This window comes from Thunnus albacares, chromosome 19 (assembly GCF_914725855.1).
Source record: "Thunnus albacares chromosome 19, fThuAlb1.1, whole genome shotgun sequence".
NCBI classification, from domain to species: Eukaryota; Metazoa; Chordata; class Actinopteri; order Scombriformes; family Scombridae; genus Thunnus; species Thunnus albacares.
Genome location: NC_058124.1, coordinates 1,422,501 through 1,548,589, shown reverse-complemented (window position 1 = coordinate 1,548,589; position 126,089 = coordinate 1,422,501). Strand labels below are relative to the sequence as shown.

At 40.5% G+C, this 126,089-nt stretch overlaps 7 protein-coding genes, 2 long non-coding RNA genes and 3 other non-coding genes across 16 annotated transcripts in view; 8 read left to right on the top strand and 4 right to left on the bottom strand.

Moving 5' to 3' along the window:
* The first annotated feature begins 8,376 nt into the window (after positions 1–8,376).
* Positions 8,377–15,608, top strand: ilf2 (interleukin enhancer binding factor 2). The gene is made up of 15 exons (XM_044334959.1): positions 8,377–8,507; positions 9,045–9,104; positions 10,018–10,060; positions 10,600–10,704; positions 10,799–10,876; positions 11,144–11,246; positions 12,897–12,962; positions 13,273–13,389; positions 13,557–13,635; positions 13,755–13,842; positions 13,976–14,037; positions 14,143–14,257; positions 14,539–14,629; positions 14,854–15,017; positions 15,390–15,608. Exons 1-14 carry the CDS (start codon positions 8,503–8,505, stop codon positions 15,003–15,005), a joined length of 1,164 nt encoding a protein of 387 aa, XP_044190894.1. The 5' UTR covers positions 8,377–8,502; the 3' UTR covers positions 15,006–15,017; positions 15,390–15,608.
* Positions 15,609–17,414: 1,806 nt separating this feature from the next.
* pex11b (peroxisomal biogenesis factor 11 beta) lies at positions 17,415–20,250 on the bottom strand. Its single transcript, XM_044334960.1, has 4 exons — positions 19,879–20,250; positions 18,858–18,973; positions 18,568–18,769; positions 17,415–18,352 (listed from the first exon to the last, which is right to left on the bottom strand). The coding sequence occupies exons 1-4, from the start codon at positions 19,932–19,934 to the stop codon at positions 17,938–17,940; spliced, it is 789 nt and encodes a 262-aa protein (XP_044190895.1). The 5' UTR covers positions 19,935–20,250; the 3' UTR covers positions 17,415–17,937.
* A 5,841-nt stretch (positions 20,251–26,091) lies between these two features.
* smad10a (SMAD family member 10a) lies at positions 26,092–53,306 on the bottom strand. 4 transcript variants are annotated; one of them, XM_044334955.1, is made up of 13 exons: positions 52,853–53,306; positions 47,944–48,019; positions 45,039–45,282; positions 40,289–40,463; positions 40,041–40,064; positions 38,349–38,561; positions 37,298–37,555; positions 35,344–35,445; positions 35,015–35,068; positions 34,116–34,299; positions 32,554–32,722; positions 32,167–32,305; positions 26,092–31,326 (listed from the first exon to the last, which is right to left on the bottom strand). In XM_044334955.1, exons 1-13 carry the CDS (start codon positions 52,854–52,856, stop codon positions 31,115–31,117), a joined length of 1,854 nt encoding a protein of 617 aa, XP_044190890.1. In that variant the 5' UTR covers positions 52,857–53,306; the 3' UTR covers positions 26,092–31,114. The 4 variants fall into 4 exon arrangements, with proteins under 4 accessions (XP_044190890.1, XP_044190892.1, XP_044190891.1 ...); XM_044334957.1 differs by having other exon boundaries at positions 35,344–35,442; XM_044334956.1 differs by having other exon boundaries at positions 45,039–45,279.
* A 103-nt stretch (positions 53,307–53,409) lies between these two features.
* On the top strand, positions 53,410–55,549 carry LOC122969359. Its single transcript, XR_006399001.1, has 2 exons — positions 53,410–53,655; positions 53,975–55,549. It is a non-coding gene; the product is annotated as an uncharacterized LOC122969359 (long non-coding RNA).
* Positions 54,983–57,617, bottom strand: snapin (SNAP associated protein). The gene is made up of 4 exons (XM_044334962.1): positions 57,502–57,617; positions 57,088–57,134; positions 56,413–56,531; positions 54,983–55,805 (listed from the first exon to the last, which is right to left on the bottom strand). Exons 1-4 carry the CDS (start codon positions 57,615–57,617, stop codon positions 55,698–55,700), a joined length of 390 nt encoding a protein of 129 aa, XP_044190897.1. The 3' UTR covers positions 54,983–55,697.
* A 98-nt stretch (positions 57,618–57,715) lies between these two features.
* chtopa (chromatin target of PRMT1a) lies at positions 57,716–65,916 on the top strand. Its single transcript, XM_044334961.1, has 6 exons — positions 57,716–57,964; positions 59,847–59,936; positions 61,039–61,189; positions 64,212–64,386; positions 64,585–64,731; positions 64,876–65,916. Exons 2-6 carry the CDS (start codon positions 59,872–59,874, stop codon positions 65,076–65,078), a joined length of 741 nt encoding a protein of 246 aa, XP_044190896.1. The 5' UTR covers positions 57,716–57,964; positions 59,847–59,871; the 3' UTR covers positions 65,079–65,916.
* A 1,138-nt stretch (positions 65,917–67,054) lies between these two features.
* On the top strand, positions 67,055–72,523 carry LOC122969352. 2 transcript variants are annotated; one of them, XR_006398999.1, is made up of 11 exons: positions 67,055–67,073; positions 67,188–67,257; positions 67,777–67,907; positions 68,421–68,492; positions 69,597–69,624; positions 69,802–69,865; positions 70,568–70,628; positions 71,099–71,144; positions 71,672–71,731; positions 71,986–72,037; positions 72,350–72,523. It is a non-coding gene; the product is annotated as an uncharacterized LOC122969352 (long non-coding RNA). The 2 variants fall into 2 exon arrangements; XR_006398998.1 differs by having other exon boundaries at positions 69,591–69,624.
* LOC122970578 lies at positions 70,037–70,174 on the top strand. The gene has a single exon (XR_006399258.1). It is a non-coding gene; the product is annotated as a small nucleolar RNA SNORA8 (small nucleolar RNA).
* LOC122970584 lies at positions 70,671–70,804 on the top strand. Its single transcript, XR_006399264.1, has one exon. It is a non-coding gene; the product is annotated as a small nucleolar RNA SNORA18 (small nucleolar RNA).
* Positions 71,206–71,343, top strand: LOC122970579. The gene has a single exon (XR_006399259.1). It is a non-coding gene; the product is annotated as a small nucleolar RNA SNORA8 (small nucleolar RNA).
* Positions 72,524–77,161: 4,638 nt separating the features above from the next.
* Positions 77,162–80,500, top strand: txnipa (thioredoxin interacting protein a). Its single transcript, XM_044334954.1, has 6 exons — positions 77,162–77,574; positions 78,081–78,156; positions 78,257–78,404; positions 78,559–78,918; positions 79,028–79,330; positions 79,443–80,500. The coding sequence occupies exons 1-6, from the start codon at positions 77,319–77,321 to the stop codon at positions 79,488–79,490; spliced, it is 1,191 nt and encodes a 396-aa protein (XP_044190889.1). The 5' UTR covers positions 77,162–77,318; the 3' UTR covers positions 79,491–80,500.
* A 28,556-nt stretch (positions 80,501–109,056) lies between these two features.
* The window catches only part of gatad2b (GATA zinc finger domain containing 2B), a 46,194-nt gene continuing 29,161 nt past the window's right edge, over positions 109,057–126,089 (bottom strand). The window contains exons 3-11 of the mRNA XM_044336678.1: positions 122,000–122,129; positions 121,420–121,551; positions 119,003–119,131; positions 115,482–115,646; positions 113,932–114,301; positions 111,641–111,843; positions 111,078–111,188; positions 110,381–110,591; positions 109,057–109,209 (exon numbers count right to left, since the gene is read on the bottom strand). Coding sequence (XP_044192613.1) covers positions 109,073–109,209; positions 110,381–110,591; positions 111,078–111,188; positions 111,641–111,843; positions 113,932–114,301; positions 115,482–115,646; positions 119,003–119,131; positions 121,420–121,551; positions 122,000–122,129 — 1,588 coding nt within the window. The 3' untranslated portion in view covers positions 109,057–109,072. The remainder of the gene's footprint in view (positions 109,210–110,380; positions 110,592–111,077; positions 111,189–111,640; positions 111,844–113,931; positions 114,302–115,481; positions 115,647–119,002; positions 119,132–121,419; positions 121,552–121,999; positions 122,130–126,089) is intronic.

Below are 126,089 nucleotides of genomic sequence, written 5' to 3'. Positions count from 1 at the left end.
AATACACTTTTATTTAGTCTATGAGGTTTCTGAGATGGAAAAGTAAATGAAATTGGAAAATAAACCTTGAAAAAACAACCATGTAATTAAAGTGTGAAAGTTCATTTTTGACAGTGAGATGCAGTTGAAAGCTACAGAAAAAGCTGGTAAGTAGACCTTGAGTTAAGATAATACTTTTTTTTGTCAAACCACTGATGTATTTGATCTATAGAGCTTTCAAAATTAACTTTTCCCTCCAATGTGACTCCAACACTTACACCTAGGAACAGAACATCCTATGGAAAAGTGAAATCTAAGACATAAATTAGATAAATTATTTTCTATAGCTGTAGGTTCTACAGTATATCAAGATATGTTTACAGTACAAATACAGACATAAAATATTATTTTGCACAGGTGTTAGTATAGCTTTATGGTCCTTACAATGATGACAGGGGTTGACACTGGTTGCTGTGTCTCTGGGGTTTGGGGTGAGTATACTGGCAGAGAGTCCTGGGGGGGTTGTTTCATTTCATTGTAATATGGATCCTTAGCAGTGTCCATGTGGCCGCTTTCTGTTTTCTTACAACACTGTTGAACCAACTGAAACATAAGAGCATCAAAACAGACAGAGTTCAGAGAGTAGGCAGTAGAGTTCGTCTCTGTAACACCCTGTTCAAGTTATAACCATATCAGTAAGCTCTGTCCCATTTCAGTTCCTCTCATAAAAGACTTGGCCTTTACAGAGTACAGCTGACAATTCTGGTTTATTCAGACTGCTGACCCATGGATGTATTAAACAGTGAATGAGGAATGCAAATATGGCTACCTATTCAGATAAAAAAAGTTTCTATCATTCCCTACTTCTGTGCCTGACACAAGTGTTCTATGTCGCTCCAGCTCAACCTGCCTAACAATTCACACACATGCTGATACATAAATAACATCTTGATTCAGCTCTTAGTGGCTCTGTATATGTTGGACCTAATATTTCAGTTTGTTAAAACAGACCTTTCTCATGGTAGACATTTGATTTGTCAATTGCAGGGAGAAGCACATATGTAATTAATAACATTAAAGCTACATTAATGAGGGTTTTTTTCCCTGTTGGGGACAGAACTCCCCAAGAAGCTGAAAATCACACACTTTTGTCTGCTGTTTGGTGCTGGGCAGGGCCTGGTATTGTCTTTGTTTGATTTTCATGAAAAAGGTCTACTCAAATACTTGTTTTTGAATGTGTGTGATGCACAAGATGTTTCTTTTCGTTTGGCTTTGATGGCTCTTGAAATGGGACACAGGTTCAGCTTTAATTCAATTCAATTTTGAGATGGAATTTGTAAGCTGAGATGTAATCAAAATAAGCAGTTATAGTAACATTCCATATAGAAATTATCAGTAAAAACTGTAGAATGAAAAAATACAATGTATTAAACCTGCTTGATAACTCACCATCATGATAAAGATGATTATGAGTAGTAACAAGATAGCGGAGGCCAGTACTAAGAGGGCAATAGCCCATCCAGGTACCCAGTCACTGCTGCTGCTGCTGCTGCTGCCACCTGGTGTCAGGTGATCATTAGGCTTTCCAGTTGAAACATGGTGAGAATCTGTGTGAATGTTACTATGGTTTCCATCATTTGCCTTGGTGGTCGAAACCAATATGGTATCAGAAGATGTGTTTGTTTTACGTGTAGATGTGAGTGCTGGAGTTATGGGTGTAGTGGTAGTTTCAGATTTTGTAGATGTTGGTGTTGTTGTTGTTGTAGTCATGCTACTTGTAGGTGTTTTAGTTGTAGTAAGTTTAGTTGTGGTTGTAGTTGTAGGTGTAGTAGTAGGTGTGGTTGTAGTAGTTGTAGGTGTTGTTGTAGTTGCGGTGGTAGTAGTGGGTGTTGTGGTTATGGTAGTTGTAGGTGTTGTAGTTGCGGTGGTAGTAGTAGTGGGTGTTGTGGTTATTGTAGTTGTAGGTGTTGTTGTAGTTGCGGTGGTAGTAGTAGTGGTGGGTGTTGTGGTTATGGTAGTTGTAGGTGTTGTTGTAGTTGCGGTGGTAGTAGTAGTGGGTGTTGTGGTTATGGTAGTTGTAGGTGTTGTTGTAGTTGCGGTGGTAGTAGTAGTTGTGGTTGTTGTGCGCTCTGTGGTGGTGGTGGTGGTGGTTGTAGTCTTAGGTACTTCAGCTCGTTTTATTTTGTCGACTACAAGAAAAAAAAAGAAATACTAATTACACATGTAGAACATCACTTCAAGAAACAAAATGTACATCACTAAGGAGGAACAACTGGAATTATATGTACAAAGTTAGATCTTACTGGTTGTGTAGTCCAGATTAATTTCGAGATCGTCTGGCTGGAATTTATGGACATTCAGTAGAAAGTATATATGGCAGACAGCTGCATTGATAGACATGGTATTGAAGACTAAAGTTGCATTTGCGATTACCGATCCAGACCTGTGAAAGAAAGTATCATTATGAGCACAGCAAAGTAGAAGTAATACACAACTTTGTCATGTACACTATGCCAGCAGAACATCTACTCCCCACCTATCAAGAAAAAAAAACAAGGAAAAGATGCCTTAATAGTCACCATTCAACTGTTCTCTCTCTACCATAAACTGACTTTTATCTAGTTTTAAGCCACTTTTTTATGATACACTTTTTAGATCTTGGTTGTTTTTAACAAATTCTTTTAACTGGATAAAGAATTTAGTCATCGGACATTTGGATTTTAATTATCAGAGTGACAGGCTGAGCACACGCTCAAGAAGCCATGACTCCACTTCATTATCTGGCTGTGAGAGCTACATCAGTGAGAATATTTTCTATGGAAAATTTCTGCAAAATCCAGGAGGCTGAGAGGCACCTGGACACTATCATCCACGGCCCTGCACGAGTCACCGCCACCAGTGCTGAGGAGCTGGCTGTCACTGCTCCCTTTCCCAGCTTCTACTCTGCCAGCTGCTGCTCCAGCCATTGCTTCTGTTCCTGCTCCAGTCACTGTCCCTGAGGACCCCTGGGTCTGGCTCAGGGCTAAACCCAAAGCCCCCGTCAGCTCCACTCCATCACATCTAGAGCCACAAATACCATGGCTGTGATCATTCTCAAACCTTAACCAAGTGGTTTTATTGTAACCATGACGAGGAAGGTTCCCTAACCTTAATGAGGAAGTAATTTTAACCCAAACCATGATTGTTCCCTAAACCTAACCAAGATGGTTTTGTGCCTAAATCTAACCAAATGTTGTTTAATTTAGAGAACTAGTGCAAAATATATTATTGGTAAAAAAAACCAAAACAAAACAACCCATTGTTGTCTTCAGACAACATGGATACCAATGACACTTCAGCAAGGTTCCACTTAAGGTTTGGCTAAGAAGTGGAGTCTGCACCTCCAGTATCATTAGAAGTTGTGTTTCATCTGGCATAGTGTATATACTTAAATACAGTGCCTCAATCACTGAGAGATCAATGATGTTGATGATACCTGAAAGTCATTGCCGCAACACCTGCATAGAAGCGGTTTGTTGGACAAATATTTCTGTCACAGCAGCCATAGATGCTATCAAGCTGCAAAAGAACAAAAAAACAAAAACAATTACAGATCAAATTATACCTTAACTTTGAAATACAGAGGTTATAGTGTAGTGACAGTTGACAGCATATATGTATTTATTGCTGGGCCTAACTTCTGTATTAACAGCAGCTGGATTGCATCCAGATTGTGTAAAACTCAAATCACAATGCAATCCTGGCCAAAGACAAATCTCCCTCGGGGGTATTAAAGGTTGTCTTATCTCATCACTGAGTAGCTGGCTTGCCCTTTACTGTGAATACCTACAGTTTCTTCATTGGTTGCACTCTAGAGACTGTGACAAGACTGTCATTGTAAATGAGAGTAAAGGTAGAAAAGTTAGAAAGCCCACTGATGTGGTAGTCCCATCTTTGTAAGTGAAAAGTTTCTCACTGCATAAGTTGTTTTATATGCTGATGTTTCCACAAATGCTGGTGCTGAAGAAAATTTATCTTTTGAGTTTCTTTCTTGTCTACTTTTTTCTCTCTCCTCAACATGGCTTTGAAAATGCAAAAATCAATCTATCCCAAAATTATTGACAATTTTCAAAGACATCTATATTTGCTAGCAGTTTCCCAACCCTATCAGCAGAAAAGATCATAGATATTTGAAAATACTGCAAAACCCCAGATTACATCAAATGCCAACAGTCAACATTTTTTGTCTATTACAATATATGCGCATGGCAACCTTGGTGTGGTTGTGGTTATGATCAATAAAAAGGTGAACATTTATTGCAAGTCTGTGGGGGGATACATACTCGTGTCCAGCATGAGAGTCATGCTACACACCCATCCACCACCTCAAGCTCCACACCCTTACTTGTCTTCTTGCTACATAAAGGACACACTCCTTTTCACTACGTAAAAGACAAACTATTTCCTGAATTGTCACTGTTGGCATTGGAAGTAAATTGTGAGGTGCAGAATTGTCCAATATGGACTTAAATTCCTGGGGATATTGGACTGGGTTTCTTGGCAACAGTGTTCTCATGAGTATACACTCACGGGCCACTTTATCAGGAACACCTGTGCAATCTAATGAAGTCCGATACAACAGCTCTGCCATAAATTCTACTTTTACAAAGCTTCTACATTTTCAGTTTTTGTTGACATCGTCAGAAAGGTGATAATTCTACTTTATGTTTATTCTTGAGGTGGTGGTGGTGTACTGGTTTGCATTAAATTGAATGGTGTTCCTATTATTTTTTACACAACATTAACATACATGAGGAGGGCAAAAGAACATGACTTTAAAGTCATGATGAAATTGAAAATTTCAGGTGAAAATGTCAGCTAAATCTCCATATAATGTATACCAAAAGATACTACATTTTTATCTCAACCACCACTCAATTGTAGCACTGTGCCAAGATTTCGGAAAAATAAAGGTCCAAGTCCCCCCAATGCACCCCTCTCTAAAATATACATTTTACTTGTACATTATTCACTAACAGTTGTTCTTTAAAGTAGTTTCTGTAAAACATATTTGCTACATGAATGGTTTTCAAAGTCATCATCCCACTACCGGGAATGAAATAGTGGAGAAATGCTAAATCTATCATACTCATGTTTTTGTTGGAGTTAAAGAATTCAAGTCTAAGTATGTTAAGTCTAGAAATACTTGAATCAGCCTACAAGATACCACGATGTGTAACTTTTTAATTGTTGAGTGAAAACTCCTTCCAGGTTGCAAAAAAAAAGCTACTAAAATGGTACTACTGTGGTCATGATCATCTGTTGTTATTACTCTTACCAAGTTTCTGACTTCTTCATACATGCTTTTATATTCTTCAGATTCTGGGTTTTGCAGTGCGGCTGTGAAGACTCTGTTGGTGATCTCAATTGGGAAAAAATAGGCCTTCTCTCGAATATAGAGGAGTTCCTGTGCACCGGGACAGTCTTCCAGGTGAAAGGACTGGGCAGACATCACCCCTGCAGGTTTCAATGTGACACATTATGTCATAACTTGAGAGAGAAGCAGGTGCCAGAATATCACTCACACACTGATGTTTCTAGTCTGATTCATCACATGAGGTAAGGACCACTGCAGTGTCTCTCAACCTTTTCTTCCCTTGAATTTCTGGGAGTGCTGAGTTGGTGATGGGTGTTTCCCTGTGTATTTTGAGGATTCACCAAGATGGAACAATATGACCATAGTGATTGCTATTGCAACTTAAACCTTCCAAGGTCAAGAATAAACTATCAATAACAACTTTTAAGCCAACCATCCTTAAAGTACTCAGACAAATGTAAAGTTGAAAATCTACAACTCTATTACAACTGGACAAGTCCATCAGCTGGGAAAGATTGTGTGATATGATTGAAGGTTACATGGACCTTGTGGTTTGTTTTGTCAAAAACAATACAATTTAATATTGTGGCTCTGGTAGGCCATTCAGACACATATTTATTTTGCCACTTTTGGCATATAAAATCTCTTGTCTTACTAAGTAGAATATGTTCAACAAATCAGTAGCAGTCCAAGACATAGTAAAAGTACTAAATATGTACACCATGTATGGACTTTCTTACCTGAAATACCAATGGTCAATAAACACAGTGTGTTGATCCATCTCAGTTGTGCCATGGTGAATACGAGCCAGTAAACCTTAGTCCAATATTACTCTGGTGATATCTGGTGATCTGTGGTGATCTCCCTTTCATGTCAGGGGTTTTTATTCATTCAGTGTGAGAATGGGCAGGGATTAGAGGCTGGTCTGGAAATGAATGATATCTCCTCTGTGTCACTGATTGTATCATTAATATATAAAGGCAAATCTGCCTAATATACACCCTCAGTGTTTACTTTGGCTAGAAAAGTGAGCTCAATTTAGTTTGTGTAGTTTGTGGTTTGAGTGTTTGTATTACAATTCCTAATCTAATCTTAAATTTGCTTGCAAAAAATGAGTGGTAGAGCCTGCTGTATACCGCATTGCCAGGCTTAACTATCGAGGTGAAAGCCTTAGTAGATTGCTTATTGTTTGTTTGCAATTAAATCTACTAAAACAAAAGTCCTCCCACTCTCTCAGGATTATCTGAGTTTTTGTACCTGTATCCAGCTGTGTTTGTATATGTGTGTCTGCTACTGCTATTACTGCTATTACTTAAAGGAAAACTTCAGTATCTTTTTGTGTTTAAGTGACTAAAAGGGACAACAGTTTTTGAAATTGGTCCAGTATTGAGCAAGAGCGCTTTAGCTGGCAGCTGTGAAACAGGCTGCAATGTAATCCTTTGGGGCAATACCACCCGATCAATGAATGCCCACTTGTTTTTGCCACTGACAGGCTCAGATTGTTAATATGAGTGTCTGACAACATTATAGAAAGGAACATACAGAGAAATAAAACATTTTTCGAGAGTTGAGTTGTTGTCAAAATCAGCAAAATATTCAGCCATGACAGAGTTGGAGAGAAGAGTACTGGGAAGAATTTGTTGTGTTGGAGTACAGAAAATGTAGATTAGTGTTATCTAAAAGATTTCAGAAGTAATGGCTGAATATTTTGCTGATTTCAACAACATCTGTTCATACTGTTCAAACATCTGTTCACTATTCACACAAGAAATGTCAGGTATTTCTTCATTTTTTGTGATTGAACTCACATTGTGAATTGTGATTGATTTTCAACTCTTCACTGCTTTAATTTTAGCTGACACTTCAACCCAGTGTGTCATTTCCAACTACTCATCCTTTAAATAGTTTTATTTATACAATCACTTCCACTGTTTTAATCTATTTACCTTTCAACTTTCACTCGTACTCTTACAGTACTTCCACTTGAACTGTTGCTTCTACTCATTCATTTAATTCATCTTAAAATCTTGCTTTGACCATTTTTGGTGCTTAAACTTGTTAATTATTAACTTCAGCTTCTTTCAATGCTTCATCTTCTACTCTTGTTTTAGCTGCAACTTCAACTCTTTTGAGTGACTCATTCAGTTTTCAGAAATCCTGCCACCCTTCCTTTAAATCAGTCTTTCCACTTCATCTGCTGCTTCAACCCCTTTCATTCCTTTTGCTGCTACTTTAATTTATGTTAATGCTAAACATCTATCTTTTTTAGTTGTTTAAAATTCTGTGATCACTAAAACAGATTTAAATACTACTCCAACTCACTTATATTATGCAACTTCCAATCTTGCATCTTGCTTTATCTTCTTAACATGCTTTAACCTCAACTCCCAGTTCATCTCCTTTTAGTGGTTAAACTCAATCTGCCACTTCAACTTTTCTGAGTGCTTCATCTTCAACTGTTTCCTTAATTCCTGCTCCATTCTCTTCACCTACTGCTACAACCCCGAAAATTACAGATTAATTATTAGTAACAGTAATTAACTCGGTACAGCCTTCAGAGAGGTTCAGGAAACAAACGTTATATATTTTATTTCAGGATCTTGGAAGAACCAACACCATTTCATTTGATTCAGAAGATCCGTCAATCCCGTGCACTCAGCACTTAGTCCTCTTCCCCCCTTTTTATTCAAAGTATTTGTGTGGTGTCTTTCTCTCCTTTTCCTTTATTATTTTGGTATATTTCGTCATGAAATAAAGGGACAGGTTGACACATGCACTGTACCTCACCGAAAGGCTCACTGAGATAGTCTGTGTGCATACTAACTTCCACAAGCTGTAAAGACTGATAATGACACCTTGAGGTGGACGGGCAGTCCACGCCTTTACTTAAAGGGTTTGCCAGCTTTTATGCAAACAGTGTCACGGCTCTTGTCAATCAGATGTATTTATCTTTTTAATTTCGAATCCGGACTCGTGCTCCACACCTGTTGGAAGCGGTAATGCGCAATTTCGTTGTTTTACAATCTCAGTGTACAAGAAGAAGAGGAAGAACCGGAAGCAGCAGTTGCAGCCGGCTCTTAGAATACATCCATGGTCTATGGTCTGCTGAGGGACGGTGAACGGTTCTCTTATAATTTTCGCATTTAATCACCAAAACGTCGTACGCAATGAGGTAATTATATTTCAATTAATTCAACATTATATTCTATTCCTTTGAACAGTTTTATACAAGCAAAGTGTTGATTGTAGTCGTCATAGCTCAGGTGTCTGGTAGAGCGAGTAATGTTAGCGTAACATGAAGCTAGCTGCATGCATTGTTGGCTACTAACGTTACCTAAGATATTAGCGAGTTAGCAAATTTGGTGATTATTCCAATTGTGTTATCCCAGAACTATCATGTCTTACACGTGGAGGAAATTTTACCCTGACAGAGGTACTTTTAGAACAAACCACTTAGCTATCGTCATTTAGCTAACATTACCTAGCCAAACAGCTATAGCTGAATGAATGGATGTATTGTGTGTGTGTGTGTGTGTGTGTGTGTGTGTGTGTGTGTGTGTGTGTGTGTGTGTGTGTGTGTGTTTATGGGGGCGTAGCAGCTGAGGATGGAAGCAGGGGAAGGAAATAATACTAATCATTATTTCAAACATTACCTTTGTGGAGTAAATGTACTTGAGCATTTCCGACATGTTGCTGTGTTTATGTCCAGAGGGGACCGCGGCAGGGGTCGGGGAGGCCGCTTTGGGTCCCGTGGAGGACTGGTCCAGGGGTGAGTTCAGACACTGAGCTGCTATCCGCTTGTATTCAGTAACATCCTGAGGGAATAAAAAGCTCTGCTGGATCAGTGTATGGGTAGATTCAGCATAATCATTTTTGTATCGAATTGAATAAACTTTATTTCGAACATTTTAACGGTATATAAAATAAAAATAACCAATAAAGTTAACAATGAACACATACAACAGACTCTCAATAAGCAACATAAATAAACATTTCATGGCCGAAACGAAGTAGGAAGCAGCAACATGCTTGTCTAGTGTTACCTATATACTATACTAAAGATTCACATAGTCCAACTATCCACCCAGTGTCCATCATACACAACGAAGTCATACATAATAAAACACTACCACATCAAGAATGTGAAAAAAGAAAGCCAATAACAACGTCATCATTAGAGAGCTTCCTCATATCTCTACCTGGAAAACATTTTTTTATATATATATCTTTTTAAACTATGTGATATGTTTACTCTGATTTCTTCATCCAGATCATTCCACAAAGTCATCCCACAAATTGAAATACATGTACTTAAAAGATTAGTGCGAACACAGTCTTATTTCAAATTTAAATGTCCTCTTAAGTTACACCATTCACCTGCAGAGTCCAAGCCAATATTCACTTTTTGAAGACAAGGCAGCACACACCTTTAAAATTAGTTTGACAGCTGAAGGCCTAAGAAAATATAGCCCTCTTCACTTTCTTTTGACACTTTTCCATATTATTATATATACAATATTAACTTCTGTCCATACCCCCCCACTACTACTTCAATGGGCAATAATGCCATCCAGTCATAACTGAAGCACCACATTATTTACATCAGATATTCTTTTACGATCACTGTTGCTGTCATTATTACTAAATACAAGCTGTTTGGTTTTTTCTTTTTGCTTGTTTAGGTACCGGCCGTTTGTCCCACACATCCCATTCGATTTTTATGTGGTGAGTAACATTTAGACAGGAACTTCAACACAGGGGGGTGTCTTTGCAGCCAAGGGGTGTAGGGTAGGAGGGTACAGGCTGCTTTGTTGAGTTGTTTTTGGTATTGTAAAGACACTGGACAGAGATTCTGATACACCTTGTCTGAGTTTTTGATTCACATGGAGTTTATATTCTTTGTATGACAGTTCCTTTCATGTTGTGTGCCCTGTACCCACACCAAACTATATGGGCGAAAAAAAGCAAGTCTTTAGTCTGTTTCACCTCTGACCACAGCCACCCTCACTGATGTGTGGTTGTGTGTGTGCGGTCAGTGATGTGCTCTGTTGCAACTGTAACCACACTCAACAGTGATGTCACTGGGTTCACCTGTACATCAGTGCAGCAAGGTGAGAAGTTAAACCACTGGAAAAATAATAAATCCAGGGCGTGCTCAGCTGTGTGACTGATGTTCAGGAGACCATGTTATCCTAATTAAACTACCATCTTAGCCTACTTGTGTGACTAGGCTAGTAGTAAAGCAGACTGTTGTTTTTCACCAGTGTGAGATGGCCTTCCCCAGAGTGAAGCCTGCACCCGATGAGACGGCTTTCAGCGAGTGTCTGCTGAAGAGAAACCAGGACCTGAGCCCCACACCTGCAGAGCAGGTCAGTCCACCGCATAACATTTAGTCTCACTCTGTTTTGTTTTGTTCAGATTCATTGACAGAAACCTTGTTTGTTGGTCTCTTCCTGCATTTAGTCCTCCATCTTGTCCCTGGTTACAAAAATCAACAATGTCATTGACAACCTGATTGTTGCTCCTGGCAACTTTGAAGTGGTGAGTCATGTTTCTGACACTATCTAACATCCTGAAGCTTATTATTGTAGTTCAGATCAATGTGGCTTTTCATTGCTCATTTTTATATAGATGTATGTGACAAATATTGATTAGATTAGTTTCCTAGATAATCAGTCATGTCTAACTTCTGCTAAACCTGTAGATTCAGCAGAATCAGTGAATGGATGTGGAGCCTGTGAATAATGAGCTAGTTAATAACATCAGTGTGTTACATGTTAATAATAGTGTCCCTGTGTCTCTTCGTAGCAAATTGAAGAGGTACGTCAGGTGGGCTCTTACAAGAAGGGCACCATGACAACCGGACACAACGTTGCTGATCTGGTTGTAATCCTCAAGATCCTCCCAACATGTAAGTGATCAGTAGGAAGTGATGTCATCTGCTTAAATATTGAAGAGGTTATTACTATAACAATCCAAACTCCAAACAATCCAATCTTATTTCTGAACCTTTAGATGTGGTTGTCCTTGTCACTCAGATGATGACACATCAAAATGTTTGCAGCCAGTTAACCGTGCGGAGTGATGTCAGTGACGGTACAATTCATAGCCTGGCAATACAAATTATCGTTATTATAACAAATTTTGACATGTTCAGAGTCTCCAGATTCAGAAGGCTCCACTAGTGCACATGCTTCAATATGATGATACTAGTGCTGTCAGTCTTTTTCTACAATCCAATTCTAATTTCATGCCTAATTTTAAATATTCAAATTTTTAATGCTCAAATTCAGCCTAGGTAGCAACACATTACCAGCCTCGGAAGCTAATGACCAGCCAAGGCAGTAGCTAGTCCAGTGGGTTGCTAGGTTACACACATGAGTTACCACATTGGTTGAAGGACTAGTCGGCTTCTCATTCCCCACTGCCGGCCTCTCAACAACCAGCGCCACCTTTGGCCAGATCAGTAGCTGGCTTTAGCAAGGATATAGCCTCCACCAACTTCTCAGTAGTCTTAATTTTGTCCCTTACCCTGCACCATACTCATCAACCAAACAACCATAGAGCTCTCCACTATGTCACTGAATCCTGACGTCTAGTTTTATACCAAAGACGTCTTAGCATGTCTTTGGTATAAAACTTTAGCACCATTTCATTATTGACACAGTATCATGGCAGGGCTGTGAACATTTTCCATACTAGTGCTGATATGATACCAACATGATACCTTTGTCCAGTGTCCTCCTTTGAGAAATTTAAAATGTTTTTTGAGAGATGCTTTTCTTCTCATTTAACAAAAAAAGCCAAAGATCTCAATTGTTGTTTAAATACTTCATAAAAAGTCAAAAACTGGCAAAAGTATGATTTTGATTAAGAAGTGTCCAACAGATCTTTGTAACCCATGAGAACCCATGAGGACTAGATTGTAGCTTCTACCTTGTGTTCCACTTAGTTAAACCAGAATGTCTCAGATATCCATCATAGAAAAGACAACACTGTATTTTCACACTGGGACAAACGTCGTCACCTTTATGTGCTGTTTGGTGGGCAGTGCAGTTCAGTTGTGGGGCAGATAACAATGGGCAAAAAAGTGTTTGACAGAACGGAACAGAGAGAGAACATGAGACCGTCTCCAGACCAGCTGGCCACAGCCAGGTGCGTCCCTCTGGACAGACTGCTACCCTGAAGTGTCTGCGTCTCTCTCTGCTCCATAATGTTGTTGCTTGATTCTCTCCTTTAATCCCATGACAGAGAGATCATCATTTCTGAGTGATGCAGCATTTGTTTACTGTCCCACTACTAGAGGCTTACTGCTGGAAATGTAATATGATTTTCAAATGTCATGTCAGTGGGAAGTGTCATTAAGAAAGTAACGTTGTCCCCCAACACTGCACACAATCTATAGTTTACACCATAGACAGTCAGATATTTAGAATCAGAGTCACCTGTGTATTGATCTAAACACATGTCCTGTATTGTTAATTTCAGTGTTACAAACCAGCAGTCATATAATGTATCTTACATCATACAGATGATGAGGTTTCTTTTTTGTCGTTTACAGTGGAGGCAGTCGCTGCTCTCGGCAACAAGGTAGTGGAGACCCTTCGCACACAGGACCCTACTGAAGGTATACCACGCTGAGGGCTTGATGACTTTCTCAACATTGCTTTAAGTGAACAGGATCATGTAACAGATGAGCTCCTGTGATCACAGTTTGTCTAGCTGATATGTAATCAGGTTCAGCTGAACTGTCCACAGTAAAGAAAGGAATTTCATGAGTGACATTGTTTCATTTAAATCACGAGTGTCTGTTATAATAACTCCTGCTAATTGTCTGAAAACATGCACTTTGTATTTGACAAGAGTTAAGCGGTGAATTGATCATGAATGTAACGTGAGGCTGGTGGATACTGACTGTGTTTATCTGCTGGCGTCAGTGCTTTCTATGCTGACCAATGAGACGGGCTTCGAGATCAGTTCAGCTGACGCTACTGTCAAGATCCTCATCACCACCGTCCCGCCCAACCTGCGCAAGCTGGACCCTGAGCTGCACTGTACGAGCTCACACACACACACACACACACACACACACACACACACACACACACACACACACACACACACACACACACACACAGCCGATTTATTACTTTTGAAGCTGCCGGTGCTGCAGGTTCATTCCATGCGTCAGTGTCTTATTCTCTTTTTCTTGTTTCCTCAGTGGACATCAAGGTGCTGCAGAGCGCTCTCGCTGCCATCCGACACGCCCGCTGGTTTGAAGAAAACGCCTCTCAGTCCACGTGAGGAAGTCTCTCTTTTAACTCTCATTGGCTGCTGTTTTCATTAGCAGAGCTGATCCATGCACAGCTGTGAGTGTCTCTCTGAATTTATTGGATTATTTGATGTTGATAATCTTCAGGGTCAAAGTGCTGATCCGCCTGCTGAAGGACCTGAGGCTGCGCTTCCCTGGGTTTGAACCTCTCACTCCCTGGATCCTGGACCTGCTGGTAAGACCACAAGTCTGCTGCTTCACACTTCACGAGCCTTGAACGGTATACTGGACAGGTATTATATATTGATGTATGTACGGCATCAGTGATGAGGTCATAGTGGTGAGGCTGGTGTTCTATTGTGTTCCAGGGCCACTCTGCAGTGATGAACAACCCATCCAGACAGCCTCTCTCTCTGAACGTGGCCTACAGGTTGGTCCCCGCTCACCTCTGTCTCACATCTGTACAGGTGCTGGGGGCGTGGCCTTGTCTCTAAAGCTTTGTGTCGGACTCATATGTGATGTGTTTTTTTTGAAGGCGCTGCCTGCAGATGCTGGCTGCTGGTCTCTTCCTGCCCGGCTCTGTGGGCATCACCGACCCCTGTGAGAGTGGAAACTTCAGAGTCCACACAGTCATGACTCTAGAACAGCAGGTAGGTCTGGTCCTGGGATTTAGATTACAATACTCTTTAAAGTTTTACTAAACTGAGGACGCCCTGGTATGACTGGTGGTCTCATCAGCTGATGTGTGTTTATAAACTAGGTCCCAGAGTTGTGGTTGCATTGATGTAGGGGACAACTGTGTCCTCAAAAACCCACCATGGATCATAATATGTTTGATTTATAGAATACATCAGAAGTGTTTCATGAACCCAACGACAGTGTGATGATGATGATGATGATGATGATGTTGAGTTACTGTGTGTTTGTGCAGGACATGGTGTGTTTCACAGCTCAGACACTGGTGAGGGTTCTGTCTCATGGAGGTTACAGGAAGATCCTCGGCCTGGAGGGAGACGCCAGCTGTAAGAGAATCTCATTCTTCAGCGTGAGACGTATAGCATCTCTATGAGACCATGTTTTCATTTTGGAGATTAAAGCAATCAGCCAAATATCTGCACAGTCGGTCGTCTTTGTATGTCGTGGCTGTGATCTCTTTCAAACGCAACTTCAGTATAAATGCTGCTGTGTCATACTGGAGGAGTGTTTCTAATATTTTTTTATATTAACTATGCAATCGCTGTCACAGACCTGGCTACAGAGATGTCTACATGGGACGGTGTGATCGTCACCCCGTCAGAGAAAGCTTATGAGAAACCTCCGGAGAGGAAGGAGGAGGAAGATGAAGCTCTGGAGGAGGGAGGAGATGGAGAGGATGAGAGCATGGAGACCCAGGAGTGATGAAGAGTTCAGGTTGGTGACATCTGCACACACTAATAGTTGTGATAATGGATAGATTTCTATAAAGGAACACAAAATCAAACATTAATTTTCACTTCAGTACTTTCACACCTTAAGTTTGGTTAAAACAAACTTTTGGTGTGTTTGTTAGTTTAGTGTGTTTTGTTCATTCTGAAAGCTGTCAGTCAAACTCTGATACGGACTAAACACCTTTTCAGGTGGTCTGTCAGCTTTCAGGTGGTCAGCAAACAGACCAGTCACAGTATTTTGTGATGGTAGATGTGTGATTGTAGCATAAATTCAAAAGCCATGATTCAAAATGATGAGGGTGGTTACGGTTATGATGGGTTCATATATGACACAGTTGCTCTGATCTCTCCACAGTAAACTTTGGAAAGCTTATTGGAGTCCCTTCAGCTCAACCGTCATGTGTCACCTGGACAGAAAGGCCTGTTGTTCCACCTGACAGCTGCTGGTCCCGTGATGTGTTGAGAAGGACAGACACCATTCACTGTCAGTTTTTATGTTGTTTTTACTTTGAGTTTTTACCTCTCCTTTGTTACAGTCAAGAGGGACTGAATAAATGTGTTTTTTTTTTATTTATCTTGAGTGTTGTTCTGTGTGTCACAATGAAAGTAGATGAAACAGACTGTGCAGTCAGTTCAGCCACATACAAGCTCTTTATTGCAGGCAGAAATATCAACAACAAAATCAAACTTGTCAACAAGTTGGACCACAACAAAGGTCCACAAATGAGAACATTCAGTAGGTGTTGACTGACAGATATGGATGATGAGAATGACGAGTAGAAGCATTCCATCATGTAGTCCAGTCAGAATGGTAAAGATACAGGCAGTGATAGTGATATTTCAGCTTCTAATTTAGAAAATAATGTTTTGATATTAGAAAATATGTATTTGCGTTAAATAGAACTCATCTATGCTTTCTCAATCTTCAATTCATAAACTAACAAACTATGTCTGTAGGTCCGTTCCTGAAACTTCTTTCTCAGAAAGTGGTTTTTACATGCTGAACCGTTGATCCGCCTCACACTGACACTACTAACTAACCCAGTGTAACATAGGACTCACAGAAGAGAAACAAGTTCATCCAGATCAGTGACAGAAGGCTGAGAAATGACCATTTTTGACTTCAGTAGTGATTTTTGCACAAGGACGGCTGATATTTTATGGGAGAATCTTGAGGGATACATGACTGACAGGTGATTCTGACCACCAGTGGATGATATATTAGCTGATGGTAGACAATGATTATTGAAAGTGATATTTTTGCTACCACTAGTGGTACTGTGTTTGGCCTTCATACTCTTAATACTGTATCAGCAGCAGCTCTGAACAGAGTTGTAGAACCACTTCACTCCATGCAAGTCAGATACAAGGTACTGCTTCCTTAAAACATCAGCTCCACAACTCACTGAACTCATCTGTAACAATCAGGGACAGCTGCTGTGAACTGCCTCTTCAGAGTACAAGCATGAAGTAACCTATTGAACAACATGATGTGTCTCTCCTACATGCTGTTGTCCCTCGAGACTCTCCCCATCTTATATAAAATTATTTGGACATTTCTTCTTTTTGCCAACATCTGAGAACACACATTCAGTGACAAAAAAAATTCAACCAGTTAAAAGATTCATGTCACATCCTTAATCTCCTCCCAGCTCACTGCAGATGTTTTTACACCTGTTTCAGTGAGGTGCTGGCCTCTAAGTAGAAAGATGAAGAGCTGCAGATATAATTGCTGAGATGTTGATTAATAAGACTTCTAAAACCAGACTGCATCAGAGTTATGCATGTACAGTAGAGTCAGGGGTATGCACCTTCCTGATGATAGCAGAGACGTTACAGTGTCATTTCAGTAGTAGTTCTGTTATTACTGACTGCTACTGCAGGAAATTCAGGTCAAAATAATCAGATTTCCTTCCAAAAGCTCAACAGATTATCTTATCTTCTATATCTTAATATAGAACTTCTACTGTAAATGTATTAGTTTTGTCAAGATTATAAGGCCTTCAATGGATGTTCTGTTGTCTGTGGACAATGTGTGTTTTTATTATTACATGTTTTATTCAGAAAACTAAATCTATAGTGAGATTGTGTTGACTCTATGGTGGGGGTGAGAGGAATGGTACCACACGTCACTCCTTACAAGTTTCTCTTTAAATGAAATATAGGCTTTACCTTCAATTTACATATCATGTTCCTGCATCTCTATCTCACAGGACTGAAGCAGATCAATAACTAAAAAAAACTAAATTTCATGGTCACAGGTTGTCATTTGTCATTTTGATTGGTTACTGAACACCGAGAGGGTGGGTCTTATTTAATATGAGCCAGTTGGAGAGCAGATGCCAATGAGGAGGCAAAGAACACGAGAGAGCAGAGCTGCTTCTGATGAGACTGTAATGACTGATGAGCCTCATAACTCAGGGGGTTTTTGGTTCTGTCTGTTAACATAATGAAGTTAAAAACACGAGAAGAGGATCAGAGCGGGCTGGGCCAATCACACGGTGACAGTGATGCAGGACTGTCAGGGTCAAGGCCTTGCTTTGTGTGAGAGTGAGAGACAATAAGGACAGCAGTGGGCTCTGTGCAGCATCACCACACTTCTTCTCTTCAGTCTGAAGCGTAGCTGGAACTGTGGTCCAGCAGACATGCAGGTCAGTAACCAGCTGAGTTGTTAATCAGTGAATGCGGTATGTGATGCTGAGTAAAAGAAGCTCCTCATGGATCCACCCTGTCGGTTATTTTGAGGACATTTCAAAGGATTTTGATGTCCTGCCACCTATTTCAAAACAAAATCCCACCAGCAGCTGCTGTCTTCACAGAATGATGAGTCTGTTAACTGTTAAGATTCTGATTCAGTCCTCCCTTTAGCTCCTCAGATGTGACCCTCATCTGTGTTTCAGTGTTCATGGCTTGAGTTTGAGCCAGGGGTGTACCATGGTGAGGATGGAGAGGACAGAGGAGGCCAGGCCACACGCCCCGACAAAGCCTGTCCCCGTGGGGTAAATCCCCAGCCGATCCAGCGGGATGAAGATATCACAACTGTTCTTCAGCAGGTCCAACAGCAGCGGCGGGTTACTGTACAGCACCGTCACCAGCAGGTGCAGCTGTCTGCGCAGCCACGCTGACATGACGGGCAGGGCGACGGTGGCCGGAGCGGCGGGTGAGGAGGAGGAAGAGGACAGATCGTCAGAGGGCTGGGTGGTGGTGCTGGGGTAGGGTGGTGATTTGGTGGCTCTGTAACGTGCTTCACACTCCATGAGGAGATGGAGCTCGTACACGTCTCGGGTCAGGTTGAGGATCAGAGCAAAGAGGTAGTACCTGCAAGTTTTAAGCAAATGTTCAAGCACACAGTTGAACAAATTCAAATCTTTCACAGCATGTATGATCTTATGAAAACAACACTATGAAACTTATGTTACTGTGTCATTACATTGAAAAGTGTCACATCAGCTTCAGCTCAAAGGGTTACTGGTTATCTGACAAAGAGCCATAGATGCATTTGTTGTGAAAACGTACACATAAAACTAACTGACCTGAAAGATCTCTGACTCCACTTGTGCTGGTCCAGTTTAGAGATGAGGCCTGTTTTTCCAGCCCACAGGACATTATCACAGGCAAAGTACATGGCTCTGTTGAGGTGGCTGATGGTGAGGCAGAGCTTCAGCACACTGTCAGAGAGGTGTATGGCCCTCTTCGCTGCCTCCAGCGCCTCCACAGAGTTCCCCAAACGCAGCACTGCCAGACACAAACACACATCAGTCGTAACTCCTCAGCATTGTTACGTAGGAAAAAAAAAAACAGTCAAACGAGCTGGTTCACTCACACTTTCTTGTCAGGCTCATATGTGCTTCCAGCTGACTGACAGTTTTGCGAAGTTCACCTGCTGCCCCTCCTTTCTGCAGCGTGTAGCCCAGCAGAGTGCAGGCATACTGGGCAGCCCTGTGACAGGACAACACACATGATCAATGAGCAAACCACAGCTTCCAGAATAATTCATGTAAGACGACGGAGACCTGGCCACACAGTTGAATTTTTATACATCATTCAGGGAGGCAGACTCACTGTGATGAGTGTCAAGAACTCATTCATCTCTTATAAAAAACAAACTCAAGTCTGGTTTAATAACTAAATGTTAGTGATTTTACAGTACAATACAGAATCTACACATCAAACACAGACCATAGCGATTCATAATGAAGAAAATGGGGATCCAATGACAAAAGTTATGGTCACGACCAGAGTGGCACATATATAATATGATATGGGATATAAAATAATGACATTCAATTGAACACTTAACACTTAAACAAAGACAAAGAGCGCAGGAAACAAATGTGCATGTGTAAGATGCAACATTATATTCATGTATTTCTGGGTCTATAAACTTATTAGCTTTTATTTTATTTAAGTGCTCAAACTTCCAGTGCATTTAGAAAACACGTATGTGTTAAGCTGGAATTTTGTGTTGACATTCAGAAATGTGCAATAACTGCAGCTCACACTGTTACACTGTGGTCAATGATATGTGCCTGCTCAACTCTTCACTATCACTCGTAAGGCCTGAGGTGAAGCCAAGCCTGAAAACTCATCAAAAAGTCAAAAAAGTATATAATAAAGCAAGTCAGAACAACTTAGTTAGTTGAACGTGTTATCTCTGTAGGGTAGCAACGTTCATCACTGTGCGTAAAGTTTTTTACTCATTTGTTTATAAGTTGTCTAACGTGACTTTAATTAAGCTAGCAGAGATGTAGCTAACTAGCAAACTTTGACTACTTTAGCTACATTAACATTTGCAGCTACAGTGAGGTTTCAAACGTTATTGTTAATAAAAGCCATAACATTACCTAATAATTCTCTCCTTTGCTTGGCTCTGGGCGTTAAAGCGAACCCAAGAGTCCATACTAGCTTGTTGTTGTTGGCCTGTCACACTGCTAGCTAGTTAGCTGTCAATCTGCTAACTGTTAATGTCAGCTGCTCTTCAGCTGCTAGCTAGCAGCTAGATGTTGCTAATAATGAAGCTGACGGCTAGTGCTTTCAAAACTACAATTTTGAGGAGAATTGTAAGCACAGAAGAGCTCAACGATCTATTTACTATCTCGTTTTGCTCGCACACGAATGTGACTCTTCCGAGTCTGTCCTTCTTCTTCCTCTTGATGTCTATTTGCGGTTGGCAAACAACGAAATATTGCATTACCGCCACTCACTGGTTGAGTGTGGATCAACTAATTCAGGCTAACATGCTGTTATCAGGCTAAAATAATCCTGTTCTTTCTCATCCAGCTAATTTGAATCTTTCTTTCAAGATTGATTTAAGGGCAATAGAATTATGGAATAAGTCTAATTTATTTGTGTTCCTACATTGTTGCTGCTGTTATTTTATTCTAAATTGTGCTGACATTTTCTTTACTGTCAGATATTGGCAGTAAGTGTGGTTAGACTGATTGATGTTGCCATGAAAATGAGACTTATTAAACAGCTTAAAATATCTTTACTTCCATAAACATATCTCAATAAAGTGACATCTGTCATTAATCATTTAATAAGTTTTATGTTAAATTAAATGTCTTTAATTTAGACCAATTAAGAATCTTTGCGTTGAGTTTATGTCTTCTCGCTCACAGTATCTCAAACTAAATTTGAAATGGTTACTTTTTAGTGTACAAACTTTGTTTTGTTGTATATTTAATGATGTTTAAATATAGGTAACTCTTCATTATAAAATATAATTGAGAAAATTGGTCTTGGTCATGATCCAGCTAACTGCTAACTGTTTATTGACTGCTAGCTGTCAATAAACTGCACCTTTTCAGGTTTGTTTTAAGGACTTGTTGCTATGACAACAGTTCCAGATCAATTATAAACCGGTTTCAAAGAACCAAAAAGTCTAGATTTATGTCAAATCAATATAACAGATAATATTCTTCTTAAAAATCTCCCATAAATCAAAGTTTAATTGAATCGCTGAATCAGATCTTTTCTCTCAGCTTCATTTCTTTGACAGTGAAGCATCACATGTTCTAAAGTCTCTTCTCCACAAAAGTCCTATCTTCCTGTATTATGTTCTATTTTAAATAATGTGCTGTTTATGTCCTGTATGACCAAATCTGACTCTGGATATCATTGTCTCTTCTGCTTCTTCTCATATATATACATATATTCCAAGATGGAAACACTCTAATATAACATACGTTTCTTCCTCTTTAGGCTTACCAGCTTTATAAGTGCACTAAAAAAATAGTTCAATCAACAGTATGACTGCTCCTAAACCTGGATTACCAACTTGGCACAGCTACACAAAAGTCCTGGTGTCATGTGGGATGAAGCAGGTGGACCCAAATGCAGACACTGTACCAGTAGGTAACAGTAAAATAACAAAATTGCTTGAGCAGGCAGATGGTGAGATGGAGGCTGGCAGGTGTTAGGGCTGAGGTTAGGGGGAGGAATCTGGGAAAAGGCTCGGTAGAGAGAATCCCAAGGATGAGAGCCTTGACTTGGCGCGCTCGGCAGGCAGACAAGGCAAGCAGGTAGGTAATCCTGGTGTAAGGCAAGCTGCAGGCCGACAAACAACAAAGGCACTGGTTGTCTGTGCAGTCTTCTTGTAGTGGAGTGGTGATGACAGACAGGTGAGCTGATTCTTTGATTATTTTTTTGTTCCTGTTTTGTATCAAATCTACATTGTTTTAGTTTATATTGGGGTATATATTAAATCAAATCCACACAAACTGACTGACCCACAGAAAACCTGGGAGCAGGCAGCATTATTCCAGCAGTGAACTTCTGGTTCTTGTAAGAATAACATCAAAACAGATGCATCTCTGTCTCTGTGCAGGAACCCAGCGATCTCTGTACATCTTCATTCTCTTCTTCTTTATTTACTGAAACTACATTTGGATGTTTTGCAATAACTATTAAAACAGATGAGAAAGGCTTCTTCAATAAATGATCTTGAATTTCTACCTCAGGGTGGATTAACATCTCATGCATTATATAAGCATGGCCCGACTCACCACTTCATACGTTCTGGACGTGTCTGTCCTCAGCAGAGTTTTCAGTCTTCCGATGACTGTAATTCTTCAATGTCACATTCAGTTTAACTATTTGACTGCCATCTTCAGTATTCCCCCACATGAACTGTAGTCAAGATTTTGTTCTTCACACTCAATATAAAATATTTAGGGGAAGTCTTCACTGGCTCATAGCAGGTCAGGATTCATATACTCTTATAACCAGACAACTTTGTGTGAGCAGTATGAGGGACAACATCACAATTCAAAGGTCCACTTGCAGCTTGAGGTCTTCTTTAGTGAAAGAAGATGGCTCAGGTGTTGACCTTTGACCTCTTTCCAATCGATGCTGTGAGTTGTTTTGTTCTGGTGTTGACGGACAGCTGATGTCTGTTCCCTCAGTCTCTTGTCCAGGGTCCTTGCTGTTTCACTGATGTTCCCCTCAGATGACATCTCCAGTCTCACTCGGTCTTAAGCGTGAACCAGCAGAGAAGTTAAGGTGTTTAATGGTCTCCTGATGTAAAGTCTCATCATCCATCTTGTGCAACAGCTGGCCCTGAGTGCCCCACTGCTCCCACTAACTGACAAGATGTTCTGCTCCATGTAAGATGGTAACTTTGCATTTATATGTTCTGAGTTGTTCTTTCTGGACTTTACCACTGGAGAGGAGTCCTGCTTGTGAGGTTAGGCCTAATCTTGTCTTCCTATCATCTATTCAGCATTTATCACACACTGAACTCCATATTTCATTAGGAAGGCTTTTATTGATAATGAGTTACATAATGCATTGAAACCATTGGGCTGCCATAAGCTCCACTATATGTATAACACAAGCATTGTTTGTAACCTCCAGCACACTCTTAAAACACTTGGTATGGCAAATGATCACTAATGACAGCAAAATACCTGTACTGTATGTGTATGGCCTATATCTGCACCCATGGTAGATTTCAATATTTGTAGTTTAATAAGTCTTTTTTTCATTATAGGTGATAAGCATGAGGTAAGCGTTTCATTTCTTCTTCCTCTGAGAGTCATCTAGCATCATACTGATGTATGTGTGTTCATGTCAAGGCTCTAGGTCGAGTTTCAGAGGAGGAGAAACACAGTTAAGTCAGTGTCTTTAGTTTGTTTCTATAAAAAACTAAACATGTAAATACATAATGGTGCATTTATATGCATTGACATCGATCTCACAAATAACACATGGAAACTCCAGGGACAAAAATAGGATTCTGAGAAGTGAGGGACTTTATGTCCATGGTTCATGTAGAACATCAGTGAAGCATGTTTGTGTTTCTCTGTAAAACAGATTCAATTATCAACTAGTAGCAAGACTTCATCAACAATGTTTGTATAAATATGACAATGTCATATGTTTATTTTATTTTAATATACAGTCCACATTACAAGAGCAGCACATATTTACAATAAAATACCTACAAGATTAAAAAAACAATACTCTAGCCAAATGAAATTCTTTAGTACATATTTTCTATATTAAGTGTCAGAATAAACATGTTCCATGTTTTATGTAAGGGATGATGTATATATATTTTCTGATTGTGTCACCATTTGGACACTGAACAAAATTCACAAGGACATTAAAAATAGATAAATGATAAATGTATCATCAGTGGTTTTGGTATGGGATGAAATCAGATTTTGTCCAGAAATGTTTTACATTTTGTCCTCCTACCTCATATTGTAAGAAACGACAAAGAGAATTCATAAAATATTTGGATATTTAACCCAAAACTGTTTAGAAAATTGTGGTGCCATTTCATTTTTTTTTCTCCAATATGTAAATAGGACTTGTCATTTTCCAACACACCCTGGCTGGCATTTGACCTCCCTCTGACTCCTCAACTATGTGCAAGACTCTAATAAAGAAAAGCACCAGGACAGTAAAGCAGTAAAGCAGTATGTTTATCCAGCCGTCCTTGGACAGTGATGAAGCCCATCACAGCTACCAAGGCTCACAACAACTGCTGCCAACATTCTACCCAGAATGCAGCACTCCTAAAGGAAGAGATATGTAATGGATAAGTACGGACTGTTACAAAAGTCTATGGTAACTGCAGCGTCGACTCACATGATTAATACTGTTGTTCCTCTTAGTGGTATGATGATGCTTATTACTTACTGCAGCATACAGTAAGTAATAAGCAGTAATCAAAGAATCATCTTCAAAAAATGGACAAACAAAAACAATCTTAACTCACTTACTAGCTTTTTTCAGAGCTTTCGACCACCTCTCACAGTCATCATTGGCAGATGGAGGTTGCTCACTCTTCTTTATGATTATCACTACTTCTCCTACTGCAATGTCCATCTGACTAAACTCCATCCACTGACAAAGACTGTAAGATGTGGTTGAAAGGTCTGGAAAAATCTATTTAGTAGATCTCGAATTGTTTTGTTAAACAGACATGGTGCAAAACCACTTGAGTCTGGGCTGGGGGGGGGGGGGGTACTAGTTTAACTGACTGCTACACATCAGCTGCACACCATCTACATCACACATGAAATATGTATAAAGAGAGGTGTTGTCTTTGTTTACAATGAAGATACTTATCGCTATTTAATGCATTTACTTTGGTCCATGCACAAAGCCGTAGAGGCAGTCATGCCTGGTGTGCGGGCGTGTTAAGATGCAGCAGCACATTCAAACCAGGCGCCTGTCCTATTTGAGAAGGCTCAGAACTGTGTGTTTACATTGGAATCACAAGGACTGCATTGATCAGCTGAAGTATTTTTAGAATATGAAAGTGTTTTTATTACAATGTGTTTTAATACTGATACATAGTCATAGTATCACATGTTGCATGTTGTGTCATGGATCTGAGGTGGACTTAATAATGCTTTTTTTTTTTACAGCAGCTTTTAACTTCATCAAAGGTACTGAGCTCTCAAGGGGAACCAGCATTGATTCTGGAAAAAAAAATGGCAAGGCTTTATTTCATGGGTCTACCATTTCTTTGAAAATTTCCTCAAAAGTTTCCTGGAAAGAACGGTGTAATTGGTATTAATTACAGGAAGAACAGACATTGTTCAGTTGGTTCACGTCCAATTCATTCAGCTGAACATACAAAAATGTGAAATTTGTACAGAGACAGCATGCAACAACATATATAGCCTAAAGAATAAATTGACTGATAAAAACGGAATAATAAATGAATATTTAATTATGGTCCCGTATGATAAGAAGCAGTAAGATTACTGCTTACATGGAAAACTCTGGCAAACTGGATGGTACCAGTTTCATCCAGTCAAACAGCTGATTAAAACTACAAGCTGAAAACATTTGTCATATAATGAAGGTTGGCTTGAGTTGTCTGGATTTTCCTGCATTATTACATCAATAGTGATGATCAAATACACAGTCGCTAACTGCAAAGCATTTCTGGACACATCATGGAGGTGATTTGATATGATCAGCAGTGATTTGATTGTAGAGAAATCTGGGTAATCCTCTGATGATGATGATGATGATGATGAATTTGCTTACTATCTGAGAACGCCTACTTGAACATTTGTACTTCCCTGAATATGGGCAGAGAACAGATAAATATGACATCTAATTGTGTTGTCCATGCTAAGATTAAAATAGTGCCAAGCTTACTCAGTCATATTTTACACTCACAAAATACTAAGGCAATAAATAATACTACTCAGGTATGATGAGTGCTTTGTTAATAGTTATGTCTATCACTATAAACCAGTTTGACACTTTATGATATCTTCAGTGAGCTACACAGATACCTGAGGGAACCACAGAATATCATCAAAAGATCTCGAACAGATGAAAACCAAATCACTATGTGCAATGTGAATCTTTATATGTATAAAGACAAACTAATGTCTGTCTTACAATCCAGTGTTGGTGCATCTACTGTTGACAACAAAAGGCACAAATCACAAATATGCATATGTTTACGGCTGATCTTTGTAAAGCAGCTGAATCCGATGACTAATGTTTCTCAGATTCCACAGTTTCCTGACAGAATGAAACTCCACCTCTTGCCTCACAAACCTCACCTCTACAATAAAACTCATTGGTACATTTATTCACATTTTGATCTGGATCAAGAACAATATACCCAGTATAGCACAGTTCTGATTTGTCCAAAGATTTGAGCTTGTGACATTGATTATACTGTACCATTTATTTAGTCACATCTGGTGTATGCCAGAACACTGCCAGACTCATCTTAGTATCTAAGACCAAGTTGACAGCACGCCTGCTTGGAGCAGTTTATTAGAACTCTGGTGTATCATTATCAATCACTGGTGACCTAAAGGACTATACATGTATACAGTAATATATACATCCAGGCTGTGCAGTGTGCTGGCCTATGGCAGTAAAGGATAGGTTTGTATTTTTAAGTCTTTATACAATATGCATATGATGAAAGAGTTATGGGTGACTGAAGTGATTCCTTCTCAGTCCTCCTGTGCAAAATACATTCTAAGCTCAGCTGAGGAGAATAGGAGGCTGCAGCAGTCTGACGGTGCTGCCTCACTGTACGCCACCAATTCATATAAACTGGCGTCCGTCCTGCCCCGCCAGTCGCACAGCTGGTACACATGGCTGTTCAGAAAGTCGCTGGTGCTGCAGCTTGATTGGCTTGTCTTGATGTGAGCACCGTTTGAATTTTTGAATTTGTCCCGCCAGCTTGTTGCGTGTTGCCAGGTATCCCAGCATGCTTTGTGCAGTGAATTACTCACTTCCCATGGTCAGTTCGCGTACAGTGGGGCAGCACCGTGAGTTAGACAAATCAAGTGGGTGTTTTCATCACATGTAGGGTTTATTGCTCATGTTTTGCTCTGGCAACAAACCTACATTCATCTACTAGAAAATATTCCTCTGCAGCAGCGTTACATCCCAGAAACACTGTCAGTGGAGACACAAAGAGGGTATTTTTTTCTAAAAAGACAGACTTTGGAAGATATTTACCACTTTTGATTTGACTAAGTCTGACTGCTGAAATCTCAGCTTGGAATGCATTTTTACACAGAACGAAGGCGAGGATTTGTCCTCCACCTCTTCCATTGGAGTCACTCTACAACAGGATCATAGCCAGTAGGGGCAGGAGGGATAACTCTTTAAATATCTACAGTATGTGGCAGCTGAGTTTTGCTTTAAAATAGACTTCAAAAATCCAAAGCTATACTTAATTATTCTTGAATGTGAGTGGGAACAATGAAACAGCAGCTCAAATATGATATTTCTTCATGCATCTTGTGAAAACTTGCCTTCAAAGAAGGGGCGGTGAGTCAAACAAGAAACTGCATTAGAAATTGATGGAATGTCTGGATGGTTTAACTAATCTAGGTCAAGTTCATTCTCAACCACATAACCTAATATTGGATTATAGTGTTCTCGTATTTGGAATAAAGACCACATGTGTAGAGAGAGAGAGAAGCAGTCATATGATTGGCTGAGTGCTGAGCGGCTGGCACTAAGGCTACAGAAGGACATTTAAAGATGAGCAACAACCTCTAACATATTCTGACAATGCAAAGAAACTCTTCTGAAACTAGTTTAATTGGTTCTTTTTTGAAGTGCACTGATTTTATTTTGTTATATATTTTATCAATTATAGTTATGGGTTATTCTATATTGTGAACATTTGTTCTCATCTGAGATGATCATTACTATTTCAACATGTTCTCATTAGGCCTGTAAGAAAAGGAGTCATTTGTGTCTGAAAATGACGTTGATGTTTGCCGTTCACTGTCAACCTTTAGTCTTGTTCAACTGTGTTTGTTACTTTTGCACAACACAAAATATACAACAACATAAAATAGATACCCTTAAAAAAGACTGTTAGCTGTTAAAAGTTAACTAAATTCAAACTTTCTGACTGTTGGAAACAGAAAAGCTGACATTTCACTATGACTTTATGATGGGGTATTATCATTTGAACAGTAAAATCTATGAACTATACTTGCATCACAAGGACGGACTGTTTTTACCTGGATTGAAACAAATGGTTTTAAATTGGAACTAGAGAAGGAGCATTTCCTGAAGAAAAGGTGTGATTGCTGTCAGCTGACAAGCTGATCAGTTTGATTTATCATTGATGGGTTTTGCAGTAGATTGGTCTTATATGCATTTCAAGTGGTCAATGTAGTTTAACATTTGGGTGACTTATATTTACATGTGAATGCAGCTATTTGTCTGTTATCCATCCCATAAACTCTAAATAGAATTGCTAGAATTATGTTTTCCATCACACTTCATTTGCATGTTTAAGTAAATATTTGGAAACTGTAAATGATACCTCTAATTAGCACACTGGAAGTGAAAACAGCTCATTAGCTTGACGTACGTTATGTCAAATTATGTGTTAAGTGTTGTAATCATGAGTTAATAAAGTGGTGATATATAGAGATTGAATGAAGTTGTAAATTTGAATGGAGTTTCCACTGCATTATATGTAAGGGCTTCATAATGAAGCCCAGTCCACTCCCAGTGTATATAAGGGCTTCATTGACTGTCATGTATTTTAGAACTCTATACAAGTCATCATTATGAAAGTGTGCATGTTTGATCAGCATGTCATACAGAGCATTTTAAAATTTGACTGGAGTTTCTACTGTACGCAGTGGCTGACATAAATACAATGGAAGTCTGTATTTTTATTTAAACGTTAATAAATCAAAAAGTATAAGTAGTATCAATAATAAAAGTCATGGCATAAATCTACAATGAATTCTGCACGGGTTGACATATGGAATGTCTTTGTCGAGAATTGTAGGAGATAGGTCAAAAAAATGCATTAAATCAAATGCATTAAGTCATCAAGTATGCAAATTTATGCAATGAATTTGTATAAATCTACACATAATTCCGCACAGTTTGATATAAGAACGGTACATGTCAGTTGAATGGTTTGAGTTACAGACGAGCTAAGAAACGTACAGAATAATAATAATAATAATAATGTATGCAAGAGGACATGAGTGCCAGAGTCAATACGTTTATCAACTAGAGGTAAATGATTTAAGTGAGACAGTATATCAAACACAGTCCAGTGAAATTCAGCTATGTAATAATTACTTCTTAATCTGGAGAAAAACATCACTCACGGTATAACCAGCCTAACTCATGGTTCAGACAGAGACACCCCAGGTGACCTGAACTGATGCAAATATGTATCCACACCAGTTGAAAATGATTCAACTTGAGTGAAATACTTGCGCATATTGCAGGGCTTTATCAATGTACCTTAACCTGAAGCAAATCTGTCTGAACACACAAATAACTGATTGCATATCAAACGTGTAGTGTGGACACTGGAAACATTATGGAGCATAATGTAGGACAAAATAGTACTGGTAACAATAACGCAAAAACACACAAAATTACACTTATGTCCATGAATCTGTTGCCCCAGTGCATGCTGGGAGGCTTCCCAACATACCTGCCTCATGATCAGTACTCAGCCAATCAGATGAATACTGATGATGGTTTCAACTCTCTACTCACGTTGCCTTTATTTCAAGATAACTTCAGTTAAATGAGAATTCATAGGATCTGTTTAGCCTGGATAAGTTCAGCCATGATTAAAGAGCAGGGCGTTGTTCTCTCATGGCAAAACACATGGACCTAGCGGCAGAAACAACCCAGAGTTCAAATAAACTGCTAGGAACAGGCACACGATACCACCAGATGATCTCCTAACAGAACAGGTCAGACCAGGAGAACAGAAAGGCACTGGTGTCACATGCACAGGTTGGAGCTGAATGTTTGGTCTGACCATATAAGCACTCAGGCTTCTGTCTCTGGAGTGGCTGGTGGCTGTTTTTACTCTACAACCATTAGAAGTTACTGTAACCGTCTTTCACAAGTCAATTAAGCTGTAAAACTGTAAAGTGTAACTAATATTCCAAAGTAACAAATATCAGTTAATGTATCCAGTACTGCCAGTAATAAACTGAAATAAATATAAAACCTAGTAAATAGAGCGTTGCAGTCAGGATCCTATCAGAGGGATTTATTATTAGCACTTTCTATTAGTTTTAGTGACTCCTCCTAACTTGACTTCAGCCTGTCAGCGATGAAGAGAGTGTGTGCGGTTTAGGCGGAAAACTAGTTATGCACTGTAGTTATGAGGTATTCTGGCTTTGGTGATTTGCACCAACCATTTGGTTACATACAGGGTAGCACTGTTTCATTACAAAGAACGACAACACTACTTTAAAGCTAAATGTTTTTGGTGTTTTAGTCTTTTGGTATAAAAATAATATAACTTGAGCTGAGCGTAATAAGAGAGCTAACCAGTTATTGATGCTAACAGTTGGAGTTTAGATCAACAGACAGTGAAGAGCACAGTACGAGCACAGAGATGACATAACACTGGATCCCTAATCCATATTTATACATCAGTTCTGTTGTTCATAAGACATAAAGAGAACTGTCAGGCTGTTTGTCTTCAGTGTGGATTTACTGACAGCATGTTCCAGAGGTATGCAGTTAGTTATCTAGAGTGTTTTTGACTCCTGGATGTTCAGCTGCCTGTGCAGCCAAATCATGCATGGTTTTTACATGTCTGTGTGTATTCCGTTAATGAATGTGCACAATGCTTCTACAATTAGAAGAAATCCAAAGTGCATATAGGGGAACTGGATTTCTGAAACATCCCTGGATTTCTACAGTGCATACAAATGTCTTTAGGACAGAGACAAATTGGTCAGAACACAAAGTCAAAATCTTTACCTTCAGAGATCCAACTCCCGTGTGTTGAGAGTTGAGATTGTAGAGAGTAAAGCATTAGAAAAATCCCAAAGACATCAGCAGTTTTATGTCTGTCTGGCCACAGACGTTTTGGTTAGAGTGTGCGTGTGCATGTGTGTGTCTGTGACAGCATGAGTGATGTGTGTACATTGATTGTTACAAGCATAATGTGTTGTTGGTCGTTTATGTTTTCTGTGTGTTTTTGATTGGTTTTCCTTGTGTATCAATTAGATAGCATATTTGGCCTGAAGCAAAAATATTCAAACGTGTGTGTGTCTGTGTGCGCACATTCATAGAATCCAGATTGGAATTTGAATATGGTCTTCGTCCTCAGTTAGCAGGCCCTGGATCTGCCAATGGCATAGTGTGCAACACCTCATCCAGAAGCTGTAGAGCGCGGTGCAGGTGGACCTCCACCCAGCAGGGGGTGTGTTTGATGCTCTGCCGGGGGTAGTCAGGCCCCCAGCCCTTCACGAAGCTGAGCCGCAGGATACACAGTCGCCTCAGGTCGTCCACACCGATCCCTGCTGCTGCAGACAGACCTGCCGGTGAACAAGAGACTGAAATCAGACATACACTATCTGATGGTCCTCCTTTTCTTTTTGGCAGTTTTGCCTTTGTTGGACAGGGGATAGTGAGGAGGCAGACAGGAAACAAGGGGAGAGAGGTGAGTATGACATGCAACAAAGGTCCCTGGCTGGATTCACGACGTCGTGGTTGTGTGGCATGCACAGTAACCGTTCAGCTAACAGGGCGCTCCGTCACAGTCATTCCCCATCAAATCACACAGAAAAGTTCATTCTGTCACTGACTGATTCTTAATGAATGATTGATTGATAATTGATCATTCCTACAGTAACAAGTGGACATGGCTGACCAGGTAACCCCTCATTTAATAACACATGTACATTTCTAACATGTAAAACACATTTCACATGTTTATTACATGTGGAGCAGCATTTAGTTACATGTAGACATTTCATATGTGATGAATTCACACGTATGCTCATGTGGTTTACAAACAGCAACTTTCACACACACACACACACCCACACAATTAACCTCCGTATGTATTTATTCTCAACTTTTATAATGTAGTCACTATATTTAGATGTTTGTTTTTGATGCACACAGAAAGAAAAGGGAGAAATCATGAGCCATCACCTGGTTAAAGTATATTATCATTATTTAACCAGTAACCAATCTTCTACACCATAGCAGCAGTACATAGTACATATAACATAGAAATCCCAAAAAGTATAATGCAAACTTAAAATAAAGACTACATATACATATGCTTCAGCACAGTGCATTTTGCATTTCAAATTGGCTTCCATCATGTATTGTAAATGTCAAATGTACAAAGTGTCAACATTACTTACTGACTGCAGGTGCGATGCCTCCGACGCTGCCTGGACCGGGAATATTTCCTGCCACAGCAGCTGCCTGTGCAGCAGCTGCAGCCTGAGCTGTGGCTGCCTGCTGCTGCATCTGTCTGTGGCACTGCCGCAGGTCAAACACCTAACCAAGACACGAGCAGCTTACACTTCAACAGCCTGACGACGCACAGTACCATTCATTATTCAATAACAACTTTACAATACGATGCATTCAGCTACCTATTTGCATCTAATAATGGCTACATTCAAGGAAGTGTATCATGAGCCCAATGCTGGCTACTGCTGTTCTTAAATAAACACAACAGTTTGAAAACAGAGAACATATATGAGTCTGAAAATGTGATGAATGCGTGGGAGCTGGATTCAGACCTTGATGTAGGCTCCAGGGTAGATCTTGTGCACAGCATCACCTGGTGCTCGGCCTGCCTCCCTGTCGAGGTAGTAGCTCTGTACAAACACAGCGTGGTCGCTCATACAACGCATCCACACATCGCCCTCTCCACGACACTCCAGCTGCACCCCTTTACCTATGTGTAACCTGGAACACACAGAAAAACATCAGTACAAAAAGAGCTGAGACAACACTGCTCTGACATTATTAGGTTACCTTGCCAGTCAGCTGGATACACAAGATCACTACATCATGAGATCTTGGCAGAATCCATCTCGTTGGGCTTCAAGTTATATGTGATAGTGAGAATCTAGCTGCCTTGCAAGGTATGACGGTGATAAACGCTGACAGACAGATGGTTCATCCAATCATCTGCCAAGTATTTTTTTTGAAAGTGCCTGCCCTTTTCACAGTTTCCAGGACAGCTTCTCTCTTGTTGTAACAAACCATCTGGTGCATCAGGTTAATTATTAGAGCCACTGTCAAAAAAATCAGACGTTTTAGGAATACAGGTGTATAATTAGAGAAAAAGGTAAAGTTATGACAATAAGGCTGTAATTATTAAAATGCATAATATTATAAAAAATAAAGAGGAAAAGTCTCAATATTATGGGGAAAAGAAAAGATATATGTATGTATATATATTAGGATTCAGTTGGGCAGATTGGATTACATGTATATCCTGACTGTTACTATTTGTATTGAATGTCATTATCTTAAGAGCAGCATAGAGCTCTGTTGTGTGTGTCTCAGCTGTGCCACCTCCTGCCCTTCTGCTCAGTGTGATGAATGACACTCAACCACAGGGTCTGTCAGACAGAGCGCTGTGAGCCAGATACCAGAGGATCCTGTTCACACTACGCACACAATACTGTACTGCTGCCATGTGTGATGAGTCTAGCTGCATTTCATATTATTGTAAGTTATAAAGCCCGCTGACTTTCACTCCTTTTCTAAAAGATTTTTTTTGGGGGCATTTTTGCCTTTATTGTGCAGTTGACAGTGAAGTGACAGACAGGAAACAAGGGGAGAAAGAATCCATTAAAACTTCACTCCTGTAATATGATGCTTTTACTGTGGGAAAATTATAACTTTATTCCTGTAAGGGCACTAAGGCCCCTAAAGGTCTCAGCATGCTTCAAGCTAAGTGCTTGTTGGAAAGTCCTCAACAGCTCTCTGATGCCTGTGAAATGAACTATTCCATCCACTTTACACAGTGATTGGACAGGGTTGTGTGACAGTAGGCGCCTTTGAACTTCTCTCAAGTTCTCTTTTTTGATGTGTGACAGCAGGCTTTACACTGTGCTGTTCCTAACAGCTAGAAATACGTATGTCACAGGACAACATGTCATTTGTTTAAAGCATACTGAGACCTTTTATCTGTCGTACTGACACAGTCTCATCTCAAACTGTAAGATTCATAAAGGTTGTTGCTTTTGCCCTATTAATAAACATGATAAACATGTGTTTGGTGATGAGGTGTGATGTTAAATGCGTTTATGAGATGGAGTAACAGAATGTTTGATTTCACCACACACACCTGGCTCTCTCACTGGCATCTGTGCGATGGACGTTACTCAGCTGGCCGAGGCAGAAGCGGTCGCCTCCTGACGGGTCGACGTAACCATCCACAGTCACTACAGGACAGCTGGAGGGCACCTTAAACATCTCACCCACCTGAACGTCCATTTCAAAGTAGGAGATAGAGCACCAAAACTCTGGTCCTGCAATGACAACAGAGCAGACAGTGTGTGACAGACTGGCCGTTACCAATATCTGAAATATCACTTTTATTGTTTATGGTGAACATCTGTGAAGACACCTTGGAGATTTGGAGTTTTCAGTTCACTTGAGTAGGTGTTTGTCGTGTGCGTCTATTTTATTTGTATGAAATAAGAAAATGCATTCAAGAAATTCAGTCAAAGCACTCAAAGGTTGTAAAACACTTCAATTTCTCAAAGCTCAAAACAATTTATCTACCATTTTACAGCTGCAACAGTAGTTTACAGCCAGTGGTGTGCTGGCATACTGGGACTAATTCTGCTGGGCTGTCAGAAAAATACAATTTTCAGAAAAATACATCTGTTTTTACCGGCCCTCCCTGTGTGCCTGTCATTTGGGGTGTGTATGAGAGTGTGCTGCTCAGCTGTGATTAGCTTTACTCTCACTGCCAGAAGGGGGAGACAAAAACCCCCGCACTCCAGCTTTAAGATACCAAGACCTTGAGGAACACCATAGGAAAAATGTATGCTGTGGTTTGGTACCAGTGGATGGCTTAGGTCATCTAGTTTCATATGATACCAGTAGCTTGCTTTAAAACTGAGCCAGCCACAGCCTCTGAGAGACAGTAATGTCGGCCAAGGACACGACATCCTTGTTGAGTTTAAGAGGTTAATGTCTCAATCTGACACAATACAATCAAGATAAACTGTCTCTTACCTGGATGATTGGACACAGAAGGAGGGAAAGAGGTTGAACCGTGATGCTGAGACCCTGAAAAGCAGATGTAGGAGTAGATTAGTCTGAAGCAGAAAAACAAACAAACAAAAAACAAACACTCAGCACTATTGTAGAGCTGTATGCCGCACTGAATTTTTCTTTTTTTAACTGATTTGACAATTTGTGGGTGGTGGAGGAGTGTGCATGCAAGTTTTATAAGCATACCACAGGCATTAAGATCTATAAAAGCTATTTCACTCTGACATAATTTTTGCACTAATACCTTCATATAAAAACAAACAAAAAACACAGGTTTTGAAGAATCTTACAGTGGTGGTTTGGATGATGGAGGGGAGGTTGTTGGTGACCACGCCCATTCTGCAGGGGTCCTATTGGAGCATAGGAGGCTGTGCTGCTGCCTGTCCAAACTGCTGAATTACAGGAAAGTAAAAGATGACTCATGTTAGGTGTTAAAATACAGTACAATAATCACTCAGTATATTACTTATTATAATTATACTATTGTAGGGATTGTTAAGATGCTTGTTGAGTGGAGAGTGATCAATACTAAAATGATCATTCATCATGGTACTTTGACTTGTATTATCATGCAGTGTGTTTACATGCACTTGTTTACAGTTGGTTTTCTCCAGAAAGTCATGTCAACCAGAAAGCTGCTTTCTGTAATGGGAGTATTGAATCAGAGTAAACCTGGTTTCCACACAGGTAGATTTTTACTCCCTGGAGAACACTGATTTCTCTGCCATGTGTACGTGTAACCAGGTTTCTAAAGTAAGCATGTGCACAATAACAGACTGCAGACGGAGAAAGCACGGCGCCAAAGCAGCTGGATGAAAGCAGAGATCATTACGCGCAGTGAAGCATCCTTGTATCTAAAATAATAGCATCCCGAGTCTGACTGAAACTAAAACAAAGTAGCCTGTAGATGTCTAAATAAGTCAAGTTTCCATCACTGAACATTTGACTGTTGAATTCAGACACATCTGTCTCTCATCGTGCTGTCTGGCTGCTCCAACACATGATGCGCTGGATTTATAACACAAGACAAAACCAGAGTGTCATTGCAAAATGGAATGCAGCACAATTATCTTTTTATCTCAATTATCTTGTTTTCATAATCATTGGAAGTCAAAATTGTAATTGAAAATAAAATTGGATTAATCACCCAGCCATAACTCTAACTGTAGTTATGTACTGATTTCTAGATAATGCTCCTGAAATGAAGAATTTCAGGAGCATTACAAAAGATTACACCCCAATTCCATGTAAATATACACACTTTATAACATATTCATTTTATAAACATAAAGAAACATTTCTTCTCACAGAGATCTAGACACTTTCTAGAGGAAAACTTTATATGAGCAAAGATTCAGAATGAAATTGAAAGTTAATGATTACATTGATTATGCAGTAATTTACAGTGCTGAACCTAAACATTGGCTATAAGATGCAGTCGCCTCTAGTTAAATCAAAACACATGAACCCATGACTTGAATGGTAACCAAGACCATGTTGAGCAGCTTTCCTACCAGAGACTGTGTCATATTTCTGATTTGCATGCTCTATAATCATATTTTGTAGGTATTTATGATACCATATACTTGTTTATATGATTTGATTCACTGGTTCAGGTCTGAAAGTCTACAGCCATGCTATCAGCTCTGTGAGGCTGTACTTTTGCACAACGGTGCTTTGAGCTAAATGCTAATGTCAGCATGCTACCATGCTCACAGGGACAATGCTAACATGCTGATGTTTTGCAGGCATAATGTTTAGCATGTTCACCATCTTAGTTTTCTGTATTAGCATGCTAAAATGTGTTAATTAGCACAAACACAAAGTTCAGCTGAGGCTGATGGGAACATAAACCAGCGTATTTAAAAATTTTAAAATGTTGACCTGATGAAAAGTCACAACAATGATAACAATTCATCCAGAGGGGAACATGAATGTCTGTATCAAATTTCATGGCAATCCATCCGCTAGTTGTCGAGACATTTCACTGACAACCAAATGCTGACCTCATGGTGGCACTAGAGGAGAAGGAGCTTCCCAGAGACTGTAGAATGTTTCCTTTAAAATGTTTTGCTTTATTGCAGTTATAAAAAGGTCAAAACTAAATTTACACCCAATACCTAACCTGCACAGGTAATAGCACTTACAACAGGGTGAATGTTAATATATTTCTTATTGTTAAATATCCATGTACAAGTACATGTGACAGGTGTGTAGGCATGTACTGTGTGTGTGTGAACTCACTGTGGAAGGCAGCCTGACTCTGAGAGTGTTTATTGCTGCTGTACCCGTTCTGTCCATGGGTGTGAGGAGGAGGTAGGGAGGGTTGTTGTGGGTGTGGGGGTTGCGGGGGTTGTTGGGAACCCTGTTGCTGAGGAGGGGTTTGAGTTGGGGTTGGGGGACGTGGTGCTGGAGTCATGACTTGAGCCTGTGGAGACGCAGTTTGGAGACGGCTGTCACCGTGACCGCCCTGCAGTGGTAGCATGGAGCCAGAGCCGGACACTGCAAGAGATGAACCGAGGAACACGTCAGGCCTGACTTATACACAGTATTTGTACTGAGAAATGTCTGCTCTGAGGTAGAGGTGTTTGAAAGCCCAGATTCAAACAAACAAACAAATCCATTAGTCCAACAAGCAAAAAAACTACTCATTCCTAATACTTTGCCAATACTGTACCATGTTTCTGAATATTTCTGAACTCATACCCGTACATGGAATGCATTTTCTGCCACGATCCAATTAAATGATCATTTTTAAAGCTGCATTGATTCTTTGCCACCTGGGGGCAGCAGAAGAAGCTGTAAACTTCTAATGGTGGTATGATGAACACGCTGGTGAACAGCTGCCTGTTTAAACTTCCATCAAAGACAACATTAGCTTTCATGTTTGTGTTAGCCTGAAACATTTTTCCAGTTGTCCGTCTCATGCATGTCTGATGGAACAGACACACTTCTACTTCAATTAATACAGCTGTCCACACAGGCTATGTTTCAGCTCACGCTTCACGCACAGAAAACAACCAAAATGTATTTTTATGCTTCAGGCATATTTTCCTCTGTTTTCCTCTATTTAACTACAGTCATTATGTGTTGGGCTCTGAGTGCTACTACAACATGTGTGACCTACACTCAGTACTGTGCCCCTGTACATGCAGAGGATCTGAACACATCAGATTACACACAGTCCTTTGATCCATTGTAACATTATTCAAACTTCAAACAATGAACATTCATGTAATAATCATTACTAAAAAGCCAGCCACAGTGATAAAAACATCTAATAATGAATACAGACCTTTGGGTGAGACAGGCAGGTTAGTGTATCTGGTGACAGGTGGGGGTCCGTGGGGCTCGGAGGACATCTGTGGGGGAGGCAGGGGCTGGCCGTAGTGGTCTGGAGGAGGCAGCTTCAGGGCCACTTGGTGGTCAGACAGAGGCATGCCAGGTGGGAGGTCCATCTGTATACAGTCATGGATGTATTCCTCTTTGATCAGCCCGCCTGGTGGTGCTGTAGGGAGCAGGGGGAGGTTAGGGTGGGTGAAGGACCACTGCAGGGTATTGCATCTAAAGGCCAGGTTGAAAACAATCAGCCAGGTCCTGAATATCACTAGTGCTCAGGTAATTAACACTCCAACAGTCTAATGAAAAGGCCATTATTGGTTATTTATAGCCATGTAAAGACCTTATTAACATAGCTGTGCAGCCAGGTTACTGCTGTGACACTAGAGACTTTACAGTATCACATGGATGTATTTCTGATGATTACTTTTCATTTTAATAAGTTAAGAAACATTTGAAAGTAGGCTATTGAGCAGAAGGCAGAACCTATTCTACCATGAAAGCATTTTCATCAAGTGTACACTGACTGTCAAAACTATTTAGATTCCAACTGATTTTTTATTTCTACAAGGTTAGAGAGCTATCAAATTAATGATAAAGCTTGCTGCACAAATGTAAGTGACATAACTGTTGTTAGTGGGAAGTGAGAGAGAAGTATTTCAATCAGACTAGTGACCACCAAACTACACAGACTGGAATCCCCTCCGGGACACACTGCTGTGAAATGCATTGCTGTGTTCTTGAATCTAAACACTGTGACCACACACTTTCCCCCCTGTGGTTAGGACAGAGTACCTGAGGCTGTGCTTTGTCTCATACACCTTGTGATTGAGAAAAGTATGAGCTGCAACTGAAGGAAGGAAAGTGGTCTATTAAGAGTTTCCTGGTGAGTTTGTAACACTGCTCATCTATCATCTCTGTCATTCAGATATAGGTATCTGTTCCTTATGACAGGACCACTTATATCAATCAACTGGCCTATAGACTGTCAGTGCTGGAGAACAGTGCTGAGTTGGAAAATAGTGACATCAGAAAACAGTGATTTCTGCATTACTGATGGATTTCATTTTGCACTTGAAGCCTTAATTCATGTCCATCATGAGAGGAAGGAATTCTCACAACCTCTTCTCACATCTCACATAAGCATAGAAAGGCATTAAGTTGTCATTTAATTCCTGCTTGCCTACATGCTGTACTTTTTAAAGTCTATTTAACCCGCACCACAGGCGCACAGAAAAGCTTCTTTTATCTGACATGAGAAGAATTTCTTATTCACACATAAGACCGACGAGCAAACTTACCATCACATTTATTTAACAAGGTGCGTGTCTGAAAGAGGCTTTAGCTTTAACTCACCCTGCTTTGAGTATGGCCCACCTCATTCTCAATTCTCAGCAGCTTTTTCAACATCACCTCTATGCTGCCTCAGGTTGACTAGCCAGTTTAAACTAATATATATACACAAACTTATAAGCCACGGTGCTTTATTGTGTCTTAACCTTGTGTATGTATGACTGCATTGAAACGCTTGACTTGAAATGAAATGAAATTCTTGGTCTGTCTTTTGCACAGGGAGGTCAACATGTCTGACAGTGTGATCGCATGAGTACATTTCAATCATGACGTGCTGCTGTAGGATGGAACTCACCTGTATTTTGGAGGCTGAGACCAACTGCCAGAGAAGACAGAGAGAACCAGAAAGGAAAACATGAAAACTTAAAGACATCATACAGAAATTGAAGCATCAATCAGCTCACTTCAGCAGGATGACATATATAACGTTTATGCTTACTAATATCAGTCAGTGATAAAAACTTTTAGCACAGAGACAGTGAAACCTGTGAAGTCTTGATGAGAGCTGCTTTTTTTTTGAAATATGAAAAGCTATGAACCTACTGATGCCCGGTGACACCACCCTCTCATAATGGTAGGGGTTGACGCACACGTTGTCATACTTCAGGTCAAAGGCGTACTGGCAGAACTTGACATGCTTGAGTTCATTTTTGTGGAGGTCGGGCCAGCGCCACAGCCGTGCATAAATCACATGAGGAAAACCTTTCCTTCCTGCCACCTGAGGAGAGAGAGCACAGCATTGTCACAACACAGTTCCAACACACTCTGTACCGGCCAATGAATCTATTCCAAGGACTGTCACTCTTTTTTACAGCTACTTCATTCTGGTTCCATTTGTGTTCTCAGCATTGTGGATGTCACTCTTGTGATTCAGTCATACAGCGTTTCCTATGCAAACCTTAGGGGGATAGCCTGTTATTCAGCACTGGCTTGTATCTTTGGATATATATATTTGTAATCTCACAGATGTCTACAGTCTGCTTGCTGTCTGAATGATAAAATGTTTGCCCAGGGCAAATCAACATTTAAATATAACACTTCCACAGACTGTCATAACCAGCGCAGGCCAGAAGAAGAGCAGAGCAGACGCTTCACTATGTTTCTTTGCAACTGTTGTTTTGAATTTTTTTTGGCCTCGACACTTAAACTGCTGAAAATGGCCACTCCACTTTCTACTTAAATACAGACTGGAGTTGGTTTTCCTGTGGAAGAAATGTGTGGCATAGAGAGACTGCACCGGGCCATGTGGGCCAGTAGAAAATAAAATGTGTATTTCAAAAAAATGAGATGCTCTTCATGAGTTCACGGAGCTCTCTGTGATGATGTGCTGTTGCAATATTAGACGACAGATGTTCTTACTGTTGGCTTAACATGTGCTAATGAGCTCTAATTTTTCTGAATATAGAATAGAGGACATGAGGACGAGCAAACACACTGCTGAGCTCCTTCATCTCAGCTCGTCACATAAGTCTATCAAGAGTCACTTTTGAGTTCATATACTGTATGTACAGTCACTTTATTATACTATCAACTGATTCTGGTCCATTACAACAGTAGTTATATGCCTTTTTTCTATGTTGTCTTGTAGTCCACAAGACAATGTCACATTCACATCCCCCTCCCAACCCACCCCCAACATAAATCACCTGTGGGCTAGTGATAGTAATAAGCTTATAGTTTACAATACTGCAGATTTACAGTATTTGGGGAAAATGTGTCTGTGTTTAAATGCATTTGAAGGCGCTATGAAGCATAAACTGCCCAGTGTGAAAAGTGCTTTGTGTGGTTTCATGTACCATGAGACATGAAAAAAAGCAGAACTTTGAGGTCTTATCAGACACCAGACAGCACAGTGTTTTTAATGCTATGAGACAGGATTTTACACAACAATGGCAACATAGACAGAAGAGACAGAATACACCGTTCATGTTACACAATCGTCTACCAGGATTGTGTGCTTGCATGTATTTGATTGGCCGACGCAGTGCTTTGCCAGATGACGGCACGTTGCAGTCTGACAAAAGCTTGAGTGTCTGTGCAGCTCAAAGTGATCAACCGCTGCTTTGTATCATAAATACCACTTTTATCTCTTTAGGTAACATCAATAGTTCTGTTATTGTAATAGGTGTTTATTTCCTACTATGTGCAATGAACTGTATTATCTAGCAGTGAGATGACTGATTTTCTGCTTAGAAACTGTTATAATGGGTGACTAAAGTTCTCCATGAGTCCACTTGATCCTGAGGAATCCAGACACGACTAAAAATTCAACTAAGTCTAATCAGGTCGGGTAGGATCTCACTTCACCACCACATATTGGGTCTATTTGTCAATAAGTCCAATACCCAAGTGTATCATAATGGATGTGAGCGTACGCACTATCAGCTTTGATCATGTTTTATATCAGAGGCGAGAGGAGAAACTGTGTTCTTTATTGACATGAGGAAGAAGTTAAAAGAAAAGGAGAACAAGGAGGTAAAACCAACTGGTGCATCAGCTGTTGGCTACTGTTTTATGCAAATATGATGAGAATTAACATTCACAGATATTAAATAGGTTAGAACATTGTCTTGTCTATTTTCAACTGCTTTCCTGGCAGTTTCTCCACCTTCTCCTCTCCTGAAGTCTACAATCATCTCTTTACAATATTAAGCTGAAGGTTATGATCACTGCACCAGCTCACAATATTAGAACACCTCCCTCCTACATGCTGATATATCTGATCTTGTTTCAAACCCAAACACTATCTATCACCTGTTATTAATCCACAGTAAATGTGCCAAACTGTGTCATCAGTCATCACGAGTAATACAATTATTTGTGCACGAGGAATAAAGCAGTGGAGAGAGGCAGCAGCTCTGGGAGGCCCGATGTTAATTGTAAGTGGCTTAGAAAGAGTGTTATTCATTTTAACACCTCCTCTCTGTCCTACAAGGATTCTAGAAACACCTAGCTTCACTGACCTCTACTACACTCAGTGTGGAACAGTAAATCCTGTCAGCTGTCAAGGCTGCATTCCATCAGGTGACAGTTAGCAGAATAAAACAACAAATGGATTTTGTTGTGTGTTTAAAATCAACGACCCCTCCCTCCCAGTGGGTGGAGGGAGGGAGGGGGGGGGGGTCAGATGTCAGACCCTAAGCAGATATGAGCTACAGTGAAAGATGCTAAACTGCATGTGTGAAGGTTTAAATGATCATTCTAAAACCATTTCCACAACTATTGAAGTAATAGTCACTCATGCAAGATTGGTGATAGGGTGGGGCTCAGCTCCTCCACAGCAGGGGGAGAGGCCACAGTGGAGACAATGAACCAGATGAAATGACAGATAAAGTTTTACTCAAGTTGCTCAACAGCCTGTATGTTCAAGCACAGTGTTATGAACAAGCTAAAACGAAAGCTGTCTGTATGTAGCTGCTGTAAATGTTTAGCTTAGTTTGTCACTTATATTAAAACTAGTCAGATTCCTGTAAATATAGCTGCTGGCTGAGATGGCAGCCCTCCCCCCCCTTACCAGTGGTACCTGCTGGCAGTGAATCACAGCAGCAGCACAATGAGGAGGACAGAGGACAGTGTTCTTCATTCTTTCAAAACTTCACTCAATGTTTTGATGTCAGAAATATTTATATTCATTATTATATTTATTTTACTAACATTTTACATTTGTTTCTTTTTGTTGTTCTTTGTTGTAAACTTTACTGTTGCTGCTCTCAAAATGTATTTATTTAGTTATATTTAAAATATAAATCAATTGAAATGCTGTTGTGAATTAGGATTACTTCAGGACATAATGCTTACTTCATCAGTCAGCATATTTGTTTCACTTTTCATCTTGCTAATGTCTGAGTGTACTGTGAAAAACTACAACTTGTGTTGTTTTTTCTTTTATAAATATTGTAATGATAATGGTCCAAAATGATGTGAAAATGCAAAGTTTTTAGTCAAATAGCATTATATTTTCTCAGGGGAGAACCTCCAAACCCCCCAACTGTGTTGAGACATTTCATTTTTTGACATTTATTTCAATGACACTTATCTGGACCTCCAGAGCCCTTCTGGTATCAAAAGCTCCAGTAAATGATTACACACATGACTCCATGAATAAACCTATGTGGAACAAGAAGTAGTTTAAAGTTATTCCACTGCCAGCGTGTGTTAATATCGGTCCTGGCGTTGTGGGCTCTGCTCATACACAACAGCACCACTGCTGAAAAAATCCTGACCGTCATCCACCATCTTACACCATCATGTAGTGATGGGTTTGGAAATTCTATGTAAAGGGTAATAATTTGACAGTGTCCGCCATTGAATGTGTCTTTTCAGATGTGGCTGCAGGGCTGTTTTGTGTTGCAGGACCATGGTTGGCCACTGGGACAAATCTACAACGAGGCTGACTGAGAATAAAAAGATCCTTTTAGTTCACACTGCCTTATTACAAACAAATCAAGAGCTGTAGACATGGAGTCACATGGCTCAACAGGTAACTAATGTATTGAACAGTTGTGGTGATGTCATCCTGATCCATGGAGGAAAATCTAATTCTGGTGACTGACTAGCATGATATTACAGAGGTGGATAGTTAGTGTGAGGTCACTATGTTTCACTGACTTTTTAATAACTGCTCAAATACACGGCACACTCATTTGCTGACGCATCTGTGTTACCGTTTCACCAAATACATTTACTAATACAGGTGAAAAGATCGCTCTCTTGACACTTGTGACCTACTGGATGGATTTAATAATGTGTTAGCTTTAGAACATAAGAATGTATACTAAAATCACACATCTACATGTTGGTCTGCTCTGCTTTCACAGCACTAACAAAACTACACCAAGGTTCACTTGGAAGTGGACTGAGACCTTCCTTATCAGACAGTCTCAGTCTGGTTGTTTCGTCTGCACCAGAGAGACAGCAGCAGCTTTCACACCAGCTTACACAAACCCAACCAAACGGACAAAACCCACCAGTCCGTTTGAACTGCACCACAGGTCAGGAGTGAAAGGGTTACGGAGAGATTGATAGAATGTTGCTATCTACTGGATACATTAATGAGATAAAATATATATTCATCAACATATCTTTCCTTACTAGGTAATATTAACTGTTCTTATATTACTATTCTAATATTCTGAATATATGAACCCTGAATATAGAATTAATTTTGAATCCAATTGTAACCACAACAGTCCAAATCATCTGTAGAAATTCCTAATTATCCACAGATCATTCCTAAATTCCTAAAATATGAAGATGAATGGAACTGATATCAAAGATTGTGAGGAGGACTGACCTGCAGCCGTCCATCCAGTGTCCTCTGGATGGTGACACACTTGCTGGGATGGACACCATTGGTGGTGATGGCAGTGATGAGCGAGTCCAGCTCGTCTTTCTTTTCCTTCAGCTTCTTCACCAGGCTCTCGATGGCCCGCTTGGCGAAACCCTCGTTCTCTCCACCCTGCCGGTGACACATGAGGCTGTGGACGATACTGAGGCAGGCGTCATTGCTGCTCGGAGGGTTCACCGACATGATGCTGCTGCAAGCAAGACACAAGAGGAGGGCTTGTTATCTTACATGGACATATATTATCCACTCATACTGGCCCTTCATCGTACTCTGGTGTAAGGAATAGATTCTAAGTGACAAACACCCGTCTCTGGATGTAAATCTCATTTGCTGGTAGAAGGATTTTCTCAACATACATTTGTGCATCCCAGGACCAGTAGGTGTCCCAGGCATCTGTACATAGACGACTGTCTGGATCCCCAAATCTCCCCCATTTGATTCCGATCATTTCACCTTATACATGTATTCATCACAAACCAAAACTAACTACATTACAGTATGAGAGAAATTTATGTGGACTTTCCACATTTTTAACACTATAGTACTGCTTTCATCACCTTTTGGCTACAGATTGAAAAGGAAATTATTTCACATTTTCACTTGCTGATGTTTTCTGGCTTGTCAACTGATACATTTGGAAGCATACAGAAAAAAATATTGAAGTAGGAAAGGACTGGCATTTACATACTCCAATTTTCAGGATTAACCTCCTTAAGAATGGAAGAAAATCAATTTACTTCCCTCTGAGGCAAAACAAATTGATTTATTCAGATATTATACATGATAAAGGACTAAGATGTTTTCAAAATTTAAAAAGTCATTTAAATTTACCCAGGTCATCTTTCTCCACAGTATGTGCTTACAACTATGCAATCAAACACCATGGAGTCTATGACACCCGACGACTGAGTTCATCACAAATATGTGTCTAAATGTAGGTTTTGTGTCAAATATAAAGATGAATCAAGTACAAACATCTTCGTTTTAAAGTCATCCATAGGTATTATTTTACACCTTGCAAAAATCAGTTGCTTCTTATATCCATATGTTTTGTGAATGTCCAGAAGTGCTGTCATTTTGGGATAGGATAATGAAACCTTATTAATCTGTGTGTGTATATGTATGTGAGTATGTAGATACTGTATGGGCAGGAATACACATTTATTATCATTACCGCCTTTATATTCTGTTGTTTAATTAACCTTTGTGGCTCCTATCCGAGCTTAAAAGGGAACTGCAGCTATTTTACATATCAAAGTATGTTTGAGGTGTTGGGGAGTACTGCTGCATATGTGTGTCTCCAGACGGAGCTGTGTGAAATCTGATAAATTGACACAAGTGAGGTCACTTGAGAAAGAAGTGAGGTTATAGCAGACATCTGTTGGCTGTTCCTCCTCTCTGCTTGAGGCTTGTGGTCCCAGGCTACATTAGCCACTACTAGCATAACACACCTGGAGCTCCAACTAAACTGTTGCCAGTCAAGTTGCATTGTGGGTAATGTAGGTGCCAGGTTTTGACAAAAAAGTTCAATACATGGAATAAAAAAAGACAATATTTCTGATTCTGCTGCATCACTTTTGATCTTTGACCTTTGTTATTGTCAATGTTACAAGAATAGGTGAAAGTGGAGTAATCCTTTAAAGACAGTAATAGTGAAATATAGGTTGCTAACAAAACACTGTTGGTTTAAATCCTACTGTTGGCATGGAGGATAATACAGTCAAGCAGGGAGCTGATTTATTCCATGTTGAGATCTTAATAATTATAATAATACATTTTATTTATAGAACCCTTTTCAGGGTACTCAAGGACGCTTTACATAAGTTAAAAGGATCATAAAAAACAACACACTAAAAGCTCAAGCTAAAACATGACAATCACACATTAGAAGCAGTTGAGTGGTGAGTTTTCAAAGGTGAGCTTGGATTAATTAGTGTTTTACTTGCTCATACTGCACTGCTGACATTCTTACAAGGTCACCAGTTGCCTTTGGACAATGAAGCAAACCAGCACTCAAACAAAGCCCTTGAGATTATGCTTTTATACAGTGAACTGGATGTAAACGGAGATGAATGATATTTTAAATTTAATCTGGGGTGTTCCTGTGTGTTAGTTATTATTCAGTCAGACACAAACAAGTCCAAAGAAATTAGGGACAGGTAAGAAACAAGCCAAGCATCCAACCAGACAACAGGACCTTTATTTTAAAAGGTTCACAGTTTTTCAAGTGTGTCTTAAAACAACAGTCAGATGTCCATATGAACAGTGAAAGAGGTTTTCCTCGCTGTAATCACTCCTCCTGTTTATACTGGATATTAAAAGATCCTTCAATTGTGCTTTCAATGGAAGTGATGGAGGCCAAAATCCACAGTGTGTCCACACAGTCATTTAAAAGTTGATGTGAAGCTTATATGAGGTGGATTTTGTCCCCCATCACTTACATTGTAAGTGCATTGTGAAGGGATCTTCTAATGGTCAGTGTGAACAGTGGGAATAATTATGACAAGAAAAACCTGTATCAATGTTAATTTGAGCACCTGACTGTTGTGCACACTTGAAAAATTGTGAACTTGTCCTTTATAACTCCTCAGAAAAACAAGTCAGTACTCATTTATACCAGACAGCCATGGTAATCTTGGCTTGAAACCAGAGCAGCAGTCCCCTGGATAGTATATTTCAGGCAACTGCATGTTATATCCCACCCAGAACAAAGTCAAACTCAAATGTCCACTTTCCATTTAGTTTCCACATTAGCCACCTTTCTATTAGTTTTGGTAATTTGAAAGTATTACAGTCATTGAGAGCTAAAACACTTGGTATTTCTGTCATACATGTTTGCTGTCTTGCTTACCTGGTATTAAGTTGGTCAGCCAATGAGTGACCAGAAAGTTCACTGGGATCATGATGGCCCAACTCTGAATCAGTCCCTGTTAGTAGAGCGGGGAGACCAGGAATTAGTGGAAGCCAGTTAAGGGTGCAAATCCAACAGTTATTAGAGATGATCAATGGTTGAAGAATATTCAGATCCTTTACTAACGTAAATGTGGTAAATACCACATTAATACTCCATTATAGATAAAAGTTTTTCATTCAAAATGTAACTACAGCAATTTTATTACATTTTTGAGACATAGATTAAAAAAAGGATGGCCAAAATCAAAGCTGAAGGGGCCAAGATACGCTGACTTTTAGTCCCCTTTCAAAATCCACATAACCCTAATTGGTAACGAGCCCAAGCTGAGGAGACCACTCAGGTTTTTCTCAAACTTTAGAAAGCTCTTTCAGACATACACACAACAAAATACAATTGTTTTCACAGGTTGAGTTTTACTCCCCATGACAACTACACCAAATTTTGTGGCAGTTTTATTGGTGGATTGTTCCTTTGAATAAATGTGCATGAGTATTATCACAAAAAATCTACTTTAGGAATCAAAAGTAATACTGCTTTTTATATGGAATGGTGCTTTTAAGAGTTGTATCTTATTATTACAGTATTCTCAGATACCACGCACACCACCACGCACCACACACCACACGCACACCACACGCACAACACACACCACGCGCACACCACGCACCACGCGCACACCACGCACCATGCGCACCATGCACCACACGCAAACCACGCACCAAGCGCACACCACCCACACCACACACACACCACACACACACCACACACACCACACACCACACACACACCACGCATATATATACCATATTAGATACCAGATATTACTGGAGTATTATCATATATGCATTAACATGTAAGCAGAATTTTGCTGTAACTACTTTACTACTCGTGTTAACTACTTTCTAAACTGGCACATAAAATTTAATAGGCTGATCTTCTAGTGGTGAAACAATTTATCGACTGATCAATTAGTCAATCAACAGAAAATTAACCCCATTTTTACATAATTCATTAAGTTTTTTCAGTCATCTTTAAGCAAAAATGACAAACTTGAGTATAATTGGTTCTCTTAGTCTTCTGTGTTAGTGAACTGAATTTCTGTGTTTTGGACCGTTGGTCTCACAAAACAAGCAATTTGATTAAGTTGAGCTCTGAACTTGTGAAAGACTGAATGATTAATTGACAAAATAATTGGCATAATAATTGATAATAAAAATAAGTGTTAGTTGAAGCCCCATAACCAACAGGTACCTACAGGTGTCAAATGAATGTAGTGGAGCATAAAATGGAAATACTTGTACTTGTGAGTAAATGTACTTAGTTATTTTCCACCTTTGGAAGTTACAGCTTAACATGTAACATTCACACCTCTCTGTAATGACACATTTAAGCCCTCTCTGAGGAGTTTCATTCATGAAATTTCCATTTACAACCAAACATACTATACAGCGAAATTATGCTGAAACCACAAGTTGTCCTGCTACATGGCCATTTATTACAGCATTACAACTCATAGAGCCCCCCCACCCCACCACACACACACACACACACACACACACACACACACACACACACACACACACACCCTCCATCCATGTCCTCTTACACATACAGTTCATCATACAGACCCCAACCTCTAAAATCAATTTGATACCCAGAGGGCACCATACTTCAATTGAAAACTTGAAGTGTTATTCTCAGGAAAACAAAATTGACTGTTACCTTTCTGTCTAACACAACCCAAGCAGAACCATTTCAAGCTATACGCTTTTTTCCCATCACTGTAGGAATTGTCACTTGCAACATGTGTCATTAAGACAAAAACAGAAAACATGTAGTCATCCTAATGAAATAGGTATAACATAACAGGCATGACTCCACTCTCAATAGGACGATATATTCAACACAGCAACAGGACATAGACTAAATGTGATAATAATAGAAACAAACAAACAAAAGCGCTGCAAAAAATTCTTGTAGTGTATCAACTGTATAAGCACATTTCTTATTGTTTATGATTTGGATAGACTCAAAATACTTATTACTACTACTGAAAGGTTCAGACGATGGGTGAGACTTTGAGAATTTGGCTTTACTGATGTGAAGTTTCCCCAGTAAAATGAATAACTTGACAGTCCGCTGAACCTTCTGCTTTTTGTTTTTATAGTATAGTATTACATCCTTGGCTTCTAATTGAATGATTGGTTTAAGTGTCAAAATAGTCCTCAATTTTCCAGAATCCCGATGTGTATTGACATTCATAAAATACATGTTTAGTTGTTTCTTCTTCCTTTTTCCAAAATTCATATTTTCTTTCAATTTGTTTGGGATAACGAATCTATCTGGGAGAAGTCATGTTGTTTCCCACTGAATATAAGGAAAATGGGAGTTCTGCACAAATTTCCCCCCATGGAATAATTTCCCTTTTTCTGTGGAAATAATTTCTTATATTTTTATTCGTACATTAATATTTAATCTGTTAACAAAGATGGTAGGTTCCTGTAACTCTTGCCTCTCATAGTGGCATTTCATCATTGCAAGTGACAGGAAAGATTTCAGATCTGAGAAATTCCACATAGCTGAAAATTTGAGCTTCATCGTTTTGTAGGTCTGCAAGAAAAAATGATATTCCTGTCAATACAATGCTGCAAATAGAGTGATTTATTCTTTCAGGTTATGTACTCTATGTACTAATAGTTTTGTGAGGAGAGAAAGCATCATTTTGCTGCCATAAGAACCTGTTGATGAAAGTTAGACAACTGTTGTGGTGATTTTGTTGCAATTGTATTCTAAAAATATTCTGCAGTATGAAATGCCAAAAGCATTCTGGAGCTTTCAAATATTCTTTAATCCATTTTAATGTGAAGGTATAGTCCAGTACCTCCATGTGTCCTTCACTTCTCAGGCTGCTAACATCTCCTTTTTTCAAATGATGGCATTTATTTTTCCAAATAAAATTAATTAATAAGTGTTGTTTTTTTACCCTGTTGGATAAAAAGAGAGAGGGTAGGGTAAACAAATCTAGAGATACCATCTGCTTTACTCAGAAGAACTCTGCCTAACAAGGACAAATCTCTCTGAAGCCACATTAGAGTTATTTTCCTGTCGTTCAGTGAGATTTTTAGAAATATGGATTCCAAGGTATTTAATACTTTTTTAAACTGGTATATCACACATTAAAGTTTCCTTAGTGTTATACACTAAGTGTGTAGTGTTATAGACTTAAGATTTCACATTTTGATACATTAAATTTTCATTCTGATGGCAGAGAGAGGGGATGTATCTTATTGATTACTTTCTCAATTTGATGTTTGTTCTTTAAAAAAAGGACAGTGTCATCAGCTAACTGAGTTATTCTGATCTCTTTCTCAAAAATACTTAAACCTTGAAAATAAAGGCAATGTAAAATATGTATTGAAAGCAATTCAGCAACTATAAGAAAGAACTGGGGCAACCTTGACGGACTGATCCGTGAACTGGAAATCTTTTAGTGGTTTTTGGAAACACGCTTCATCAGTAGCTACATCGAAGATGAATGTTTTAACAAAGCCAAAGGTATGAAGTGACCTAATTAGGGAACTGATGCTCCACTGTGTTGAATGCATTAAAAAAAATCATAAAATTAAGCGTCTGATTCTACATATTCAGAGTAATCTATGAGATCAAGAATAAGCCTAATGTTACAAGTTGGATGTTGATTAGCCATGAGGCCGGTTTGAGTTTCATTTAAGATTTCACTTAAGCCTTTTCTTAAACGTCTGGCGAAGATTAGTGAGAGTATTTTATAGTCTACATTTAGTAATGTTTTATTGCTCTCCAGTTATCTATCAAAAGATGATCTTTGTCTGCTTTGGGAAACTGTGTTATTATACCCTACCCATTTCTTCATTATAACATAGAGAAAAGCAGACTTTCAATTATATTCCAAAAACACTTATAAAATTCAATGGAAAGACCATCCATTCCTAGAGAGTTTCCTTTTTTCATTTTGTTACCAGCTTCAAATATGTCAGATTTTGAGATAGATTTATCACAATCCAATCTAAATTCATTTGATATCAGTGGAGTAAATTCTCTTACAGTATTGGTACATTTCTAACATTCTGGTTATAGTTGGAACTATATAAATGAGAATGGCGTGATTCCCTGCATCAGGAGGATTGGAATTTATAGTTATCTATTTTTAAAGATGTCACATTATTTCTCTTATAATGTATTTTTTTCCAATGCAAAAAATAGCTTGTATTCCTCTCACCTTCCTCCAGCCATTTTGCTCTAGAACGTATAAAGGCTATTTTGTCATATTAATATATAATTGGTCTATTTCTTCTTTCAGACTTGACAATTTTGATTCTTCCTCTACTGTAAGAGTTCCTTTGTTTATTAAGGTATTAGTTCTTTTATAGTTTCAATTTCTTGGCTATACATTCACTTCTCTGACCCCATATTGGTCATCATGCGTCACGAAGTCCGCCGTCTCAACATGTTCAACAACCAGCGTACATAGTAAATAAATACATACATGACACATAATTCATTTCTACATGGGTTCATTTGCCTGCCTGCTTAAAGTTGAACGAATAGAGGGAAATAAGACACAGGAGCTAATGAAACCGAGAAAACAGAATACAGAACACAATTTCGCCCAGTATGAACCGTAACATTGAAAGACCGAGACAGCAGGACAGCGTTTGCTGAAGATAAAAGCAGGTTACAGTAAGCAACAATTTAGCAAGCTAACGTTAATTTGACTGACTTCCACCTCATATGCTCGGTTGTCTGGTCTGGTTGGAATACTGGCGAAAGCACGAGAAACAAACGATTGAGATAAATTGTTTCTACTTACACATCAGCCGGAGTGGAGAGAAGAACTTGGACAGAAAGACCTTTGAGCTTTTCGACAATTGCCTGAAGTGCTGTACTGAGATAGCTCTACGTGTTGTATGTGTTGACCAGAGCTGGTATTTGTGTTTATTCCCCTCTGTATCAGACCTGTATATTGCTCTGTGTTTACAGGTTTGATGTTTCTGTGAATTGCTGTAATGTAATGAGCTAGTGTTTATTTTTCATATGATGTACTGCGCTAGCTTGGTGTTTCTCAGTTGTTTTATCCTTTTATCAGCCCCACTGTCTCCTCGTGCATCCTGCCTGTTCCTCTCGCGCACGCCACAATAACAATAGAGGGGAGACGTCGTGCGCGTCAGTGTCTCGACATGCTGCAGCCAATAGGCGGTCAGGTCTCACAGGGACTACCGCTCTCGACCAATCGCGTAGCGCTTCTCACAGCAGGGCCGCGAGTCAGGGTCTGTCTGGTTCGTCTAGATTGACAGGCCCGCGAGACTGTTTTTTTAAGGTGGCGCCGCTGAGATTAGTCCCCCCCGCCCCCCCTCTCTACGCACACACACACACACTCACATACACAAACGCGCGCACACACTCACACACACACACACACACACACACACACACACACACACACACGAACTGCAACTGTTATTTGAGCAACACTCCACTCTTTTATGAGCAGAGTTAACACGTTGAAAAAAACTATAACTGATTCAATGTTTTACCCACAACTACACAGTTTCTCAATCTTTTCTTGGCTGCCACCCTATTTTTACACCCTAACATCCTCATGACCCCTGCAATGTAAGTGTTAGTCGAATTAATTTATTAGTTCAGTCATATTTACAAATCTGTGAAAAACGGGCTCAGTAATTGAATCTATGATGCACGTGTGATTTCTTTTATATTTCAAGAGTATGAAGGGAGTTCCACATTATGTGAAAATTCATCAGTATTTGAAAAACATTTAGTTTTGCTACTTTGGAATCAAAAATCAATCAATGCATTTTAAAAATCTTACAGGACTGCATCTACTTGTCAGTGTTGAGCCCCTCAACTCTTTGTTTCGTAGCAGGACAACAGCAGACTGTAAAAATATAGTATGAATGTTTATTGTCCCCAGAGGATGACTCCTCCTGGATTTGCTGACCCCCTTCCTCTAGTGCAACAATCAGGTAAATATTTCACCCGATCAACACTTTGGTGGTCAATGGTTGACTTGAAATGTTCATGTTCCCCAGTGAATAGATTTTGGTCAAAACTTTGCAGACACAGTATATCTCATTATATTATGGCCAGATGATAACTTCTTATTTTACATGTTGATCATTAAGCTGTTAATGACTTTCTAATAATTCCTTCAAAGCGTCCTGTAAAGAACTATGTAATTTACTTATTATAGATAAAACAGAGACTGTTTTAAATTGCTACACTTCTAATTAACTGCTAAAGTGGAATGACCTAAAGTTTTTTAGTCAGCTCACAGAAGGTCAGCTGAACATACAAAATGCAATTTGTGTACAGGCACACATACAACTCAACAGGTACATAGAAGAATTTAGTTTCCAATAATAAATGAATAAGGAAACATTTGCTAGGGTTTAAATGAAGCCGTACATGCTCCCATTGTGATCACTTTTTATTTTAGTAATGCTATGTCCTTTCCTGTAGTGCCACCTTCAGGAAAAAATAACATTTTTAGCCCATATTGCTTGCAAGGTGCTAAAAATAGGTAAATTATCAGTATGTTTTACATTCTGAGCAACATCTTCATCTGTGGGGTGCAATAACAGCCTTTGCCTTGATTTCATGGGCATGTTGACAAATTAGTAATTTAAGAAAACAGTTTATGCACAAGCTTAAAGAGATAAGAACACAATGTTAATGTATACTTTACAAAACATTCACAAAGAAGCCATGAATATCTTAACAAAAAATGGAAATGAGAAGCATTATGTAGGCATTATGTTGCATAATCATAGACACAACATTCTCCACTTGGCTAATTTTCATCATCTAATATTCAACCAATCAATATGCTCTGTGTTGGTTTGCTACAGCACATTTATGTCAGCAGAGCTTTCCAGAGAATACAGGGGCATCCATAAACAAATCTTGGGAAACAAAGGAGTGGAACATGTCTGTACTTTTTAATTTAAGGGAAAACAACGGTCAGCTAAACTCTTTCACTTTCTCAAGTTGTTTCCTGGCCAAAACCAGAGAGCAGAAGAAGACATGGAGACTGATACTTTAAAGACAGTGCATTAGGACGATGCTTCCAGCAGTGAAACAAGGATCTGTTATTTTGGTCCACAAGATCACTCCGGCCAAGTGTTGTCATCTATCCTGCATACTCAGTAACATTACAGTTGCAGTCTTTTACAACATTTTGTTCACGTGTAAAATAATTTAAATTATCTGTCCTTGACTGTAGAATCAATGTAAATTAATGTCCCTCAGAGTGCAGGAACGAGTCATTGACATGATGAGAAGAAAAACTACAAATAAATGTATATGGTCATTACCTTTTAGTGGCTACTTATGTGTAGCCATTTGTGTAGATTTACTATGATCAGGTGATACTGTAAAGCTGATTCTCTGTTTTGTCAGAGGATTAAGACAATAACTTATTTGCGGCTGCCTAACACTAAGCAGGTGGCAGCCTGACTTTTTATTATGACAACATCAGACAAAGCAGTGCGGAACATGAGCATGCCATTAGACAAACAGCTAGCTAAAGGTCAAAGGAAGACTTGTCTTCCTCATGTTACAGTTTCCTGTATTGATGTGTCCCTCCTGGTCAGGACAGTCCAGAGTATTTGCTGTGCAGAGCAGGAGGTGGAGGCTCAGGGTTTACTGGGGGAGCGGGAGGTGAACACTCCTGACGCCTCCAGCATGGTCTTTCGTCGTGCTGTCTCCTTGGCTACGTTGTGGTTGAGTCGCCTCAGACGTTCCTGGGGACAGAATATTGAGGTTCATTTGTGGATTGTATATTACTTTACTGTTTGTTGCCATTTTTTTCTGTTTTTAAACCAGTTCAGCACCCGATGAGCTCTAGGAGCAACAGTAATAGTGATGGTGATAATAGTAATTGTAGCAGTATAGTGGTATTAGGGGTGGTAGTGGTAGTAATGGTAGCAGTAGTGGCAGCTGTATTGGCAGTAGCACTTGCTACACTGCTTTGGTCTCCACCAACTCCTGATAAATATCTGTCTCTTTAGCCATGTTCACCAGCTGGTCTCTAACTGTGTGCTGAGCAGGTAGTGTACAGTTGTTTATCAGAGATTTTTCTCGGAAAACAGCTGCCTACTGCTGTTGGAAACCAGGTTGATGAAAGAAGAATTAGCAGACCAGAAAACCACAATAAGCTGACCACAAACAACAAGCTGAAGTTGCTAAAAAGCTCAGTAGAGCTGATGGAAACTGCAGAGCTGTGATAATTCTCTGTAAGCAACACCTTTAACATTACACATAGTCATTGTTGTTGATATAAAAAACATTGACTTGTTCAGCTATTGAGTAACCTGAACAGGAGTCCCACACCAAAGGCTGGCCACTGACCTGAGCATTCTGCAGTATGTTGTTTACCAGCACTACTCTACGTCTTGCATTCAGCAGCTTCTTTACATAGGGGTCCAGGTCTAAAGCCACCTTCTGATGTTCATTTATCCTGCATAACTCTGCAAAGAATGTACATTACAAGAAACACAAGACCAAACCACTTGTTAGCAAGCACATTTGTTATTTAAGGTACTTAATAAATGTATTAAAATGTTCATGTATCCACATAATTACATATATTCAATTCAATTTTTGAAGCCTGTGCTAAAACTATATCAACATGCCCACATGTTCATTGACAGGTTTTTGTTGTAATTGTTCTGTCTGTGCATGGTGTGAAGAAAATTCCTTCTTAAAGTGATTTTAATGTAAGTGATGGGGGAAAAAAATCACAGTCCAGTTGTGTGTAAAAATGCAGTTTATGGTTCAGCTGGGTCTAAGTTAATGAGCATCATAATAGCTTCAGCTGAATCTTGAAAGGCCTTTCACACAGAAAGAGGGTGGATAATTCATCCCCCTAAAATAGGGATTTCTTTGTGGCCGGTATGGAGAGAAGGATTACTTACAGTGACCAAAAACGATTTCAATGTACATATGGGCGCATACCATTTGTATTAAGATAGGCTTTAAAATTGTGAACTTATCCTTTAACATACACATTATCAAGTTATTTACCTGTGGCAAGATTGTCTATATGTTCTCTTAATTCCACCTGGCTCTCTCTGCAAAGATAAAAAAAAAATCATCACAATAATAATAAAGTGGAAAGTGACGAGATGAAGAATGCAGCACATTCTTTAGTGTAAATGCAATGGAGTTATGCAAATCCTGTTTATATTCATTATTGAAATACGCAGTTTCACTGAAATCATTCTAAACAAACATTTACAAAGAAAATACACAGCAAACAAGTATTCAGGTGAAATCTCACATACACAGCAGGAAATGTTAAATATAAAAAGCTGATAAACACCACCGAGTAGACATATACACAAGTCACGAGATACGAGATTCTGACAGGCAGCAGCGGCGTGTGATGCAGATGAATAAACATCGTCAATTAAAGATTCAATAACGAACCCATTTTACCTGACTGAGTGCACATGCAAGTCGAGTTGCTGAATAGCTGGTTTCAGTAGGTCGAGCAGCCCTTCGGCAATAACATCTTTACCTGAAGAAGTCTCTACTAGAGCTACCGCAGCCATTTTACTAAATCATCAACACAGCCGGACAGGAAGCTACGTCGTCGTGACGTTGAAGTCTTAAAATCCTCTCCATTTTCTTCCCGAGGAGAGTCAGTCAGCCAGCACCATTTTAGGAAGACACATCGTTAGGTCTTGTCTTTAGCATTCTTTAGTTATTCTGAGGAAAAAAAGACCTGAATTCAATTAGAGTTCGGTCGTTTCTTTTAGAGCGCTTAGCTTGGAAGCGAAACATTTTATAGGTTAGCTATACAGGAGAATATAACGGCCATACCGTGCTAGTACTAGCTAGCTACTGAAGCTAACCCGAGCTGGCTCTAAGGCTTCTCTCGACCAACGCAACATTCACTGTAAGTAAAAACTGCTGAAAATTATTAAACATTTGAATTGTACTTGAACTTCTTCAATAATTAAACACAAATAAGTGCAACTACAAAGCGGGCCGAAGATGTAGGTCCTTTTTATATTCTAACTACGTTATTTTTGTTAGCCAAGTTTAGCCAGTTTCTTTGGATCAAGAAGGAGGACATTTGAAAAAGGCTACTCTGTATTCCTGACCCAGAAATGCAGAACTAACACAGTAAGAGGTTACTGGGACAGCTTTATTCCTGACAGATTCAACTATGTGTCTTTGAGCATTGGTAACGTTACTTTCATTCTAGAGCACGTAGATGCTAACAGGTATTTTACTATTTACACTAATACAACTTAATGAAGAGCGGAGTAAGGACAATGCTTAAACCAGCTCATTCTATCCGAATCAAAACCCGCATTGTCATTCCACGGCTAATGAGAAGGGAAGCCCTCCTGTTGTCGATCCTCCAGCGCATATGTTTGTCTACGCGTGACATAAGTTATGGCCTGGCAGCTGAGAAGCAGGAGTGGGTGGTGTTGACCATGTCAGCTTACCTACCCACTGGTTCATAATAATTGTTTGGTAATAGTTTGATGTAGTAGCTGGTTAAAGTTATAAAAAGCTGCACGCAAGGATCTAATAGTAATGTGTCATAGAAAAAGGGGTGAGGGTGTTTTTAAGGATTTTGGAAGCTCTCCTAAACTGAGTAAACCAACCAAAAAGCAACACCCAAACTGTTATTTGGGGGCTGTCACGGATGTATGAAGAGATGCATCCATGGGAGCCGTACACTCACTGAGCACTTGATTAGGAACACCTGTGCAGTCTAATGCAACAATCCAATACAACAGATCTGCTATAAATTCCACTTTTCCAAAGCATTTTCAGTTTTTGGTGATGGTGTCAGAAAGGTGATAATTGTACTTTGTTTATTATTGAGGTCGTAGTAGATGGTGGTGGTGTACTGAAATGCATCATATCAAAGTGTCCCTAATATTTTGCCCCCCTCATGTATGTTCATGGGGTGGATCAAATATTAGCGACACTATTAGCATACACCACCACCCATTACGACCTCAGTAAACATAAAGTATCACCATCCTGTGTGCTTGTTGTAGATTTATCCACACCGCCTGCTACAATGTTTTTTTTTTTTTTGTTTATTTGTTTTTGTTTTGTTTTTTTTAGACAGTTGAGCAAAAATGATAAAAGACCTGCACCATGTTCAAGGCTACCATCATTAAGCATAATATACAGGATATCCCACGCAGCTATTGACTGTCAGTACCAGTTGCTTCAGCTAAGTCAGCACATCATTTTACAAACTGTACAATGTAGAATCTGGAAACTGTTCAGTCGACTCTCGTAACCAGAGATGATACCTCGTCAGCTAACAGAAACTGAGAGCACAGATCGGTGTGCAGAGTCATTGTCAGTCACTTCTTCTCATAGATGTAACCTTTAAATTCACTGTGAGAGACAGCTAGCCACCTGGAGTCACCACAGTCCAGTAAACTGCAGTTACTGCATTACTATTAGAGTAAAAGTAACCTTTCTGTGCATATTGTAATAACTTGATTTTACAATTTAGACATTTTACACACCATGCAAAGACAAAAATTTGAAAATCAAATTGCCCAACCCTTGTCAGATGTGTGTGTGTGTGTGTGTGACAGACGACTGGAAAATGCAGCTCAAGTGCTCTCTGTGTGGACACGGCTTTAGGCTGAGAATAAATATCACAATAAAAATAACTCTGTATCATACACTTCATGTAATTGTGTCAAATGTCCATTCTGCCATATTTTCTTACAGTCTGAATTCATCTTGTGACTACCAGTTGACCTCATTTTATTTTCCGTCCCATTTGTTTTCAGGAGTCTGCAAGCGAAGCCTGTCAAAATGAGCGCTGCCTCCTCCCAAAAAGTTGTCCTGAAAAGCACCACCAAAGTGTCCCTGAATGAGCGGTGAGGCGCCACGCACCCTGTCAGCAGTTAGACACCAGATGCAAGGGCCAGCCTTGGCTTGTGAAGGTTCTAGTGCTCTCTGCGGAAGGCTACTGTCAGGGACCGGACCCGACATGGATGCTATTCTGACTGGCCCCACTGTGTGTACTGCTCACTCAACATCGGCCCTTTCAACATTTGTTGATGTACAGGCGTTAAACGTGATTGTATGGTGGAGCAGAAGGGGCTCGCCCGGGCTAAATGTCTTGTGTGAGCAGTGCACACATGTAGACAAGGGGAGAGGGTAGTGGTCATACTTGGTAAGCCTATGTTGGACCAGACCACTGTCCTGAAAATGCCATGGCACATCTGCTCCCTGTTACTTACACATCACAGTATACATAAAGTATACGCTTTCAAAGGGAGAGGAAAACTTAAACTAAACCAGGGAGATGACATCTCTTGATCTCTCAAACCTTTCTCTCTCTCAAACCAGTGGACGTGAAGCACATGCTCCTTTTATCCTCCTGATCTGTCACTGTCTCTCTCTCCTCTCTGCTCCGAGCCTATAAAAGACCAGGTACCCAGCCCTAGCTTGGACGTGACTCCAAGAGCTCCCCTTCCCCCTCCCATCTCGCCTTCCCTGCTCAGTCACTCAGTGGGTTACCCACTCGTCACGGTCCATGCTGTAAGTGGCTGGGTTGCCAAGCACTCCTCATGTCCAGGGCCTCTGCTGCTGCAGCATGATGACACCCCAGCCAGTCAGCTGGAGGCCTGTAAGTGGCAAATTGTGCTGCTCTTCTGGCACCTACTCTGCTTCTGTCCTTCAGTCTGTTTTTACTTTGAGTTTTTTTTTTTTTCATCAATTTGCCTTTCTTCTTGTGCTTGGTTTGAAAACACAATGCGAAATTAATGTATAAATAATTCTGGAATGTCATATGATTGAGAGAGAAAATGAGTGCCGACAAGTCTTAAATGACAAAAAGAGCCACCACAGTCTCTGTGGCCACAACCATAACATGAGAAATGACTTGATGTGGAACCCTGCTTCCTCCTCCTCTTCTGTATATCCCCTGTCCCCTTCTTTTACTTCCTCCCTCTTTTTTCCCTCCCACCTCTAAAGCTTCACTAACATGCTGAAGAACAAGCAGCCCACTGCAGTTAGCATTCGAGCCACCATGCAACAGCAGCATTTGGCCAGTGCCCGCAATCGCCGGCTGGCCCAGCAGATGGAGAACCGGCCCTCAGTGCAAGCTGCTCTGAATCACAAACAGGTGAGGAGAAAGTTCACACAGGCTGTGTGTCGGTGGACCTTTTTTACCACACAGAGCCATGTTGTAAAAATACTGTAACAGTGCAGACTAGTAATGGCAGAGGGGTGTTTATGGCTTCAGTTCTCTTCTTGTTTTTCCTAAACAAGATTTGTCCACAATGCTAAAATGGGGGTTGGGAATTGGTTTGATCATCAAATACATGAATAGTAGCTTTTCTTTTTTTAAAAAGTGCAAGAAAGACCAAGATGATAACTAAAAACTCTCCGAATTGTCTTGTATGAAAATATTTGATGAACCTGGATCTAGTGAGAAGCACACGGCAGGAAATATGTGATGTCTTCTTAAGACTATCATATTGATTCATACGGCCTACTACAACCTGCATGAATCAGTGTTTTTGATATTGACAATGAAATGACACAATGTAATGTGAAAGGGATCTATCATGGTGTCAATAATATAGCTTTTAGCTCATAAGACCTCACATATTCCTACACATAATGGCTCTCATCAGTCCTCTGTTTCCAGCTTTTATAAACCCAGCAGCAGAAGTCGGTGAACATACTGCAGCGTAGCTTCTAGCTAACGCCTCACAACTAAAAGGAGAATTATGAGTACTTGACTGATTTAGTTTTGCACTTCCAAAAACGTGTGGAAACATGTGTGAGACAGATCTGATCAGGGCCTGAGATTCCATTTTTTAATCCCCCACTCCCTCTGCTCCACAAACACATAATGCAGCTCGACGGCGTCTCTGTCTATACAAGTGTTTTCACAGGTCGAGTAGTGCTAAACACGACTAGTAAAATGAGTGAAGTGGTCATTTTAATTTGGCACTGAAGGTTTCTTTATGTTTATATTGTTACTCATCAAAACACGTTGGGCCTCATGCAAGAACGTTTTCATATTCTTATCCTAAAACTGACTTTCCTCTGTGAGGTTCGCTTGTACGAGTGTTCAAGTCAGACTCAACAAACTCTTATTAACAGGCCAAACTTGTTGTAAGTCGCTCATTTCAGCCTGATGAATGTCACCTGTTCATAAGGAGGTGTGTGTTTTGTGAGATCTGCTTATTAGCATAATCAAGGCCTCTAAAATCGCAAAATAAAAGGCAACCTGTTCTGCTCCATTTTTGGGTGAGTTTCATTCACCAAACTGTTACTAAAGAGTAAAAACAATTTCACACTGCAGAGCCTTACGCTGCGTTTAGTAGTAGGGGACACACAACAATTAGAAAATATTAATACAGTGTAGAGGGAAAACTTTGGCGTGAAAATAGATGCTAAAATCATCTTTCTAAAGCAAAGCACTCCATGACTAATAGGAGAGGCAGTCAGGGGATGTGACAGTCCCAGAGATATCAGAGCAGAGAATATTTCAGTCTACAGTAGGTGATGTCCACTGCAACACAACATGATACTAGACAGAGAGACACAGAGGCAGCTGTCAGAAAGAGAGAAGTTTCCTAGATACTACTGAAATGTAGTATCTAGGAAACTTAATAAAACAAAATAAAAACCCTTTCTGTAAATTGGCAGCCATGATGATAATATGGTGAACAGAATTTTGCATTCATTTTGTTTATGTATTTTTTATTTAACTTTGGTATCATTTAAACTCCAGTGTCATTCAGATGAAATCATTACTATTGTAAGTTAAACAAGTGTTTTCTCCTCGTGAAGAGGCAGAGACTGTCTAGTCAGAAAATTCTAAGCATGAAAAAAATGACGAATGCCACAAATTTCCTTAAAAGGAAACGTAGGTATTTTTGAGCCTGTATCTTGGTGACTATGTGGGACAACATTTTTTTGAAACTGGTCCAGTATTGAGTGAGAACACTTCAGCCAGCAGCCACAGAACAGGCTGCAACGTAATCCTTCAGGTCAATAGCACCTCGTCAATGTACGTCCATTAAAAGTGCTTGTTTTTGTCACCAACAGGCTCAGATTATTATAAGTGTCTGACTACATTATGGTAAGGACCGTACAGAGAAATAAACCGTTTACCTTTCCAAGTCTCCCTTAAAGAGACGTCTTGTTCTGAAATGCAGCAAGAGTTGAGTTGTTGAAATCAGCTAAATATTCATCCATGACTTTGAAAATCTTTTTAGATAAGACTTAAGCTATTTTCTGTACTCCAACACAACAAACTCCTCCTGGTACTCCTCTCTCCAGCTCTTTTTAGTGCAATTATCCCAAAGGATTACATTGCAGCCTGTTTCACGGCTGCTGACTGAAGTGTTCTGGCTCAATACTGGATTAATTTCAGAATTCGTTGTCCCCGTTAGTCACTTAGACATAAAAAGATGGGAAAATAAGGTCCAGGTTGGAAAATACCAAAGTTTCCTTTAAATCACTCTCGTGCCTCTTGAGAAGGAATCTGTTTGTACAAGTGGTTCTTGCATGAGGCCCGTTCTGTGTATCTTGGAGATTTAACAAATGTGTTGAGTGCGTTTCCTTCCTCATAAAACATTTGCAAAGCCATTTTTTAAGTATTTTGAATCTTGCATTATTTACATCCATGGTTAGCTTGCAGTCTTCTTTCCCTCCTTTTATTCAGACTCTTTAGATGAAAGCATAAATAATCATTTTGAGGCTTTTATACTTTTGTTTACTTATGTGTAGTTATATAATTCTGTAACTTTTTGTTTCTGAAACTTTCTCAATACATTTTTGCTAAGTATATTTTTAGTAACATTATATTTTTAGTAGTTTTTGTTTAAAACGTTTATTCTGCAAATGCACTGTTTTTGGTCTTGGAGAAATGGAATATCATTTGAGTGTATGTAAGTACAGAGAAATAACCATAAAGAAATCTTGACTTTTGAAATGAATTGTCATTAAATTGACTTAATAGTTTGACAGTATGGTTTAAAGAAGCCTGCCCTGATAGGTGTTAAACACAAACTGCAGCAGTGTGGAGAGTGGATAAAGTGGCTGACTCATCAACTAGTTGAGCCGTCACTGAGTGCCTATCACCATTTCATATTGTCATTATTGTATCTGTGAATAACTCGTGTCAGAGCCTGAAGCAGCGCCTGGGGAAGAGCAACATCCAGGCCAGGCTGGGCCGGCCCGTCGGGGCTCTAATGCGCGGAGGAGCTGCTGGAGGCAGAGGAGGAATGCGAGGGATGACCAGGGGAGGCCTGCGAGGACGAGGCAGAGGAGGACTGATGAGGGGCGCTCTGTCCCTGAGAGGTGCCTGTCTACAGCCTTGAACTCTGTTACCTACAAAATACATTTACTACAGTTCTCATTTCACATTTCTAGCAACTTTCAAGAAAAACATATGATAGACAGGGAAATTGATGCTCATGGTTATAAATGTTAAACCAGGTTCAGTGTGTGTGTATCCTGTGTTTTCAGTGAGTGATGATATCACTTTGTGTTGCACAGGGAAGCGAGTGTCTACAGGTGGGCCCATGCGAGGCCGTGGCTCTGCTGGCCGTCTGGCGATGCGTAGAGGAGGGCGTCACCGTGGAGGAGCCCCTGGCCGTGGTGGAGCTCTATCCAGAGGAGCAGCACGAGGAGGAATAGCCAGAGGTGAGGACTGACCTGTTTGATTTTCTCTATTATTCATGCATTTAAAAAAATGAACTTTCAGTTATCATGAATTGCCACAGTGCTAACCCAATACAACTGTTGATCTGCTCTGTGTGTGTGTGTGTGTGTGTGTGTTGGTGACAGGACGCGGCGGGCTGCGTGGGCGTGGCGGGTTCGCCGGCCGAGGCGGTCGTGGCCGTGGGCGGGGCCGAGGTGTCGGCCGGCCCACTGTGACCCGCGAACAATTGGACAACCAGCTGGACGCTTATATGTCAAAGACCAAAGGTCACCTGGACGCTGAGCTGGACGCCTACATGGCACAGGCAGATCCAGACAGTATGGAGTGACCCTGAAGGACTCTGAAGGATAAGCACATGTAGACTTACTGCAGAACTGTACAGCTGAACTCACACATACAGTGTAGTGTTGTGCACCAGATTGTTGTGCGGAGAAATAATTGTTTAATTTAGATGAGAGCGGTGACAGTCCAGGATTCTGAACGTTGGAACAGCAGAGTCACTGAATGTGCTTCGACCACAACGCAATTCTGCATCAACCCTGTTCCTGCAAAACCCTTTTAATTCTAGAATAACTGTGTGAAGGGACCTTTTTAAACATTAACAAACTCTGCTGTCTGTAAACTTTTATGTTTTTTATATATGAAAAACACATGTTTTAAATTTGGGACAGATATAATGGTTTCAACCTGGTCAATTATCCTGTTGTGTTAACCTTCCTTTGTAACCATATTTGCATTACATCTTTTTTTTTTTAACTTGTATTATAAATTTTTTTGGGATTAATTTGTTGTCTTATCTTGAAAACACTTTCAATGCAAAACTTTTCTAAATTATTTGTTAAAAAAGAATGTAAGCAAAGGGTTTCTAAGCCAAGTATCCATATGTCTTTGTTTTGTATTTAAAGGATGTAGTACTTTTGTTCTTCCATTTGTCAGCATTCTTCAGTGGGCTGTTGGCATTATTAAACTGTTTTTGACAGCATTTGTGTAACACTACACAAAGCAAGTAAGATGGGTTTTAATGAAAACTGAAATGGTGATTTTCCCAAATGTATACATTTTAATGCCCTTGTGTAAAAGGTTGACCACAAATCAAATTGAGTTTCAATGTGATGTTTATCTCAACATGAATAATTAAATTAGCCAGTGATGGCAAATTCCCAAAACATGAGCTCAAATTTGATCCTTCTCTAGTGGACATGGATAGACGAGGTCCTCACTTTATGGAGTAAATGATAGCAAGAGTAACTTTCTCTCCTGCTCTGATCCAAGTCAACAAATCACAGCTTCAAAGATGAAGATAAGGATGTTCTCTGACACCCAGGCTGATCTGTTTGTCTGCACACACTCGGCTTGCTTTGTGTTTAATAGGAGGCAGATTTGAGAGTCTGGGGCCTTTGCATTGAGGCTTACCCAACGCTGTTTTAAACAAGCATTCAGTGTGTGGATCAACCCCATCGATATTGCACATTGTCAGTAGACAGAATGTGTTGGTGCCTCACCAGGCACGATTTTACAGATACTCTCTGAATGATCTGGTGAATGAAAATCTGTCTACCCACAACTCTCAGAAGAGTCTAGTGTAGACATTGAGTGGTAATACATGGGAGTACACTACACAAACTACAATAATCCAGTGATCAGTTTTAGCACGCGTCAATTTGTCGTAGTTAATGTAAAATACACTGGACAAAAGCTAGGCTAGTGATGGCTAATAATGTAATTTTACTTTAACAACTATATCACTTATTAGGAATATGTTAACCCAAGCTGCAGGTGTAAATATAAAAGCACTCAGAGCTGCGTCTTTTGCTTCGGGGTCATCTTCATCATGGTCTGGGTGCATGTCCGGGGCTTCATCTGTTTTGAGACAACAGCCCAGTTGGTGACAGGACGGAACCCGGAAATTACAGAATTACAGGAATTAGTCTGGACATGTATTTTTATCCTGCGTCAGGACGTTTCAGCAGATCATTTAGTTTCTAGTTGTCTTTTCAACAAAATAGTGGCTGTGACAATCTTCTACATCAAACAAAAAAGCAGAAACACTGTAGTGCAGATAAGCATACAATGTAATGTAAAGGTAAACTAAGGGTGGGAAAGAGCCGCATCTCGCAAACTGCGCCAGTGTACCCTGTGCGTCTTTCGTCTTTGCCATGGACAGCCGTGTGCTGTGTATGCCACTAACATACAATACAAAACTCAGAATCTCCTTAAATAACAACATGTGTGACAGGGACGTATCCAAAGACAGATACATTAAGAAAATTGCGTTAATATGAGCAAGAGATCATTTTGACATGGACTACTTGACATAAGGCAGGTAAAAAAAAGTGTTTCAATGGGAAGTGGGATTTCCGAGTTTTCATGAACGCACAGTGGAGCTGTCGAAAAGCAGTTGGGATTGTCGTAACGCAATCTATAAATTATTTCGCAGAACAGTCAGAGTTCTTTCCGACGTTGTCCTTGGTAGCGCGAAGGCTTCTGGAAGAGAGCGCGCAGAACAGGTAAGTTTCTTGCGTTAGTTACTAGATCTTGAACATATGTGGAATGACGAATGACATAACTTCCACACACGAGCACCGTGGTTCAGCACGTGTGAATTTATCCGAAAGTTGAAACGTGACGTCTCCAAATGTTGAGCGCCACATTGTCCTCGTGTGGCGCGGTGACTGTAGCTAACAGTTAGCTCGATGCTAACATGGCTATGTAGTAGGCTAGTCGTGTCTTCAATGCGTTGTGCACTCGTTTCTGGTCAACTACTAACACTCCCATTATTTTGAGTAAGTTTCTGTCCAATAAAGCGGGGAAAAGGCTTAATGGGCACATATTTGACTTATGCAAAACCCTATTCTGTGCACCGCCTGAAACTTGAGATGCTGAAGACATTAATTTACTAGCAACACAAATTACACACAGAAGCTGCCGTAGCCACAATTAGCGCCTCCTATATACTTGTAATAACATTTGAGATGTTGCCTTGAGTACATCAGAGGGAATTAAGTTTCTGTTTTCTTTGATTATAGATGGCAGTTGGACGAAGAAAGCAGCTGCTGCCCTTGTTGCCACGTTTGGTCAAGAAATGGAGAATCACCTGAGAAATGGGTTTTATAAAGCTGTTCAAACCAGCAGCAAGTATCTACAACTGGCTGATAAGGTTTGTCAAGTTTTTGTGTATTTTGACAGTGGGGAAAATCTTAGTTATGAATAAATGAAAGACATAAGCTAGGGCTGATTGTGCTATTAATAATGTCAAGATGAAGAGTGCAAACACAAATGCAGAGTGACAGCAAATGACCTGCCATGTTCATAAAATCACTGCTTGTGGGGGAGGGGAGGGAAGAAATAACCCATAACTTGAATCATCCACTTCAGTGCCACAGTTCAGACTAATCAGTGGGGTTGTCCTGTTCAGTGGGCTGATCCCAGGCCAGCAGTGGCTACAGAACATCAGGTTTTGCTTTCACCTCTGCACTGATGGTTGCTGAACGGTGACAATGAGGCCTGGCACACTCACCTGTCTGTTGGTTTTAATGTTTTGCCTTGACAACAGTGTATTATACATAAAATGCTATATACATGAGGTACCCTATACATATTTAGTTACTAGCTTGGCTACAAGGTGCTTCAGTGGCATATTGAAAGAAATGAAACCCAATCTCTTTTGTAGGTGATGACCTCATTGCTAGGAGTGTGATGTGGAAGAGCCCTTGCAGTATGTGCTGCCCCTCTGGGACATGAGGTTAGTATTTGTCATCTTGGTAATGAGTCTTACTGTATTCACTGGAAGAAATCAAACCAAGCCTCTCTGCTTAGAATGAGTTAGCCTGGAGACTGGTGTGCAGCACAGAGTTCTCCTGAGTAAAGATGGACACATCGCCATCAACACTCTGCTGTACAGAGTTGATGTGAAGCCACTGTCAGTGTTGTGGGCGTGTTTGCTCTAATTGCCTACCATGTCATTCCAATGAAGATAAGGAGGTTTCCAGCTGGAATGATGGCATGTTAAGTGTGTGCTGATGTCTTAGTTTGACTTGACTAAGATCAAAAATACTCAACAACCTTTTTTTCTTTCTAAGTTTCATGACAAACTTGATTAAAACTATAAAGTAAGCTTTTAATAGACAAATGAACTAATTACCGTTTTAATGCTAAGTCTTATTAAATGATCTGCATGCGTCTGTGCAATCACACTGACACTGCTGCTGCCCAAAAATATCTTCATTCAGAAGTTGATTTATCCAGTTTACCTTTAACTCTACTGTCAGTAAGAAGCATCTTACACTCAGTAACATCTGCTGGATACAGCACAATACTTCTTGAGTGTTTGTGGGTCTTTTTTTTTTTTCTCTCCTTTTTAAATCTTATTATAATTACATGATTTAGAAAATCCTGATGCCACCCAAACATTCCTGGGAAATATAATAGAAAAAGTAATCTTCTCCCAACACTGCACATAAAATGGCTAATGAAAGAAATGCAAAACCTGTATGTGTGATATTGAGAATCAGAATATCACCTGTATATTGAAACATACTTCTATTTAAACACATCCTCTCTTTATAAATTGCAGGCAGTACAGTGGAAACACAAACATAATGTGTAGTCATTGTCAGAGTTCTGCTTAAGTGTAAAATGTTTGTTGGCACAGTATGAGCTCTGGTCCTGTCAGGTGGGCTGTAGAGCTCCATACAGTGCAAAGAGCAATTAATTCTCTTGCAACCCACTGCTGTTCACTCTCTGCAGCAGTGTTACTGATGAGAAGTGACAGCTGCTTCTTTGACAGCTTGTTAATGTTTGCTAATGCCGGTGGATTTTAACAGTGTTGTGTCTGTGGCAGGTGCAGGTGCAGGAGCAGACCACCAGCCAGCAGGGTAAGTTGTGCTACAGAATACATCCACTAGTGACTTGTTATGATGATTGGCTAAATATGTTCAACTGCTCTGAAACTGTGAGTGACAGCTGCCTCTCTGAACAACGTATGACTCTGAGATCTGAATGTGCTGATGCTCCTGGAAACATATCCTTCATCCTGCCTCTTCCTCCTACAGGTTTCTGCTGCAGCCTCCCCTCCTCGCCTCTCTGCACTGAGGCAACAGCATGGAAGCACAAAGGGTGTGTATTGACATCACTGTTTCCCATGACACCCACCACCCCCACCAAGTGCCAAAACAAACCAACAGGTGGCTGCTATAAATGGATAGAGCTGTGATACTAGGAGGAAAACAAACCACAATCAGCAGTGACACTCAGTGGATTAGCATAAACTAGAGACAGACTAGTAACAGCACTGTATGGTATCTGCAGCCAGCTGGATCGTCAGCTGGTTTGTTCATAAGTCAGTGCTAGAGAATCTCAACATGTGGCATCGTTGGTCTCCTTGCTGCATGTGTGTGGAGTCCTGGTATATCTGTTGAAACACACCCATCCTCTAAGAAAACAGGTTGATGATGGATTTGAAACCACTTTTTAATTGTCTATAGTTATTAAAAGTGATGTGTAGAGCAGATATGTTACTGTAGAAGCAGTTCATCCATCTTTTAAATTAGGACTCTTAATTGTTTGTAGTGTTGACTCAAAGCAGAAGTTGTACTGTGTAAAGTGCAGGCAGTCAAAGGAAACATCAGGGATACACACTTCTCATCTGGTCTCCCAATACTGATTCCAGTTAAATAAACTGGGAGGGATGCTGAGTACCGTCTGATGCAGTGCTTTTATTTTTCTCTGTACACCTGGCTGTGTGGAACTGACTGATTATTCTTAATGTATGTGAGGCTGTAAACAGATTTCTTACTGTCCTGCCTCTACTTCCTGCAGGTTTGCACTGCAGTAAGAGCCTCCTTATCCCAAGGCTTCAGCAGGGATTCAACAATAAGAGGTGAGTGTCAAAGTGAAAAATGATTTGGCTGATTTGGTGAAAGCTGAGGTCTATCCCGACAGACCTTGATCTGTAGGGTCATGTCGTTGGAAATGCCTCAGAGAGCAAATCTGTAGTTTCGCTTTACCCACATGTTCACTGCCATGAGCCCTGTGGGATATTACTGCAGAACATACGCTGACCCTGTGGACACTGTTTGAGTAGAGTAGCAGGCAGTGCTCCACCGTAATGTACCATGACAACACTGGTGTCTGACAAATAACTCTTCATCAGACATCTGAGCCACAGGAAGCTCCACTCTGGTGCAGAATGAACAGAAGATGTATGAGTGAAGTCAGGTTTCACTTTGTGTGAACAGCAGTTGACTTTTTGCTATTAAAGTTGTGCTTTTAAAACTTTTATTTTACACCATCATGTGACTGTCATGTCATTTGTTGGCACTTGACTGAAAGTTGTCATTCTCTCTTCAGGTCACGCTGATGACAGAATCATGAGTCTTATGGACTTCTAACAGTGGTGAGTGGGTTTGTCTTTCTATGATTACATCATGTGTGAATGACTGGATGTTAACAGTAACAGCACTGTATGGTATCTGCAGCCAGCTGGATCGTCAGCTGGTTTGTTCATAAGTCAGTGCTAGAGAATCTCAACATGTGGCATCGTTGGTCTCCTTGCTGCCTGTGTGTGGAGTCCTGGTATATCTGTTGAAACACACCCATCCTCTAAGAAATCATGTTCATGTAGTCCTGAGCCTGCTGGCTGCTCCACAGGAGCTGACTAAAGAACAGGCTGCTTCTACAAACATCCAGATTTTAATTTCTTGCTGTGAAATTGCTCACTTCACGTTTTTAGCTTTATGATGAAGTCTCTATTCTTTCTACATTAGGTTTTATATCAAAGTATACCCACTTTTGGTTGAATGTGGCTGTGATGTGTGTGGAAAATGATCACATGAATGACATGGTACACTAATGCACTAATGAAAGTGCATGTGCTTGTCATCAACACGTTTCTGATTTTAAATCCTGATTCTTGTTCTGCAGGTTTGTGCAGCAGAGCAGTGCCTCCTTTACCCAGCCTCCATCCAGCCTGATGGAACACAGGTGAGCATTAATGTCAAGCTTGTAACATTTTTTTGTTTTATATTAATCATCACAGGTCAAGTCAGTATTTTATATAACAAGAATCCTTCTGATGAATGAAGATGTGCAGAAGTTTCTTTTTGTTATTTAGACCTACAATAACAGTTATAATCTAGGAAATGGAACTGATGTTTCACCTGAGCGTTTGTGAAGATCAAGGAAATATGAAATGTATAAGATATACTTCAGTGATTGAATGAATAAACTGCTTTCAGATTGCTGAACCATCCTGGAGACATCCATGAGGACTGTCAGCAGCCCTTCACTGTGAGTATCCACCACTGCCTCCTCTGCTTTGTGTTTGGTCATATACCAAGGCTTTCAGGCATCTCTGTTCCTGACTTGCTGTGGAATTGACCAGAAAATAAAACCCATCCCAGCGGGTTTCTTTAGCAGCCTGCTGAAGAAGACCTGCAGGGAACATGACCTGTCTTTTTGCTTCTGTTGCCAGTTTTACAATACTTTTATCAACCTAATATTTGATCATCTGTATCATTTGAAAGTGATGCATGAATAAAATCACTGTAACACTTTGTTGTTGAATGCAACAGCTGAACCTTTGCATCCTTTATTTTTCAGAAGCAGCAGATTGACGCAGAGCTCTGTGACCAGCTGACAACACTGCTCAGTACTTTGATATGCTGTCACTTGCTTTGTAATTATCACATTTGTAAAAAACAGGTGTGTGTTTACTGCATCAGATTTTGTTTGTTTTCTACTGTGAGCTCAATAAAAAAAAAAAAAAATCAGTGACTCAATAACTCCTCACTTTTCTTTTAGTCTCGTAATATCTGAACAATAAGAATAAAATGACATGTACAGGTTTCTATAAACTGACTGATGAATGTCAGTAAAAAACAGGTCACTGCAGGCGATAAGTCTGTAGGTGAACTTACTAACAGGATGTACACTACACAGCAGAACAATTATGTTCTTCCAGTGCTACGGTGTACACAATAACACGTTCACTAAAATCAAAGTCAGTGCAATGGATGAAAAGTGCTGTCATACATGTAAGTATGTGTGTTTCATTCAAAACAAGATGTTCTAATAGTGTAATTTATCAACTCAAATACTGCAGAGATGAAATGACATCATCTGAGCTGGCTGTTTGTACTAGAGTTCACTACAGCTTCCTGCTGAAATGTGGGATTTTATACATCAAGAGCAAAGGTCAACGTCCTCAGGTACCATGGATGAATTCAGAGAAGAAGACAGAACCTGAGCACCAACACTGGTCTGGTTCCTATCAATCAGAGAATGGAGTCGTCAGCATCGTGCCGGGGAGGTTGTGGTTGATTTTGAGACCTAAAAAATTTAAGAATCTGTCTGATTAATAACCTGAAGATAAATGCTGAGATAAAATAATTTTAGACGATCTAAAACATGATGCATTACAAATAATTGATATGATCTCCCCCAGAACTGGTTCACTATATATCCATGTTTGTAACTGTAGCAGTACGTTTCCTCCACTAGGGGGCAGCAGGGTTACACTAGCAGAGTAACTCAGCTGTTAAACAGACAATGAGTTCAGGTTTCATCATGTTCTTTCAGGAGTCATCCTGGAAAGGAGGCTCTTTTCTGATTGGGTGGCACAACAGAATGTCTCCTGACAACCTTCTTTAGCTCTCTGTGATATAAAAAGCCAACGTTTTGTATTGTAATTAAGTATTTGTCCTCTGTCCATCTATTATGTTTTGACATGCATGAGCCTGTGGAGCTCACCACAGGTGCATGTATTGCTTTGTGCACGTTACGTCACTCAGCTCATTCATTGGCTGACAAACATGTACCCATCTCATTCATTGGTCGGACACATTGTTGCTTACGGATCACCTCAAAGCACATCACTCAGTTTTTTCCTTTACGTACAAACATCAAGCACAAGGCAGGTAGTTATTGCCACCTAATTACATAAGTCTCTATTTCAGTGAACGTGTAACAGTACACTCATATCATACATGCATGCATATTTTGTTTACAGGAAGTGCAGAATCAGAGGACTGATCAATTCACTTTCTGAATAACAGCCTATATTCTCAGTAAAGAAGCAAGCTGCCGACTCTTTACAACCAGCCTCTACGTCTTCAAATGACTGAGGATTTGGGTGCAGTATCCCTTTAAAGAACATTCTGCAGATGGAATCAGGGCGTCTACAAAAAATTGGGTGAAAGTTCACAGAAGGGAACAAAGAGATGTCATCAGATCCAAAACAGCTTCTAGTCCACGCCGCAAGGAACAGCAGTTGGCTGTGCAGGTCACATGACACCATACGTACAGAAGAAAGAGCTGCGAGAGAAGAGAATGCCACACATTCAAAAACTTCTCTTCATCATAGCTTGAAACATTAGCACCAATATATATTTAATTTCAATGATGCAGTCAGCCAGGCGGAGCCACAGACAGACTGATGTTCATGTCGTCTTCAACAAATCTGACTGCAAAGAATTAGACCCCATGTTGGACCATTGTATCCACTTCTCAGAATAACAGGACTTCTGCTAGTGAAACATTATGAAGACACTGTATCTCTGTGATGTCCTCTTCAGTCCTCATATATGAGGCGTCCATAGAATTACACTTACAATCCAATACAACAGCCCTGCAACAAACACTATCTTGGCTTCTAATGGTCAGTACACAGATATATAACATATACATACAGTACACGTAAAGCATGGGTGTAGTTATATATGCAGTGGTACAAGAAACATCTATATACACTAGGTAGTAAATGGATGAAGAACTAATGTAACTATTTACATTACAATACACTTAGGCCATGTACATGATGTGCACATTGTGAAAATAGCTGTGCATGTGCACATATTTAAACATTTGTATATATATATATATATATATATATATATATATATATATATATATATGTGTGTGTGTGTGTGTGTGTGTGTGTGTGTATGCACTGTATTTATTGTAGTATAATATTGTGTTATGAAATAGTAATAATAATCATTGTAAATTGTTTTATAATATGTTTTGTTGGCTTTTAGTTCCATGACCCTGATGAAACAAGACTTTATCTCAGTTGCATTTGATAAGGCAGACATGACAATAAACTTGAACTTTAAACTTCTTTCTTTTGTCAGAAATGATTTTTGAGTTTAAGGGTTTGAATGTTGTTGTAAGCTACCAGAGAGCATTTTGCTGTTTGTGTAACCCACTTTCCCACAGAGGTCAATACAAATCAGTCTGAACTCTCACCTCTGTTGTGATAGAGAGTCAGTTGATAAGCACCGAAAACGACCTGCTGTGTCACTGATAGATCTTCTGCCACAGCTGTTACTGTCCATTCAAACAGTGTTTGGTTAAAAGAGTTCATATTTTGGTATACAGGCAGTTTATGCAGGCTCCACACTTAAAATTGCCTTGAAGAGGTTTAGTTGTTAGTTGACTGTTGGACACTTCAAAGTGTTGACATGTTCTTACAACTCTATCCCTTATGTTTCTTGCCCTTTTAAAAGTTACCACAGGTTAAATTTAGGGATGAGTCATTTTGCAGAATATGCCAATGTTTTATGATTATGTCCCTGATATTCTTAGTTTGCAGGTAGTTTGCAGTGCAGTAACTAAGGTGTGGCTTAGACTTAACAATAGTGTGGAAGTCATATAGTACAGGGTGGATGGGGCATAAATATTTTCCATTAATATCAGTGGCCCATGTTCACATCTCATATCAACTGCTGTTATCAAGGTCAAGAATGAGCCTTCAAGTCCACATGGAAGAAAAGTCCCAGAGATTCTCAGAATCCTGGAAAGATTTAACGTCTACAGTTCCTTGGCACAGATCTAACTCAGTCTGCTGATGCAAACTGTGTGATACAATCAAAAGCTCCACAACATTTAAGAGGACACTGAGTTGTGAATCAGTTGATATTGTTCTGTCAGTTGCTCTTTGTGAGGTAAAGATGTAAAAATCAAGTGGATATGGTTGCTTAAAACGAGTCATTTTGAGGTAAAGATGTAAAATCAAGTGGATATGGTTGCTTAAAATGAGTCATTTTGAAGTAAAGATGTAAAATCAAGTGGATATGGTTGCTTAAAACGAGTCATTTTGAGGTAAAGATGTAAAATCAAGTGGATATGGTTGCTTAAAATGAGTCATACCTTAACTAGTTGACTAAGTGTCAATTCTGTCTCATACACAGAATAAAAAATGTAATTGGGGTATTTTCCACAAAATGCAGTATGAGTTGAGTAAACAGTAAGTAAATGTGGTTACTTGTATACAAATAATCTGTAAAATGTGTGAAACCCTTTACTAAGACATTGTCTTGAAGATATATTACTTTGCTAATATTTGCAAGCAAAAGATGCTGAAACAGTTAGCAAACTAAACATAATGGCAAAATGTTTGAAATAACCAAAGACAATGGATGAGTGGTTGATATAGTTAGCTAAAAGTAATGAAATGTCCATCTCCTGCCACTCTTAGTGGTAGTAGTACAAATGCAAACTGAACTAAACCAACCTTAATTAAGATTGACAGGGTCAATGGTATGAAAATATATTGTAACAAAATTTACATTTATATCATTAAAAGTTAAATAGTACACAGTTTATTATATTTAAATGAACACATTTGGATGAAGGGGTACTTGAGTTTATCTGATACATCTGGCAAAAAAGGTTGGGAACCACTGGCCTGGTTAAGGTGACAACCATGAACCCCAACATCCTCAGCTCAAGTCCGGTGGATTTCCCCATCTGTCTCTCCTCAAATCTGATTCTCTCTCTACTGCTAAACTTATAGTTCAGTACATTTACTCATACTGATAACTTTACCAACCACATTTTCATTCAGCAGCCAAATCCACACTGTATTATTTAACTATTTAATTTACCTTATAGTACACGTTTGTCTGTTGACTATTATCCAAAACTGTGAAGTGCTTGTAACAAATTCGTTTATATATAGTATATATTATATTTTATTAGTATATGCTATTAGGAAATACATGCATATATTCAAAACTTAATCATGCTGTTTTTTTGTCTGGATGTACATATTTCCAGCCCATCCCTACTAATAATAGACTGAGGGTTTTCAGGATCGATGTCTGTGACGATGAAACACTTCCAATGATGACTCAATACTCAAGTATATTCTGATATCCAAACTGCCTTCACCTAATTTCATGTGTTTACTACAAATGTTCTTTTCTGTGTCTGACTTCAACTTCCTGTGCTACATCTGCTGAGCATGCTGTACAGTCTCCCAGCCATGCGGTGTCCACGCGTCGGTTTCGAGTGCTGATTGGCTAGAGCTCACACAAACAACCGTTCTCCACCAATAAGATCAGTGAGCACGCGCTGAGCCATGCTGTTCACTCTGGCTCCTCATGGGCAGCTGAGGCTCGTCATATAAAAACTGCAGTGCCCTCTTTGTTTACAGCAGACAGAGGTGGAAGTCAGTACTTCCCAATTCGAGCGATCGCTTCCCAGCGGCTCCATCACATAGCCAGAAGGCTCGACACGTTTCAGCCCAGTTTTTTTTGTCTATTTTGGGTATCCTAAATACGCAGTCATGGTGGCTATGACAAAGAGAGTGAAAACCTTCCAAATTATCTTTTCGGATCCCAGCAAGACTTTTTACTGCGGCGGTGAGAAGGTGTCTGGCCGGGTGGAGGTGGAAGTGACCGAGGTGACGCGTGTGTCCGCAGTGAAGGTGCTGGGTCTGGGCTGCGCCAAGGTGGAGTACGCTAAAGGCAAACAGCGATGTCGCCAGGAGGCTGAGTACCTCAGATACGAGGAGGTACTGCGGCTCGACGAGCAACCCACAGGTACAGACATTTACTTTTTTAAAGCTTTATAACTCTTCGAAGTTAAATATTATCACAGTCCACACTGGAACTTTGTAATCCTTGTAACGTCATCAAGTTAACACGGCTTCGATATATTTGTTAGCGTAACTTGAATCAGTCGCGAACTAATCGTAACATCTTTGTCGGTGCTGTAAAGAGTAATATTCAGTTGCTTTTACCTATTTCTACTCGTGAGTTACTAGTGTGAATAGATCCATTGACTCTGAGGAATGACTGGCAGGCAGTGGGTTCATTCTGTAAATGATTGTACTAGTAGAGCAGAGTAGAGGAACTCCTCCTGGCACATGAGGATAATTATTACACTGGTGTTCCCCGTGTGGTATCGTACAGCTGTTCGTATCATCCACCCACACAGGAGTCAGTAGCCAAGTGTAGTCGAGACAACTTTTATTACTGGATTCAGGGAGAGGAGCATGCCATTGATGGATGACAGAGTAAAATAATTTTTCTTTTTCTTTTTCCAGACTCTGATGGATCAGTCGTCTTGAGGCCTGGCAACAAATATGAGTACACCTTTGGATTTGAGCTCCCCGAGCAAGGGTAAGGCAGCTTTCACAATTCGTTTTTTGAATGTGAAGCTTTTCATTGAGGTTTACTTTACAGAATAGGTTTGGTTTTAACTTTGTTCATCTTCTCACAGTCAGCTGGTGTCGTCATACAAAGGGAAGTTTGGCTATGTCCACTACTATGTGAAGGCCCTGATGGAGAGGCCACAGCAGCCCACCCTCGAATGCAAGAAACTCTTTGAGGTGGAGGAGCCTCTGGATGTCAACACCCCAGACCTGCTGGTGAGTTCACTGAAAACAGAACAACAGAATAGATCTCTATATATGGGCATTTATCAGCTTTGCTCTTGTGTGTTTGCTCTTTTGTCATGTAATTACAATAAATTCTGCTTGAGTCTCTAGATGAGTTGAGCCTAACTGTCCTGTATCTCTTCAGTCTCCCACAGGTGGCATGAAAGAGAAGAAAGTCACCTGCATGTTCATTCCAGATGGTCAGGTGTCACTGAATGCTAAAATCGATCGCCGTGGCTTCTGTGAAGGTGAAGACATTTACATCAATGCAAAGTTTGAGAACACCTGCTCCCGCATTGTGGTGCCCAAAGCCGCCATCATTGCCAAACACATCTACCAGGCCAACGGCAGGACCAAAGTCTTCCGCCAGAAGTTGTCATCCGTGCGTGGAAACCACATCATCTCTGGCATGTGTGACGCCTGGCAGGGGAAGACCATCAGGGTTCCAAAGATCAAACCATCCATCCTGGGCTGCAACATCATCCGTGTGGAGTACGCTCTGATGGTAAGCCTTCAGCTTTTGCATGCAGTCAAATTCTTGGTTATTACATTTTAAGAACTGGTAAGAGAATTTAAAATCACTGTTAACATATAACATATGATCCTTTTTCTAGATTTACGTCCACATCCCTGGAAGTGAGAAACTGATCCTGGAGCTGCCTCTTGTCATTGGGACCGCTGGTCTTGGCAGCCGCAGCAACAGCGTGAGCAGTCAGGAAGGTTCAGTCAGCAACGCCTCTCAGAGCTGGGTGTCTCTCAGGATGCCCTCTGAGCCGCCCAGCTACTGTGACATCACCCGCGACTGCCGCCTGGACCAGCCCCTCACTCCACTCCTGGACGACTTCGATGGTGATGACAGCCCCATCTTCATGAACGTACCGGCATTCCAGTTCCCGCCGCCACCAGCGTACACTGAGGTAGGTGTCTCAAACAACTGGTTTCTATAAGTGACTTTAAAACTCTCAATCAAGCTAATAAGAAGTTATCTTTGCTGACAGCCCATCTAATAAAACTGTATTTTTTTTCCAGGCTGAGGAAGAGTTCAACGGCAACGCTCGCATGCTTCCTGTCTGTTGAAGTCCAGCAGGGAGTCTAGAACTGTGGTCCAGCTCTCAGGGACCGTTAATCTAAGGCACTTGAAAAGGAGCGGAAGGTCCAAAACTCCAGAGGAGATGTGTTGACGTGGAGAAGTAAAGCCAGGACTGTGGAGGTGGACAGAAAGATGCTCGCCTGTTCTATCAGCTGTCTTCACTGCACTTAATCGCCTTCGCCGACCCTGAGTCTTCCTTGTGGTGTTCTTCAGGTCCTCGTAGACCTGGAGGTCCAGCCACAGAGTCTGTGGCGCACTACATTTCCGAATAAGCTGTCCCTTCCAGAGACTTGATATCAGGGTCTCATTGCCCGTTCACAGCCACTTTATGACTTTGTTATCGGGGCCAAGCATTGTATGAGTCAGGCCTCAGCCTGCTGTGACATCTTTGCTTTGGGGTTTGTCTTTCCCGCATGATGCTTTGTCATTCCAGTCAAACCCTGTATCTGTAAGGGATTTCACTAGAGAGACCATCCTTTCCATTACTTCAGTCCAGTTAGTTTGTGTTGCTGTTCAGATTTTTGGAATATTGTTGCCTTTGAGAATTACAGCATGTAGAGTTATCTTGCCTGGATGCTGAGTGAACCCCATGCAGCATCCATATTTTCTTATGTACCAGTGTTTGAAATCAAATATGGTTTGTTGTTTTTATTGCACTTTTTTTATTGATGCATTATGCTCTACTACTGCCTACAAGCATTTATTTTTTTTTTAGTTTGAATAATGTTTCTGATGTGGAGCGTGAACTCAATAGGTAAAACACTCCAGACTTATTTTAACCTCACATTTGATTTTCCAAACTCAGGTTTGGTGGTAAGCGGTGATTTCTTGACACTGCAAGTGCCAAACACAATCCACAAGAGCATTCACGCTCCAGAATCACGGAGCACACATTATGTGAGGATAAATCATTATATCTGGTCTGCAGTTGTCCTAGACAACATTTCACTGTGAGATCCTTCCTGTGGTGGTTTCACAACTTCTGTTCTTTCAGGGCTCAAAGATAAAAAAAAATCACTGTTAAAGACTGATTTGTGAGAAATATGTTTGTAAAGCATCCTTGATACTCAAAACAAGTATTTTTGTATGAAACCCTATGGGTTGATTTCTTTTTTTATTAAAGGAATGTTAAAAAAAAATTCTGTGCATCTGCTTTTTCCTTCTGGTAACTCTGATCACTGAAAACCTTTAGAACTAGTAATGTGTATGAAAGAAGAAGAAGCAGCCCCTCTGTGTGGAAGACGCTCCACACAAATGTAAGTTCTGTATGACATCCTGTACAAACATTTACTCTTAAACTGCTCTAACACAGACTGACATTTAATATGGTCATACAGATGTTAATAACTTAAAGGTTACATTGTATTGAGGATGAAACATGCCCTTCTCTAGGGTAGAAAATCTCATCTTCATTTGATTGTAAAGGGACTGTTGCAAAAACAAAGCAGCTCATAAACATCAGGCTGGAAAATGAAAACATGTTTACCACAAAAAGAAATGCTGATAAAGAGTAGGTGTGATTTGTGTCTACAGGTCTACTGTGGAGTGAACATGCCACCTCACCGCCCACACTGTTACACGTTTATGTAGCCTATTACTAGTGCTGCGTATAAAAGATGATGTTTCTGACCAAAACATTTAGTTCACCATCCTCTCTGACATACTGCTTAACAGGTTTATTATGAAGGAATTAGACCTTGATGGTGTTGCGTCACTCAAACAAATGGGAGAACCTCAAAATGAAGTACAAGGTAAATTTGTCGTCATAGAATGAATATATTATCATCTGAAATGCAGCGGTGACATTTCTCACACGGCACTGTTTGCACTGGGAACTAAGAAGTCATGTCACTGGGCGTGGAGCAGACCAGGGGGAGGAAAGCCCTCCCACTCGGCCATTTTATCTTAACTTGCATGAGACAATGGGATGCAAGCCGTCTCTAACTCCTCCTGTCATCATGCATGTCAGACCCTACTATACTCCCAGGTCCCTCTGCAATTTCTGATTCCAGCCCCATCAGATCCTGTTTCCCTCCCTAGCACATCCTCAACATCACATGTGTATGTGTGTGTGTGTTTTAAAATATATATGTGTTTTAAAATTAATGATATTATTTATGTATAACAGTTGTATTTCTTATGTGAGGGTGGCTTCTGGGTTCTGGAAGGTCTTTATTTTATTTGCAGTGCAGAAATAATAAATGAACTAAAACATTTGACAATCCCTTTGTGTATCCTTCATATCTCCAGAGACAGGAATGATGTATTATCTAAACTATACTTCTGACCACAAAACTTAGGTGCCATAAAGGAAAAGGTAAACACATATTTATGTTTCAGAGGGACAACATTCATTAATGTTTGTACACAGATGTAATGACCACAGATATATTCTAGTAATGCACAACAGGCTTTCAGTACATGCAACATGAAATATAGCAAATGAAAATATGATCCAGGAAATTTGATGTGGATCGTAATAGTAGAAGGAAAAAATCTTTTTGAATTAATGCAAAGCAAGTGTTGTTTAAAAATGGATCTTGATAATTTCATGTCTGCAAACATGACTCACTTTCTCTTCCACAAAAGACAGGAAGACAGGGAGTGAAAACTACAGCCGTTGCAGTTTTAAAGGGAAGTTTTTTTCAACATAGGAAATGTCATCATATCTGAGGTGAGACGTTTATGAAGGGCAACAACTGCACACTAGCATTTAAATATGTTATTTATTGTAAGACAACAGTTATGCCTGACAACTGCATTTGTCTTCTTTGGGGTTACACAGGAGTGCCATAAGATGACATACCACGATGATGTGTCACTTTTATTATGTAGTGAAGTACAAGGGCACCTACTGACATGTGACTTCATGGTGCAACATTTAGAGTAAAAACGTGATTTTGTAGTGCTAAAGAGAAAAAGAGAAAACACTGTTTTATGGTTTATAAGGCCAGCTTGTGCAGTTTTAATTGGCTATTTGGGAAATTAACAAAATCAGGACTGCTTCATTTTTTGGTGAAATGAAAAATGCCCACAACTCAAATACAAAAAAAGAAAATGAGTGCACAAAATTCACAAATAATCATGCTAGTGCAGACAGGTAGGCAGCAATCCTGTCCCTTATGTGGTTTCCAGGCCATCTCTTCCAGAACATCATTCATGTTAATGCAAAGATTGTGTAAGAATGCACAGTAAGCAATTATGTCTGGTGCAAAATTTGGATGGACCTCCAGGACCCCTGAGAGTGTGGCTCGCCAGCGTGTCTTCATCATTCCAAAAGATCGTTCAATGACAGAACCAGTCCTGGAGCGATGCAAATTATATCTCTCCTGGACCTTGCAGACGTGCTTGTAGGGTGTTTGGGTGCAAATTGGCGTTTCCAGGAAAGGATAGGCACCATCCCCAAGGAGGTAATAGCCAGCTGGAGGGTACAGGGCCTGGCAGAAGATGAGACTGTTGCACAGAACCGTGGCATCATGTACAGAGCATTGATAGCCCACAAACACATCTAGGAATCTGCCTCTTGCATCACAGATGGCCTGCATTTGTACAAATAGAAAGGTGTGCACTAGAACAATGACGTTGAACCCTGTGGGGACTTTACATGAACAATTAAATCTATGTGCTGATGGGTTTACGTTCCAAATAAGAGTTACCAGAGTACCACTGATTTGTGACTGAGAGATATTTAATGTGTCTCACTGCATTACAGCAGCATAAATGTTTAGGTTGAAGGTTGTTGTTGACTGAGATATGTATTAGAATAAACAGCTCTTCAGGATTTATGTGGTATTATGAACAAAAGACATATTTGTGTTAATGTTTTAGAATGTGTAAGTGTCATTATACCAGCTGGTGTATGGGTACGTGCAGCCAGAGGGAGAGAGTATGTTCTCTTCTCTGCTCTGCTGACGTCTGGCTCCTACTGACAGCAACAGATAAGGAAACTGTTTATCTTTGGGTGAAAGTGGTTGTTGCTCTGCATCACCGCTGCAGACTGAACAGTGGCCATTAAGAAAGATGGTATGCACAGTTATGGTCGTCACAGGGACTCCTCCTGACCTTCTAGTGCCTTCATCATGTCATATAAAAACCAAAAAACAACATGTGGTTTTACAAGGTGGTTATGAGTCAGACTATTTTTGGCTCTAAGCAGCTGCTGAAAGTTACCGATGCCCACCAAGAAATGGTCTGACAGATAACACACTGTAAAATGATGATTTGTCTATTTTACACTGCGGTTTTTGTAGTTGACACGTGTTAAATGGTGAGCCTCAGAGGTCTTGGTAGGCAGATTTTGTTACCTTTGTACAGAGCCAGCAGATTTTACCTTTGTTTTCCCATTTCTAGTGTTTGTGTTAAGCTAAGTTAGCCTGCTGGCAGTAGCTTCATATTTAGCGAGGGAGTGGTATCAATCTTCTCATCTAACTCTTAGCAGGAATTTTCCCAAAATGTCAAACTATTTTTTAAGCAAACTCTTTGTGTATTAGTGTACAATGTACAAGTTATTCTTGTGCAGTGAGGCTGTTGTGAGGCTGAGGGAGGGCACAGTCAAATATAGAGCAAGGGTTGACAAATGGAATCTGTGCCCGTTTGACTGACGTGATTGGAAAACACTATCCACATGTCCACTGTCCATCTGCTTTCCAAGAAAGACTAATATGGAAGAGAAATTGATCCCCTTACTTGTGATGCATGGCTTTTTTATTAGTGCAAAGAGCAATTACATAACTGACACAACATGAAAAGCTGACTTCACACAAACTAAACAACACATTTAGAAGACATGGCAAAAACAGAAAATCATAAGGGAAGAAAATAAGAAGTGTGATGAGTGGTTTAAGTAAATGAAGTTGGCTTGGGGTAGAATTACGATCTCTGATAGTACAATTGCACGTTCATGCCAAACGTCTAAATATGGAGACAGAGAAAATGAACTGTGTTACCTTATGAGAGAGTGCTGCAGACGTCCAATGAGCCTTTTACACTGAGTGACATGAACACACACACTGTAGTTTATTTTGATTCAGTCCCACAAACACGTGCTGCTGCCAGAAATACTCGTTAGAGTAACAAATGTGGATTAGTCCGCCGCTGAAAATAGTCAACAAATGCACTATTTCCTCCTGTTTGAGTGAAGTTTGATTTATTCTTGACACAAAGGCTTAAGAGGAGCCCCACCATGGATATCCAGGTATAGGTTTTGACTACAGGCCTGTTGCCCTAACGTCTGTGGTCATGGAGTGATTTATTTATTTATTGATTGATTGGGACAGTGTGCCATTTGAAACATTAAAGATGCACTGCACCAGAGTTAGCTTGAAGCTAATTTGCATCTGCAGTCCCTGACAAAAAACGTACAAAAGCACAACAACAAACAGTAAAAAGCAAAAAAAAAAAAACCCAAAAACCCCCACACAGAACACACCATACAAAATACAAAATACAAAGCTACACACAGCACATCACATACACCCACAATGTCTATTAGCAATAATGTAAACTAAACTAAGCTGTGTGACTCAATGGTCACAGCTGATTGGTCTTTAGTACATGTTTCAGTCTGGTCTTGAATGTATTGATAGAACTACAGTTCTTCATATCATCAGGTAGGGCATTCCACTGAGTTGTGGCTTTCACAGAAGCTGACTGCCCAAATGCAGTGCCTCCTTTGAGGGACTGCTTTTGACCCACCTTAAGGTAGATCACAGGCCCCCAGCTGGACCCCCTGCAGTTTGCCTACCAGGCAAACAGGTCAGTGGATGATGTAATCAACATGACTGCACTACATCCTGCAACATCTTGAATCCCCAGGGTCGTATGCAAGGATCTTGTTTGTGGACTTCAGCTCAACGTTCAATACCATCATCCCAGAAGTCTTCCTCACCCAGCTCACTATGCCAACCTCCACTTGTCAGTGGAACACAAACTTCCTGACAGACAGGAAGCGGGAGGTGAGGCTGGGGGACAACAGGCGCTGGTGTCCCTCAGGGATGTGTGCTCTCCCCCACTGCTCCTCTTTCTCTGCACCAATGACTGCACCTCAGACGACACAGCAGTCACCGGCTTCATCCTAGATGTGAGATGAGTCTGCATACAGACAGGAGGTTGAACAACTGGAACTATGTTGCGGTTGCAACAATCTGGAGCTGAACACTCTCAAAACTGTGGAGATGACAGTGGACTTCAGGAGGAATCCCCAATCACCCCCCCCCCCCCTCACCATACTCAACAGCACTGTGTCGGCTGTGAAACCCTTCAGGTTTCTGGGTTCTAAAATCTCCCCCAACCTGAAGTGAGAGTCCAACATCGACACATCAAACATCATCAAAATGTGAGTCAGTTCTCTGTATATCCATCACTGTCCGGTTTGGATTGGCCACCAAACAGGACAGGAACAGACTACAACGGTCAGTCAGGTCTGCAGAAAGATCGTTGGGGCCGACCTGCCCACTACCCAGGACCTGTACACCTCCAGAGTCAGGAAATGGGCAGGAAAATCACTGCAGACCTCTCAAACCCTGGACATAACCTGTTCCAACTTCTCCCCTCTGGAAGGCTACAGAACGCTGTACTCAAAAACCACCAGACACAGGAACAGTGTCTTCCCCCTCACTGTCACACTCATGAACAGTTTACTCACTGTGGCACTGTGCAGTAACCCTGGAGCACTATAACACCCACTGTACCTATAAATTATATGTATTTAATTTAGTCTAAAACACAAAATGTGCAACACATGTCATTCATTACTTTATATTTGTACAGGCTACATTTTGAGATTCACTGTGAATGAAAGCAGTATAAATTAAATGTATTATTATCATTATAATTATACTGTGCGTAACCACCTCCTGTGTGTACATAAAGTAACGTGTCACTTTTTTTTAATGTTCAATATTTCTCTCAGCACTCCATGTACTCTTCACTTCCTGCACTACTTTCTTTTCCTGTTTCAGCTCACAGAAACATTTTCACCTGCTAGACATTTCCTGTATCTGTATATTGTTGTGTTGTGTGTGAATGCATTGAGAGCCACTAAATTAGAGTCAACTTAATTGTATGCATAAACATACTTGGCCGATGAAGATGTTTATGATTCTGATTCATGGTCCAGCGTTGGATTGCACCCATTGATATCATCAGCACAGCAATACATCTATGTATTGTTCATGCTTTGATTATATTCCCCACAGTAGCTATGTTTATATTCGATGGGAAGGTTTGCATTGTGTCGTTGCTAAATAGGAGCACAAATACTGTGTTTCTGTCCTTTTGAGGGAGAAGTGATCCTGGTGAGCTTTGCAGGGATAGCTTTACTACTGTGTTACTTTTCAATAAGGAGATGTGCTTTACTCCATTTGACTAGATAAGGATTGTTATGTTTTAAAAATTGATGTAATATGGTTTGGCCTTTTAAAAATTGATGTAAAATGGTTTGGCCTTTATTGAACACCATTTCCCATAAGCTCTTGGCCTTTAATGATGACCTTTAATGATGCCCATTAACCTTGGCAGGTTATGTGTGCTGTTGTGCTGGTAAATTTTCATGGGAACTGTAGTGTTTTTGTATGCTGAAAATGAATTATTATTTAACCTTTTTAACTCAAACTTTTCAACTTGTAATATAAAGTGCTGTAGAAGGAACTCACTCATTTTAGAATATGAATATTCTCAGGAACACGTCTCTTTGTTTTCAGAGACAGATGACAGAAACCCTCAATGAGCGGCTGTGTTGGGTGACAATAAGTGCAACACTGGACAGGCTGGGAGGGATTTGTTAACAATAAGAAAAATATATTAAATATAAATAAATAAATATATTATATTATTTCATTTCAACTACCTGTATTTGATTTCACTTTCCCTTTTGCTTTATAGATCTGGGTTTCATGGGGATTTTCTCTGTGTGTCTGGACTCTGTTGAGTCAGTCTATCAAGATCTCCATTGCAAGTAACAGAAGGAATCAGACTACAGACTATGTGATGTTGCTTAGCTCTGATTCAATCATGACTTCACGTCATTCAGTAAAACTAATCTAACTCCCAGCTGCAGTCTCTGCCACTCACTGTCACTCACTGTCACTCACTGTCATTCACTATCCCTGTGGTCTGCTCCCATTTCCCCCTAACTGACTGTATGACACTGACTGTGTGATATCCAAATGGGTGACAAATTAAAGGAAAAACCACTACTGTGAGGTGATCTGGTGGCTCTGTTATGTTGTGGGGGGCATTTTGCTGGCATGGTTTGGGTCCACTTGTCCCTGTAGAGGGAAGGGTCACTGCTAATCAATACAAAGTTGTTCTGAGTCATCACCTTTATCCTATGATGAAACATTTCTATCCTGATGGGAGTGGTCTCTTCCAGGATGACAATACCCCCATCCATAGAGCATGGGGGGGTCACTGAATGATTTGATGAGGATGAAAATGATGTGAATCATATGGATGGCCTTCACAGTCACCAGATCTCAACCCATTTCAACACCCATGGGAATGGCCCAACACCTTACTGAGAAACTTAATGTTGGTTTTCCTTTTAATTTGTCATCATCTGCACACCATCACAGGTTGAATTATGAATGATGTTATAATAAATCAGGGATACACCTTGTACTTTGTTTATGACGAATTTGTGAGTACTGTTCCGAGCTCATTTTATAAACCTGCCGCAACATGCCCTCATGTTTGAGGTGTGTGCGGGCAACAACAGCATGATTATGATCATGTCATGAAACCAGCATGTTGCATGTGTCGCTCTCTCCTCAGACTCGCTCTGTGATTGGCTGAGGCTGCTGAGCACTCGCCTCCTGTTTGGCTGAGGCAGTTGTTCACGAGGGCTAACATTCAAGAGCTGCATGTCCACCCACACCCACAGCCTCCAGGCATCTATTTCCTCATCCTCCCTCTGTTTGTTCCCTCGGCGTAGTCTGTGATTAACCACAGGAAGTACATTGTGCTTACACAGCCAGCCTGGTCATGAGCCTGAGGTTAGCTACGATACAACTCATGCCTCTGAGAAAACACACACACGAGTTACAGTAAATGGAACGTGGATGATGAAGCACTAGAGCTAGACTGAAGCTTAAAGTTATTAGTGTTCAAAGTAGCACCCGTCAGTATAATGCATCGCTGATAGTTTACTGTATATTTACTGTATAATTGAAACTCATGATGCAGTGTAGTGAGATCAACTGGTTCTTTAAATAAGTAACTCAGTGTAAAGAGGCACATCTGTCAGATTCCAGTTAGATGTCTTATTCCAAGATCAAAACACAGACTCCAGTCAGTGTCTTAAAATGTGATGAGTTGGCTAAAAACACCAAATTACTAAAATTCTTTTCTAATTTTCCATTTTTCTTCATGATGGAGATGTTATGAACGTAAGTAAGTGGAAAGCAATTAAAGGGCACTTCCTGAAAGTTGGTAAACTCACAAGAGATTAAGAAGATAGGGCTAAAATTGAAGCAGCAGAGGTTGAGATCACAGACTGTATATAAAGATGGACGTAGCGAGGTGTGATGTCACTCGTTAGTTTGCATTGGAGCCAGTTTGAAGCCCAGAGCCGCAGCTTATGGTCGGCGCCATCTTTTCCATTTGGAGCCAGGACCTTCCAGAGTGTGGGGCCTTTCACGCTCTGGAAACACACCCCGCTACCATGGAAAGACTGAGAAGTAACATTGAAATTTGTGAAATATTGCGAGAATAGTCTGACTCAGTGTGAGTCCCGGAGCCGAGGAGAGCAGCAGATGAGCCAACTGTCAATTACAGCTGTCAATCAACGCTCACATGGCAGACATCAAAGCTACTATAAGCCTTTAATTTCTTATTAATGGAGCAAAATTTTTCAAAATGATGGCCAGTACACTCATTAGAGGGCCTGAATTTAGAGATTGAGACCATAATGACTCGTTGAAAAAAATGACAGACTTAGACTCTAGAGAGAAGTTGGGGCTTTTTGAATGGGAGTCAGTTGGAGCATCTAGTGGCCGTATGTGGTACTTGAAGGTACTTCAGCATTGGCTTCAGCCTCAGGCTGTGGTAGTTGCTGCTTGGTCAAGATATTCTGTCAGTTCAAGTACAGTTCAAACTCAAAAAACACAACATTTAACATAATGGAACGAGTTAATGTCTTTACCCTCCCTGCCTGGTAAATGCCCACAGGCTATCTGTTGTAAACTTTGTAGTCTAAAAGTCTGAGCTGAGAATAACCATAATGACATCATCCACCTGGTGATGAGTGATGACTCATCATGACTGATGAGCTGATCTTCAAGTGAAAAATCTGATTTTATAATTATAATTATGATGAATTATACTTATAATCCCATAAACGCCTTAAATGTAATTTCAGATACTGTCATCCTGACAAGACGAATGTTCTGAGGAAAACACTGGAAACTGGCACAAAATATTGTCTTTTTCTGCTCTCTGAAAGCCTTTCCTTCTGCTTGATTTATATTTCACAAATTATAAAAAAAAATCTAGTGAATATCAAACATTGTAAAAAAAAGATTTTTAAAACTTTGTCATGTTGAGCTGGATCATTTCTCTAATTGTGCTTCATGTTTCAGACATAGTAGAAACTTTATGAGAGGTCACACTGGGTAATTCTCATGTTCGATCATGAAAATAACAGATTACAGGTTTCTCCACTTCTCTCTCTCTGTGCTGTTTCTTCCATCCAAAACCCCCCTCTACAGATAACTTCTGTCTCCTGAAACACAAGCAGAGCACCAATTGGCTGAATGATGCTGCTGCCTTCTGTGATTGGCTGAGGTCCTTGTTCATGCACGGGGCACGCGGGCTGGGCATGTCAGCATCCTCTGGAGGAAGTGGACTGTTTTTTACACAGTGCTGCTGAGAGAACTTGGCGTCAGACAGGAGGGGCTTTCTGCTCTTGCTGCCGAGGCTTCTTTCACTTCTGGAATGTGTGTATGGAACTATTTGGCATCTCCACGGGCTGCTGTTACTGAAGAGAAAAAGGCCTTATAGAGTCAATATCGCCACTCTCTGTCTTAATCACTCTGTTCAATCTCCTCCTGTGAAGGCTGCTATATAAACAGATAGCGAATGACTATATAGTAAAAGACAGCTATAATGAGAATAAGACATGTCCTCATAGAAGTTATAATATACCGAACATTAATAAACACTTAAATCCTTATATCTGCTTATAATATTATATTGAGCTTTTTATTAACTGTTTATATAATGCTTATAAATGCAAAACAGTGAGAATTAAAGTATAGTGTTACCCATTGATGTATTATAAAATCTGGTCACCAGACTCAAAGATGGTGCCTATTCAGTCCAATGAGAACTGCTCACCTGGCGCCAAAGACCTTTCTAGCTTCCGGGTTTACTTCTGGGGGTATGAGGCCAACTGAATATGTGCAGTCGTGTTTCTCCTGCTGGCCTGCCTGTTCTCACTCAGCACGTAGACTTTACATTTGGATGACATCACAGATTTTAAAATCGTGTTTCTAGGCTCGAGGAAAGTTTTACAAATTGACCTTATATGCAGTTCGCAGCATCATGTCAGCAGTTTTACAGATGTCTCTTTTATAATGGAAGTCTCTGGGGAAAATGCTATTTAGGCCACAGGGGAATTTTTCGCTGCAATACTGCAAGTGACCACTGGGCAAAACTGGAAGCAAGGCTGAGTGGAGGCGCCGTATCCAGGTCTTAGGCTCCATTTACACCAAAGCCAGTGATGCAGGAAAAATGGCGGTCCTTCCATTGATTTGAATAGGAGTAGTGCGTTTAGACTGCGGGAGTGGGGACCACATGGGGTTCAGCAAAACAACTCAGTGGCTGTCCGGCAAGAAGCTGAACCAGAATCAACTTTCACCGAACGCAACCCGACATCATGCTGTGGTTGCCAATCATGTAAGCCAGTGGTCAGACTGAAGACACCCATCCGAAGAAGAATCTTGTTTACTTGTTGACTTTGTTGTTGACTTCTCGACTCGTTTTAAAAAAGACGAGAGAAACTGAGAGAGAGAGAGAGAGAGCATGAGTGAGCTGAGAACGTGGGCGAGAGAGAGAGAGAGAGAGAGAGAGAGAGAGAGAGAGAGAGAGAGTGGTGGTCAAGCGAGCTAAGAGAGTGAATGAAGAGAGGGAGCAGCGGTAGCAAAAACAAAGCTGTGAATCAGATAAGTGGTATCATGACGATGGTTATCAACTTTCTTTGTTTACCCAGACTTTGTGCTTCAGGCTCTGTGCATGTTCCCATAAAAGGGGACGTTTAGCACGTCATTTGACTCTTCTTCCATACAAAACGGAGCGATTGCGTGCTGCCTACTTCAGTTAGGAGGAACAGGTCATTATAATAGAGAGCTATGAAGAATATAGATACATTATCATAGCAAAAAACAACGCTGTTGCTGCAAATAAGGCGAGAGAGGAATGTTGGCGGAAAATTGCTGGTTGCGTAAATTCGTAAGATAATATATTTATTTTATCACTCAAAGCATTCTCAGTGCCTCCCACATTCAGAGCTCTGAAACTTTAAACTTGATGCAGCAGATTTAAACATTATATTCAAGAAGTGCATTTAGATCTGACTTTGGCCAAATCAAAGTAAAATTAATTTCATAGATTGAATATTATCTGTGATAAATACCAGACTAATTGATTTCTTTTTTTTTGTTCAAAGTATTTTTTTCATTAGTTTTTATTAGTTTTTTTTTCCTTTTTTTACAATTTGAAATACAGTTTGATATATTTTAACAAAATCCCATCCCACAAATAACCCTAACCTATTGCACCATTACAAATTTACAATCGACATCGAAACAATGGTATGATGATAAAAGACTGATCAGTGTTCTAACAGCGCAGTACCAGCAGTGTTAAACAGACTTAGCAGCAAATCAGGTGGTTAGTGAAAGTTAGACACTTTTATAATTGATTTAAGCCGAAACTCAGAACATAACCTGCTCTGGATCAGGTTAAGTTTGCAGCATCAGTTACCATGGTGATAGCCAGGTTAAAAGAAAGCCACCTTCATGTCACTGAAAACACTGCTTTAGTCTCAACATACCTCACTAACACATGAATCTCTCCTCATAGTACACCCCTCAGTTCTCTCTCCAGTCACAAACACCAACAGTCTCTCCTGCCACACTACACCCACACACAGCTTCTCCATCTGCACACACAGCTTCTCCACCCGAGCACACAGATTCACCTGCACACACAGCTTCTCCATCTGCACACACAGCTTCTCCATCTGCACACACAGCTTCTCCACCTGCAAAGGCAGCTTCTCCACTCACACACACAGCTCTACCAGAACACACAGCTTCTCCACACACACAGCTTCTCCACCCGTGCACGCAGATTCAGATGCACACACAGCTTCTCCACCCGCACGCACAGCTCCACCTGCATACACAGCTTCTCCACCTGCACACACCCTTTCTCCACCCGTGCAAACACAGCTTCTGCACTTGCAAATACGACACAGCATACAAGATGGAACATGAATTGCAGATGTTGTTTTTTGCACATAGATCTGATTAGGACAAATTTTCCTGGAGAGAAAAAAAGTGTGTGCACATCTTGTATGTCGTGTGTGTGTGTGTGTGTGTGTGTGCACGGCGGGGCCTGTGAGAACGAGAGAGAGAGAGAGAGCGAGTAAACAGACTGAGGGACTGTGGAATGTCTGGCAGCACCTTCAGCAAACTGCCTGAAAAACAAGTTTCACCATGAGGACAAGAAGACCTCCACCTGACCTCAATCTGCCTCCTCCACCCTCCAACCAATCAAAATTCATTTATATAAGAGTGGGTTGACTTATGGAGGAGATGAATAACTAAAGGCTGTTTAGTGAAGGAATCAACACTGTCGCAGTATGGTATTGTGTCCTCTCTAGCTGCGTATGTGTGTATCAGTCATAATGCTTACTGTCAGGTTTTATTTATCCCCAACTGTTACATTAAACAGCACGATAAAGTATGACAGACTCTGAGCTATGATTTAATGATGAGGAGACTGACTCCATGAAGGTGGAAGTGCGTCAGAGGTTGCTCTGCTGTCTGTATTCTAACTTGATCTTTGGAACAGTCAGATCAGTCTGTGATCTGAGAGCAACATGACCACAAGGTTACAGAAAAGATGGTGCTAGTCTTTATATTTACTAAAAAACTTGCCAAGAGCAAACACTTACTTTTGACTATTTTCATTTTATATTGAAGCTGCTGGAGTTTAATTCCTGATATATAAAAAAAAATGATTTTATCTTGGCTGTGTACAGTTCAGTTTTTTTGAACACAGCAGAGTTATCACCTGCTATCAGATGTACTAACCCTGCTTTAAAAACTATCTTCACAATCGATTTTGGAAACAGCAGAAGATAAAACAGTTTCAATTCAAGGGCCAATTACTCCAACTGCTGTTTCCAAAGTCAAGAATAAACCATCAGCCTCAAATGTTAAGCCACAATGGATGAGAAGCACGTTCACAGTCACGTAAAATCTACAGTTCCATGACAACTGAGCAAACTACATCTGCTGATGAAGACTGATGGTACAGTCATACTAAAATTCAGTCCTTATTCATTTCAGTGAAGAAGGGGGCGAGATATATTTCCTTGAAGAAGGGGATATATTTCCTTCCAGCTGAGAAGTGATCCCACTCTGTTTGCTTTGCACAGTGTTTGATCTGTATATGCATCTGTTTGCACCTGTGAAACTGCAAAGCTCTTTAATGTCCAGCCAATTTGATAGAGGGGGTGGAGGATTACCTCTAATTCAAGAAATACACAACCAAATGCATCTTGTCCCCTTCTTTACTGAAATGAATGGCGAGTGAACTTCAGTCTGACCACACCTGCGGGTCATTACCTGTGATGAAGGCTCACATGTAGACATCATTTTAATGAACAGGGAAACAGCTGATTGGTTGGAGGTTGGAGGAGGCAGATTGAGGTCAGGTGGAGGTCTTCTTGTCCTCTTTGTGAAGTGAAACAGCTAGCATGGCTGTGTCAAAGTGCACACATGCTAACATGACAATTATAAGGTTTTAGGGGAGTTACGTGGTGGAACAGTTTGTTGGTGAACAACAGCGTGCGGTGCGGTGACTGTGCAGCCTCCTGATGTCTTGTAGTTTTGTGCCATCGTGCCTGTAAAGAGACTGTGCTCACCAACTGTATCTAGAAACCCGACTATATCCGGGGATGCCACACAGAGGTATTTCTGTTTGTGGACAGATTAAACAATCAAGATAAAATGTGTTAATCATTGAACTAGCTGTATTTTTGGACTTTGGACAGAGCCAGGCTAGCTGTTTCCGCCATGCTTCCAGTCTTTATGCTAAGCTAGGCTAAGCACGTCCTCACTCCAGCTCTGCAATTAACACATAAACATGAGACTGACACACATCTCACTCACAGAAAGAAAGTGATCAAGCATAGTTCCCAAAATGCTGAACTATTTTTTTTAAGGTGTCACAGTCTAAAAATACTGGGGAGAACTGAATTACTGAATGCTTTAAAGTCTGAGAGCAGTTCCCTGGAACAAATGTGGAAGGTCACACTGTTACGGCCCTGGAGGTCATCATACAGCAGATACAACTTTTGCCTCAAACAATCTCATGTTAGAGTCTGAAGCTTTTCAGTATATGAATCTCTAGCAGTCTGTGGTCATTTGCAGCATAAATGTAATTTTAGTCCATGGTGTTTTGCATGTCTCTAAATCTCTAAGTCTTCCAGCAGCTGCGTCTTTGTCCTTGAGGAAGACCTGAGTGTAAACACTAAAAGGACTTCATGTTCCACACGTTCAACTGGGATTCTCAGAATTCAGGCCCCACCCACTGACACATATTGTGCCTCTAACTTGCTGTTTACAGCCAAACTTCACAGGTCACATGACCACCTTGAGGTTACGTAATGTGTTTTCCTCCTGCAGACACACTGACAAGGATGTGCAGCTGTTCATGTCTGTATGCTTGAAACACATCCACAACCTGATTACTTACAGGTATACTGTGCAGGATTTGTCAGTTGGTGTTGTAAACACACAGCCGTCAAAGTTAGCCCCTCTACCTGGAGAGAGAGAGAGAGAGAGAGAGAGAGAGAGAGAGATAGAGAGAGAGAGAGAGAGAGAGCAGTCGTTGAGTGAGCTAGGCAGTGAATGAAGAGAGCAAATGCTGCTGGTGAGAACAAAGCTGTGAATCAGATAAATAAAATGTTTTCTGATTGTTTCACAGCGGTTATGTTCTAAAGCACCAATAAACACACCCACACCTCCGCACAGTCCTGCAGGAAGGTGCTGCATTGCTGGATTTGTGTGAATGCAGAGCTTCATCCTGTCTGCTGTGGCCTTCCTGCTCTGCGTGGATGTGTAGCTCAGCCCTGCCCTCGGTCAACAGACACACAGACCTGCAGCTCTTTAATCATCCATGACACAGAGACAGAGAGCAAAGTGGAGCAGAGGAGAGAGACAGAGACAGTGATGTAGCCTGGTTGCTACGCTACGAGTCCCCACCTCACACCCTGCGTGTTGTTAATGGCTGGGGGCTACACACCCACTGCCCAAAGGTTGATGCCCAGAAGCATCCTGAACACAGCAAAATAATAAGAAAATACAGGCAGAGGGTAGAGTCTCTGCAGATACATACACCACACACACAAGAGATTACTTTTGTATGAGTCTATATTGTTTTTTAGGAAAATCCTGCATAGTATACCTTTAATCAACATGTTTAAGTGGAAACACAGCACTAAGAAACTTACATGCACCTCAACATGAGGTGAAAGAAATGCACAATGAACCAGTCAAGGAGGATGATAATACAGTTGAATGGGCACTGTCTAGCAGACCTGGAATTCCTGGAAATATCCTTAAAACTGTATGCATGTCTGACATTGTCTTGATCTGTACATTATACAATATATTGTTTGGAGTCCAAGTTCACCTTAAGCCGTCTGTGTGTCTCACCTACATGCACCAAACCAGCTGCTGGTGAAATGAAATGAAGCTATAAAAGCTGTTCTGTGAGCTGATACACGAGTCACACTTGTATTTCCTGCTCACATGATGTGTTTTCGCCCAGCCAGACTGTTTCCCATACACAACAAGTCTAAAAGAAACTACTGTAAAACTGTAAGGAACAGTTCCTGAAATAACTCTTTACATTACCATAATATAGACAGACATATTACACACAATATGTTGAAAAAATAGAGACCAATGGAGGACACACAAATAAAAATAAAGCAGATCACGAGTATATTATTGTCCTTGACAACAGTCTATGTTTTTCAGTTCCTCAGCGATATATAAAACTTAAGATGTCCTTTGATAATGGACGCCAGACCTCAACTGCAGCGGACTGAGTATGTTCAGCCTCGCTGTCATACAACCTAGATTTAATATGTTCAGGAGATAATTCATCGTGTGTGTGATTACATCCAGATAATCAGGAGTCATCCAGGATTTTCTGATTGTTGTCTTTGCAGACTTAAGACTAAAAAATAATGGATAAAAAAATTAAGGAGACACAGACAAGGATTATGATTGAGTTGATGACCTCTGGACACTCCCAGAGTTCAATCAATCAATCAATCAATCAATCAATCTTTATTTATATAGCGCCATATCACAACAGAAGTCATCTCAAGGCACTTTTCACATTGAGCAGGTCAAGACCGTACTCTTTAATTTACAGAGACCCAACAATTCTCCCATGAGCAAGCACTTGGTGACAGCGGTAAGGAAAAACTCCCCTTTAACGGGTAGAAACCTCAAGCAGAACCCGGCTCTTGGTGGGTGGCCATCTGCTTTGACCGGTTGGGTTGAGAGAGAGAAAGAGAGAGGGAAAGGGGGAGGGGGGACAGAAGAAAAACAATCACAACAACAAACAACAACAAGCAGAAGCAGCAACAGCCAGGGAAGGATGCCATCAGGACTGTGAAGGACCGCAAAGGTTCAGCCCAGGAGTCAGGTTTTTCTGTGAGATGAGAAAGCACAAAAAACTCCGGGGAAGAAGCAAAGTTAGTGACATGCATTGATGTTACATGAATGCATACAGATGGAGAGGAGGAGGAGGAGAGAGGAGCTCAGTACATCATGGGAAGTCCCCCAGCAGTCTAGGCCTATAGCAGCATAACTAAGGGCTGATCCAAGGCGAGCCTGGTCGGCCCTAACTATAAGCTTTATCAAAAAGGAAAGTTTTAAGCCTACTCTTAAACATAGAGAGGGTGTCTGCACCCCGGACTGAATCCGGTAGATGGTTCCACAGGAGAGGAGCCTGATAGCTGAAGGCTCTGCCTCCCATTCTACTTTTAAAGACTGTAGGAACCACCAGTAAGCCTGCATACTGGGAGCGCAGTGTTCTAGTGGGATAATACGGTATTATGAGCTCTTCAAGATATAATGGTGCCTGACCATTAAGGGCTTTGTAAGTTAGGAGAAGGATTTTAAATTCTATTCTAGATTTTACAGGAAGCCAATGTAGCAAAGCTAAAATAGGAGAAATGTGATCTCTTTTTCTAGTTTTAGTCAATACACGTGCAGCTGCGTTCTGGACCAGCTGGAGAGTCTTTAGAGACTTGTTAGGACAGCCTGATAATAATGAATTGCAATAATCCAGCCTAGAAGTAACAAATGCGTGAACTAGTTTTTCTGCATCTTTTAGGGACAGGATGTGCCTGATTTTTGTGATATTACGTAAGTGAAAAAAGGCAGTCCTTGAAATTTGATTTATGTGGGAGTTAAAGGACATATCCTGATCAAAGATAACTCCCAGATTCCTTACGGTGGTGCTGGAGGCCAGGGTAATGCCATCCAGAGCAGCTTTATCATTAGATAATGTGTTTCTAAGGTGTTTAGGGCCAAGCACAATAACTTCAGTTTTATCTGAATTTAGTAGTAGAAAATTGCAGGTCATCCAGGTCTTTATGTTGTTAAGGCATGTTTGGAGTTTGTTTAACTGATTGGGTTCATCTGGCTTCATTGATAAATATAATTGGGTATCGTCTGCGTAACAATGAAAATTTATGGAGTGTTGAAGTGGAGAGTTACACTGTACACTTGTCTGTATATGTCTTAAAACAAACATTTCCAGACACAGTATATGAAGATAACTGATTCGCTTTAAAGGCAGCAAGGTTCCAGTTTCTAACCCTCAAAAATGGTCAGGAAAGTGTATGCAGAATATGACAAAAATGAATTGTCATATTTCATGGTTCAACAGTAAACTACTTCAGTGGTACAGGTCTATAATATGTTTATCGCTGTGCGACTGGTTTTCTCTGCAGTATGTGGGGTTGACATGTTTTGGATTCACCACCAAGCAGGTTAAAAAACAATCTTTGTGCGGGGCCCCGGTGAAAGGCTGGGGCCTTATAGCTGGCCATGATGCACATACATTTGTTGCTCAATCATCTAAACATAAGGCCATAAGGGTGTATAAATAAAGATGGCTATTTAGTGAACACTGGGCGGTGTTTATTATCAGACTCTACTCAAACCAACCAGTGCATCTCAGCACTCAAAAAATGACATCATGGAAAGGTCATAGAGAGATGTAAAGCAGAATTTATAATGAGACAAAAACATAAAGAAATATAGGCACTGATTCTAATAAACGGGACAAATAGATAAGATCTCCAACAGCAGAGGTCAACACTGGTATTTATAGAGGTCATTTGCATAGTTGAGGGATTGGGGGCATTTAACCCTTACTTTGTATTAAAATGTCAACTCTGAATTAAAGTTTGATTCATCCTAGTTTCACTGGAGGTTCCAGTGTCTCATGTTGCTTCACACCTTCAGAAACCTGAGTTAATAAAAACCCAGACAGAAAAGATTTTCAACTTATTTTACGTCTGGAATAAAATCTATTGTTGCATCACTCTGCCATCTAGTGGTTCATACAGGATCCAAACACTGTGAGGTGAGATTGTTGTGTCCTCTGGTGAAAAATGAACTTTCAACTCAGTTTTTAAGCCAACGTTGATGAGAAGACCTTAAAGTTCTCAGGAAAAAGATTAGAAAATTTAGTTTTCCTTTATAAGAGAGTTTGGCAGTAGAGATGAGGAGAGAGAGAAATGGGGAGAGTTCTCACCCTAACATGAACCTGTGATGTTGCAGTTTTCAGTCAGCTCCTTGAACCCCGAGCACCCCTGGAGCACCCTAGAAAAGCATCACAATGTCATGGCAACTGGACAACTCCCTCTGCTGATGAAGATCATATGATACGATCAAATGCCCTGGAACAGCCACTAAAATGGACTAAATGAAGTGAATTGGTTGAAATCCAATTTTCAACAATTTCACAATATTGTGTCACTTTTTCAGCACAATGATAATAAATATTGAACCTGTTTAAATTGTCTCTACAATATTTACGGCTTAAAGGGGTATTCCAGCATTTTACTTTTGCACTTCCATAAAGGTGGGGGACTCAGAGGGACAGATTTTAAAAAGCATTGTCTAAATCAGTGCAGCTGAGGCCCAGATATCCTGACTTTTAGGCCCTGGTGACAGTCAAACTGGATACTACATTTCCCATAATGGAATCAATAGTGTCTTTCATTAATGCCATCCCATGAATGCATAATTATTTCAGTCCCCACACCTCTAGTTTGTAATGCAGGTTTGTCTCACCCAATCTGAGGCAAATGAGGACATCATCAGGGTTATTTTCTCTCTTCCAGAGCCACAGATGACGTTATCCAACTGTTTCCACAGGCTGAAAAGTACTCCTCATCTAGAGTAAACTGAATTTCATGTGCAAAATAAGTGCTTCTCTAATAAGAATGAGAATTATTTCAATTGTGAGAAGACAACTGAATACATTTTCCTGACACACAGATTAGGTCCACCACCTAGCAACAACACAGCAACCCTGCAGCGAATACCTTCAGGCAGGTTCTAATGTTCAGCTTTCATTCAGACTGTTGTAAAGAGATATTGACTCAACGTGGTCATTTTGGAGGCTGTAGTTTGTTTTGTCCATGATGAATGATGGACAAAATGATGGTGAATATCTGCTAAACCCCCCCAGGAAATACTCATGAAGTCACATTAGATGAGAGAGAAGTGGACAGAGTCATGAGTTATGAGTTGTAGTCTGTTCCTATAAGAAAAAAAAACCATTAATGAAGTCACACTTGGAAGCAAATTGTTTCAACCTTTATTAAACATAGCTTGCAAGAGATAAATATTACAAAGTTATTTCCTCCAAAATTAGCTTATTTTTTCAATCAATGCATAATTGTCAATCAACTGGCAGTATTCAAACAGCATTATTTTCTTTTACTTTTTTGAAGACCGTTAAATATCAAGTATGTGCAAAAGGTCAGGATTGATGTAAGCAAAACAAAAAGGACGTAAATTAGTCTCCGCTCAATTTCATCATCTGTTTCTGCTTCCCCAGATGTTCATTTGCAACATTGTCAACATTATGCAAAAAGAAATGCAACTGAAGATTGATAAAAAATATTTTGCAATTAAATGTTTCCCTGCATTAGCAACAACAACTAATAGAAGATAAAGCCAGAGTAAAGGACCATATATGTTGTATGCTGGTGTTGGCGTTGGTTTAGACCTGATCGTTTCAAGCAGAGCTGAGACCATTTAACAAAAGAACGTGTTATTGGGTCTGACCAGGGTTCCACTGATGTAAGAGCTTGTTGGCTGATACAGAGTGCCAAACTTCTGTATAAATGTGATCACTTTATTCCAAAACATCCAATAGAAATGTCTTTGTGAAGCTTTAGAAACAGCATCTAAATGATGGAAAGCTGTTGAAGCTCAGTAAAGGATCATACTGGTGTTTTTTTTTTTGTTTTTTTTACCCTATTTACTGCTAATCATGAACACATTACTGACCATTTATCATTGTCCATTAAGCAAGTCACTGATTTTTCTTTCATTTGTGTTTTCCCTATCTGCTAGACATTCATGGATTTCCACTCATTTTATTAAAACATTACAATTAAAGGATTGGTTCACCAACAATACAAAAAAAAAAAAAAAAAAAAAAAAAAACCCAAATGCAAACACTTGTAAGTTTATTTGTCCGGGCTTTGAGATATCGGTCTCAACCCCAATAGAATGAAGATGAATGAAACTTAGTTTTTGCTGCCCACAGTATTGAAAAATGACTTCTCTTTCCAGAATCCTGCTGATCTTAAACTGTGGGAACAGCTGCAACTGCTTTCTACTGAAGAAATGCTCTCTATGATTCTGGAATGACTTGTTACTGCTGAGTATTTTAAATATAATTTTTAACTAACTGTGAGCTGCACAAACTAAATTCTAATGACCTCCATTGTGTTGGGTTAGAGGCAGAAATGTCAGACAGATCTCAAAACCTGGACAAATAAAACTATCTGCGTGTCTAGATACCATGAAGTGTCACTTAACTCCAACTAGTTTTAACATAAAAGCAGCTTGAGTGAAGGTAATCCCTCTCAGTGAGCATCAGGTCTGTTTCTGCTGTCAACATGACATTACTGTTGCATGGTAATGCAGTGCAGATTTTTCATATCAATCTGTGTGGTAACATGGGATAAAAACAGACAATGGATGGTTTAGGTCTAGTCTAGACTCAAGTCTAGGTTTAATGTTTAAATTTCAATACTCACTTGTTCATAAAAAGCTAATGGCTGCCTGAATGCATGGACATATAGAAATAGTCAGCAGTAATGTAGGATAAACATGATTTGTGGTGAACATGCACAAACACCAGTCTGGTCCTGTAGTGAAAGTCCAGTATCAGCAAACTGACCCCAGATCAAACTATTAGTTCAGGAGGGTCATCTAATCCAACACACATGGTGAAATATTCAAAGTGCTTTTATCTAGAGCAAATTCAGCAAATGATTTTGTAAGAAACAGTTATGTCAAGTTTCAATGCTATAAGAGAAAACAAAAGAAATGTCTGAACGTGTTCTGTGTAACAGACTGCAGACCCCGTCTGTCTGCACCAATGAGCACTTTCCTGCAAACTCTTAACTAGTCCAAAACCAAAGCGAATGCATCCAGGGAGACCGCTTCAAGAAGCAGAGGAGGGAAAAAAAAAAAGAATCCCAAACATTTTGCACATTTGTTACACAATAATACACAGTGATCACAAAACGAAATGACAAGCTTCACAATATTCATGGCTTTTGTTTGCTTTTCTACACAATATACAACCATTTAATTTCTTTTTTCAGTACAAGGGAGGAAAAAATGCTTATGTACAATAAGTCATTATTACTTCAAACCTAGCAAATATCGTGTCATTTATTTCATAGTCAATACATTTGTTTATTTTTTAAAACTGCAATAGAAAGAAAACAGAACTCAATTGAGACATCAGAAAAAGAAAAGACTTTGGAAATCTAAAAATTGACATTTGAAAAGAATCCGCAGTCCAAATACAAAGGTGTGTGGATGCATCTGCAAAAGAGCAAGAGAGACAGGAGCTTTTTTTCTTTTTTTTAACTTCAGCTTGGCAGCAAAAGGAGATGCATGGCAAAAAAGTTGCTAAAATCAAATCGTGAGTGGTAGTAAAAATTTACCCCAGACATTAAAAATTCATGAAAATATATCTCTACATCCAATTTCAAGCATTCCACTAAAGGGAAAATTGATTCAGTCTTCCATTTCAATGGGATGTTTATCATCAGATCGTTCTGACGCAGTATCAAGCAGGTTTGGATTCCTCAAATGGATTTTTCTTGCATCATAAAGTGATGAACCAGAACACATCCATCTAACAGTCTGGCTGGAAAAAAAAACAACAGACTATTGTGTGCATATGGGTCATGGAACTGAAAAGATGTGGAGAATAAGTGTGACGTGACACTGATTCACACAAACACATACAATCACAGGAGATGTGCAGAGGCTGTGCAGTTAGTGTCTGACTGTACTCTCTTTAAATATAGTCGAGGCCACAGAACCTAGAAAGACTGCTGTTGGGTTAAGACATAACATTTTAGTAAAAGTGAAAAGCTTGAAAAGGCAGATATTTTTGCCAAATATGTATAACAATGATGTTCTATTGTGTTTGTCCTAAATTGTCTTGGCTTGAGAAGAACTGTGTTCCAACAGCCTTGGCCAGTAACTGTGTTTTTCCCGTAAAGGCTTTCATTGGTCTTTCAATAAAGCCAAAACTATCACATAATCTACTAGCTAGAAAAAACTGAGCACTTCATCGTTCAACAAAGAACAGTGACTCTGTTAAAATGGCTGTTCCAGGAGCAGATACAAATTTTGTTTAGAACATGGACAGAGAAATCCAACATCATATTTAGCTTTTCAGAGAGAATGAAGACAAAAGCCTCTAGAAGAAATAACACTGTGAAAACTGGTGGAACACAGGTGAACCCAGGAGTGGGGCTTTGTTAGCTAGCTTAGCTAACTAGCTGGTGGGCTACTTCAAATCAACTAACATGAACACTTCTATTGTTAGCCTTGTTTGTTCAAATCAAATGTGTTGACAAGATGTATTAGTGGCTGGTTCCAGACACACACACTCTTCAATATCAAGTGCTTTAGTTTATTTTCCCCAAAGCTAAGCATTTTAAGCTGTTTTTAACTGATATTTTTTACAAAAGGGTATTAACTTTCAACTTAGACTCTTTTTTTTTTTTTCATTTTTTCATCACTTGCCCTTCATCAGAAAAAGCTTGAACAAGAGTCTATAGCTATGCTAGCTGTGAGGTTGTACTTAGGCTCAGCTGTGCTTTAAGCTAAATGCTAACACCAGCATGCTAACGTACGTACATTGACAAAGGTCAACATTCTGATAACTGGCAGGTAATTAACCATGTTTGCCATCTTACTTTAGCATATTAGAATGCTAACAATGGCTAATTATCATTAAACACTTAGTCCAGCTGAGGCCTGCTGGTTAATTACTACAGCTCAGCAAGTGGGGAACATGAATGTCTGTACAACCTGTTTACAACAGGATTAAAACTTAAAGAGAGTGTGTCCAGAATTTATCATGGGTGTGTTAAGTAACCAGACTTATGGTCAGCTAGCCAACAAGCAGATATCATCCAAACACATAAGTAATCAGTGACTATCCCAGTCACACAGTAACTGCACAGAAAGTGAGATAAACATTTAGTTAGAAACACATCAGCTGTTTCCCCGAGAACTGAAGGAACCCAACATGGCTGTCTGGAGGTGTGTTAGGCCATCTGTAACCCTCTGCAACAGTGTGCCAGTCTCATTTCAACGATGAACCTGTGCCACATTGTTTCACAACACTACACTCTAGTTGTACTCTACATCTTGACAAAATGACTAATAGGAACACTTAGTGTCCTGCCTGTAAGATGTGTCTCTGACTGACATTGTTTGGACTCTCAATAGGCTCAAGCCTAGAATTATTCACTAAAACTCTTAAACTTTGCCAGGTATTTTGCCCATATTTCTTAGTCACACATAACATTTCATTCACAAGTTGGATTAAGTTAAAGACTTCTGTATAAGCTCTGCCTTCTTGACCAATTATTTGACTAATAAAACTGAAATGTGTCGGACAGTCAGCTCAAAGCCCCATGTCTTGTCCCATCTAAAACCCAGACTGACTCACATCCTCTGAGTCACCATGTTCCATGGATAATACTGCACACTGACTGAACACTGCTTGAAATGCCTGAGCTACTGCAAACTGGGAGCCCACCACTCCTGAGGAAACCAGCTAAATGCTGTTAGTACACTTTCTATCAAGGATATGCCAATATGGACCACAGCCAATCCCAAAAAACAACATACTTAGACTGAACACTTGCTTGTTGATAGGGTTGTGGAGCAGTACACTCATTAAAGCCCATTCTACTGACATTCTGTATATGGTCATTAAGGTGTATTTCTGTGTTGGTACCAGTGGTCTTTTCTGGCTGCCTGTCTGCACAGCGTCAGTGCAGCATAACTACATCATCTATCACAGGAAACAAGAAGCTTTATTTTGTTTTGGTCAGGGTGGGTCTGACCCGGCAAAGTTAGTACTTTAGAAAATAGTCAGTGATGAAAGTCTGATGACCTAAGCGTTCAATAAAAAAAAGTCAACTAGATGTAGCCTGCATGAGCTTTACACCAGTTATCTCCTTAAAGACGGGGTGACACAGCCTGTGTATTGATGGGAAATGTTGGTGAAGCACTGGGACATATTACTGCCTCTAAATGAAATATTTACAAAGAACAGATTGAACAGTTGAATGAATAAAATGTGAAAATCAAATGAAATTGCATTTCAGGTTTTCCAGACTGTCTTTCTGTAGCTGTGGTCAGGGAAGAGCCTCCGTGCTGTAGGTGTCCCACGTGACTAGCCATTGACCGAGGAAACATCCATACGGCCAAACTGAAACAATGGTCAAACCCTCATCTGTGAAGAACATGCTGCTGGTTTGTGTTGCTGCAGCAGCGTCTGACAGTATCCCACTGAATGTCTGTTTAGAACATAAATAAGTTAGAACGACAATAGCTCCATGTGTGCCCTCTGCACTCTGTATGTTTCTCCATCATTCAGTCACAGTGTTCCCAATGCCAACATTAGGTGAAGGAAAAATGATTATTCAGCATGGGTTGCATCTTCTTAGATATTATCTTTGTGATCTCAGGATGCTACAAGCAGACTGAAGACCTGCACATCCCGACTTCTGTACCTTGACTACTTCTATCTGTATGACACATTCGGTGTGTCCTACAGGCGTCGACTTGACGTGCATCATTTGATGTGACGCTCCACAACAAGAAGTGTGTGATGGGGGAGAAGAACTGTGAAAACATGAGGCTTTAAAGTAGGTTTCACCCTGGGCAAAAACAGATCAGCTGCTTGCATTTGAAGGTACAACCAGCTGCTGAAAAACATGTAAAAAAAAAAATGACATTTGGATTTTTTCCCCCCCAGGCTTGTGTTGGGAACATGATATGACTGAATCACTGGGTAACATTCAGAGTGTTGAGGTCACAACAGAGACTAGTGCAACTGCAGATGCATTAATAGTCGTCTTAACTGTCTGACAGTGTGGAATTCTCAAAAAACATCTTTGAGGTTTGAAATCATTCACTGCTTGGCCTCATGATCCATCCTGAAATGATCTTGCTATAAATCTGAACAGAAAAGGGCTAGAAGAAGATTTCTCATGACTTTCACTTAATGAGGGCAAAGTGGTGAACGCCTTGTCATTCTGTAAGAAAGAGTGTTCCTAATATCCAAGGCCTGATCCAAACTATACCCAGTCTAATCAGATTACTGCACAGGTCTCGGGTCAGTGTATTAGTATGCCAATACCCGAGCTCTGATCACAGATTTGTTTTGGATGGGGTCCAAAGACCTTAAGTTCAGACCTAAAATGCAAGGTAGGATGGAGCATAGCTTTACTTGAGCTGACTGGCTCAGGTTTCCAGACAGTGAGTCAGACCCTGTCCTGACGCAGGTACATGTACGCAGGCCAGCAGCATCTTTTTCACAGGCTGGGTCTAACCCCAACACCTCGGACAGCAGGGATGTGGAAACTGACACTTCAGGTCCAACATTTACAGAGATCAACACTGGCAAAGTAAATTAGGATTAAACCATTCATCACCCATTAAAACACAACTTGATGCAATCCACAATACTCAAGGATATCTCCCCTGACTCTCTGGTAGGCCATCATCCAGCATCCAGACCTTAGGGACTCTCAATTGTAACATTCTTTTCCTCTTTTTTTAAAAAAAAATGTTTTTCCAATTGGAAATATGCAAAGTGCTCCTCTGGAGTGAGGCAACTTGTGTGCAGAGCGTGCACACAATGATTGATCCATGTCTCTCCCATAAATGATATAATCCACATCCTTTTTTTTCTCTGAAGCTAGGTATCTATACATAATCCATACAGATATTTCAATAGTTTCTGTTTTTAGCTATGTTGATTATTATCGTCTCCAGGGGCTGATACCTCTCAGGTACGCCACCATTTCATTAGGAGACGCCGCAAAAAAACAAAGAAACAAACCAAAAAGGAAAAAAAGGGGAGGTGGGGGGGTAGGGGCAACAATCAGAAAACAATCAAAAAACCCAAATATAACAAGAAAAGGAACCCAGGGTTCTAGGTTTCTAGGTACAGAATCTGTGGTTTGGATGCACAAAACGTGCTTCCACCTTCAGATTTGAGTCCTTTTCACTTTCAAAGAACATGTGATGTCAAAGAGGAGCTGCTGGGTAGAAAGGGTTCAGTCTGTGCATACTGGATAACCAAAGGTATTGAGGGGGGGGGGACATGGAGGGGTGAGCGGCAGGTGGTGAGATGGGATGGAACCAGGAAGGGAAAATCAACTTGCTTTTTCTCTGATGGGGAGACCATCTTCCTCCCTGTGAATACTAGATGATCTCCGGCCTGTAGCAATGACACATGTGGACGCATCAGCTCTCCTTACTGGAGTCTGTATTGTTCTGCTGGTCAGCTGGAGGTGCAGTAGGGATGTTGCTGCATCTGTCCGTCCTGATTAGTACAACTACAGTGTGTCCCGTGTACATCCATCTAGTAACTGTCAAATCTGGACAGGAGATGCTGACATCAGAAATGAGGAAACTGATGGGGGGAATGGTGGGAGCCGACTAGCAAAGGAAAAAGGTTTTTCAAAACTCTGATCGCATAGGATTCTCTTTTGAACACGTCTGCACCTTTTGTTAGTCATTTCCAGTTAATTAGCTTTGATGGTGGCACAGGGGGTGACTCCTCGAAATTTGGGGGTGCTGCCCTGAACTCCAAGCTGAATGTGTCTGAACTTAAGCTGCGAATCAGTGTGAGAACAGCTCTTGAAATGGGCCATTTCGGCGAGATGATACAAGTGTGGGTGCTCTGTCCTCAAAATTCATGCCCTCCCCCCACATTCTCCGTTTTTTTTAGAACGAGCTCTTCATCCTCTTTTGAAGAGCGAGCAGAGCAGTTACTAACTTAATATTGTCTGTTTTGTTCCTATCAATATTATCCACTTTGTTACTTCAAGTTAGCGAGCTAACACTGATTACAAAGCTTCAAAGTCGTTAAACTTTATGTTGCATAGCAACCAGAATGCACCCTGTTGATCTTCTGTTACTAGCAATACTCACATCTAAGTTTTATAATTGAGTGGAGCAAAAAAATCCTATATGATCACGGCCTAAAGCGACCCTACAATGATACACTGTCACTCCCCAAAATAAGGGAGTGACAGCAGAGAAACAAAAAAAATGGATCAAACACTTATAAAAGAAAAAAGCATAATGAGTAATAGTAACTGAAGCAAAAAAGGTAGTTGCAGGTATAATAATAGTGCTACCAACAGCGATAATAATGGGAATTACATTTGTTAAACAACGCTGACGAAGAAGAATTTTTACTATAATAAGAAAATTTGAGATGCACTGACAGTTTAGTGTCTTTGTCTGACTTGGTGGATTTTCATGGGTTGGTTTAAGGTAGGCACACGGACAGGCACTGCATGCGATGGGTGGGGTGGGGTGGGGGATGTTGGCTGATCTGGGAGTGCTTCAGTGTGGGGTAGGAGGGCGGGTTGGGATGGGGGGGGTGGGGGTGGGGGGGTGGCTTCAGAGGGGGCGGGAGGGTTGTTGGGCGGGGCTCATTTCTGTCCGGTGATGGACTGCGATATGGATCGAGGTGGGATCATGTCCAACAGGTACTCTCTCTGCCGGTCTGCTAAGCTGGAGCTCTTATGGGCTCCAACTGCCGCTGGGTTCAGATAGGCAATATTTAACCCTGTGGAGGGGATGAGACAGAAACACAGAGAGCGTACTGTAAGGTCCACAAACAATTCTAAAATATTGGCATTATTATAAGTAGATTTCATTATATTTTGAGAAGTTTCCCTGTTTTCTGATAGGCTCCTGTTTCAATTTGCTGTTGATGCAAACTCAACTTTTCCTCTACGTTTACTGTAAATTTCTACCACAGAGTCATGTCACACTCACCACTACTGCATTACTACTACTACTGTGAATGAACATTTCCTGCTGATGTTTCACATTAAGAGCTCCCGTGGCTTAAAGCACACAATTCCTCCATTTCGTTTTTTAATGTGAAACATCCGCAGCGAGTGTCAAGTTTCATTAAAACCGAATGAAAAAAACAGCAAAGTAGAAATGACTGGAATTAATCAGTGAAAGAAAATGATTTCTGTTGAAGAGAAACTTGAGAGCAGTAGTGATTGTGACATGACTATTGTTCTGATCAAGACAAGTCAGTTTTTATTTGAATAGCCCGGATCACGAGTTTGCTTCAGGGGACAAACTGAAGCTCTGCAGCACGTCACACAGTTTTGGTCTGTGACGTTCTATGGGAACACTTGTTGACTTCTTGCTTGTTCACAGAACATTTTATTTCTATGACAGTATTGTCCCTGGTGTTTCAGACAGTACTGCAATGGAGAACGCATTGAGCATAAAAGCCTCAGTCAGGCTAGGATCTCTGTGAGCTTTAAGAAACTATAACAGGCACTTTTCACTATTTTCTGACATTTTTATAGACAAAACCACTAATTGAGAAAATAATCAGCAGGGAACTGATAATGAAAATAATTGCTAGTTAAAGAGTAAAATGTGGTTTTGGATCCACTCATCATAATGAAAGTAATAGTGAAAGTAATCTAGTCTTATAAAGTAGATGAATATACATGGTGTTCAACTGCACACTGTGCCTTTTGTCTACCAGGTCAATAAAGACACCTTACTGTTTTATGATTCTGATTTATGAGTCTGTTTGTTGTTTGTCTCACAGCTGCATTAGCCTACCAAGTTTGTAAAATACAGTGGAATTGCAAGGACCTTCAAAGTTCAGGTAAAGGGAAGCTCCAGGTTCCTGCAGTGGAAAAGGACCTAAATGTGAACATGAGATGAACCCGACACAGAAACACTCAGTATGCTGTAGGTACCTGGGATGTTGTAGATCTGGCGACGGCTGTCATGCTGCAGTCTGTTGCTGCTACTGCTGCTACTGCTGCCTCCACTGCCACAGTGCTTTGCACTGGTCATCCCCATGAGGCTGCTAGCCACTGACAGCTGGGAGGCCTGGGCGAAGTTAGACAGGACGCCTCGCGCAGAGTTGGACAGACCTCTCTGCAGGGAGGCCTGAGGCTGGGGAGCCTGAAGACAGTACAGACATCCAATGAACTCCACCACCATGGCCACACACAGTGCACAGATTACACAGATACAGTGTAAACTGGAGGTGAACAACAGTTTGTTCATGCATTACTAGTTTGAGTCAATTATACATTACCAGCTTAAAACATGCTTTCTTTGTTCCATGCCATCATGAACTTGTCATCTTTGGCTGAATGAACTAAATATTAAAATCATGCAATCAAACTCAGAGCTCTTTTAATTTGCTATGAGCTTGTCTGTCATATTTAATACATAATAATATCAAAAATATCAATATATTCACTGATATAAAGTGAATATAAATGTAAAGACATACACACTCTAAGACTGGTTTCTATCATTACATATTTTAGTTGAAAATAAACCACATGATTATTTCAAGCAGTGTATCTTCCTGTGTCTTAAAACATATATGGATGGGACACTTTTATAAGCGGGACTGGTGGGTGTCGTGCTGCGCCGTACCTGGCGGAGGGCATGGTGTCGGATCATGGAGTCAGTCTTGGAGGCGTTGGGGCCAGTAGGGGCCGAGCTGGGGGAGAGGGCCGCCTGCTGCTGCAGCCTCTGTTCAATCTCCTGATATGAAAGCACACGCGTTCAATAATCCACATGGAGCAGTGTTCACATCAATTAAACTGTGTCTGAATTAGTGGTTCCCAACAGTTGCTTTCATACCCTTGGTCTACATCAGCCTTTAACAGATAGTGACAGTAAAGGCCAGCTGTACTCATGATGCTCAGGACAATAGTTCTGAGGGTCACAGTTTGCCCTTTTATAACTCTTCACTCTCATATCTATTCTTTAAAGGCACAAAGGTGCACAGACCATGATCAAAGGAGGTCAAATGAAGGCCATATACAGTATCTTGTGAGAGAACATTTAGTTGATACAAATATAAGAAATGTTTCATTAATATTGCAGAAACTAACTTCCTAGTAGGAACATATAGATGGCCTTTGTGTCATAAATTACAACTATACATAAGCAGAGAGATGCTGGATGTGTTGCGGAAGGACAGTGCTGCTGACCTGCTCCTGCTGCAGAGCCTTCACAAAGGCGTTCTTCAGCCTGTTAGTGTGCTCCGCCTTCAGAGCCTTCTTCTGATTGGACGTCATGCACTGCTCACAGAGGATTCGCCCGCTCTTCTCCTGCTTCCAGTGGGGGGTGAAGTCAGTTCTGCATTGGGCACAGAAGAAGGGTTCCATACGGGCCAGCGTCCCCCGGAGTTTACCTACGGAGAAGAGCCGACATGACTGCTTACAGCGACACAGTAACGATCCGGAGCCTCGCTCACATGTGCATTACAACAGAGAGAGACAGAGAGAGAGAGAGAGAGAGAGCAGAGGATGACAGGTGGAGATGGTGGTGTGCTGCTTCTTGCTTCAACCATGATGGACAGTGAACAATAACCCTCATCCCTCAAGTGTTTTGTTTCGTTTCTGTTTCCATCTAATGTTCATCTATTTATACCCCATTCACCTGGTTAGAAAGCTGTGGCTCCACACACACTGTAAACCACACAAACTGTATGTCTAAATGTTTTTTCAACATTTTGATCAAAGAGTGATTGAAAATATCTATTGTAATAAAGTTGCTGTTGACTCAGTGTATAGGTATTCAGTTTTCATTGATGCAGACTGTAAACAATGCCCTAACCCTAACCCTGTAACCCTAACCCTAACCCCAATGCCTTAACCCTAACCCTAACGCCCCAACCTTAACCCTAATGCCCTAACCCTAACCCTAATGCCCCAACCCTAACGCCTTAACCCTAACGCCTTAACCCTAACGCCTTAACCATAACACCTTAACCCTAACGCCGTAACCCTAACCCCCTGACGCCCTTACCCCAACACCCTGAAGCCCTAACCCTAATGCCCTAACCCTTACCCTAACGCCTTAACCCTAACGCCCTAACCCTTCTTTTTACAACATTAATGTTAAGAGTATTTACCATCGCTACAATAATGATACATTAATTTATACTAGTTTGTAACAAGCAGTTTGTGTGTGTGTGTGTGTGTGTGTGTGTGTGTGTGTGTGTGTGGCCCCGCCCTCATTGCAAACAGGCAGTGACAGACAGCAGAGAGGGGAAGACTGCAGCCACGGCTCCGTTTTATCAGACGTAATTATCAGCTGAAATGTCATTATCAGAACAATAACAATGATTTAATTTTCTCACTTGTTGACCAATAATCTATCAACCATCGATACAGTGAGCATCCCTAACCCACACTTGTAGTCTAAAGTGCACTTGTGTATACATTAACACACTAGCAGGGAAGTGTGTACCACGTCAGAAAGATAACAACACACAGTCCACTTAACCTGCACTTGATGAACACTTCTCCTAATACCACTTTGAAGCACTTTTACAGCCAAATGTATCCCACAATTCACCACAGTCTACTGTATAACACCAGCCCAGCTGTTGGTGGTAATGCACCTGTAAACTTGTTGTAAGATTGACAATAATGAACAAACATGAAGAAGTTGACGTTTATGACATGCTGGACTTATTGTTGACTTATGGCAGAACCTCTACAGATGATTATCACTGCTTACCAGCTGATATTAACATTATTATCTATTTTTCTTAATGAGGCTGATAATACTACTACCTGACAGTTAATTGTAAATAAAATAATAGATATGACATTAAAGTGCAAAGTCTCCGCTTTAAGTTGAGTAGGTTTACATCAATGTAGAAAGAACTGTGTGGGAGATATATCTCAGAGTTCAAACATAACTGGGTCCATGTAACGTTTATCAGTTCAACTTCCCATGTAAAAAAAATCAATCATAGAAAACAGCAAATGTGCAGAACACCTGCAGGCTTCTAGATAACTCTGTTTGATTGCTTCATTAATTGTATTAGTCCTTCAGCTCCTGCATGTGTGTGACATCTGATTAGAACAGTAATGCAGTTTGATTAATCTGACTGTTTTGTTCATTCTGCGGAAATGAAATAAAACCAATAAAACATCTGAGCTTCACTGAGTCATGTATCTGCATGTGTCCTCAACATGCATGAGGTCTTAACGGGCTCTTGGAAGCTGTCGGCAGTTACTGGATACACGTCACACAAGTAGCTGCTTGACTGTTACATGTGTGGGTGTTGGGACACTTTACTTTACACAATCACCTTTCAATTTTTACAAACAGCACCATGTAGATGATTGGATGGCTGTTCAATCTGCCCCAGACACATGAAGTGGCTCAGTCTATATGTGGTGCTTTACTTTATCCCTCACAGGTTTTCACGTCAGACATTCACACAATGATATGAGAAAGTGATGCAGATGTGTCTGCTGCTTACCCTGACTGTCGAGGACGCTCTGTACCACCTCCTCCAGCCCCACCATGTAGATGAACTCGCTGTTGGCTGCAGAGGGCAGGAAGTGGAGGAGCGGGGCTGGGGGTTTGGGTGGGGGGATCTCCAGCAGGGTTTTCTCCAGCTGCTTCCTCAGGGCCAGCTTGGCTGCCGCCTGGCTGCTGGCCTGGTCGGCCATGGAGCTCACCCCGCCGCTGGCCGAGCTGGACATGGTGGAAGGGCTGACGGCCGAGGCTCCGCCCAGGCCGCCCGCCACCCCGCTGGCCCCCGCCGCCGCCGCTGCCTGCATGTGGGCCAGGTTCATGTACATGGCACTGGAGCCTGAGCGCTGGGAAGCTGCCACCTGCTGGCTGGCCTACAGGGGAGACACACATCCTCTGTTGATTAGTAATGTGTCAGAGTTCTGTTATACTGTGATAGTTGGTGGTCGGAGCAGCTGCACGCCCTGCGCTATGATCAAAAACAACACCTACAATCATCTGAAGCATATGACTCCTGGATCATTGTCTTTCACCACATCCTGTCAGATACACCGAATCATTTGAACTGTTGTCTGTAAGGCTTCATCTCTCCTGCTGCCACAAAATCTGCTGTCTGGCCTTATCAAAGTAAAGGTGATGAAAACGTCACTTCTGTTTACCCTTCAAAATCCTCACCTACTGTAGCTGTTTGTATGTTGTATTTTAACACACATCCCACTTTAGATCATTGTGAAACATATAAATAAGAATAAAACATGTAATAAGAATATCAAACATATGAAACATGTAATAAGAATAAACAAGAAACCCTATTAGAAATTCTCATGACTATTACTTTGACAAGGCTCACTCTGTATAGCAGTGGCTGTTTAGAACATTCCCCCCTTCAGAAGCAGACATAAAGTGATCAGGAACACGACGTGCACTTTACCTTTCACCGTTACATGACTCAGCAATGTGCAGTAAACACATTAGACCTAAAAAAACTTCATATTTTATATTTTGGTTTTTTAGACGCAGCAACAGCACAGTGTTTGCCTGAATGACACAGTAAACATGTTGCTGCACATCACAGTACTCCTCCATGCTTGTGTTAATGGTTGATAATGAGGAGGAGATGGTCCGTCTGCCCAGCACACAGAGAGACATACTGATGGTGAATATAGACTTGTGGTCAACATGCTATGTGTTGTTTGAACTAATATTGTCCTGGTGAATACATGTATCCAGAGTAACTGCAGGGGTAGCTGGTGAAAGTGACAAAAACTACGTTCATCTCAGAAAATAATCAACATGCTGAACGTCGTGATTAACACGCAGCTCATAACCACGGCTTTAAAAAACGTCTGTAACTTTCAGTCCAGCCTGTTCATCCTCATAGCTCTAATTCAAGCTGCTTCAGTCTGGCTGCTGTGGGATCCACTGCTCTCACCTGTTCAACTCAACTGTTAATGTTAGTTTACACAGACACAGAGATGATGCTTCCTCCTCAGTCAACACAAGTGTATTATTGGATGCGGCGCAGAGACAGCTGGGACTGGTTGGGATCTGTACCTGCTGGTAGCTGATGGGGTTGCCCATGCTGGAGTTGGAGCGGCCCATGCCGGGCTTGGAGGAAACCCGCTGGCCCAGCTGGGCGGGGTTGGGTGCTATCACTCGCTGGGACATCAGCATGGGCGGCAGGTTGGCGTTGGCTGCTGACCTGATGACTGTGTGACCCTGCAGAGAGGAAAAAAACAGACGAGCATTAATAAAGAGAATAAAGAGACATTTCATTCTGTTGGACAGAAACCTTCTGGTTTGAATAATGTCATCAAAGATACATTACAGAGGGCCTGTTCCATAATAATAATAATAATAATAATAATAATAATAATAATAATAATAATAATAATAATAATAATAATAATAATAATAATAATAATAATAATAATGTGAGTTAAGCATCTAATGTATGTGTTTTTATATTAAAACAGACATAACAAGCAATATGCTGTAAGTTTGATGTTGCAGTGAATCCAGCCAACAGCTAGCAGATGGCAGGTTTTGGGAGGGTGATGAGTGGGTGGGGGTTGAGTAATCTGTTGTTATGCAGCACTGCTATTACTGTATGTATGTTGTTTCAGTCAAATCAGAGTACATCAGCTGTAGATAATGAATGTTCATTCTGTAAATAATTTGACAACAGTCCAGAACTAAACTGGGCTGTAGTCTGGTCAGTTCAGAGTCCTCCATGTCCTAAAAAGATACTTTTGTTTATCTTGTGTGCGGGAGAATGAAAACAACAGATCTCCTCTTCTTTCTGCAAGCTGGTGTCTGTAATCAGCCAGTTTGTGAGAAAAAAGAAACACTACTCTGTGACGACGTACCACAACCGCAAGTAGACTTGTTGGTCCAACAACACCAACACAGTGATGAGTCATCTCAATGTCTTTAAAGTTACAATACATGACGTTCAGCCACTAGATGTCGCAGTATAGCACCAACATCTAAGACCAAAATGTGTGCATTGTTTACTCAATTAAGTTGGAAAAGAGAAAGAAAGAAAGCTCAGATCAAACTAGGCAGTGCTGATCCAACATGGATTGAGATTCTGTTACTACGCTGCCTGTTTCTTACCTCAAACTTTTTCAGAAACATATTTTAGTGTACTGTTTAGCTGTCATTTGAGAAAGTTTGTGACATGGCCGCCATCTTGGAAATGGACAAGGAGGACACGGAGGGACTGGCATGCATTAACATACATGCTCAAATGCACTAACATGAAATAAAATGCATGCATGACTGGATTGGCTACCAAAATAAAGAACAGAGAAGCTGATAACAACACACACAGAGGGAGTGTGACTTCATTCTCTGCTCAGGTCGCCATTACTTCACTATATCTTACATAGCAAATAGTTGTTTGCTGACATCTAGTGAGGCTGAATGTTATTTATTGCAACTTTAACCCCTGAGCCACCAGGATACCTTCATATCAATATGTGAATCAGGACCTTCACTGTTTAGATCTGTTTTGGTAATGTGTCAAAATCAGCAGTTATTTCAATATGTGTGTATGTGTATTTTTGTCTTTACAGCTAACAAGAGCTGACTTACTTTAATTAGTGAAGCTAAACATAAATTGATTGGAGAAGTGATTGGAAGGTATTTGGCAGATATGATTAAATGCTATCAAAGCCCAGCCCTATCACCAGGAGTTCACTTTAATCTACTTACATTTGGAGACATCTGTTGAACTGTAATGTGTTATACACTGACAGCTGTTTCTCATATTAAGTCTTGTTTTTTTCTTAATTTATTCATGTATTAAGTTTGTATTGATTTTTTAAACTGTTGTATGATTGAGCTGTTTTAGCTTTAGCTAGGTGGATATCTACTTGCTAATATATGAGGTAGGCTACATGTGTGTTGTGTTTCTACAGATACTCTACACAGTGTGGGCAGCAGAGGGCAGCAGCTGCTTAGTGAGTGAACTGACAAACCAGGCAGAACATCATCATCCATACAGAGCAGGCTAACAAGACAATCCAGCACACACAAAGACCCCCATACACACACACACACACACACACACACAGTCATCCATAAACACAGAGATCCGCTGAATATTTAATACCATCTCAACATGTAATGGAGGAACAAAGCACAAGAACAAAGGCTTTCAGTAGGAGACTGACTCATTATCTCTCTCTCTCTCTCTCTCTCTCTCTCTCTCTCTCTCTCTCTCTCTCACACACACACACACACACACACACACAGTGAGACCTTCCACTAACCCATTCATTCTCTGCACTGAACTCAGTCCTGATGTCAGTCTACACCACGGCTCCACTACATCAAACGTCTGCACCTGAACCTTTACCCTGACCTGATGAAGCAGACCTCTGTCTCATTAGGATCACAGAGGGCTGAAGAGAATCTTTGAAGAGAGCTGGAGAATCTTTAGGCTAGACATTCTGCTGGCTGTGTGTTTGGGAACGTTCACCTATGTTGGATGAAATTGTATCTCTGCTTAGTTTTCTGTTAAGATTCCTTCAGATGAATCGCATCTAAGACCACATTAATCAAGTCCACAGCTTAGACACAGTCAAATTCAAGTTTAACGGGTTGAGTTTAAGCCTCTAAATGTCCAGATGTGTCAGGACTGGCCTATCCAAGTCCACAAGGGGCCTCAAACGGACTTTGTGAGACTTCCAGAGAAGTCCGCTTGGGGTGCAGACTTCTAGGCCTGCAACCAATGATTATTTTCATTATCCATTAATCTGTCCATTATTTTCTCGATGAATGGATTAGTTGTTTGGTCTATAAAATGTCAGAAAATGTTGAATGTTTTGAAACTCAAAGATACTCAGTTTACTGTCACTATAGCAACCAGAAAATATTCACATTTAAGAAGCTTTTTTCTCAGAAAATGACAATTACGAACAATTACCATCATCAAACTAGTTGGTGATTAATTTAATAGTTGACAACTAATTGATTAATTCACTAATCGTTGCAGCCTTACAGACTTCACCACACTTCACTTAGAACATTTTTTCCCCATTGTTGATGTAGAAGCTTTTTGAGATTTGATATTTGACATGTTGAGAATATGCACAGGAGTTATTTATTATAATCTGCAGTTAGACAGGAACTAAGAAAAAAACTGGATCATCTATGAAGTAAGGATCCTCAATAGAGAGTTCAAAGTAGAGGAACATTTTCAGTCTATCATATGTAAGGCAGCTCACCCCGCACGTTTGCAAAAAAGTAAATTGTTAAACCTTAAAGAAAAATGGTTTTAGATGGCATTTTAACCCCTTTTGGCCCAGTGTCCTTGCAGTGTCATGACATCATGGTATGTATGAGTCTACAAGGGCTAGTATCCACATCCAGCTTCTAACCAAAGTTTATGCTGTTCTTACATTCCTATCTGAAAAAGAGAGGACAGATCATGTCCTCACCCCAAGTAAAGCAATGAAATCCTTTCTGACATGTATAGGAGCGTATGCATACACACACACACACACACACACACACACACACACACACACACACACACACACACACACACACACACACACACACACCTGTGCAGTGCGGAGGTTCTGGGGCTCTGGGTTGTGCAGGCCCGGCCGCACCGGCAGCTTCCCCAGGCCAGGAGAGCTGTGGATGGGAGGAGGCTGCACAGAGGAGGCAGCGTTCTGGACAACCGGAACCTGCACACATGCATCAACACATTATTAAAAACAACAATATTCTTTTTTCACTTCATATTACATATTATATTTTAGATCATATTACAGCACCCATTTACAGCTTATTTTAGATTAACAACAGCCGATCTGAAAGGACTACAACAGAGCTTAGCTCACATGATGACTGACTAACTTGTGTGTTTCTAAGGTTTAAGATTGAACCTTCATGCTCGGATCACACTTTTCATTTTTAGAAGCACATCATAGTATTCTACATGTGTTATTGGTTATCTCTTCCTCCCAGGCAGCCTTTTGTTTCTGTACACTGTGAAGATCAGCTCCAGTTAGATGATCCATCACAGTAACCATCATGCCTGCTTTTGCTGTTGGTAGAAATACCCCCAAAATACTTCAGATACACAGTAAAGTTCAGCAGATGTCCAGTTTACTGTAATGCTGGTGCTGGTTGTCCATGTACTGAATGTGTTGGTGGTAGCGCTCCTTCATCTGTGCATTAAAGTGAGTGATTAAAGTCAGTGTTGGCCAGAGATGAGCAGCTGCTACCTAAATGTTCTGCACACTGTGCTTTGCTACAAGGAGAGATAACAGGTTTGTGAGTTTCTGAGTTTAGTGAATCTGTGTATTTTGCTGAACTGGGTGTGAGAACCGTCATTCATCAATCATTTTTTTTACATTCATACGTGCTAATTTTTATTTGTATGTGCAGCAACATGATGCACTGTAGGCAGTTGTAGAGGCGAGCAATGCTGCAACACTAGCAGGCTGAGGTGGAGTTATTTTAGGCCAGGGGTTCTTTTTGGGGCCAGGGACCCCTTACAGAGGACCCCCTCATAATCATTACACTCATTAAACACATGCTCACCACCATTTGTACTCTTAGATGCCGTTGGAACTATTTGTATTCTAAAACTTTTCAACCTAAACACTTCAGATCTCTTTCATACTGATAAACTATAACATGTTTCAATGTGAATCATGTTAATATCTCTATGCTTACATACTTTTAAACATTTATCCTCCCCCGTCATCCTCCCAGGCACCTCCTTAAACTACGGAGTCCTCTAAAACGTTCCCTTCCCATGGATAGTGAACCAAAACAATCAACTAAGCGACAACGTCCGTTGATTCATCCAACTGAATGGAAAATTGCTCACAGGATGGTCTTGTGGTCACCAGTTAATCTAGCAGAGGTATTTTAAACCTGGAAGACAATATGCAGTTGTTTTTGCTTGAAAACAGGCAGTGTGTTTGGGTGTATGAGTTATCCTGAAAGCTGCACGGCTCACTGGTCCTGCACAATGCACCCTAAGTTTTCCTTTAGGTGTCACACCTGGGATGGAAACCTGGGTAGGGAGTTTTTATTTTGAGGAAAAAACAACTGGTTTTGGGACATCTGCTGTTGCCATGAGAAACGCCCGATGTTTACAAACAAAAGTAACCAGTTAACAGGAAAACCAGTTGATCTGTAACATGGAGGACTTAGTAATCAGATGTAGCTTTAGCGTGGCTAGCTTCATGGTTTCGTACGCTAGCACCTGAAGACATATGAGACATTTTGATCTCCTGTTGCTGTTCTGAATAAAACCAATCTACATATAGCTGTCATCATATTTTCTCACTTTAGCTAGTATGAGCTTAGTGTCACATGACAACGTGGACTGATTCAAATATCTCTCCATGCTCACCAGCTAGCTAGCTAGCTAATAAGCCAAGCTAAGCAGCAGCAGAACGCTTTGTTGTGCTGTGAGTGAAGTGAGTGATTCATGATAGATTGACATGATGTGTCACAATCATATCAGAGTTTCTATTGGCCCAAAGCTAACGTGGGTGGGAGTAATGAACACAAACCTCAGGTTCTATGAGTATGGCTACTTGTTTTGTTGCACAGCGTGGCGCAAGTAATTTATAGCAAATTATTTCACGGACCCCTTTGAGAGCCACTGTTTTATATTCCCTTCATGGCCAGCCTCCGACCCTTAAGGCCTGCTCACCTAATGATGCTCACCTTGAAGGATTGCCTACATCAGGATGTTGTGAAAATGTTTTTTTTTATATTTTAGTGAAATAAATGGCTGCTTACATGGTAAGAAAAAGAGTTAAAGATCTTAAACACTAAGACGTCTACTGTGGAAGAATCTTGTCAGTGTCTAGTCATGTTGTTAATATGCATTACACCACAGCAAGGTCAGCAGGTAAACCAAACCTCTGCAGCACAATGTCAGCCAAGCAGCTACTAGTGTGTGTAGTAAGTGTGTATAGTAAGTGTGTGTGTTAGCAGCAGCACTGACCTTCTGCACCACATTCTCCTTCTGCATCTGACTCTGCCTGAGCTTCTTCAGCAGCACCAGGCGAGCTTCCTCTAGACGCAGCTCCTCTCTCAGAGCTTTGATCATCTGCTGCCTCTCCTCTCCCGTCTTCCCCTGGAACACACACACACACACACACACACACACACACACACACACACAATAACAGTGACACATGGTCTTGAGATGGCAAATTTAAGGCAACTAGTTACACAACTTTCAAGCTTGAGAACTCTGAACACACCTTTAAATAAAGACATTGAATGCAGCACTTTCGGATTGTGATCCTTACAATTCATTTCAATTTCTACTGTACTTTGTACTACTGTTTTCCATCATTAATGATTTCCCATGTAGAAGCTCTATTGCTGTGATGTCTTATTAATGCTTTCATTATGTTGATTAATCCAGGACAATTAAGGCGTTCATTTTGACAGCTCTGACTCTGACATGTTAATCAAGTTTAAAACTGTTGTACAATTCAAAGTTAATTAGAGAGCCTTTTTCCTTTTGAGCTGTGCAGAGTTGAAAGAAGTGACAGCTGCCGATGTTTTTTTTTTACCTTGAACATGTCCAGGTTGGCGTGGTGCAGGTGCTCCTCGGGGCGAGGCGTTGTTCTGGGACTGGAGGCCTCATTGTCTGACAGGATGATGACGTCTGGAGACGGAGTTCGTCTATCGTGGTCCGCATCGCTGGATGGGAAAAACGAGAAGAACAAAATGTCTCGTCAGCTTTTGGAATAACACTCATGATCATCATTAAATATGCTACGTGATCTGGACATGAAGCTTTGAATTTCATCATTCTTTATATTTATATAAAGAAAGGTTCTTTATATAAAGGCTTATAATTCTTCTCTTTCTATTAGTTTACAGTGAGGTCTTGGTTTGGACTTCTAGTGGACATCTCTAAGCTTCCACACACAGCTAATCTCTCTGGCTGGATTTTGGAGAACTGTGTCTATGGATGGTGCAGCAATTCACAAACAAACAAACAAATGAACAGGAGTCTGGTGAGTAGAAACATCATATAACTTCAATGAAGAGCTGGAACGAGCTGAAAGACCCCTTCAAGTCTGTCTCTACAAGCTCTGAGCAGTTTCTCCCATTCTTCCTAGCAGATCAGGTCTGCTTCAGGTCTGGTTCAGGTCTGCTTCAGGTCTGGTTCAGGTCTGGTTCAGGTCTGCTTCAGGTCTGCTTCAAGTCTGGGCTCCAGCTGGGCCATTCAAGGACATTCACAGATTGATCCTGAAGCCACACCAGTGAGTGAGGTCATCCTTCCATGACTTCTGACCAATCTCCTTGTGGCGTCTGATAAACTCCACAGGTTTTGTCATATGTCTTTAACTTAGGATTAACTCTGCAGACAACTTCTGAAGCTCTGTTTTAGTGGCCAACAGGCTCTTGGTCCTTCTTGCCGAGTTACAGAATTCTGGAGGATGTCCGGCTCTGCGTACTGTGCTCCTGGGAACAGTCGGTCTTTAAAAACTCTTTAATACCCTTACTAAGATCTGTGCCTGCACACAGTTTGATTGTGAAGGTCTACAGAGGCTTAAATCACTCCCTCGTTGGCTCATTGACTACTCCTTGTATAACAGTTTACTCAGTAGTGAGCAGTAGGTTCAGATTTCAGACACTCACTCATCATCATCATCATCATTTGTGTCATTATTGGCAGGTGTAGAGAATGTTGTTGTAGTGGGATTTTCCAGGACACTATATAGTGAATACATTTACACACTCAGACAGTAAATATAGAGCACCATACAGTGAAGAGGGAGCGGTGTCAGACAGAGCTGCTTGGCCTTTGGATTCTGGCTCAATGAGCACTGTCAATTGTTGGACCTTATTGTATACACACACACACACACACACACACACACATACACACGTCTATCTATCTTGTATCTCCACAGATGGACGCCAATGAAGTTGTAGTGATAAGTCAAGATAATCAAAGCAAACAGGAAGCAGCTGAGGAGAGCACCAAAGCAAAGGCTCTAAATACCTACAAGAGACTACAAGACTACCAAAAATGCAGAACTTAATGCAAACTGAATCTTTAACAAAACAAAATTGGAAAAAGTGAATAATCTCTGAAACCACTGTAGATGATACACAACCTTAAAACTACTTAAGCCCAGCCCTACAACTCTCTATCTCCACAATTACTTTACAGTTACAACTCTAATTAGTTGATATTTTTTAGTGGCAAACAAATATTAGAGATATACAATTCAGATGAGGTTTTCAGTAACAGTAACAAGGCACAAAAGTAGGGATGAACCATTAATTGTTATTTCACAGAGTGCAATTATCAAACGACAACAGCTGTGACTTGGACTACAGCCTGTGGTCTCTCCAGGTGAGAGGTTCAGCTTGTGCTCCTTACTGGCTGGAAAGATAACGGCTGCTGGCAAACTGAATGATTTCTAGATAATTAATGTCTGTGAGTTTGCCAAACTATCAAATGAAAGTGTCAGATGGAGTCTGGTTAGTTAATAAGCTCTTTGCATGTGGGTTGACTGTTCCGTTTACATTCAGCCCAAAAGATGCTTTTGACAAGAAAGAGGAAACACATCTGTATCATTATGGTATCTGAAAGGACATGACTGCGGTTTTGCGTCTGTTAAACAAACTACCTCACTGCACTGCACTGCTAGCTACTAGCAGCTAAGTGAACTTTTCTCTGACTGTGCTTAAAAAGAGGAAGATCAGATTATTGTTATGTTTAGTAGTATGTAGTGATATTTCATTTTCTTGTAATATGTGTCAGAAAATACATATTTTCAACAGTCTAAAAAGGCAGTAGGTTTAACTTCTCCTGATCACTGAGTCTGAGCATATTCCCACAGCGACCTGCATTTAAATGTTCCGAGGTAAAATATGTCCCATAATGCAGATGCAAACCTCTGTTAACTGCATACTGACCAGTATGATGTGTATATTAGTGAGTTGGATTACTTTGTAGTAGTGTGGTGCTGTTGGTGATGTAATCCAGGTGTGCTCCAGCCCAGCACCTTTCACACTGGAGGCTGTACATTTATCACAGAACCAGCAGACACACACAGAGGCAGGGTAGGAAATTACTTTTTTTTTTTTTTTTTACAAGGGCCTTGACAATGATTCTTATTAAAAAAGTGAAGGGAACAGCCAAACATATAATGCAAGAATATTTCATGTGTAAAAAAATACTCACACTGAGTTATAATCCCAGTTACAGATTAGAACTGCGTGAGTGGTTTTTACTTACTTAATGCATATTTTATTTTTATGTATCAACATCACAGTTCAACATCAGCAACATTGCTGATTGTCCTTATAGCAGGATACTGCTGATGAAGCTGTGTAGTGTTCCACTATCATATCATATCATATCAGAGGCTCTTTGGTAGCTGCGTGCATGACGCCAGGATCCATATTTGCGAAAATCAGCAGCAGGAAAAACTTAACTAGCAGAGAATTGTTCCTCATATTCATGTTAATTTACAGGAGCTTTTGACACCAGCAGGGTTCTGGAGGCCCAGATAGCTGTAGTTGTAATAAATGTCAAAATGATGTTGAAATAAATGTTGAAAATGCATAATTCACCATCTCCTCTGCTGCTGCTGCTGCTGCTGCTCACACTCACTGCTGCAGGTAGTGCTGGTAGAGAGGAGGGGGCAGGCTGCTGTCAGCCTACAGTCTTCTACTCATTTTCACATATTTAGCTTATTAGATTGGATTGTTACAAACAATGAACGTCCGTTCTGAGTTCATATCAGTTCGCTATTAACATAAGGAGCTCTGTATGTCTGTAAACCACAGCGGCTGTGGATGAGAGGGGAGCCAGAGTAGAGTGTGGAAGTCAAACACATCGAAGTTTATGTTCTGCCTGTTCAACAGTTGTTTGAGAAATTGCTCGTACAGTCTCCCTTACTGCTGGATTCTGTTGCATTTATGGCGGCGAGCGGTCGTAGTCGCCTCTAGTAAAGTATCACCTCAAGTCCGTTTCATTCTGTCCTCTGTGGCCTCTTTGCTTCGCTGTCCGCTGTGTGTGAGTGTGTGTGTGAAGCTCAGCCCCGCCCTCATGCAAACAGGAGAGAGAGAGAGAGAGAGAGAGACGGAGAAGCGAACCTCCCGTTCTCTCCCCGCCAGCTACAGTCCACTGCTCTCGAGCAGAGGGAGTGCGTGTGTTTTGCGTTGGTCGTGATTATGTACAAAGTTGACATTTCAGCAGTGGCTTGGTCATTTAGCGGTGGCGCTGTGCTGCTGGTGGAATCAGATAGTGGAAACACTGCGCTTTGCAAAACCTATGAAGTCTTTGTTCAGCTGTCTATTTTACGAGGGCATTTAAAAGCCCCCGTCATCCAGATTTCATGTTTTTTTTAGGGGCATTTTGCCTCAAGCCTTCTGTTAACTTCCAACCCTTCACACAGGTGAAGTGAATTTCAAAGTAAGAGACCAAACAGTCACAATGCTGCTTGTAGCATAGCTATAAATACAGTGTTGTATGACACACTATAGCAGGGAGGAAGTATATATATATATATATATATATATATCATACATTAATTTCATACACATTCATCAACAACAGTAGTGTCTACAAAGATTTTGGTGTGTACATTTTGTCAACCCTGTTTCAACTCTCATCCCCAATCTAATCCATGA

Bases quoted from the DNA above. Each gene is read 5' to 3' on its own strand.
- chtopa (XM_044334961.1), top strand. From the start codon at position 59,872: ATGAGCGCTGCCTCCTCCCAAAAAGTTGTCCTGAAAAGCACCACCAAA. The intron at 59,937-61,038 runs GTGAGGCGCCAC...CCACCTCTAAAG, and splicing joins AAAGTGTCCCTGAATGAGCG to CTTCACTAACATGCTGAAGA. The intron at 64,387-64,584 runs GTGCCTGTCTAC...TGTGTTGCACAG, and splicing joins GGGCGCTCTGTCCCTGAGAG to GGAAGCGAGTGTCTACAGGT.
- ilf2 (XM_044334959.1), top strand. The intron at 10,877-11,143 runs GTGAGTCATGTT...GTCTCTTCGTAG, and splicing joins CTCCTGGCAACTTTGAAGTG to CAAATTGAAGAGGTACGTCA. The intron at 13,390-13,556 runs GTACGAGCTCAC...TTGTTTCCTCAG, and splicing joins GCTGGACCCTGAGCTGCACT to TGGACATCAAGGTGCTGCAG.
- snapin (XM_044334962.1), bottom strand. From the start codon at position 57,617: ATGGCTGCGGTAGCTCTAGTAGAGACTTCTTCAGGTAAAGATGTTATT. The intron at 57,135-57,501 runs GTAAAATGGGTT...TTATCTTTGCAG, and splicing joins TTGCATGTGCACTCAGTCAG to AGAGAGCCAGGTGGAATTAA. The intron at 56,532-57,087 runs GTAAATAACTTG...CATTCTTTGCAG, and splicing joins TATAGACAATCTTGCCACAG to AGTTATGCAGGATAAATGAA.
- smad10a (XM_044334955.1), bottom strand. The intron at 45,283-47,943 runs GTAAGCAAGACA...TCTTGCTTGCAG, and splicing joins GCTGACCAACTTAATACCAG to CAGCATCATGTCGGTGAACC. The intron at 32,723-34,115 runs GTGTGTGTGGTG...TGTGTGTTCCAG, and splicing joins GATGCCAGTGAGAGAGCCAG to GTTACACATAGGTAAAGGGG.
- txnipa (XM_044334954.1), top strand. From the start codon at position 77,319: ATGGTGGCTATGACAAAGAGAGTGAAAACCTTCCAAATTATCTTTTCG. The intron at 78,157-78,256 runs GTAAGGCAGCTT...ATCTTCTCACAG, and splicing joins TTTGAGCTCCCCGAGCAAGG to TCAGCTGGTGTCGTCATACA. The intron at 78,405-78,558 runs GTGAGTTCACTG...GTATCTCTTCAG, and splicing joins TCAACACCCCAGACCTGCTG to TCTCCCACAGGTGGCATGAA.
- pex11b (XM_044334960.1), bottom strand. From the start codon at position 19,934: ATGGACTCTTGGGTTCGCTTTAACGCCCAGAGCCAAGCAAAGGAGAGA. The intron at 18,770-18,857 runs GTGAGTGAACCA...TGTGTCTGGCAG, and splicing joins TATGAGCCTGACAAGAAAGT to TGCTGCGTTTGGGGAACTCT. The intron at 18,353-18,567 runs GTCAGTTAGTTT...TAAAACTTGCAG, and splicing joins TGGAGTCAGAGATCTTTCAG to GTACTACCTCTTTGCTCTGA.